A 144,179-nucleotide genomic window follows, 5' to 3' on the forward strand; every position below is an offset into this window, starting at 1 on the left:
ATAGCCTGCCTCTGCTCCAAATATTTATTACATTTTCTCTTTAAAACTGCAAAGATCGTTACCTCATTTTCACATAGAATTTTACCGTCCTGAATTTTTTACAATATTTATACTCCACTCCTCCAACCTTACTCCATTTCATCCTGTCAACAGATTCCTGTGTTCCTCTCTCCCACATTGTATTATCTAGCTTACCTTAAATCCATCTATTCCAGTTACCGCAGCCAATCTAGGTGGTAGGGAGAACCACATTCTCACCTTTCTCTCAGTAAAGTCGTTTCTCCTGAATTCCATATTGGATTCATTAGCCACTTTCTTATATTTTTGAACCTTATATGAAATCACCCCATAATTGGTAACACTGGGGCGATCTTATCGTTGCTCTCCGCCAGCCGATGGGTGGGGTGAGCTGGTAAGATTGTGAGGGAGCCGAGAAATCAAGTTCGCACTCGATTTCTCGCCTCACGATCTTATTGGCACCAGATATCAACCTTGCTCCCATTTCTAGCGCAGTGGGCAGAACTTTCCATTTGTAAAACTAAATGCTGTGTTGGGTGGGTTCCATAACACATTTCCTGCTCGTCAGAAGCTAATTAATTATTCTGAATCATATGGAGGATCGGGAAATGATTTGTCCACCCACTGTTACCTAATAAGGTCAAAGGTCCGAACGCCATATTTAAATGCCACCCAAGTTCACACATTTTACTCTGTCCAGCCCAGCTGACCTTCAGGAGACCCCGTAAGTGTTTTAACAACACCAGGTTAAAGTCCAACAAGCTTATTTGGTAGCAAATACCATTAGCTTTCGAAGCACTGCTCCTTCGTCAGATGGAGTGGAAATCTGCTATGAGAGCAGATATCCACTCCATCTGACGAAGGAGCAGCGCTCCGAAAGCTAATGGTATTTGCTACCAAATAAGCCTGTTGGACTTTAACCTGGTGTTGTTAAAACTCTTACTGCATCTCCACTTCAGTAAACCTGCAGGAATGTCTGCACAGCAACAACAGAAGAAGGCTGCCCTGAGGTTTAGCCCTAACTCCCTCGAGGCTTCGATAAGAGGAGTACTCAAACACCGGAATGTTTTGAGTCCAAAGAATGGCACCACCAGCCTCACCTCTCTGGCATGAAATCTCCAAATTTGAGAAGGATGCTAGTGAGCTGGCTGGAGGTCACCTCGCTAACAGGCTCCACAGCAGTCAGAGGCACTGAACTCAGAGGATTACTGGAGATCATTTGATTTGATTTGATTGGATTTATTATTGTCACATGTATTAGTATACAGTGAAAAGTATTGTTTCTTACGTGCTATACAGACAAAGCATACTGTTCATAGAAAAGGAAATGAGAGAGTGCAGAATATATTGTTACAGTCATAGCTAGGGTGGAGAGAAAGATCAACTTAATGCAAGGTAGGTCCATTCAAAAGGTCCAGCAGCCGGGAAGAAGCTGTTCTTGAGTCAGTTGGTATGTGACCTCAGACTTTTGTGTCTTCTTCCTGATGGAAGAAGGTGGAAGAGGCAATCTCCGGGTGCATGGGGTCCTTAATTATGCTGGCTGCTTTGCTGAGGCAGCAGGAAGTGTAGACAAAGTCAATGGGTGGGAGGCTGGTTTGCGTGATGGATTGGGCAACATTCACGACCGTTTGTAGTTTCTTGCAGTTTTGGGCAGAGCTGGAGCCATACCAAGCTGTGATACAACCAAAGAGAAAAGCACCCACTGAGTCTGAGTCAGATGATGAGCCTCTGCAGGCGGCTGCCAACACAATGCTGTAGTCACTCAGCAGACTGGACTGAAGGATGGAGGAGTCCATTTTCGTTCCGTCTGATGTCATGGCTCCAACATGTCAGCGCCTCGATGTCACCAGGGGAAGGTAGGCACTGCCATGCAGACCTTGGTCCAGCAGATCCTGCCAGATTTATGCTCAGACCTGCGCGCCATGGCCGTAGGCATTGGTGGGATCCATCACTGACCAGGCATGAAGTTTATCTGTCCCAATATCTAACTCAGGCCCCCTTCTCCCTCAGACCTTCTCACTCATGCCTCCTTCTCCTCAGACCCCCCTCACTTAGCTTTCCTTCTCCCTCAGACCCCCCTCACTCAGCTCCCCTTGTCCCTCAGACCCCTGAACTGCCCCTTTTAGCCCTGGCAGACCTGAAGATCACCCCTGGCATGGTGATTTCACTCCCACCCACCTGACGAAGGAGCAGCGCTCCGAAAGCTAGTGGCTTTTGCGACCAAATAAACCTGTTGGACTTTAACCTGGTGTTGTTAGACTTCTTACTGTGTTTACCCCAGTCCAACGCCTGCATCTCCACATGGTGATTTCAGGCAGCTCTCTGATCAATTTCTGCATTCCTGCCTGTTAGCTATGAAAATTCTGAAGTGGCCAGGTCACAAAGAACAACAAAGAACAAAGAACAGTACAGCACAGGAAACAGGCCCTTCGGCCCTCCAAGCCTGTGCCGCTCCTTGGTCCAACTAGACCAATCGTTTGTATCCCTCCATTCCCAGGCTGCTCATGTGACTATCCAGGTAAGTCTTAAACGATGTCAGCGTGCCTGCCTCCACCACCCTACTTGGCAGCGCATTCCAGGCCCCCACCACCCTCTGTGTAAAAAACGTCCCTCTGATGTCTGAGTTATACTTCGCCCCTCTCAGCTTGAGCCCGTGACCCCTCGTGATCGTCACCTCCGACCTGGGAAAAAGCTTCCCACTGTTCACCCTATCTATACCCTTCATAATCTTGTATACCTCTATTAGATCTCCCCTCATTCTCCGTCTTTCCAAGGAGAACAACCCCAGTCTACCCAATCTCTCCTCATAGCTAAGACCCTCCATACCAGGCAACATCCTGGTAAACCTTCTCTGCACTCTCTCCAATGCCTCCACGTCCTTCTGGTAGTGCGGCGACCAGAACTGGACGCAGTACTCCAAATGTGGCCTAACCAGCGTTCTATACAGCTGCATCATCAGACTCCAGCTTTTATACTCCATACCCCGTCCTATTAAGGCAAGCATACCATATGCCTTCTTCACCACCTTCTCCACCTGTGTTGCCACCTTCAAGGATTTGTGGACTTGCACACCGAGGTCCCTCTGTGTTTCTATACTCCTGATGACTCTGCCATTTATTGTATAACTCCTCCCTACATTATTTCTTCCAAAATGCATCACTTCGCATTTATCCGGATTAAATTCCATCTGCCACCTCTCCGCCCAATTTTCCAGCCTATCTATATCCTGCTGTATTGCCCGACAATGCTCTTGAATCTCCATGCCCGCCTCGGTCACCTGGCAGCACTTTAAATCATTGCAGCACCCTTTCTGGAGCAGAGATTTTCCTTTCTCCCTGCCAGAAGCCGTAGGTGTGAGCAGACCCTTCTGAACTCCTCTGACAGAGAAGAGATGTCAATTTCACTAGGATGGGTGGGGTTTCAGTCTGCCCAGCTGGGCACTCAGCCCCAATGTATGCACACAGCTTTGATTTGAAGTTTCTGAGGCTTCCCAGCAAGTTGAATTCTTTGAAACCCTCTGTACAATGTTATCGGTTTGACATTTTAATTACAGGATCTAGTGAACAAGAGCACTTTAATAATTTATAAGCTACATTGAACTGTCTTCAAACACATGGTCTGCATACCAAGAAAGAAAGGTGTGACTTTTTCCAGATGTCATGTCCAGTATTTGGATCACGTTATTGACAGTAAATGCTTATATAAAGCACCTAAAAGTTGGCCACATTTTAGAAGCAGCTCGTTTGACAAATGTGATGCACTTGAGGTCCCTTACAGAAATCTGAAGTATTAATTCATTTTAATCCAAAACTACCATTACTGCTTACTTGTGATGCATCACCTTCTGGAGTAGGGACAAGTAGTTTCACATATTATGCTTTCAGGAGAGAAGAATGACTAATAGCTTTTGCTTCACGTACTCTGACTAGTGCCAAATCTAACTATACTCAGCTAGAAAAAGAAGCATTGAGTATAATTTTTGGCGTAAGAAGGTTTCATCATTATTTATATGGTCATCATTTCACATTATTGACTGGTCATCACCCTTAACTACTATTTTTGTGCTATATAAAGGAACACCACCGTTAACTGCTAGCCAATTGCAAATATGGTCACTGTCCTTATCTGCACACTTATGATATAACGTATTGACTATCAGAGTGCCATGTTAATGCATTATCATGCTTACCTTTACTTATTGAGTAGTTATCACCAACAAGTTTTGCTAATATTCTTTATTTTTTGCTAGTAGACAATGACAGCTTCACAAATTCAGAGATATGCCAGAAATGACCCCGTAATGGGGAAAGTGATGGATATGGTACTGAAAGGAATGATAGCTGGAATATTATCTGTCAATAAAGCTTTAGTTGACTGTCCAAGATGGATGTCTATTTTGGGGAATCCAAGTGATCATTCCTCCTAATCTACATGGAAGAGTTCTTGAATAACTACATGAAGGACATCCTGGTATAGTCTTGATGAAGGAATTAGCGCGCACTTATTTTTGGTGCCCGGGTCTGGATACCCAGATTGAAGAGAAAGTGGAACAGTGTCTATCCTGTGCATGAATAATAAAATCAAGACCACTGTCTCCTTTACATCCGTAGAGGTGGCCTAAAATGCCATTGCAATGATTGCTTATAGATTTTACTGGTCCGTTTGAGGGTTACAAATCATAATTGATGCACACTCAAAGTGGCCAGAAGTAGTTATGATGAGGTCTACTACCTCCGAGCAAAGCATTGAAAAACTTGATGAATTTTTTGCAAGATTTGGTAAACCAGAATAAATTGTAAGCGATAATGGTTCACAGTTTACCTCAGAAGAGTTTCATTTTTATCTCAAAGTAAATAAAATCCACACTTTATCATTCATCAACCAATGGATTAGCTGGAAGGGCAATCCTTGAAACATTCTTTAAAAGCTTCAAGAGGACATGGCTTGTTATCCCATTGTGTGAATACCTTTTTGGCATCTTGGCATCTTGGCACACTACTCATGTGAGTACCCAAACTTCAATGCATTACTACTCTTAAAGAGGAAGTTGAGAACTACATTTGATTTGTTATTACCCCCAGAAACTTCATAGGTAGTAAAACATCAACAGCAATCTCAAATTGCTAGTTGAGAAGTGAGGGTAAAACAACACTGATTTCAACAAGACTGAGTGTTAATGGGTAATTATGCCATGAGTGAGAAATAGGTACCAGCCATAGTTTTAGGAAAAAACAGGTCCAATTTCTTACACAATTTAAACGTCATGTTGGCCAATTATTCTCATCTCAAATTATTTTTCAGAATCATCTCCAGAAGTACCAACCTCTTTAGCTCCTAGTATTGTGAATACTACTATGGAAGACTTAACTGAATCCGAGTTGCCTGATGATTGTGTCTACCCTACTCTACCACATGAGAAAGATGCAGCATTAGTTCCAAGAGAAGTCTCCACTGAAGTTCCAAATCATACTTCTGGCATTAAGGAAAGAATGTTGTATAAAACCAAATCCTCCTGATTGACTTTCTTATTGACTGTGTATAATGATTGAAAGTGTGCATAGTACTGTGACTAGTAATTTGTCGTCATGACCAGAGAAAAAAAGGGAGGGATGTTATATGTTTAAGTGCTTGCATGATTGCTTTAAGAGCCAGTCATATGATTTGATGATTTGGTGATGTCATTGGGGTGCTTCACAGGCTCCTGCTTAGTTTCATTTTCTACCCCTGTACAGGCAACAACTCCGACAATAAATCTTGTTGTTGTTAGTTTGAATTTATGTGTGCAAACTGCATTGTTATAACCTCCATGAGATTAATAGGAAATGACTGATTGATCTCCCTGTGGGGCTTGTTGAGTATGAGTTCCCCTGGTAATAGATAATGGCTTGCCCAGCTGGAACTCATTACTAAAGCCTTTTATAAAGCAGACCCAGGACATTTGAAGAGTTTTGAGGAGGTCTTATAGTGTTTTTCTGGGAAAAATGTGTTCCAGGTAAACGAGGTGATGTACTTCAGGTATAGAGTTGACCAGGATGGATTACACCCTGTTGAAGAGAAGGTGAAGGCCATATATGGGACTGTGACTCCAAGGAACACAACAGAGTTGAAGTCTTTCCTAGGTCTCATAAATTACTATGGAAAATTCATACCAAGCTTGATGACCTTGCTGGCTCTCCTCCACCTACGGTTAAAAAAAAATCAAAAATGTTCATGGCAAATGCCAGAAGAGGAAGCTTTTGCTACAACAATTGCTTTCAAAAAGTATATTAGCCCATTATGTCCCACTGAGATGATGCATTGTGACCTGTAAACACCTCCCCTTATGGGGTAGAAATTGTATTGTTGCATCGTTGGGACGATGGGACAAAATATCCAATCACATTGGCATCACAGACTTTGGCGGATGCAGCGAGGTAATATGCCCAGACTGAAAAAGATTTGGTCATGGCCTTCATGGTGAAAAAGTTCCACCGGTATATCTATAGTCTGCATTTCACCATAGTAACTGATCACAAACCTCTGTTGGCCCTCTTCAAGGAAGACAAGGTAATTCCTCCCATGGCATCAGCCCAGATCTAACACTGAGCACTGATATTAGGTGCCTATAAATGTTCCTTAGAACATCGTCCAGGAAGTCATATAGCCATATATGCCTAGAGCTGCCTGCCACTACCCATCTGTCTACCTTCCCCTCCAAATATGGATGAAGTTGTCATGACTTTGAACTTCACGCACTCTCTGCCAGTATCCACCAAGCAAATCCAGGTATTTACCCAAAAGAGCCGTATGTTGGCTAAACTACATCACTTCGTCCTAAGTGATGGACCACAAGACGTCTGACAGAGGATTTGAAACCTTATCTCTCAAAATATCAGGAGTTGAGTATGGAAAATGGCTTCAACTTGTGGGAATCCCGGGTGATTGTCCCATGTCCAGATCAGCGACCAATACTTCAGGAATTGCACAATGGCCATCCAGGAATTTCTAAGATGAAAATACTCGCAAGGAGCTATGTCTGGTGGCCTGGCATAGACAGTGTATTGAAAACCTGGTCAAGCAGTGTAAAACTTGCCAGGAAAACCAGAAAGCCCCACCTGCAGCCTTGTTGCATCCTTGTGACTTGCTGGGGAGTCCATGCAGACTTCGCAGGGCTATTTATAACCTCTATGTTTCATAGATGCTCATTCAAAATGGATTGACATGCACCAAATGTCCTCAACTATCTCTTTCAATGCCATAGAGAAACTTCGTCAATCCTTCAGTATGCACGATATACCCGAAACTCTTGTAACAGACAGAGGGACCCCTTTTACCAGCAGGGAATTTCCGACCTACATGAGTGTGAATGGAGTAAGGCACATCCATATGGCATCCAACTACCCGTCCTCAAATGGCCTGGCTGAGCGGGTAGTCCAGACATGAAGAAACAAACCACAGGTTCGCTGCGAACAAAGTTCGCACATTTAATCTCATTATACACATTTAATCTGAATAATCTCATTAGCGATAGACAGCATGGTTTTGTACGAGGGAGGTCATGCCTCACAAATTTGGTTGAGTTTTTTGAGGAGGTGACAAAAATGATTGACGAGGGAAGGGCCGTGGATGTCGTCTATATGGATTTTAGTAAAGCATTTGACAAAGTCCCTCATGGCAGGCTGGTGCAAAAGGTTAAATCTCACAGGATGAAAGGTGAGCTAGCTAGATGGGTGGAGAACTGGCTTAGCCATAGAAGTGGAGATGCCGGCGTTGGACTGGGGTAAACACAGTAAGAGTTTTAACAACACCAGGTTAAAGTCCAACAGGTTTATTTGGTAGCAAATACCATTAGCTTTCGGAGCGCTGCTCCTTCGTCAGATGGAGTGGAAATCCTTGCTCCATCCACTCACATTGTCTGTATCTTTAAGACCTGGTTGGCTGGAGAGATTCGCATTCTAATCAGTATTCTGTAACTTGATTTTGTGTCTCTGTGCCCTGTTTGAGAGCAGATTTCCACTCCATCTGATGAAGGAGCAGCGCTCTGAAAGCTAATGGTATTTGCTAACAAATAAACCTGTTGGACTTTAACCTGGTATTGTTAAAACTCTTACTGTGTTTGGCCATAGAAGACAGAGGGTAACAGTGGAGGGGTCTTTTTCCGGTTGGAGGTCTGTGACTAGTGGTGTTCCGCAGGGCTCTGTACTGGGACCTCTGCTGTTTGTGATATATATAAATGATTTGGAGGAAGATGTAGCTGGTATGATCAGTAAGTTTGCGGACGACACAAAGATTGCTGGAGTTGCGGATAGTGATGAACATTGTCAGAGAATGCAGCAAGATATAGATAGGCTGGAACATTGGGCGGAGAAATGGCAGATGGAATTTAATCCAGATAAATGCGAAGTGATGCATTTCGGTAGATATAATGTAAGGGGGGAGCTATACAATAAATGGCAGATCCATCAGGAGTATAGTCACACAGAGGGACCTGGGTGTACAAGTCCACAGATCCTTAAAGGTGGCAGCACAGGTGGAGAGGGTGGTGAAGAAGGCATATGGCATGCTTGCCTTTATTGGACAGGGCACAGAATATAAAAGTTGGCATATGATGTTGCGGCTGTATAGAACGTTGGTTAGGCCACATTTGGAATACTGCATCCAGTTCTGGTCGCCACACTACCAGAAGGACATGGAGGCTTTGGAGAGAGTACAGAAAAGGTTTACCAGGATGTTGTCTGGTATGGAGGGTCTTAGCTATGAGGAGAGATTGAGTAAACTGGGGTTGTTCTCCCTGGAAAGACGGAGGATGAGGGGCGACCTAATAGAGGTGTATAAAATTATGAAGGGCATAGATAGGGTGAGCAGTGGGAAGCTTTTTCCCAGGTCGGAGGTGACGAACACAAGGGGTCACAGGTCCAAGGTGAGGGGGGCAAGGTTCAACACAGATGTCTGTATTTTATGCAGAGGGTGGTGGAGGCCTGGAATGCACTCCCAAGCAAGGTGATTGAGGCGGACACGCTGGGATAGAACATAGAACATAGAAAAAATACAGCACAAACAGGCCCTTCGGCCCACAAGTTGCGCCGGTCATGTCCCTACCTACTAGGCTTGTATATAGGCTTACCTATAACCCTCAATCTTATTAAGTCCCATGTACTCATCCAGAAGTCTCTTAAAAGACCCTATCGAATTTGCCTCCACCACCACTGACGGCAGCCGATTCCACTCACCCATCACCCTTTGAGTGAAAAACTTACCCCTGACATCTCCTCTGTACCTACTCCCCAGCACCTTAAACCTGCGTCCTCTCGTAGCAGCCATTTCAGCCCTGGGAAAAAGCCTCTGAGAGTCCACCCGATCTATACCTCTCAACATCTTATACACCTCTATCAGGTCACCTCTCACCCTTCGTCTCTCCAAGGAGAAAAGACTGAGCTCCCTCAGCCTATCCTCATAAGGCATGCCAACCAATCCAGGCAACATCCTTGTAAATCTTCTCTGCACCCTTTCAATCATTTCCACATCCCTCCTGTAATGAGGCGACCAGAACTGAGCACAGAATCCATGGATTCTGGGAGTTCTTCTCAGGAAAACAGGACCAGTGTCCTTATTTATAAGGTGTAAAACAGGCACAGGACCTTCAAAAAACACATCAATCACCTCTATCACAGGGAACCCTCCACGGAGGCAACGGGTTCTATGAACATGCCATCAATGGCATCCTTCACACTGGCCTGCAGACAGGTCATTCCACCCACTAAAACTGCAAGAGCCAGTCCTCAGGACGCTGATGATTCTGGCTCAGATATGGAGACAAATAAGGTGGCGGAAACCCAATCAGAAGTTTCCACCAAGGACAAGCCTCCCTGTAGTGACTGAAGAGGCATTCACCGACCCGTTGTACGCCCCCTGACCAGACCCTACAAGCAATAGAGGTGAGACCATGAGCAAAGAGACGGAGAAGGCCCCATCGTCATGGGAGCAAGGGGGAACCCTTGCATTCGGGGAGAGGGGATGTGATAACTTCCATGAGGTCCATGGGGAATCATTGGTTGGTCTCCCTGTGGGGCTCATTGAGTATGAGTTCAGGCAGGGACCTCCCCAGCTACCTGAGCCTTTTATAAGGCAGGCTCAGGACTGGGCCTGCTGAACTGCAATCCCAGGCAGGGACAATGTGTGTACACCACAGTGGTGGTTTTAATTTACATTCTGTAAATAAACTATGTTCCTTTCCAGTCAGGCTTCCCAAGTTATTACACATATTTTTCTTTTTGTGTAACACCCACAACACCTAACATAGTTAGGACATGACAGCTGGCCAACGGCTGCCTCCTGTCATTGTGAAACATGTGGCAGATTGTGGAGACTGGAAAGATATACTGTGGTTAATATGTGGAAATCATTGTTGAGGAGGGTCCATATAAATTCTTTTAAATGGCCTTGCTGATTTGTAAATGTTCTAAGAATTTTATTAGATCATTTTCTAATATTTATTTGTTGTCGTCGCTGGCTGGCCAGCATTTATTGCCCATCCCTAGTTGCCCTTGTGAAGGTGCTGGTGAGCTGCCTTCTCGAATCGCTGCAGTCCATGTTCTGTGGGTTGACCCACAATGCTGTTAGGGAGGGAATTCCAGGATTTTGACCCAGCAACTTCGAAGGAATGGCGATATATTTCCAAGTCAGGATGGTGAGTGGCTTGGAGGGGAACTTGCAGGTGGTGTGTTCCCATGTATCTGCTGCCCTTGTCCTTCTAGATGGAAGTGGTCGTGGGTTTGGAAGGTGCTGTCTAAGGATCTTTGGTGAATTGCTGCAGTGCATCTTGTAGATAGTACACACTGCTGCTACTGAGCGTCGGTGGTGGAGGGATTGAATGTTTGTAGATGTGGTGCCAATCAAGCGGGCTGCTTTGTCCTGGATGGTGTCAAGCTTCTTGGGTGTTGTTGGAGCTGTACCCATGCAGGCAAGTGGGGAGTATTCCATCACACTCCTGACTTGTGCCTTGTAATGGTGGATAGGCTTTGGGGAGTCAGGAGGTAAGTTACTCACCACAGTATTCCTAGCTTCTGACCTGCTCTTGTAGCCACTGTGTTTATGAGGTGAATCCAGTTGAGTTTCTGGTTAATGGTAATCCCAAGGATGTTGACAGTGGGGGATTTAGTGATGGTGACACCATTGAATGTCAAGGGGTGGTGGTAAAGTGTCTCTTATTGATGATGGTCATTGCCTGGCATTTGTGTGGCGCAAATGTTACTTGCCACTTGTCAGCCCAAGCCTGGATATTGTTCAGATTTTGTTGCATTTGAACATGGACTGATAATGCCTTGCAATGGAAGAACATAATGGTCAATAAGCAGGAGAGTGGAATTAAACTAGGTGATTAAACTAGGTGATTAAACTAGGTGATTAAACGGGCGGCACGGTAGCACAGTGGTTAGCACTGCTGCTTCACAGCTCCAGGGGCCTGGGTTTGATTCCCGGCTCGGGTCACTGTCTGTGTGGAGTTTTCACATTCTCCTCGTGTCTGCGTGGGTTTCCTCCGGGTGCTCTGGTTTCCTCCCACAGTCCAAAGATGTGCAGGTTAGGTTGATTGGCCATGCTAAAATTGCCCCTTAGTGTTCTGAGATGCGTAGGTTAGAGGGATTAGTGGGTAAAATATGTAGGGATGGGGGTAGGGCCTGGGTGGGATTGTGGTTGGTGCAGACTCGATGGGCCGAATGGCCTCTTTCTGTACTGTAGGGTTTCTATGATTTCTATGATTTATAGTGCAGAAAAACACCCGCACTGATTTAATGGGCAAAAGGTCCCGTGCCTGTGCTGTAACATGAATAAGAGAGTATTGCTGTGGGATTCTCCCAATCTTCCGCATTAATTTCAGCAGATATTCCATGGAAACACTGAACAAATTATGTGAATGCTCCTTTATTTTTAGCTATTTACGCCATTTCTTCAGGACCACTCTGGTTACTCCAGGGGTTTGAAGGACCCCTGTGGAAATTCCAGGTGTCTCTGATACATTCTATGAAATACTCCTCAGTTTATATGATCAGTTTATAAATGCGAGATCCCAAAGAAAACATGTACAATACTAGATATAAACAAGCATTATAAAAGATGCACTTCAAATTAGGATTCCGTTAGAGTTAACTCTGGAAAGTTAGATTTGACCTGACATGTAATTTAAGCTGAATCTGAATAAACAGACTATGAGTGTAAAGGGTTTTGATGTTGAAATAATGATGATGAAATAACAACATGCAGTGGCTATCAACCATAAAGTATTGGAACTCTTGTGAAGCAAAGCATTTTTACAGCCAAGGAAGTGAACTCCCTGGATTGAAATGGGCTGATGTAAAACATGACATAGATTTCTACCAGGACCTGGTATCTATACTTCAAATAAATGAGGGTATACTCTCCCCAGTAATAATCGCTCAATCTATTTCAGTTAGCTTTTCCCCACTTCATCTGCAGCTCCCAGAATAGATAGGTAGCCACAAAGCTGAAGTTCAATTTCAAATACCCAGCCAAAAGTACAAACATTAGCAGAGCACTACTTCAGACACTGCACACTAACACTGGGAAATAAAGTAAAAATAATTGCTAACCCATCAATTAATTTCACTAAGTTTCACTACAGTACAAAATAGCTTAAGCACAATAAAAGGCAAAACAGAACAAACAGTTCTGGTGAATGTTTAAAGTTAATGTTACCATACAGACAGAAAAGTTCATCTTTGATCCATGGCTTTTGCTGAGTTGACTGAAAAGATAGCATTAGTCAGTCTCCCTCTCTCTCTTCAAATACCAAGCTCTGGAAAAGCATTGAAAATCCTGGATGGTCTGCATTGGCAGCTGTTTGCTGTGTCTTCTGCAGATGACTGATCAGGAAGCTCTTCTGCTCTTCCCACCTGCAAACTGAAAGGACCTGCTGCTGTCTGGCCACTCTATGAAGACACCTTACCAGCCATCAAGTCTTAGAGTGGGACTCAAAGCCAGAGCTTCTGGCTCAGAGGCAGGGACTGTGCCACAGGAACCCCTGACGAAATTATTACTGGACTCAGCATTTCCGCGCTGGAATTGAAAAACCAACCAGGATTCCCAGTTACAATCATTTATGGAAACCTCATACATATTTATGCTTGAAGGATAGAAACAAGATCGAGCTTAGCTTTAATGGCTGTGACTTACCAACAATGAGTTAAAATTGTGAGGAGGGTCTGGAGTTACTGGAGAAAAGGGAAGGCTAAAAAAATAATTCACAAGAGTTTATTTTAAATTATGAAGATTTTGATGGGGATGAATGGGGAAAGCCATTTCCTCTGCTGGTATATTCAGCGACAAGGAGTCATTAATTCAAAACTGTTACTAAAAGTGAAAGTAAAGCAGGGAGGCGAACCTCATTTAGCTGCTATGTCACAAGTTAATTAAATCCATTTTGGGTTTTTGCAATTATATTTTCCTCAGGTAAGTAGAAGCAGATCAAATCTACTAGCAAGTTTGGGGTGTTTCTGCTAATATACAGAAGATGATATTATACAAAAAAGGTCTGATAAATCATTCTGCTAATTATTTTGTTATAATTAATGGTTATTTTTGAAATGCCCATTATTGTGATTGTGCTAGAGCAAGATAAAAGTGAATTAAGTTTTTATTTTTCAATTCGAGTTTCTGTTGAATGTAAGTAATCATCATATGAAGCAGAAAGAAAAACAAATAAATCCTGTGATTTGGAATTCAATAAGTGAGATTCAATTGTAGAAATGAAAGGGGTTTACCAAGGTCTTCTTGTCAGTCTAAGGGGAATTAAATTAAAGCCATTTTTGTATATCATCAGTGTTATCTTAATATCATACACTACAGGAGGACAACTTCTCCAGATTCTTCCAATGCCCCACCTTAAGCTTGGCAGAGGATCTGTGGAAATTGGGGAAAATGGATGTTATTGGTTGTTTTCAGTCTTTTAAATCATTTTTCCAGGAGTTCTGCTGATCTTTGCTCACTTCCATGGAAATTGTAGATTCACTTTTATAAAATTGCACTTGGTTCAGACAAAGTTTAGATGCTGTAATTGCCAAAGTCCTGGTTCTTTTTGTAAGTAGAAGTAAATTAATTCAACCAGAACTGCACTGCCTTGTTTTGCAGTGTTTAAACAACCCTTAAGGTGCCCTCAGTGGATGTTTCAGCTGTGGAACCAAGTGAAATATCTGAGAGTATTCAAATGATTCAACCGCTGACTACAGAATTAAAATACATGACCTTGTACATAGCTTCAGCCTGTTAACTTAAAGCATACACATGACATCCAATTCCTTGGCACAAACTATATTTAGGTTGGCAGAAAATGTTTTTTGGATGGAACAAACTTTTACTTTTGGTTTGAATTCCTTTTTCTTACGTTTTGTGGGATTCAAAATATTTGGCACGTGTGCCATTTTTAATTAACTACACATGAAGATGCAATTTGATATGTTAATTTGATAGCTAAAAAAATTCAAAGACACAGTAATATAACTTAGAGTTAGTGAATTCAGTGAGGGGTGCTGCGACCATCTTTGTCTGCTGGTTGCATAGCCTGGGGTATTTAAATGCCTGCTTCCCATACTTTTCTACCTCATTGATACGAATTTATAACTTTTTCTGCCAAAGACTCCAGGCTGTAAGACTCTAAGGAAACAGTTGTCCTCTCTCATCAACAGAAAGTAAGGTTTACACTAAAATAAGAACAAAATACTGCAGATGCTGGAAATCTGAAATGAGCACAGAAAATGTTGGGAAAACTCAGCATGTTTGGCAGCATCTGTGAAGAGTGAAACAAAATTAATGTTCTGAGTCCATATGATTCTTCTTCAGAGTTAAAGAAAGGTAAAAAAGTGATGGATTGTACGCTGTATATTTCTCCCTCTCTTTAGCTCTGAAACCAATTGTCAGGGGTGCTTGCGTGTAATAGTAGATCTCAATGGGTTATGCAAGGCTGCTCAGCTCTGCACCTCTTGAGACCCGGGAGAAACAGGATGCCCTCTAGGAATGCGCAGGACTTGCTCATTCCTGGCCTCATGATTCAGGTGTGCCTCGTCTGCCACAAGAGGCAGACACTTGGCTGAACAGCCACTCCAGCTTTCCCTCACTAGTGATTATGCCACTAATGTGCAGCCAAACAGCCCAGCTGTTTAGTGGAGACCACCTTTTATCCCTTTGCAAACAGATGTCCCAAGCATTGACATTCCCAGAAAGGTTGCAACATCACACAGATAACACTAATGTGCTCCCCCTATGCAAGGTGTGATGGTGATGTCCATCATCACGCACTCCATTCGAGGTCATGAGGGGGTGAATCAGTGAGGCCCCCCCATCAAGATGCAAACACTGGTCGGTCACATGCAGCCATTCAACTGTCACATGATGCCAGGTTTCTTTGGGGGGAGGGTCTAGGGGAATGTGGGCATTTTGTGGCACTGAGACCCCGGTGGGTCCACATGCTGCATCCTGCTGGGGTTGACAGGGACCCAATGTGGAGATTTGGCTATAGTGTCCGAGAGGAGGATGTGAGGGATGGCATTGAGGCACCCTACTGAGTGTGCTGTCATTGGATGGTAGTCCCAGAGGAATCAGGGGAGGAGGATCGGGACTGTCTCACCGATCCTTATAGCTCATTTTTACAATGCATGGTTTGGAGGATCACGGAGCCTATCGAGGTTGGTTATCCTAATTATTACTATAATGCAGCGACAGAGACGCCGACCTGCCGCCGCACCTGGCCAGGATCAGTGCCCTGCAGAGGAGGGAGAGGCTGGGACTGTCGTTATTTTGGGAGCAGCGGATGAGTAGCTACCAGCCAAGGGTATTTGCCATTGATCATCATTCCTGCAGTGGTCAGAGATTCAGTGCCGTAAAAGGCTGTGTCTGTCCTAGGGGTCAGTGGACCAACTCTGCCAGACATGCAAGAGCTGGCACCACATGGAATGGAAGAACACCCACTGCCTGGGGCTCTTAAACTCACAGTGGCTCTCAATTTCTATGAGAGTGGCTTAATCCAGGGCAGCACAGGTGAAATGTTGGCCACCAAGTTGGCCACAGAAATGCATCCGGGAGGCCACAGTTGCCCTTTATGTGAGGGCTCACATCTATATTAACTTGGATCAGGACCAGGCAAGTCAAGATGCCAGGGCAATGGGGTTCGCCAGGCTTGTCCCATGTGCAACGTTTGATTAACTGAACTCACATGGCCTGCATACTCCAGAGTGCTGAAAGGGATACTCCTCCCTCACTGTGCAGCTCGTCTGTAACCACACAATGTGTTTCATGCAGGTGTGTGCCCATTTCCGGGGAGCATCCATGCCAGCTATATCTTGGGGCATTCTCATATCCCAGCGTCTTCATGATGGGGATTAACATCTAACCAGTAACGTGGTGCCAGCAGAATGCTCCCATGCAGTTGCCAGACTTCATGGCCAGGGCGCTGAAGCTATTGGCCGGACTCTGTGGGAGAGTGATGATGACTTGCATTGAGCACAGAGCAACGCTCCTCTCATTCTCAACTTAACATGTCCTGCCATTGAATGGGCTTATCACAGGGCTCAGAAACACGGGATGCACAGCATCAGCTACTACAGGCCCCACTCACATCACGGGTCACATCCATCTTACAGTCAAAGTTTGTAGCCTGGCAGCACCTTGGCAGCCCTTGGCCTCGTGATCACTAGAGAACACTGTTAGATATGAGAGGAGTGAGTTTTGATGGAGTGGGGTGAGGGGGTTCACCCTTCCATGGTTGGGGGATGGATTCTGGTGGGATGGGATGGTGGGGGTTTGGGCTTCCAGCAGCAGCACCTCTTTACTGTGTCACTGGTGTGGAAGGGACAGAGCGTTGCCATTCTCAAACTCCACTGGGATGGGGCGCTGGATGAGCACGATGGTTCCCCTAACTTGGTGGCATGAACAGACAGGGTGGAGACTCTGTGGATCAACAAAGTGAAATTTATTGCCAAACATTTAATACAAAATGGTGACCTATCTACACGAGTGCCTACATTCACCCGTGCCCACTAAGTGCCTACAGTTTCCTTGTAAAAAATCTTGTAAAATTCTGCCCATGATAAACAGGAGGTCACTGATCGGGAGGCCGACAATGGGGGGGCCAGTGCGCATGCACGGATCTCCACACTGACAGATCAGTGCATGTGCAGTGGCCTCCTCAGCACTATGCTGCCAGTTTCTCGGGCAGGATGAGCCCCCCCCCCGCCCCCCCACCCCACCCCCACTTTCCGGCGTGAATCACTCTAAGGCACTCTGCATTGCAGAGAGCATTGGAGATTCATTCTGGTAAGCATACCCAAAACATGGGCGGGAAATTCTCCCGCCAACTAGGCACTTAGTTTTGTTTTGGTAGAATTCCGGTCAACATTTTTTCACTCAGAGGATAGTAGGTATCTGGAATGCATTGTCTGGGAAAGTTGTGGAGGCCAGAAACCTCATAACCTTCAAAAATTATTTGAATGAGCACTTGAAACATTATAGCATTCAAAGATATGGTACAAGCGCTGAAAAATGGGGTTAGTGTGACTAGTGGTAGTTATTGTCAGTGTAGACTCGATGGGCCAAAGAGGCTATTCTGCGCTGTATGACTCTATGGGCAGAATTTTACAAGATTTTTTATGAGTGTCCAGCTAGTCTGAAAATGGGAGAGTTCCAGATCTGTTTTTTGAGCAGGTTTTCACACCCAATCTTATGCATTCTGTCTTTGAAAAGATGGGCTAGTCAGTTCCTAGCCAGAGAGGCTGTGGGCAGGGCTTAATTCACCAGCCAGCCTGTAGAGGAAGGTATTGCACATGTACAGAGCTCTGATGCTGCACATGCGCATTACCAGGGGTTTGACAGAGAGAGAGCTGTCAGGCCTCTGCTACTGCAGGCAGCCTCAACCAGCAACACCACCCCCCCAACAATTGTGGGGCCCACGGACCGAGATGCAGTCCTGCCGCCCAGGCCAATCGCGGCCCCCGTTCCCTCCCTCACCAATTGCAGGCAGAGTGGCAGCGGGCCTCCCCATCCTCCCATTGGCCCCACCCCCATTGGCCCACCACCCATTGGCCCGCCCCTCACAGTCCCCATTGACCCTGGTGGACGGTGCCAAGGTGACCAGTGGACATTGCCCAGCTACCAGAATGGTACTGTCAAGGACACCCCCGCCTTGCACTCGGCCTCCCAGGAGTGCCTCAATGGCCTCCGGTTCCACCAGTGAGGCCAACACAACTATTTCCCGTTCATGGGGAGCAGATGGTTTCCTTGGCTGGACTCGCTAAGCAGATGCTAAACAGTATTTGCATACATTTCAATAAATTAATCAGCCTCTCACCCATTTCTGACGAGAGGCTGACCATACCAGAAATCTGGCTGTCGTATAATTGCGACAGGCATGAAAATGAGCGCCATTCCTGCTAGCCGCTTTACGCCTGAATTTACGACGTTTTCCTGCCGCCAAACAGGTGCAAAGAGGTCATAAAATTCCACCTTATGACTCTAGTGAGGTGGCTGGTTAAATAGGAGTATCCTGGTTTTTCTTTTCTATTAATGAGATTAAGTCTTAATGGAATGATCAAACTCAGGCCAGCTGTGTAAGTGTATCAGACTCAGGGCTGGCAGAACCTGGATAAAAGAAGGAGCATCAGAGATATCGGCAGCATCAACCTTCAAGAACAACCATGCACGAAGGAAGGTACTCTGAGTCCAGGACTTGGAGAAGAAGACAACCCGGCTGTAAGGGAGCCTGATCAACTCGCCTCACCTTGCAATGGGTAGGATTGGAGTTCAAGCGGTGAACGTTGTGTTTTGTTGTAGCAAATAATCAGTATTTTAGCAGGTGTTGAGTAAAAAGGCAGTTCAAGTGTGTATTGAGTGTGTTAAAGGTAATCGGCATTCCAGCAAGTTATGGAAAGAATAGTTCATGTTCATTGAGTGATTTTTTTTTTTAGCCTTAATAAAGATTGAGTTATATGAAATATTCTGCGCAAGTGTTTCTTTGTCTGCCATGTCAGTTGATTCCCTATTCTGAGGGTCAACACCACCCACCACCCTTAGTCCTCTAACAGCCCAACCTAACTCCCACACTTCCTACACACACCCTAACCTACCCGCACCCTATCCAACACCTCTTAAACTACCCGCACACCTCCAACATTCCTGACCTACTCCCTACACTCCTCAAAACACCCCACAACATATCCAACACTTCCCAAACTACCCCCACACCTCCAACACCCACACTACTTTATGGATCGAGGTGCCTCCCTAAGATTGAAATCCTCCTTTCTTCACATAGCTTTAAACTTAACACACCCCCTACACCCTCCCCCACCCCATCAAAAACCCTCCTTGCCCAAGACCCTGGGCTTACCAATTCCATAGATCCCTGGGCTTTCTTTCTCCACCTCTTGCAATACTTGTAGTGGCCATTAACTTCTCCCCTGTTGAGGGATGCAAGTCCCTAACTTGTCTATTATGGCTGCACTACAGTGAGTTGGCTCCACACCAGGAGGGGAGGCAATGGCGTGGTGGTATTGTCACTGGTCTAGTAATCCAGAGACCAAAGGTAATGCTCTGGAGACCTGGGTTCCAATCCCACCACGGCAGACAGTGAAATTTTAATTCAATAAAAATCTGGGATTAAAAGTCTAATGATATTCACAAAGCCATTGTTGATTGTCATAAAAACCCATCTGGTTCACTAATGTCCTTAAGGGAAGGAAATCTGCCATCCTTAACTGGTCTGGCCTACATGTAACTCCAGACTCATAGCAATGTGGTTGACTCTTAAATGCTCTCTGAAATGGCCTAGCAATGCCATTCAAGGGCAATTAGGGATGGGCAATAAATACTGGCCTAACCAGCCAATGAATGAATAAAAACACCAACTTTACTTCTGGAACGCAAGCTGTATACTCCTATAAAATTGTGCATTCTGTGAGAATTGCGGAAAGTGTCTGTTCATTTGATTTTTATAAAAGCGAAATGTTGCAGATGCTGGAAATCTGAAATAAAACCAAAGTGCTAAAAAGGTGCAGTAGGTCTGGCAGCATCTGTGGAGAGTGAAATAGAGTTAATGTTTCGAGTCAAATATTACTCTTCTTTGGAACTATTGATGTTTATCTGAAGAGACTTCAAAGATTAGATCTTAACCATGGTGGACACCAGAGTGTGACCTGTATCACAGTCAGCACTGTGGTAGATGCTGTAAGCGGACACAAATTTATGTGATTCCTTAGATTAAATATTTCTTAGAATAAAATCAAATAAATGAAACAGGACAAAACAGCACCCAGGCACAAAAGTGTGAACTGACAAGTAGGTCTTTTAAAACGCAGAAACAAGGCAGACAAAGGGACTCAGGAACTCACATTAGCATAACCTTCCATTTAATTAAATTGGCTCCAAGGATATCAGGAAGCCCTTATCAAACAGAAGGTCTTCTAGACATGAAAGACTTCTTGATAAAACACCTATTGTATAAGAAACTCCGGAGATCTCAGACAATCACTTACCTAGACTGGGCAATCACCAGACTTAACACATCAACTCCGCACCTAAAAACCCATTAAACAGGATGACCATATCAGAATACCATAAACAAACCATTTACACATCAACCACAGAATGGTCAGAGTCAAATACTGTAAACAAAACATTAACATTTGAATCATACAACGTGTCAAAGTTCGAGTATAACTGTAGCCCATTGCGGCGGGCTTTCAGAGTGCTTTTGGGACAGTGCTGTTTGTATGTTCTGATTGCACCTCCATTGACGTTAATAAAGCTGTACCGCTGTTGAACCTGACTCTGAGTCCGAAGTGGTCGTGTTCGCCCACTCGCGCTAACAATTGGGGGCTTGTCCGGGATCGTGACCGTCGCTGGAACATCGTCTCTGGGCACTGGGTGAGTATCTTTACTCATTTAAATCCGCAGGCATTCCCAGTGTCAGAGCGGTGTTTCACGGCTGCTGCGATCTGAACCTCTGAACAGAGTCCGTTCGATAGCTGTACAGTGGTAAAGTAAGGTTTAAGTTTCTTTTTGGGCGGGCGAGTGGGGTCGCGAACTGTGATTGATTGTGTTGCCATTACATTCCGTGTACCCCTGACGGTGAACCCGACCATAAACTAACTGACCTATAGGTACCTGACAGGACAGAGTTTGAGAATAGTAGAAGCCGGGAGGACGTCCAGGTTTGGGCCACTGTGATCGGGCTCTCGGAGTTCGGTACAAGTCCGGGCGCTGCAAGTCGGGTAGGACCTCTGCAGGCGTGAAAGGTTCAGGCCACTGGGGGCAGAATCCGCGAGGAGTCTGCTACATGTCCAGGCACTACTAAGTCTCCAGCCTCTGTGAGTGCCTCGACCACTACAAGCAGGAAACCTCTGGTAGCGCAAAAGAACGGCTATAAGCCGGGGGAAACCCTATCTGCGGTCAATTCCACGCCTGTCCGCACTCAGGTCAGGGTGATCCCGAGGAGATAGGGAAAACGGCGAGCCTCTGAGGATTGACTTAGCGATAGGAGTTGGCAAGGAAAGGGTGGCCCTGGCCCCTGTAGTCATGGTCAGAGCTCATCTGCCTCTGTGCGCGGTAATCTCCCCGCTACACGCAGGACGGGCTCTGCGTGTTGCTGCTGAAAGTTTAAACACACTGACAGTGAGAACACCAAACCAGTAACCTCAGAGATACCCACACAAGTATCGCTGAGAAGCACCAGAGCCAGGATTAGTATACCACTGGTCCTAGTTAAGAGACCCGACATGGAGAGCAATGATACCACTTCGAATGGGGACCAGAAGGGTCCCTCATCCGCTATCTAGCAGACAAAAATAAGACACTAATTAAAAGCATGATCAAAGCAGGGTGGAAACCCCAAGACCCACTTGAAAACCAACGGGAATGGTGGGCGAAAGAAAAGAGGAATAACGATGATAAGGCTTGGATCCTGATATTAAAAGCCCACATCACTCTAGCAGGGCGAGTTCATAAATATGTTCAGAACAAGCAAGACCAGTCCGCACAGCGAGAGCGCGCCGTTGTGATGGCTGCTAACCCCGCACTGCCAGCGCGGTCCGACTTCTCACATGAATCTCCAAGTGAGTGTCCCGATTGGGAATGCTTAATGGATGAAACGGGCTCACTGTGCCCGACAGGGGGGAACCTCCCGTTGACCACCGACCCCCCACCCCAGGACGCTATGGCAGCTCCCTTAAAGATCGAATGCGTTCCTGGGGGACAAGGGAGAGATGGGCGAGGGCGGCAGACCCAGATTAAAATGATCTATGTGTCACTCTCACCGGGAGATACAATGAAATTATTAGAGAAACTCCCGACCCTCCAGCCCAGACACAGTAATGCGATCTTCTGGCAGAAGATTAAGGAAATGGAACTGTGTCATAACCTACATAACCGGGACATAGCAGGGCTGGTAAGAGCCAAGATGCCCGAGAGTTATTGGACCCGGCTTCAGGCAGAGCACCAGAATGGGTCCTGGTGTGCAAACCTGGATGAGAGTTGCCGAGAGCAGGATCAGGCTCTGGCAGACTTTAAAAATGATATCGTCCAGACCATGGGGCAGGTCCCCGTGAGCTGGGGCGCAATAATAGGGGTAGCGCAGGGGAAGGAGGAAGGGGCCCAGGAATATGGGCGACGGAAATTTGATGCCTTCATGGCCCATGGGGGAATGCCCGATGCAGATAGGCAGAACCCTGCATTCCTCCAGCTATATAGGGATGGACTGAGCCCGGCGCACCAAGCAGTTCTGAAAACCAGGTTGGTAAATTTCAACACCTTTGATGAACTAGAGAACTGGGCCATTACTGTGGATAACCAACAAAGGAAGATTCAAAGCGCCAGGGTAGGGGTATCCGCCCTGGGAACTGACAGAGGGAGCTGCTACAGGTGTGGGGATCCTGGCCATTATAAAAAAGATTGCTGAGCTCAGGCGCCCCATCCCTCCCAAACATGCCGCAATTGCGGCAAATTTGGATATAATGAATCAGCCTGCAGAAGCAGAAGGTTCCCAAGGAGAGAGGGAGCGCCCCCGGAATATGATCAAACCCCGGCAAGCGCCCCGGATATAAGGGAAAACGAAGTCGTCTCCAATACCGCACACCTCAGCCACCAGCAGTTGCTGGACATTATACAGACCCTAGTGGCACAGAAGTCCGCATGAGTGGCATCGGCCCCCACCCTGGGAACGGACCCTCGTATTTGGGTTAATGCATCGTTAGGGGGCCGGCGATGCAAAGTATTAATAGATACGGGGGCTTCGATATCCCTCACTAACATGGCACTACCCACCACCCACCGTTCCATCGTAGTGGTAGGAGTAGGGGGAGATGGGACTACCGTATACCAAAGCAAAGCAGTCCTACTTGAGATAGAAGGAATCCTACTCCCTGTACACTTCTGGGTGGGCCCAAACCAAGAGGGAACAATATTGGGGATAGATCTCCTCGGAGAGTTAGGAGCAGTGGTGGACACTTTTAATAAGCGCCTGCTGAGGACTGCAAGAAAGGAACATAAAAGCGGGATTCAGGGATACTGGGTCCCCAATAAAAACGTAGCAGCCATAAGTATGGGAGCCCCTACTCACACGACCCGAGACGGGGGAAAGGAAGGACTAGTGGGGCTCCTGTGCCAATCATTACCCCGAGTCTGGGCGGTGGCCAAGCAGGACTGCGGTCTCGTAAGGACCCCTCCCCTACAGATACAAGGACCAGTTCACACTCCCCACACCCAATACCCCATAAAACCCGAAGCGTTGCAGGCGACCAAGACAATCGTCCAGGCTTTGGTTGCCCAGGGCATCCTGAGACCCACGACATCACACACCAATTCTCCGATGTGGCCCGTCTGTAAGCCAGATGGAAGCTACCGGCTGACCATAGATTATACCGCCCTGAATAGGGTAACCCCAAAGGAACACCCTATTGTTGCGAGCCTGGCCACCATCTTTAACGGATTGCGACCTGAACATTGTATATTCTCCGTGCTAGATATGGCAAACGGATTCTGGTCAATCCCACTCCACCCAGACTCCCAGGAGAGGTTCGCCTTTACCTGTGGAGGTAAGCAATACACCTGGACTCGTCTCCCCCGGGGATTCCACAACAGCCCCAACATATTCCACCGGGTTATGAACAGAGCCCTCGAAAATTGTGACCTGTCCCCCTATAAGAGCACCTTCTTTCAATATGTGGACGACATTCTGATCGCTTCCACCAACCCCACGGGACATCTAGGAGCCCTGTCGGTAATCCTGCGTGGTTTACAGACAGCAGGATTTAAAATCAACCCAACCAAGGCACAACTCGCCAAATCTGAAGTCCGGTACTTGGGACACAACATAAGCCAGGGAAAGAAGACTCTCCCCACTGACCGAAAAACAGCAATTGTCAATATGCCCCGTCCTAATACAGTTAGAGGGGTCCGTAGGGTTATGGAACTCTTTAACTATTGTCGAAATTTTATTGACCAATTTGCATCCCTGGCGGAACCAATCCAGCGACTGGTAAGAGGGGGGAGACCAGGGGCAGAAACAGTTGAATGGGGACCTGAACAGGAGGCAGCATACACCCACCTAAAATCAGAACTACCAGCAGCCCCAGCCTTGTGCCTGCCCAACATAACGAAGCCCTTCCACCTCTTTTACAATTTGGAGGACGGATTTTACAGCTCCGTGATGACCCAAGAATGTGGGGGCACCATGCGACCCGTAGCACACTACTCCGCCCGACAGTCCCCGGTAGCCAAAGGACTGCACAAATGTGTGGCAGCCCTGGACTGTGCCGCATGGGCAGTCAGGGTGTGTGAACCCATCACTATGTTAGGGCAGATCACTTTGCACACAAAACACACGAGAGTTGAGCTACTGAATACCGGTCGACTCCGAACTGTCTCGGACACTTGGAGGGCCAACTGGGAGACAGTGCTCCTTCCCCGGGATCAGTCCATTAAAATTGTACGAGATACCGGAAGAAACCCTGCAGAGGGGTTCCTTCCAGAAGGCAGCTCACACCACTGTCCAATTAACCCAGACACAGACGCAGAGGATGGGATTAATGATCAGTCCCTGGACAACCCCGATTTAACATTATATGTGGATGGGTCCCGAAGACAAGTGGAGGGACAGTACCACACAGGCTGGGCAGTGGTAGATCAGGAAGGGACACTGATAGCAAGGGACACCCTGAGTGGGGATACCTCCGCTCAAGTGGCTGAACTTATAACTCTCACAGAGGCCCTTAGAGTGGGAAGGGACAAACGGATAAATGTATATACAGACAGCCAATATGCGTTCGGGGTGCTCCATGACTATATGATGGCATGGAAAAGGTGCGGATTCATCACGGGGGGGGCACGTAAAACACGAAAACATAATCCGAGACTTGGCAACAGCATCCAGGTTACCCTCGGAAGCAGCCATAATTAAAATAAAAGCCCACCAGAAGGCGAGGACTGCGGAGCAAAAGGGAAACCAACTGGCAGATGCTGCTGCCAAAGCTGCAGCTGGGGAGGCCCTCCCGCAGGTAGCCGCCATCACCACTCCACCCACGGAAGAGGTGGACATTTGTAAACTCCAGAGTAGCGCTGACCCAGACGAGGTGGCACGGTGGGAGCAGGCAGGGGCGTCCCTAGATAAGAATGGGGTATGGCGCAGAGGGCACCAGGTAGTTGCCCCTTCATTCATACAGGCTGAACTACTCCGATTCCACCACGAACCAGACCACTCCGGCCGGGATGGGACCCTGGCCCGCTTATCAGCTGATTGGTGGTGGCCAGGGATGGGGCGAGATGTAGCTAAGCACTGCCAAAGATGTATTATATGCGCTCAGCATAACCCCGGTCGGCCCCTGAAAGTTAAATTAGCACCAACCCAGACCAAAGGGACCTTGGGAAAACCTCCAAATTGATTTAATCAGCCCCCTACCCACCAGCCGCGGGAAGAAGTACTGCCTAGTCCTCATAGACCAGTTCACCCGATGGGTGAAGCCTTTCCAACTCGGGATTGCGGGGCGACCACTGTCGCCCGCATCCTGGCATACAAAATAATACCAAGGTGGGGAGTCCCGCTGCAACTGGACTCTGACCAGGGGACACACGTTACAGGCAAGGTGATGAAGCACGCTTGCAAAGCCCTAGGAATCCGACAGCGATTCCACATCCCATACCACCCTCAAAGTGCTGGAATGGTAGAGCGGATGAACCGCACTCTCAAAAATGCGATAGCCAAATCCATCGCAGAGACAGGTCAGGGGTGGGTAGATGTCCTTCCTTGTATTTTGATGCGCCTACGGGCCACCCCAGGACGTACCGTAGGGCTCACCGCGTTTGAGCTAATGACCGGGAGGGCAATGCGACTCCCAGAAAACATTGCAGTGTGGTGGGGGGAAGAAATGGCATCCCTTCGGGACAAAATCAAGAGATATGTACAGCAACTAGACTTACAGCTCCGAGATCTGCACCACGCAGCCAGAGACCAGCAAGCCATTAGAGACCAGGCTAGAGATCAAAATGTCAGTCACACCACCACCCTCCCCCAAGTAGGGGATAAAGTTTTAATTCGGGTTGCCCCAGACCGACCCGGGTTTGCACCAAAATGGATAGGACCCCACGAGATTATCCTTACCAGCGACACATGTGCCTGTGTCGATGTTAAGGGAAAGGGCCGCTGGAAACATTGGTCACAATTAAAATCCTACCACCACGGGAAAGAGACAGGACAGACTGACTGTAAAGACAGGGATGCTCCAACCACTCCACGTATTGACCCCTAACCATCTTTGTCTATACAGCGGAGGTCAGAATAACAACTTTTAATTTTGGCACAAAGGAGTCATGCGCCAACCGTGGCACGGATGTATATATGTATATAGGAATATAAACATGAATAGATAAATAGATTAAGTTAGTCATTTGATATCAATCTAACGTCTGGTGACCACCAGGTTTTATATACCCTCCCCCAACCTCCCTCTCCAGGACCATGTGGACCACTTGGAGGATGATCCTCACGGCGACCTTCCTGACGGGTATTGCACCCAAAGAACACCCCATCTACCCGGGATTCCACGGGTTAACCTTCAACACATCCGAGGCACTATGTGTGTCAGCTGAACCGGACCCTATGGATAGTAGAACTTATTTTAATGCATGGCTACAAATCTACTCGGGTATCAACGAGATCTGCTTCACTTGCACCTTAGAAGGACTCCAAACCTGCATTCAACGACGGGATCTTTGGAACAGAGACGGCTGCACTTTCGGGACCATCTGCGCCCTCCCCGACAACCCATTGATTACAACACCATAGGACATTTTAAAACCGGACATGGACATTTGCGGCTATTACGGACTTGTTGAGGCTCCCGCAGTCTCACTGTATGTATGCTTCGTGCCGCTTCCAACGCGGGCCCCCAACAACTACAACACCCGAAATCTTACCCTGCCCCTTGCAAAGCGAGGGACCGGAGGGAGGACTGGTGTTGTGGAACGAGGGGAGATTGTATATGATAATGTGAAACATGAGGTCGTACCTGTCCTGATTGATATTTCAGGAATTCAGGTGCCAGAGTATTGCTTGGAGCAGACACAAGACATGTACCGAATGTTGGGAAGGGAGACCATAAAACGGGCCATTGACTCAATGGGGGCTACACATTACAGGGGAGACACAAACACATACAGGAATAAAAGGGATATTGTCAATGACATATTCACGGGGTTAAACACAGGATCCACAGTGGTTAACTCCATTGCATCCAGGGCCTTAACAACAAAATTGAACAACTAAAAGGGGTGATGAAGAACATCTTACGGTGGTCACTAGACCAACAGGCTGAGCAAACCTTTCGAGGGGAAGCGGGTGCCCACATCCAATTAGATGGGATTGCAGTACTAGAAGTGCACGCCCGGACCATTAACCGCCTCATAGACAGGGAGAGGGAGGACACTGCCCGGGTACAACAGGGACAGCTATGCCATGCGTATGGTCAGTGGATGGTAGCACAAGTACGACACAATCTGGACCAGGTACACAGGGGGGAGGTGCCCAACTGGATCGACAGCGCCCAGCTAGCGCAACTCGCAGATCAGAAGGGGGTGCTGGATGACCGGACCCTGAAAGGGATGACACGGGTGTATCCAGTGATCCTCGACTGCGAGGTTAGTGAGGGCACCGGGATAGGAATGGTTCTGTTGGTTCCAACAGTCACACAGGACGCGGGGCCGTTCCCTATCTTCCGGATTGAAAACATTGGTGTTGTTAGGGGCAATACCTCCCTCCGCTATCACATAACCAAAACCACGGCCATCTCCAGGCATGGTATAATGTCCAGTGTCTCTCTCGCAGGGTGCAAACAGCGGGGAGAGATCACCATCTGTCCCCACCCACTGAGACAAGGAGAGGCAACAGAGTGTGGGTTTAACTGGACACAGGACTGCACCCTAGAAATTACACCCATAGATCCACACTTCGCCCAGGCAGGATACGAGGGACGGGGTAGATACTGTGTGGCCACTACACGTACATCATTTATATACAATGGACTAACATGCCCAATCCCCAACCCAAACTTCTGTTTCACCCCGCGCAGACCAGTCACTATAGGTCAGACTCACATCACCAATATTCGAAATAGACCGACAGTAACTTTTAATGCCACAGACCCTCTAAAGGATAACTTAAAAGACTATCAGGAACCTGAACAAGCCCCCATCCCACACCTGACTGAAGTCCTAAGGGAGCTCCGACTCAAAGTAGGACACTCTGTCCGGTTATACCATCAGCTACAATCACGTATCAAAACCTTGGAGCAGGACACCGAAACGGCATTGCAAAGTCAAACATGGGCACAGAACGTGTGGGACTGGGGTCTAAACGTAAACATTCACCCCTGGATCCGAATCATTTCACATAGACTGGTTGTCATCCAACTCATCTTAGCACTTTCCTGGGGAGTAGCGACATGCTACACATACTGCCAGCGGAAGAAAATGAAATCACGTAAAAACTTAGTTAGGACAATTGGCGTGGTCCGACAGTTAACAAATCGGGAGGATTACTCCCGCATACACTTAATTTGACAAGCTCCCGGGGCTCCCCCAAACTGTACGACTGCAGCGTGCAGAGGCAGAGAGCACTGGACACAAATTTGTAAAAAGGGGAAGAAAAATTCGGTCTGCGGGAGGTGGAACAAGTCCACTCCCGAACCGACAGGGGGGAACTGTAAGCGGACACAAATTTCTGTGATTCCTTAGATTAAATATTTCTTAGAATAAAATCAAATAAATGAAACAGGACAAAACAGCACCCAGGCACAAAAGTGTGAACAGACAAGTAGGTCTTTTAAAACGCAGAAACAAGGCAGACAAAGGGACTCAGGAACTCACATTGGCATAACCTTCCATTTAATTAAATTGGCTCCAAGGATATCAGGAAGCCCTTATCAAACAGAAGGTCTTCTAGACATGAAAGACTTCCTGATAAAACACCTATTGTATCAGAAACTCTGGAGATCTCAGACAATTATCACCTCTCTAGACTGGGCAATCACCAGACTTAACACATCAACTCCGCACCTAAAAACCCATTAAACAGGATGACCATATCAGAACACCATAAACAAACCATTTACACATCAACCACAGAATGTTCAGAGTCAAATACTGTAAACAAAGCATTAACATTTGAATCATACAACGTGTCAAAGTTCGAGTATAACTGTAGCCCATTGCGGCGGGCTTTTAGAGTGCTTTTGGGACAGTGCTGTTTGTATGTCCTGATTGCACCTCCGTCGACGTTAATAAAGCTGTACCGCTGTTGAACCTGACTCTGAGTCCGAAGTGGTCGTGTTCGCCCACTCGCGCTAACAATGCCTATGTTGAGAATGTTACACAGAGATCTGTGATGATCGGGTCCAGCTGGTTCCATTGTCCTGATCTCAGATTTCTCCAGGAAACCTTGCGCATTGTTTGTTCAGAAGGAAGGTGTTAGCTAATCTTCAGCCCTGAGTCCCTGCTGAAATGGAGGGACCAGCAGTGAGTGGTGAAGGAGCAGGCTTTGTTGTAGCTCTTTAACTCAGAATTTGAGTATGAATGGCTGAGAAAGTCAGCAGCAGAGGTGTCGTCCCTCCAATCTGGACACACTGTATCAAGCAGATTCAGGACCTTGAGGATGAGAAAGGTAATTGGCCGAACACATTTAGGTGTTGTAGCCCACCTTCTGACTTCCGCAGCATTCTCCTGCATAGCTCTCCACAGAAAAGCACACCTTGCAGTTGCACTCATCCCTCTCTCTCCAGTCACCTCACATTCTCATTTGAACAGCCATGAGAGGCAGAGACCCAGTCAAGGTGGGTAGTGAATGGTGGAGCAATGGTGTGGTAACTTGATAACAACCAATAATGAGGCTCTAACTGGTCCATTGGAAATCGGGTTATGTTCCTAGAGGCAATAGCTGTCACCTCCATTGAAATCTTGAGCTTCCCAGGTCACTGACGCTCTCACATGTTCAGAGAGCTAATCTTCTGGCTGTAGACTCTGTACTCTTTGTTGAGGATCTTCTCTCCTTTAGGCTGATCTGTATCTATCACCTCAGCCCTATGGAGAGCATAAGCCTGAAGAGAAAGCTGTGGGTTGGTTGCTGCCATCTTCAGAGGTAGAAAGTAAGCACAAGTTGCTGGCTGGCAGCAGAGAGTTGCAGCTGAACATGAGTAAAATGTAAGAAGGATGAAGTGATTTTCAGGAAGGTAGCAATCACCTGTCAAGCACTGAAAGCACTCTCGGTGAATAGCAGTGAATACCTGGTCATGTTTCAAACTCTTCACTTTCATTGCTCAAAGTCTTCCCAGCCTACAAATTTCATTGAAAGATCATTCACTATCAATATTAATGGGAACAACAATTTATATTGCATGGGAAGTGACTGCTGATTTGTTAGCAAGAGGACTCTGATTGGTAGAGGTGTTGCTATGGAGAATGTACCAGGGAAGGGTTAACTGCCAAGCTTTTGTTCAAATTCAAACTAGGCAGGTTGACTCTGACTGGTCAAGGCATTGTCATCAGGAATGAACCAGGGAATGGCTGTCCCCCAAGCTTTGGTTTAGTTAAAAAAAGGCAAGATGTGGATATGCTCCTTTGGAGGCAACACTTCTACTAATCAGAGTTCACATTCTAACCGATCAGCATTCATGAAATTCATTCATTCTGTGTGCTACGTAAATTAGCAGTCTATGGAGACTGTAACATTTCAAATACAGGATGTTCCAATGCTTGTTGTATTTGTACCTGCCTATTAACAAGGGAAAAACCCTCTTGAAGTGTTTTGATAGGTCACCCGATCAGTTCAATGGTCGGGGAATTCTTGAACAGTCAGTTGAAGTCAGTTTTTTAAATAAACTTTTATTTATTCTTTCATGAGATGTGGGGCCAATATTTGTTGCCCATCCCTAACTACCTGAAAACAGAATGGCTTTGATCATTTCAGAGGGCACTTAAGAGTCCATCACATTGTTAGCCAGCGAATATCTGAAAAGTAAGGGACAGGGACAGGAAGAGGTCCCAGTTCAATTGGGAAGCAGGAAAAGGGCTGAAATTAATAGATGTTAAGAGAAGTAGGCTCAAGAGAAGCCCAGAGAATCCATGGAGGTAGCTGTAGGTTGGTGACTCTATCCTCTGGGCTGTTGCAGCAGTGGTGTTCTTCTTGATGTGGCCGAAGAGCTGAACTTGTGCTTGTGAACTAGTGTTTGAGTATACTCAAGAATCTGGGGGAACATAGTCTCAGAAGGCATGACTGAAATCCTGCAAGGTGGGCTGTAGTCAAAGCCAGCCAAGTTGGAGCAACGTTTTGAGAGAATTCCAAGGCAAGATCTTCCAAGCTGAAGATTGCAAACTGTTTTGAGAGAAATTGATTTTCAGTGGGAGCAGTTGACTCAGTGTGACTAATGTCTGGGTACGTTATTGTGAAATCCATGGATTAAATTTTGGTTGAATCTATCATTTATTGTATAATGTCATGTGTTTGACCACAGTTTGTTAATTCACATGTATCTCATTCTTACCCTAAATGTTAGAGTATAAAATAGATAGTGTAAATTGTTTTATCTTTCTGAACTTATAAAGTAAAGCTATTTTTTATTATTCAAAACCAGTAGAATCTTGTGGCTTAGTAAGCATCTTGAATCTCAAGCTTTATCTAATTTAAACAAAAACTGATCGGTCCCCAACCTGATCTCTCCCCATCACCTGTGGGCTGGTAAAGGATTATAACAACAATCTCTTCTCATGCAGCGTAGGTTGTTGTTCCTTTTACTATTGTTATTCTGGAAAACTGACCTGATGAGTGCAATTCTAAAGGGAGTGTAAAAGTAGAGGGACCTGGGTATATATGTGCATAAATCATTGAAGGTGGCAGGACAGATTGAGAGAGCAGTTAATAAAGAATGCAGTATCTTGGGCTTTATTAATGGTGCATAGAATACAAGAGCAAGGAGGTGATGTTCAACTTGTACAAGTCACTAGTTCAGGCTCAGCTGGAATATTGCATTCAGTTTTGAATGCCATTCTTTAGGAAGGATGTGAAGGAGAGAGACAGCAGAAAAAATTCAGGAGAATGTTTCCAGGGCTGAAGAACTTCAGTTATGAAGATAGATTGGAGAAGTTAGGATTGTTTTCCTTGGAGAAAATAAGATTGAGAGGAGATCAAAATCATGAGAGACTAGACAGAGTAGACAGGAAGAAACTGTTGCCTATCATAAAAGAATCAAGAAAATTTTAAGTAATTAGTAAAAGAAACAAAAGTGATATGAGGAGAAACATTTTTCACAGTGAGTTAGGGTTTGGAATGCACTGCCTGAGTGTTGTGAAGGCAGATCCAGTTGAAGCATTCAAAAGGCAATTAGTCTGTTAGCTGAAAAGGAAGAATGTGCAGGGATATGAGGGGAAGGCGGGGAATGGTATTAGGTGAGTTGGTTATTTGGAAAGTTGGGCTAAATGGCCTCCATGTGTACTGTAAGAATTCTGTGATTCCGTGATTTCCTAATCCAAGCATTTCACCTTGAAAATATTTGTAAACTATCTCCTGCTCTGTTTATTCTTTGGAAATCTGACAGCTTTGGTTGGAACTTTTCCTTGAGTTTAAAATTTGTAATTTTAATGCAAGGAGCAAACTCGAGTAAATTTTCACATTTCCCATTAATTGCTGTTTAGCAAAAAAAAATACGCCTGGTCTCTGACCTCCTCCACATGTACGTTCCAACGAGATCAAGCTCAATATTGAAAGCACAATTCATGTCATATATCAGAATTCTTATATCCTCCCACTGTCTGTTAAACAAGGCATCTGGTCATTACTTCCCCAGTACTGATTCTATTAAGTGTCAATTGACTCCTTGTGCATATCATAACAGTTTGAGGAAAGCAAGTCAATTTAAGCTGCCTGTCGGGTCAAATTGTCAGTTGAAGAAAACAAAGAACAAAGAACAATATAGCACAGGAACAGGCCCTTCGGCCCTCCAAGCCCGCGCCGCTCCCTGGTCCAAACTAGACCATTCTTTTGTATCCCTCCATTCCCACTCCGTTCATGTGGCTATCTAGATAAGTCTTAAACATTCCCAGTGTGTCCGCCTCCACCTCCTTGCCCGGCAGCGCATTCCAGGCCCCCAGCACCCTCTGTGTAAAATACGTCCTTCTGATATCCGGCATGGTAGCACAGTGGTTAGCACTGCTGCTTCACAGCTCCAGGGACCTGGGTTCGATTCCCGGCTTGGGTCACTGTCTGTGTGGAGTTTGCACATTCTCCTCGTGTCTGCGTGGGTTTCCTCTGGGTGCTCCGGTTTCCTCCCACAGTCCAAAGATGTGTGGGTTAGGTTGATTGGCCATGCTAAAAATTGCCCCTTAGTGTCCTGGGATACGTAGATTAGAGGGATTAGTGGGTAAAAGATGTAGGGATATGGGGGTAAGGCCTGGGTGGGATTGTGGTCGGTGCAGACTCGATGGGTCGAATGGCCTCTTTCTGTGCTGTAGGGTTTCTAAGATTTCTAAGATCCGTGTTAAACCTCCCCCCCTCACCTTGAACCTATGACCCCTCGTGAACGTCACCACCGACCTGGGAAAAAGCTTTCCACCGTTCACCCTATCTATGCCTTTCATAATTTTATACACCTCTATTAGGTCACCCCTCATCCTCCGTCTTTCCAGTGAGAACAACCCCAGTTTACCCAATCTCTCCTCATAACTGAGCCCTTCCATACCAGGCAACATCCTGGTAAACCTCCTCTGTACTCTCTGTAAAGCCTCCACGTCCTTCTGGTAGTGTGGCGACCAGAACTGGGCACAGTAATCCAAATGCGGCCGAACCAACGTTCTATACAACCGCAACATCAGACCCCAACTTTTATACTCTATGCCCCGTCCGATAAAGGCAAGCATGCCATATGCCTTCTTCACTACCTTCTCCACCTGTGACGTCACCTTCAAGGATCTGTGGACTTGCACACCCAGGTCCCTCTGCGTATCTACACCCTTTATGGTTCTGCCATTTATCGTATAGCTCTCCCCTACGTTAGTTCTACCAAAATGCATCACTTCGCATTTATCAGGATTGAACTCCATCTGCCATTTCTTTGCCCAAATTTCCAGCCTATCTATATCCTTCTGTAGCCTCTGACAATGTTCCTCACTGTCTGCAAGTCCAGCCATTTTCGTGTCGTCTGCAAACGTACTGATCACCTCAGTTACACCTTCTTCCAGATCGTTTATACAAATCACAAACAGCAGAGGTCCCAATACAGAGCCCTGCGGAACACCACTAGTCACAGGCATCCAGCGGGAAAAAGACCCTTCCACTACCACCCTCTGTCTTCTGTGACCAAGCCAGTTCTCCACCCATCTAGCCACCTCCCCCTTTATCCCACGAGATCCAACCTTTTGCACCAACCTACCATGAGGGACTTTGTCAAACGCTTTACTAAAGTCCATACAGACGACATCCACGGCCCTTCCCTTGTCAACCATTCTAGTCACTTCTTCAAAAAACTCCACCAGGTTAGTGAGGCATGGCCTCTCTCTCACAAAACCATGCTGACTATCGTTAATGAGTTTATTCCTTTCTAAATGCGCATACATCCTATCTCTAAGAATCCTCTCCAACAACTTCCCTACCACAGACGTCAAGCTCACCGGCCTATAATTTCCCAGGTTATCCTTCCTACCCTTCTTAAATAACGGGACCACATTAGCTATCCTCCAATCCTCTGGGACCTCATCTGTGTCCAGTGACGAGACAAAGATTTCTGTCAGAGGCCCAGCGATTTCATCTCTCGTCTCCCTGAGCAGCCTTGGATAGATTCCATCAGGCCCTGGGGATTTGTCAGTCTTTATATTCCCTAAAAAACCTAACACTTCCTCCCTTGTAATGGAGATTTTCTCTAACGGGTCAACACTCCCCTCCGAGACACTCCCAGTCAACACATCCCTCTCTTTTGTGAATACCGACGCAAAAGTTAGCTAATGATTTCTAATTTCAAACACTCAGGTCTGCAATGGTTGAGTTAATTAACTTACTGACATTCCCCCTAAATTATTCCTGATGGTACTGGCAAGAAGATATTCATAGAATCATAGAAACCCTACAGTACAGAAAGAGGCCATTCGGCCCATCGAGTCTGCACCGACCACAATTCCACCCAGACCCTACCCCCATATCCTTACATATTTTACCCACTAATCCCTCTAACCGACGCATCTCAGGACACTAAGGGGCATTTTTTTAGCATGGCCAATCAACCTAACCCACACATCTTTGGACTATTCTATATTGGAATAGAATATTGTTGAAATTGTTTACCAATCAGCACTTTGACTAATTTGGAAAGCCGTCATAAAAAGTGTTAATATTTTGGCAGTCAGTTCAGCACCATGCACCTAGCCAGTAGTGTAGGTCAAGTATCAAAGAAAAGAAATACAAGTCATATCAGCCAGTCATATCTCCTACTGTCCAAACCAGCTGATGGATAATTGAAGAAGTGACCAACAACAGCTGAGGATCATTACGTATGGCCAACTTAACGAACTATTTGCACATGATTGCAATAAACTAATCATATAATGACCAATTTCAACATAATGAATAGGAAAACTGTAAAACTGTGAGGAAATAGAGATAATAACGTTTGTTCATTCTACATTTTAATCACAATTTAATTGGCATTGGGATGTCTCGGGGTCCTGAAAGGTGCTATGTATATTCAAGTATTGGAACTTGGAACAGAGTGGAGAGATAGACAACTTATCGATACATGGGATGAGCAGCAACAGCAAGAGTTTAAGGAGAATTACAAGGATATTATTTATCACCAATTCTATTCAATGTCTATGCAGAAGCAATGATTCCAGAAGTGTTTGAAGTCAGAGAAGATTGTTGGGGTGGGAGAAATTATAAAATCAGTTAGATTTGCAGATGACAAAGTACTTGCATCAAGCACATTAGAAGGGAATATGATGTTGTGATAATGGAGATGTGACTCAATAAAGCTAGAACTAAGCACTAAATATTCCTGAATGCAAGGTGTTCAGGAAAGATGGGGAAGGAAAGAAAGAAGGAAGGGTAACAGTATTCAGTAAGGAGCATATTACACTCCTATAGAGAGGGTGTCCTAGAGAGGTTGAGGATAGAATTAAGAAACAACAGAGTTACCTTTACATTGTTGAGTGTATTCTACAGGCTAGTAGTGGGAAAGACAGGAATAGGAAGAACTACAGAGTAATGATAATTGTTACAATCTCCCTGGGAAAAACGTCAACCAAAATGACCAAATTTACTGAATGATCCCCAATTGAAGATGTTATCAACATGATTTCACTCTGTAACTTTTACATTAACAGAATTAGAACCCATGAAATTAAAAATGAATTAACAGGTAAATGATGCACCACATTATTTTTACTTTAAGTAGCCAATACAACAAAAATGCATCTTACATAACCACAATCATTGCCCTTCAGCATGTATGGCATTATGTAGTTACACAGTTCCACAATATATTATTCTTTATTCACACAGATAGGTTAGGAATCCTATCTGACAACAGCTTTTACCTTTGAGTTTCATGGGTGTGATTATCATCAAAAAGACATGCTTCTATGAACCCTCTCTTCTTTGGATCATAAAAGTTCTGCGGGTGTAGTTCTCCAGAATTCCTTTTCAACTGAATCAATGATATCTCGATTCTAGGTTTGGCAATTTCTGGTAAAACACCCAGTGCTTTACAGTCTCTGAGCTATTCACACAGCCTTCCAGGTTTTAAACCACGTTAGCCCACTTGCACAATGCCTCCAAGAGCTCCTGAATCTTTGTGCTGATTGCCTCTGCCTCCAGCTCTCCTTTGTGTCTATCAACCACATATCTACCATATTTCAACTTCCTTGCTTTTGGTACTGCTTCCAAGTCAAGGATTTCCAGGTGACATGTACCAATATTTCTTATTACCAAAGAAAATTATAATTAATCCTTTTGCAATTGAAGCAACCTCTTAAAGGTCATTTGCCAACATTCTTAAAAACAATTACAGATTACACAAAAAAATTAAAGAAATTAAAACTTCCCTGACTGTACTGCTTCCAGGTCAAAGGCTAACACATAATGGGAAATTTTAATTATCCTAATAGAGATTGGGGTAGTATTAGTGCAAATTGCAGAGATGAGTTGCTGAAGTGTGCCCAGGGCAATTTTCTTGTTTAATACATTTCCAACTGAACAAAGAGAAAGGCATTGCTCAATCTTGTTCTGGGGAATGAGATGAGTCAGGTTGTCAGTAGAAGAATGTTTAGGAACCAGTGAACATAGTCTGATAAGGTTTAGATTAGTTATCAAAAAGGAGGTGCGACAATCTAAAGGTAAAATTCTTCAGTGGAAAAGGGTCAATTTCAGTGAGTAGGGACAGACCTGTCCTAGGTAAAGTAGAATAAAAGATTATCAGGCAAAACTGTAACAGGACAGTGGATGCCTTTACATAGATTCAGATAAAGGTGTGGTATTTTCTCATGACAGGGCAAACAAATCCTGAGTTCCTGGGTAGTGAAAGGGACATTAAAGTAAAAGAGTGTATATGACTGATGTCAATAATGGAAGTGAAAAGGAAATAAGAGAGGCAAAGAGAGAATATAACAAGAGCCCGGCAGTCAAGGGAATCTAAAAGTCTTCCATCGGTTAATAAATAGTAAAAGGATAGTGAGAGGAGAGGTAGGGCCAATTAGGCATCAAAAGGAGGATCTATTTACAGAGGCAGTGGTTAGGACTGAGATGCTAAATGAGTACTTTGAAACTGTCTTTATGAAAGGGGAAGATACTATCATAGCGTAAGAGGAAATAACTGAGATAATAGATGAGCTCAAAATTGATATAATGGAGGTATTCGAAAGCCTGTTTATACTTAAAGTTGATAAGTTACTAGTACTGGATGAGATGCATCCAAGTATGCTGAATGAAGTATGGGTGGGAAATAGTGGGTCCTGCCAATGATCTTCGAATCCTCTTGGATACCAGGGCTGATTTCAGAGGACAGGAGAAATGAAAATGTTAAAACCTTGTTCAAAAAAGGGGTTTAGGGAAAAACACAGTAATTACAGAACAGCCAATTTAACATACATAAGGGGTTTAGCAATGATAATTCAGGCCAAAATTAACAGAAACTTGGATAAGTGTAAATTAATAATAGAAAGCCAGCATAGATTTGTTAAAGGCAAATCGTGTTTAAGCAAGTTTGAGTGTTTTTGTGGGGTAAGAGAGCATTGATGAGGATGCTGCAGTTGATGTGTTGTATCAGAATTGCAAAATATATTTTATGAAATGTCACATCATAGGCTTGTCAGCAAGTGAATTAAAAGGGACAGCTTGGAAAAGAAGTTCAGCAAGTGACAGGAAAGAGAGAGAAGTCGTGAATGGTAGTTTTCTGGATCGGAGTCATGTATATGGGATTTCCCCAAGGTTCAGTAGGAGGACCATGGCTTTTCTAGTTGTAGAGGGCACAATGTCAACATTTATAGATGACAGAAAACTTGGAAGTGAAGTTGTGACGAAGACAGTGACAGAATTCAAAAAGTGGTAGCCATGATGTGGAGATGCCAGCATTGGACTGGGGTGGGCACAGTAAGAAGTCTCACAACACCAGGTTAAAGTCCAACAGGTTTATTTGGTAGCATGAGCTTTTGGAATGCTGCTCCTTCATCAGGTGAGTGGCTGATGAAGGTCATCTGATGAAGTATCAGTGCTCCAAAATAAAGCTGTTGGACTTTAATCTGGTGTTGTGAGACTTCTTACAGGATTCAAAAAGACAGTTGGGGGATTTTCAGGTCCCTTGTGGCTTGTTTCTTGGTGGCAGGAGACAGCCCACTGCCACAGTTGGCCAGCAGCAGGATCGTCTGGTCAGGTGGACAGGGTATCCGTGACCTGGAGGACTCACCTGTGCATTGGTGGCTGTGAGATGCCGCAGATATCCCTGCTGGACGCCTGCAGGACCCAGTGGCGTAGAAGTTGAGGACCACCGTGACCTTCATTTCCACTGGGAGTTGGTGTCCTCCTGTTCCTCGCGAAGCCAGGTCTGTGAGGACCTAACACAGGTGCCGCACTGTCTCCTTACTTAGACAAACTCGATAATCAGATGTAAACCTATTCAAATGCATGGAAATTGATGCCACCCCCATTTTGGGCGTGATGCTGTTCGCGCCGGGAATAAAACTGTCTGGGAGGATCCTGAACCAGGGAAGTGGGAAGTATTCTATCACACTCCTGATTTGTGTCTTGTCGATGGTGGACAGGCTTTGGGGAATTAGAGATGAGTTACTCTCTGCAGAATTCCCAGCCTCTGAGCTGTCTCTGCAAATTAAGATTCAGAGATAAGAAAACAAGACACAAGTCAGGAGTGTGATGGAATACTCCCCACTTGCTTGGTCGAGTGGAGCATCAACAGCACTCAAGAAGCTTGACATCATCCAGGATGAAGCAATCCACTTGATTGATACCCCATCCACCAAGTTTAACATCGATTCCTCCACCACTAATGCACATTTACTACAGTGTATATGGGATTTACTATAGCAACTCACCAAAGGTCTTTTGACAGCACCTTCCAAACCCACAACCTCAATCACTTATAAAAGAAAGGGCAGCAGATACATGGGAACACCACCACCTGCAAGTTTGCCTCCAAGTCACACGCCATCCTGACTTGGAGCTATATCGTGGTTCCTTCACCGTTGCTGGGTCAAAATCCTGGAACTCCCATCCTAACAGCACTGTGGGTGTACCTACTGCAGCGGTTCAAGAAGGCAGCTGACCACCACCTTCTCAAGGGCAATTAAGGATGGGCAATAAATGCTGTTCTAGCCAACGACACCCACAAATTAATTTTTAAAAATCAAAATCCCCTTGCACTGGATGGGTTAATTCATTTCTTATTCTTATAATTCCAGCGCCAAAGGAGTTATTACTCTTTCTGGAGAAATCATTGCCATATAAAGCTTTACACAGCATAGTAAATAATAAAATAAAATCTCATCATATTGTCATGGGAAACAAGAGACAGATTTTTATTTATGCTTACTTTAACTTTTTGTTTGCTCAAAAAGCATAAATTTTAACACTGCCAGAATTCTTTCAGTGAAAGTGCAGTCATTAACACGATATCTGGCAATATTCAAAATAAATAAGTTGAATTTACATGATCCAATCAAAGTGAATGCATTTAATCAAAAGTAATGACCAAGGTGAAGCTCTACATTAATTCTAACCTGTGTTTTCATTCATTCTATTCAAGTGACATATTCCAATTCTGTATTGGCTTTTTAATTGTTGTGCCATGTTGTTTAGACTTTGAAAGCAAACATTAGTTTATTATTACAGCCAGGAAGCCCCCAAAGTCCCGCAATAATTTCATGCATTGTAAACTCAGTATGTAAGCTTTTTCCATGTACATTAGTATATGGCATTGATCAGCTATTGCAATGCTGATGTAGTCATTCTGCATTGCATTTGTCATATCTTCATGATCTATCGCTCTTACTATTTCAATATTATCAGCAATTTTGAGCTTACATTTAGCTTTGATATTCAGATTCTTAATGTAAGTTAGAAAGAACAAGAACAGCTGCCTGTGAAACTTGGTGCAGCAGTTCCTTTCGATTTGTTATTGTACTCCTGCTTCCTATTTTCAACTGACTTTATATTCACTTTCTTTTTTTTACCCTAGGCTCCTGCAGCTTTTAGTTAATTGGATATCCTTCATGATGAACTTTCTGAAAGTCCAATAAACTAAATCAGAACGGGCATCACTAATTACATTATTTGTAAAATCCTCAAAGAAGCCAAGGAGATTTGTCAAACAAGCTTGTCCCCTTCTAAATCCAGCTCATCTGTTTCATGTTAAATTATTACTTTATATGTACTCCATCAGTATACGCTCAGACTACTTAGCATTATTTTGTCTAATGTGCTTTTTCTTATGCTAACAGGTCTATAGTTCATTGGGTCAGCCTGGCCATTCTTTTTAATTATTGTGATGTTTGCTTGCTTCTAGTCCTCTCGATCCTCACCAGTCTCCAATGACTCCTTCATTCCTCCCTAATTTTTTTCAGACGTTTTAACACATTTTTTGTATTTGTCTCAGGGCTTATGTTGGCCTTACTTCCCTTGAATGTATTCAGAACCTCTGACACAATGATTTAAACTCTATATGATATAAGTAATACTGCAGAAACTGAGTGGCAAATTTATGTCATCCTGTATGCTGAGTGCGTCCTCAAAATATTATTTTCATATCATAACTATTTGTCATCAATTTTCCATCATTTTTTATTTTTTAGATTTCTAAATTTGTCACTAGCTACTCATTTAATGTTATGATACTGGATGAATGATTCAATTTTGTGTTTAATGTTTCTGGCCAGAATTCTTTGGTCTCGTACACCCCATCACCGCTATCAGCGAGAACGAAGAATTTGGCGCTCAGCCAAAACTCCATTCACTGCAGCGGGACTGGAGAATCCCGGCCACAAACGAGTCAGAAAATTTCGGCCTCTTTCTCATTTTGGTTTTCCATAACAAATATCCTAATGAAACTGTGTTATCAGAATTTTAGGGATGAATTTCTGCTGTTTGTAGTTTTGGTTTTACAGCTCTTCTGCCCAAATTACAGAGGCAAATGAGCGAACTTCACTAAAATTAACCCTAAGCATTCTATGTCAGTGTTTTGTCTGCTCTTCATTTTAGCTTTTTTTCTTTTGTATTCGCTTTTAATTGACCTTTTTATCCATTAGAGATAGCAGGGCAGAAATTCTATGGTGCTATTGTCTGCATGTCATTCTGTATTGCTCCTCTGTGGCTTCAGTGTTGCTATTATGTGAGAATTCACTGTAACAATTTGAACATAGAGTGAATATTAACCAGGAATGATAACTCACAGTTTTGGGGTTCTAATAACTCGTTTGAGCTAATCTCAAGCATGGGCAGGTGTTGCGCGGTTCTCTGGAGGCTAGATATCACCAAAACTTCAGCCAATACAAAGACTCACAAAAGCCAGTGTCCTGGATAAAGACACATCTTTATTAACCAACGATCAAAGGGAGAGTCCAATGCCTCTCTAAAAGAGAAGGCTCTGAGCTTTCCAATATAACTCTGAGGTTACAATGCACAGGTTGATCAATTATACATTTTTCATATCAAATTCTCCCACCTTTCATTAGTTGTGAATCAATCATAGAATCCTACAGTGCAGAAGGAGCCCATTTGGCCCATCGAGTCTGCACCAACCACAATCCTACCCAGGCCCTATACCCATAACCGCATGCATTTAGCTAGCTAGTCCCCCTGACTCTAAAAGGCAATTTAGCATGGCCAATCCACCTAACCTGCACATCTTTGGACTGTGGGAGGAAACCGGAGCACCCAAAGAAAACCCACACAAACACAGGAAAAATGTGCAAACTCCACACAGACCGAAGCCGGGAATCGAACCCAGGTGCCTGGCACTGTGAGGCAGCAGTGCTAACCACTGTGCCACCGTGCCACCCATTGGTAATCATTGGTAATACCTGTCATATACTTTAGTGTGGAAGTTAAATTGTTAAAATTAAAGTTCTAAAAATCTCTGTCAAGCAATGGAAAATGCTTATCAGCATACAGGCCATCAATGGGGGTCAGTGCTTGTGTATTTAGCATGAGCGGCTAATCTTCATCTGCATAACTCCCGTAAACATTCTGTTTTAGGCCTTCACCAGAGGATGAGATAAATCAGAGTCTTCCATAACAGAACACCAAAGGCAAGATATGGGGACATGCTATGCAAATGAAGAATTAGCAGGAGACAGTTTTTCATCGAATAAAAAAAGGCAAAAAGCTAGGGTGTGACTGGTGAATATGTATACAAATGAAGGATTAGAAAAATTGCTTGTTTCTCATTTGCTGTAATTAACTATAATTGCCAAGTTGTTTGTATGTAACTTCAGAAACACTCTGCAAAGGGCTGCAAGTCTGTTTCTCCTTGTGCACAAGTAAATAAAGCTTGCAAGATTGAGTACTTCTAATGTACCCACGTTGACTGTAATACCTAATAGTGTCTACTGTTGCTTGTACCCTAGATCTCTCTCATTAGCCAACTGCATTTTACCCTCTGACATAATGGGATTTCATTGGTCCATTAAATCTGGATGCTTCCTCCCCCTATTGCTGATGCTTCTTTCTCCACTGCCTACCAACTCCTGACGCTTCGCTACAAAGGTCAAAGTTAATATTCCCATCAACTCTGGCTACATCACTGGCCAAACCAGACAAATTTTCATTCTCACATCTGAGAAGAGACCTGTCTTATCTGCATAGTGTGAAAAACCCGATTCATAAGTAGCCCTGAGAACATTACTGCTAGCAACTTTCGTTGATAAGAACTTGCACATTATGTGGTTTCATTGTTTTCAAAGAATGTGGTTCTGTCTGCTAAGGCTTCATCCCATCACCCCTCGCAGCAACCTGCTCTTGGCTAAAGTGCAAAATTACTTTTATAAAATACAGTTAATACATTTTAAAATACATGTTTGAATCAGAACTACTTGTTCAAATCTAAGACTTTTTTTTACTATATTCATATAGACAGTTCCCCTGTGGACCCTATTTTACCATTTTGATTCTAAGTGCTGGGCTGGCTTGAAACTGAGTGTTTCAGATCCGACTTTTAGACCTGTTCTGAGGCGCCTCCCCATATGCACTCTGCCTACAAAAATATCAGCAAGTCCGAATCACGCTGCACAAGCCTGTGGGTGAGGCTTAACGCGCCCGAAATCCTGCAGCTCTAATCGGCGTTTCCAACTGCGCAGCGCAGAAAAAAACCGATAAGAATGCTGCTCCACTGCCACATACCTCCTGGGCTGGATAATGCCTCCCCCTGGCCCCCACAGACATTGCCCCACCCCCACAACATTACTGACCCCCTTAGTCTCCCACCCTCCCCACCACCCAGACCGATCACAGGCCCCTCCCCCCTTACCCCCCACCAATTTCAGGCAGAGTGGCAGCAGACCCCCTTCCTCCCACTGATCTCAGGCAGAGTGGCAGCAGAACCCCCTTTCCCTCTACTGATCTCAGGCAGAGTGGCAGCGGAACCCCCTTTCCCTCCACTGATCTCAGGCAGAGTGGCAGCGGAACCCCCTTTAAGAACATAAGAACATAAGAAATAGGAGCAGGAGTAGGCCATCTAGCCCCTCGAGCCTGCCCCGCCATTCAATAAGATCATAGCTGATCTGACGTGGATCAGTACCACTTACCCGCCTGATCCCCATAACCCTTAATTCCCTTACCAATCAGGAATCCATCCATCCGCGCTTTAAACATATTCAGCGAGGTAGCCTCCACCACCTCAGTGGGCAGAGAATTCCAGAGATTCACCACCCTCTGGGAGAAGAAGTTCCTCCTCAACTCTGTCTTAAACCGACCCCCTTTTATTTTGAGGCTGTGTCCTCTAGTTTTAACTTCCTTACTAAGTGGAAAGAATCTCTCCGCCTCCACCCTATCCAGCCCCCGCATTATCTTATAAGTCTCCATAAGATCCCCCCTCATCCTTCTAAACTCCAACGAGTACAAACCCAATCTCCTCAGCCTCTCCTCATAATCCAAACCCCTCATCTCCGGTATCAACCTGGTGAACCTTCTCTGCACTCCCTCCAAGGCCAATATATCCTTCCTCATATAAGGGGACCAATACTGCACACAGTATTCCAGCTGCGGCCTCACCAATGCCCTGTACAGGTGCATCAAGACATCCCTGCTTTTATATTCTATCCCCCTCGCAATATAGGCCAACATCCCATTTGCCTTCTTGATCACCTGTTGTACCTGCAGACTGGGCTTTTGCGTCTCATGCACAAGGACCCCCAGGTCCCTTTGCACGGTAGCATGTTTTAATTTGTTTCCATTGAGATAGTAATCCCATTTGTTATTATTTCCTCCACTGATCTCAGGCAGAGTGGCAGCAGAACCCCCTTCCCCCCGTAATAATTCCACAGAGGTGAAAGTCCCTTCACCAAGTTACTTTATTTACACCATACATCTGTTCACAGCCAGCTCCCCAGTTGCTCCCTGCTGAATGCAGGCTGGAAGTCTGACACACCTGCTTTAAATAGGGAGCATGAGGCTCCCTGATTTAACCATCATTAAGAATCTGAAACAAAAACAGAAAATGCTGGAAAATCTCAGCAGGTCTGACAGCATCTGTGGAAGGAGAATCAAGCCATCGTGTTGAGAGACCTGCTGAGATTTTCCAGCATTTTCTGTTTTTGTTGGTGGCAACATAGACCTTAGTTACACCTTGTGTCAGCAAGCACAACCGATCCCACAGGACCTAATGAGGGCAGAATTCTCTGAGATGTTTCCAGAAACATTCCCAAACTGCTAAATCAACATAATTTGAGTGGACAGAAGAAGATCCTATCCTTTCTAACTCAGGATTTCTTGTGCGTTAGCTCAGTGGAGTTAAATTATTTCCCAAATTGTGCTCCCACAAAAATCACTTTACCAAAATTGAATCTCCCCAATGCAGAATATCTAATCTTGTTTATTTGGCTGCTTCTTTGTTCTCGAGATGTAAACAAAGCCACATTTATTGCACAGGTCCAGCCGCCCTGAAAAAATGCAGAAAGTACAGAGATTTTCTGGGAATAGAATATGGGAATACAAAAATGGAAGAATAAAAGAAAAAGAAGCTGGAAGCAGGAGTAGACCACAGGACCACAAAGATTTGAGCTTTTCTTTCATTAAATCCGATCCTGGTTGATCTTGGATTTCAACCCCACTTTCCTTGATTGGTATCACTTGATTCATTGTAAGGCCAAAACTCAGCCTATTACAGCCATAGGTGTATTCAACGATGGAGCATTCAAAACACTCTTGGGTTAAGAATTCCAAACCTTCACAACATGTGTGAGAGGTAAGTTCTCCTCACCTTTGTCCCAAATGATTGCCCCACATCCTGAGACATTGCCCAGTGTCCATCCCAGCACCTTCAAAATCTTGGTTGTTTCAATGAGATCACCTCTTATTCTTCTGAATTCCAAAGAATATAGGCTCCCTTTATGCAGCCTCTCATCATAGAACCACTCGCTCATCCCAGGGACCAATTTAATGAACATTCACTCTGATCCAAGTTTATCATTTCTTAACAGTGGAAACCATAACCAAATAGACCAAGATCCAAGTAGATTAATGGCTAACATAAAAGAGAACTTGGAAGTCTTTTATAAGCATATAAAAATTAACTGGGAGTCCAAAATAGTCTAGTGATGAAGGACAAAAGGAAAGATTTTCTTGTGGAGATGGAGCACATAGCCGATGTGTGACTTGAGTACTGAGCATCAGCCTTGACTAGCAGAGAGGATGTTGCCAATATCACAGTAAAGGAGGAAATAGAAACAACATTGGAAAGAATAAAATAATGTGCAAGCATCTCAAAGCTTGGTAGTAATCACTTGTTTGTAAATACTTGAGACTCTAGTACTGGTCTCTGTGGACATTCCACTCGATACAGTTTGCTAACCTGAAAAGGTTCCAGATTCTGTTTCTTGTTAGTTAGTCTATCTTCTATCTTCTATTCGCACTAATATGCAAGTCCCAACACCATGAATTGTTATCTTTGGCAATAGATGTCGCATCTTATTGAATACCTTTTGAAAATCCAAATACACTACATCTACTGGTTTCCCTTTATCCACCTTGTTTGTTTCATCCTCAAAGAACTGTTATAAATTTATCAAACATGATTTTATTTTCATGTTGAATCTGTCTAATTGTATTATGACTTTCTAAATGTCCTCCTGCTACTTCTTTAATAATGGATTCTAATATTTTCCCATGGTTTTTTCAATCTGTTGGGACCTTACCAGAATTTGGGGGTGGAATTTTCCCCATATTTGACAAAGGTCAATGGTGGGCAGGAGAGGCAGCATTTTGCCCACTGGATTGATGGTGGGTTTCCGCATTGTATTGTTAAAACTTCTGTAAATGGGATCCACGCTGGCTTCAGGGTGGGCGACCTCTGATTCACTCAGCCTGCAATCATCACAATGCGTGAATCATCAGAGAGCTCCCAGCCACCACTTCTAGGTCCATGGATAATCATGGCTGCAAGGAGGACTGCCCCTGGGATTCCTAAAGCCTCTCTCAAAAGACTGCTGGATGCAGTGGAGGCACGATGTGACAATACCCATGTACAGGGGGGAGACCATTGAACTGGGCACTAACCCAGCATGAGGAGTGGTGGTTGTGTTATATGTATAGAATGCATGTTGGGGTGCATACTGCCTCTTTAAGAACCCCCCCCCCCCCCCGGATTAGCTCCTCCCTGGTTGTGCAGTCTTAGATCTGACTGTGTAACAGTGCACACCGACAATAAAGAGCTCCGCAGTGTTCCAAGTTACCAAGCCTACTTTGTGGTTCTTTAGGCACCACAAGTCATTAAATGAATACACAATAACTGGCGATGAGGCTGCCTAATGGCCTACGCATTCTGTTGGCGTTCTATTATGGCAAAGGGGGAGGCATTCAAGCATCGTCTTGGACTTCATAGGACGGTGCTGGAAAGGAACCAAAGTGTGGCAATCTCGCAAAGAATGGGTAGCGGTGTTTCAACCGCTTTGCTTCATTTGAACAGTCCGTTCCGGGGGAAAGTAGCACTTGCCTGGGAGCTGGCTGAAAATATTGCGAGAAGCAGCGACTGCTTCGGGGGGGCTCGGCGGCAGTCAATGACGGGGAAAGAGTGCTAGCCATGGTCGTCGTGGGAACAGCTGCCGAGGGTACTCGGGCTGTGGGTGGCTGCTGGCGATGGCAAGAGGAGACTTTTGACCTGGACTCGTTTGGCAAAACCCCAACTAGTGCTGATCCAGCTGGAGGGGCAGCTGCATGGCAGGAGACTGTTCAATCAGCCTCCAAGCCCGCTAATGAAATGGTAAAACGACAACGTGAATATTTATTGGATTCCCGCCCACTCTGGCTGGGAGCCTAATCGTGGACAGTGGGCAGAGCTGGGAGAATCACACTGGCTTTGTTATCCTGCACCGATACCCATATCTTCAGGCCACCGCAATTCGCGATCGGAGCTAGCAGACCCATAAACCCATCCCCCCACCCCCGCTCTATTTCTGTAGCTTCCTTATGTTCACTTCACAATTTACTTTGTGTCATCAGCAAATTCGGCAACCATACCATCCAGCCCCCTTCATGCAAGTCATTTATATACATTATAAATAGTTGAGATTCCAGCACTGATCTCTATGGCACACCATAGAGATCATTCCATCTTGCTAACCTGAAAAAAGCCATTTATTTTGGGATCTCCACTGAAAATGGTTGGACCTAGGTTGATGCTCTGAAAATCTCTAGCTGTGATGTCCTGGGTCTGTGATAGTTGGTTTATAACCATCTTTCTTTGCAGGCTATTCTTAGATTGGTGGGAGTAGATTGGTGAAAATTTTGTTTGACTAGGCTGTGGGGCAGCTCCTAAAGGTTGAAGAAGGTTAACTAGGTTTGTATAATCTAATTTCATTTGATGCCATGGGTCCTCAGATGTTTTAACATCTCAATTATTAAGAATAGGGCCGAAGTGCCTGTACCGCGCTGTAATGTTCTATGTACCATGGAACTGGATCCATAGATCAGGCGGGTTTCTCTCCCTGAGGCGAAATAGTGAACCAATCAAGTTTTTACAACAATCCCCTTAGCTCAGAGATCAAATTATTCAACTTTCACAATAAGACCACAATGAAATTTTAACGCATGGCTTCAGGATTCCTATTCCACTGCCATGACCACTGGGCTACAATATCCATGTTATATTAATTTCCCTCAGATTACTTGTACACAATATTGTTTTAATAAATGTTGAAGTTTTATTTGACTGAAATATCCTTCAGCAATATTTCCCAATTAAATTGTAGTTTATCTCTCAGTCTTTTGAAGTTTGCCTTTCTAAAGTAATATTTTGTTCTGATCTTTAATGGTGTTGATTACCTGATAAACAATACAATATAAATGTCATTGTTATGAATTCTATTCAAAATTTGATTGTCATTTTCTCTTTTTATTCTTCCTTAACGTAACTGATGCCAGAACTGAAAAATGATATATTTTAGCCCATTTCTTTAATGCCCAAATTAATTCAAAAGATAAATCAAAGAATGTGCAATTTATCTTGAGTACAGTCTAATGATTATTCACCATAAGTTTGCAAATTAATAGTTAAAAACTTGGAGGAGATTCTTATACATCAGACGTATCAGAGGCAACAACATTTGATAACATTCAAGGGCTTCTGAAAGGGATAAATTACTTCTAATACCTCCAAGCTAAAAAGCACGGCTGAAATATATATTAAAATGGGCTATTAAAAGATAAGGAACTCTGTTTTATCCAAGAATTATTCCACTTCTACAAAAGAGGCAGAAGGATTTTGAGCTCATTTTTGCAAAAACTAAATTAATTTCATTGTAAAATATTTAAAATCAGTCCTGGAGTTATTGTTTAAAATTAATTAATTCAGTTAAAATGTTCAAATAAATTTGACATCAAGCCTTCTGTCGACCTCCTCCAAGATATAAATATCGAAGAGAGTTTACTGTTGAACTGGACCACACAGTCCATGGACTGAATTTTTGCCATGGAGACAAGAGTCTGTTTTGAATCAGATACACATCTCTGGAGGAAACTGATTCACATTTTCACATGGATTTGTAGACCGATTTCTTAACCGATTAGAACTATTGAAGACACTGTTGAAGGTGAGCCAGCTGAAGAATGGGACTCATTTAAACATCCATACTGAGGCTGCTGGTTGTCCTGAGGAAGATATCGTGAAGACTTCCATGCGAAAGTGGGATGTCACAGGAGATCCAGAGGCCCCTTGCTTCATTGATGCTAACCTGGATCTAATGCTGGAGGACATGAGTGACAGGAAGAAGGTCCTTTACCTGGAGGGTGGCAGGAGGAGGCCACTCATCATGCAGATGTCTGTGCCTCCCCTCTTACAGGTCTCTGCCTGGGCCACTGTTTGCTCATCTTGCCTCCACTCCCTCCTTCCCCACTCTTTCTCTTCATAGGAGGTCTCACCAGCAGAGCACATTATCCTCACTGGATCACAGACAGAGGACCAGTGCCTTGCAAATGACGGAGCACTGTCCTCCAAACCCCTGAGGAAGTCCTGAATTGCTGAAAGTTGCGCTTCAAATGCTAAACAATAACTAAGGAAACTCGAGCAAAACTCACACAATTATGAACTCGATCAATGAGAAACTGCTATTGCTCCGGGGGGGGGGGGGGGGGGGGGGTTTATCCCTCCCTTGGTTGAGGAAATGCAAAAATGTAACATGTGTCCAGCTGTTCTCCATGTGTGATGAAATAAAAATCACATGGGCAGTGTCAAATTGCTGGCGATTGGACTTTTACTGACCTTAATTGGCCCTTTGATTGTCGATGGACATGTATTTGATTCACACATGCAGTGCTGATCTGGAACTTGTGCGCGTGCGCAATGGTGGGAAACACTCCAGGTGTTGTCTCGTGAGATTTGATGTAATTCTGGGTCAGGCGCATGCTCCATCAGGCAAGTTGAATTCCGGCGACTAATTTGAAAAGGCTGCTGAAATATAAGTTGTTGTTGAATATATAAATGAGCACTTCAGACAAGCGATAGAAATTCACAGAAGGTAGCCATTCACACATTTAAGTATGTTCTGTATGGAGTTTGCACGTTCTCCCCGTGTATGCATGGGTTTCCTCCGGGTGCTGCTGTTTCATCCCACAGTCCAAAAATATGCAGGTTCAGTTGATTGGCCATGCTAAATTGTCCCTTAGTGTCAGGGGGACTAGTAGGGTAAATATGTGGGGATAGGGCCTGGGTGGGATTGTTGGCAGTGCAGGCTCAATGGGCCGAATGGCCTCCTTCTGCAATGTAGGAATTCTAAGATTCTATAATAAAATAGCAATTAGAATGTGTGTTATGGTTGTGTTTGATGTATTGTGCAATTGACACAAGATAGGATATTTGGTGAAATAATCAGTGACCATTTAGAAGGCATTCCATGGATTTGGAAAAGGTCAGAAGCAATCTTGGTTCAAGGAAGTTCTTGACTGTGACTTCAAAGTAATTGTTCATACCTGGCCTATATATTGTCTCTACCATGAGCCTTCTCATATGTATCAAAAAGGCTGCAGAAAAAACCCTAGGAACTACAGGCCGGTGAGCCTGGTGGATAAGTTGTTGGAAGCTATTTTGAGAGACAGGATCTATAGGCATTTAGAAATGCAAGGACTGATTAGGAACAGTTAGCATAGCTTTGTGAGTGGAAAATCATGTCTTACAAATTTGATTGAGTTTTTTTGAAGGGGTAACCAAGAAGGTAGATGAGGGCAGTACAGTTGATGTTGTCTACATGGACTTTAGCAAGGTCTTTGACAAGGTACCACATGGTAGGTTGTTGCATAAGGTTAAATCTCACGGGATCCAGGATAAGGTAGCTAAATGGATACAAAATTGACTGGATGACAGAATATGGAGATGTCGGCGTTGGACTGGGGTAAGCACAGTAAGAAGTCTCACAACACCAGGTTAAAGTCCAACAGGTTTATTTGGCAGCACTAGCTTTCGGAGTCTCAAGCTCCTTCATCATAGAAATCATAGAAACCCTACAGTACAGAAAGCGGCCATTTGGCCCATCGAGTCTGCACCGACCACAATCCCACCCAGGCCCTACCCCCATATCCCTACATATTTTACCCGCTAATCCCTCTAATCTACACATCCCAGGACACTAAGGCGCAATTTTAGCATGGCCAATCAACCTAACCCGCACATCTTTGGACTGTGGGAGGAAACCGGAGCACCTGGAGGAAACCCACGCAGACACGAGGAGAATGTGCAAACTCCACACAGACAGTGACCCAAGCCGGGAATCGAACCCAGGTCCCTGGAGCTGTGAAGCAGCAGTGCTAGCTGCTGTGCCGCCCCAGGTGAGTGAGGTCTTAAGTGAGTGAATCAAGTCTTAAAGGTACAGACAATGTGAGTGTAGATGGCGTAGTTCCGTTGTCTCGTTGTCACATTGTACCTTTAAGACTTGATTACCTGTAAAGACTCGCATTCCAACCATTAGCTTGTAAATTGAGTTTGTGTCTTTATATGCCCTGTTTGTGAACACAAGTCCTCACTCACCTGATGAAGGAGCTTGAGACTCTGAAAACTAGTGCTGCCAAATAAACCTGTTGGACTGTAACCAAGGGCGGCACGGTAGCACAGTGGTTAGCACTGCTGCTTCACAGCTCCAGGGACCCGGGTTCGATTCCCGGCTTGGGTCACTGTCTGTGTGGAGTTTGCACATTCTCCTCGTGTCTGCGTGGGTTTCCTCCGGGTGCTCCGGTTTCCTCCCACAGTCCAAAGATGTGCGGGTTAGGTTGATTGGCCATGCTCAAATTGCCCCTTAGTGTCCTGGGATGTGTAGATTAGAGGGATTAGCGGGTAAAATGTGGAGGGATATGGGTGTAGGGCCTGGGTGGGATTGTGGTCGGTGCAGACTCGATGGGCCGAAAGGCCTCTTTCTGTACAGTAGGGTTTCTATGATTTCTATGAACCTGGTGTTGTGAGACTTCTTACTGGATGACAGAAGCCAGAGGGTGGTTGTAGAGGGTTTTTTTTCAAACTGGAGGTCTGTGTGCCTCAGGATTCAGTGCTGGGTCCACTGTTATTTGTCATTTATATTAATGATTTGGATGAGAATATAGGAGGCATGGTTAGTAAGTTTGCAGATGACACCAAGATTGGTGGCATAGTGGACAGTGAAGATGGTTATCTCAGATTGCAACGGGATCTTGATCAATTTGATAGAATTTTTTGAGGAGGTAACTAAGTGTGTTGATGAAGGTAGGGCAGTTGATGTCATATACATGGATTTTAGTAAGGCGTTTGATAAGGTCCCCCATGGTCGGCTTATGATGAAAGTGAGGAGGTGTGGGATAGAGGGAAAGTTGGCCGATTGGATAGGTAACTGGCTATCTGATCGAAGACAGAGGGTGGTGGTGGATGGAAAATTTTCGGACTGGAGGCAGGTTGCTAGCGGAGTGCCACAGGGATCAGTGCTTGGTCCTCTGCTCTTTGTGATTTTTATTAATGACTTAGAGGAGGGGGCTGAAGGGTGGATCAGTAAATTTGCTGATGACACCAAGATTGGTGGAGTAGTGGATGAGGTGGAGGGCTGTTGTAGGCTGCAAAGAGACATAGATAGGATGCAAAGCTGGGCTGAAAAATGGCAAATGGAGTTTAACCCTGATAAATGTGAGGTGATTCATTTTGGTAGGACTAATTTAAATGTGGATTACAGGGTCAAAGGTAGGGTTCTGAAGACTGTGGAGGAACAGAGAGATCTTGGGGTCCATATCCACAGATCTCTGAAGGTTCCCCTCAAGTGGATAGAGCTGTGAAGAAGGCCTATAGTGTGCTAGCTTTTATTAATAGGGGTTTGGAGTTTAAGAGCTGTGGGGTTATGCTGCAACTGTACAGGACCTTGGTGAGACCACATTTGGAATATTTTGTGCAGTTCTGGTCACCTCACTATAAGAAGGATGTGGACGCGCTGGAAAGAGTGCAGAGGAGATTTACCAGGATGCTGCCTGGTTTGGAGGGTAGGTATTATGAGGAAAGGTTGAGGGAGCTAGGGCTGTTCTCTCTCGAGTGGAGGAGGTTGAGGGGAGACTTAATAGAGGTTTATAAAATGATGAAGGGGATAGATAGAGTGAACGTTCAAAGACTATTTCCTCGGGTGGATGGAGCTATTACAAGGGGGCATAACTATAGGGTTCGTGGTGGGAGATATAGGAAGGATATCAGAGGTAGGTTCTTTACGCAGAGAGTGGTTGGGGTGTGGAATGGACTGCCTGCAGTGATAGTGGAGTCAGACACTTTAGGAACATTTAAGCGGTTATTGGATAGGCACATGGAGCACACCAGGATGATAGGGAATGGGATAGCTTGATCTTGGTTTCAGATAAAGCTCGGCACAACATCGTGGGCCAAAGAGCGTGTTCTGTGCTGTACTGTTCTATGTTCTAATTGGACTAGTGGGCTGACAAATGGCAGATGGAGTTTAATTTAGATGAATGCAAGGTGATGCACTTAGATAGATTGAACCAGGGCAGGACTTACTCAGTTAATGGTAGGGCGTTGGGGAGAGTTATAGAACAGAGATCTAGGGGTACAGGTTCATAGCTCCTTGAAAGTGGAGTCACAGGTGGACAGAGTGGTGAAGAAAGCATTCAGCATGCTTGGTTTCATTGGTCAGAACGTTGAATATAGGAGTTGGGACATCATGTTGAGGTTGTATGAGACATTGGAAAGGCCACACTTGGAATACTGTGTACAGTTCTGGTCACCCTATTATAGAACTATTATATAAACTAGAAAGAGTGCAGAAAAGATTTACTTGATTGCAACCGGGACTTGATGGTTTGAGTTATAAGGAGAGGCTGGATAGACTGGGACTTTTTTCTCTGGAGCGTAGAAGGCTGAGGGGTGATCCTATAGAGGTCTATAAAATAAGGGGCATAGATCAGTTAGATAGTCAATATCTTTTCCCAAAGGTAGGGGAGTCTAAAACTAGAGGGCATAGGTTTAAGGTGAGAGGAGAGAGATACAAAAGGATCCAGAGGGGCAATTTTTTCACACTGAGGGTGGTAAGTGTCTGGAACAAGCTGACAGAGGTAGTAGTAGAGGCGGGTATAATTTTGTCTTTTAAGAAGCTTTCAGACAGTTACATGGGTAAGATGGGTATAGAGGGATATGGGCCAAATGCGGGCAGTTAGGACTAGCTTAGGGGTTTAAAAAAAAGAGTGGCATGGACAAGTTGGGCCGAAGGGCCTGTTTCCATGCTGTAAACCTCTATGATTCTATGGTCACCCTGCTATAATCATTTTCAAGAGTTTCCTGAATCTTTCACTGTCTCCTCCTGTAGTTGCTGACACTTCCCTTGTGCAAAATTCATGAAGTCAATGTGTAGAATATCATCAAGTTCAAAGTTAGAAACATAAAAACATAGAAAAACTACAGCACAAAACAGGCCCTTCGGCCCCACAAGTTGTGCCGAACATATCCCTACCTTCTAAGCCTATCTATAACCCTCCATCCTCTTAAGTCCCATGTACTCATCCAGGAGTCTCTTAAAAGACCCTATTGAGTTTGCCTCCACCACCACTGACGGCAGCTGATTCCATTCGCCCACCACCCTCTGTGTGAAAAACTTCCCCCTAACATTTCCCCTGCACCTACCCCCCAGCACCTTAAACCTGTGTCCTCTCGTAGCAGCCATTTCCACCCTGGGAAAAAGCCTCTGAGAGTCCACCCGATCCATGCCTCTCAACATCTTATATACCTCTATTAGGTCTCCTGTCATCCTACGTCTCTCCAAGGAGAAAAGACCGAGCTCCCTCAGCCTATCCTCATAAGGCATGCCTCTGCACCCTTTCAATCTTTTCCACATCCTTCCTGTAATGAGGTGACCAGAACTGAGCACAGTACTCCAAATGGGGTCTGACGAGGGTGTTATATAGCTGCATCATTATCTCCGGACTCCTAAACTCAATCCCTCGATTGATAAAGGCCAGCACACTATACGCCTTCTTAACCACCTCCTCCGCCTGCGGGGCCGATTTTAGAGTCCTATGGACCCGGACCCCAAGGTCCTTCTGATCCTCTACAGTACTAAGAGTCTTTCCCTTTATATTGTACTCCTTCATCCCATTTGACCTGCCAAAATGGACCACTACGCATTTATCTGGGTTGAAGTCCATCTGCCACTTCTCCGCCCAGTCTTGCATCCTATCTTTGTCCCTCTGTAACTTCTGACATCCCTCCAGACTATCCACAACCCCACCAACCTTTGTGTCGTCAGCAAACTTACCAACCCATCCCTCCATATCCTCATCCAGGTCATTTATGAAAATGACAAACAGCAAGGGTCCCAGAACAGATCCCTGGGGCACACCACTGGTGACCGACCTCCATTTAGAAAAAGTCCCATCTATACCCACTCTCTGCCTCCTTTGGGCAAGCCAGTTCTGGATCCACAGGGCAGCAGCCCCTTGGATCCCATGCCCTTTCACTTTTTCGAGAAGTCTTGCATGGGGGACCTTATCGAACGCCTTGCTAAAATCCATATAAACCACATCTACCGCTTTCCCTTCGTCAATGTGTTTAGTCACATTTTGGAAGAACTCCACCAGGCTCGTAAGGCATGATCTGCCTTTGACAAAGCCATGCTGAGTATTCTTGAGCATACTAAACCTCTCGAAATGCTCATAAATCTTGTCCCTCAGGATCTTCTCCGTCAGCTTACCAACCACTGAGGTTAGACTCACCGGTCGGTAATTTCCTGGGCTATCCCTATTCCCCTTCTTGAAAATAGGAACCACATCTGCAATCCTCCGGCACCTCGCCCGTCTCCATCGACGACGCAAAGATCATCGCCAGAGGCTCTGCAATCTCTTCCCTCGTCTCCCACAGTAACCTGGGATACATCCCATCCGGACCCGGCAACTTATCTATCTTGATGCCATTCAAAGATTCCAGCACAACCTCTTTGTTAAAGTCCACATACTCAATCTTTTCAATCCACCGCAAGCCCGCAGTACATCCACCCATGTCCTTCTCCTCTGTGAAAACCGAGGCAAAATACTCATTAAGCACCTCTGCCATTTCGACTGGTTCCGTTCAGACTTTCCCGCCTTCACCTTTTATAGGCCCTATTCCTTCACGTCTCATCCTTTTACTCTTCACATATTTATTTAGTTGATCAGGTTAAGCTTTAAATCTATGGAAACATCTACAGTTTTCACCAGATTGGGCAACCGACTGAGCCTATCAAGTTACCAGGTTCATACCAAACCTCACTGACAAAGCCTGTATTTTTCCCCAGCAATTATTGCAGCCATGGTGTTGTGCTAGTTAATGGTTTACTGCAAATCGCCTCTAGCAGTTTGTGGCCAGTTTCTACCTCAAATTGTGGTAAATACTGATGGTGCAATGGCATCCATGTGTTCTGCAACATGATGTGGAGATGCTGGCGTTGGACTGGGGTAAACACAGTGAGGGTTTTAACAACACCAGGTTAAAGTCCAACAGATTTGTTTGGTAGCAAATGCCATTAGCTTTCGGAGCCCTGCTCCTTCGTCAGATGGAGTGGATATCTGCTCTCAAACAGGGCACCCAGAGACACAAAATCAAGTTACAGAATGCAGATTAGAATGCGGATCTTTACAGCTAATCAAGTCTTAAAGATACAGACAATGTGAGTGGAGGGAGCATTAGGCACAGGTTAAAGAAATGTATATTGTCTCCAGACAGGACAGCCAGTGAGATTCTGCAAGTCCAGGAGGCAAGCTGTGGGGGTTACTGATAGTGTGACATGAACCCAAGATCCCGGTTTAGGCCGTCCTCGTGTGCGGAACTTGGCTATCAGTTTCTGCTCAGTGACTCTGCGCTGTCGTGTGTCGTGAAGGCCGCCTAGGAGAACGCTTACCCGAAGATCAGAGGCCGAATGCCCATGACCGCTGAAGTGCTCCCCCACAGGAAGAAAACAGTCTTGCCTGGTGATTGTCGAGCGGTGTTCATTCATCCGTTGTCGTAGCATTGTCGCAATCCGTTGTCGCAACCTCAAACAGACCATTGTCCGCAGCAAACTACCCAGCCTTCAGGAGAACAGTGACCACGACACCACACAACCCTGCCACAGCAACCTCTGCAAGATGTGCCGGATCATCGACACGGATGCCATCATCTCACGTGAGAACACCATCTACCAGGTACACGGTACCTACTCTTGCAACTCGGCCAACGTTGTCTACCTGATACGCTGCAGGAAAGGATGTCCCGAGGCATGGTACATTGGGGAAACCATGCAGACGCTACGACAACGGATGAATGAACACCGCTCGACAATCACCAGGCAAGACTGTTCTCTTCCTGTGGGGGAGCACTTCAGCGGTCACGGGCATTCGGCCTCTGATCTTCGGGTAAGTGTTCTCCAAGGCGGCCTTCATGACACACAACAGCGCAGAGTCGCTGAGCAGAAACTGATAGCCAAGTTCCGCACACATGAGGACGGCCTAAACCGGGATCTTGGGTTCATGTCACACTATTTGTAACCCCCACAGCTTGCCTCCTGGACTTGCAGAATCTCACTGGCTGTCCTGTCTGGAGACAATACACATTTCTTTAACCTGTGCCTAATGCTCCTCCACTCACATTGTCTGTATCTTTAAGACCTGGTTGGCTGTAAAGATTCGCATTCTAATCATCATTCTGTGACTTGATTGTGTGTCTCTGTGTGCCTTGTTTGTGAGCAGATTTCCACTCCATCTGACGAAGGAGCAGGGCTCCAAAAGCTAATGGCATTTGCTACCAAATAAACCTGTTGGACTTTAACCTGGTGTTGTTAAAACTCTCATTCTGCAACATGGACAGTGTGGAATGTATGATCACCATGCCTCGCAGCATCTTGATCATTATTGTTGTCTGTTTTGTCCATCACCTCGTGTATACTGTGACGCTAGTGTACCTTTAAGAAATGTATTTTTTTAAAACCATGTTCTCTGCAGTGAAACAGCTTTGCTTTTTTTTGTTGTTGCTGGGCTGTCTGCTAGAAGTCCTTTTATTGCTGCTTCAGTGGCTTAAATGGGATTTTGTTTATTTTATTCTGGGCTTCAGGTACTTTCTGGGATTTATTTTATGTCCCCACATTGTTAGGCGGAATTCTATTTGGCAGGTCATGTGTGTTGGACAGTTTTCTTCATAGTGAATTCAATGTTTCACTTTCAGTTTGGCTGCTAGCTGCTGTTTTAGTTTAGAAGGGGTGGACATCAGACTGAAAAGCAGTGTTTCTCTCTCTCCCTGGATTTGTAAATTCTGTGGACGAGCTGGAAGCAGGTATCCGAGCCTTCCTGAAGTGAAAATATCTGCTGTTGGTGGTTCGGCAACGAGTAACTAGATTCTTTCTCCCTGGTGTTTTGGGAAGTTGTCCTGACTTCAGACTTTCTGTATGTTTATCAAGAGGGCTGCTGGAAGTTACAAGGCTGGGAAGTCAGAGTTTCAATTCTCCAAACAAAGGACTAAGTTCCAGCATCACGTGAGCATTCGTATTTTCTGTGCTAAACCTGTGGCAAGGGTTTTGTTTAAGGTGGTTTGTTTTGTTGGAACATTTCATTTTTTGTCAAGGGTTATACAATATCATGGTTTTTTTTCTTGTTTGTAATTGGTAAAAGTTATTGCTACATGTTAACTGTATTAGAACATAGAACATAGAAAAGCTACAGCACAAACAGGCCCTTCGGCCCACAAGTTGCAGCGAACATGTCCCTACCTACTAGCCTTACCCATAACCCTCTATCTTACTAACTTCCATGAACTTATCCAAAAGTCTCTTAAAAGACCCTATCGAATCCGCCTCCACCACCACTACCGGCAGCCGATTCCACGCACCCATCACCCTCTAAGTGAAAAACTTACCCCTAACATCTCCTCTGTACCTACTCCCCAGCACCCTAAATCTGTGACCTCTTGTGGCAACCATTTCAGCCCTGGGTAAAAGCCTCTGAGAATCCACTCTATCAATACCCCTCAACATTTTATACACCTCTATCAGGGCACCTCTCATCCTTCGGCACTCCATGGAGAAAAGACCGAGCTCTCTCAGCCTATCCTCATAAGCCATGCCATCTAATCCAGGCAACACCCTTGAAAATCTCCTCTGCACCCTTTCTATGGCTTCCACATCCTTTCTGTAATGAGGCGACCAGAACTGGGCACAGTACTCCAGGTGGGGTCTGACCAGGGTCCTATACAGCTGCAGCATTATCTACCGATTTCTAAACTCAATTCCTCTATTGATGAAGGCCAGTATTCCATACGCCTTCTTAACCACAGCCTCCACCTGCGACGCTGCTTTTAGCGTCCTATGAACCCAGACCTCAAGATCCTTCTCATCTTCCACACTGCCAAGCGTCTTGCCCTTAATATTATATTCTTTCATCCTATTCAACCTGCCAAAATGAACCACCACACACTTATCTGGGTTGAAGTCCATCTGCCACTTCTCCGCCCAGTCTTGCATCTTATCTATGTCTCGTTGCAACTGCTGACATCCCTCTACACTATCCACAACCCCACCAACCTTTGTGTCATCAGCAAACTTGCCAACCCATCCTTCCACTTCCTCATCCAGGTCATTTATAAAAATCACAAAGAGCAAGGGTCCCAGAACAGATCCCTGGGGCACTCCACTGGTGACCGACCTCCAAGCTGAAAAAGACCCATCTACAACCGCTCTCTGCCTTCTGTGGACAAGCCAGTTCTGAATCCACAAAGCAATGTCCCCTTGTATCCCATGCCCCTTCACTTTCTCAATACGCCTTGCATGGGGCACCTTATGAAACGCCTTGTTGAAATCCATATAAACTACAACTACCACTCTTCCCTTGTCTATGTGTCTAGTTATATCTTTAAAAAATTCAATTAGGCTCGAAAGCATGATCCGCCTTGGACAAAGCCACGCTGGCTATTTCTGATCATACTATTCCTCTCCAGATGTTCATAAATCCTGCCTCTCAGGATCTTCTCCATCAACTTACCAACCACTGAGGTTAGACTCACTGGTCTATAATTTCCTGGGCTATCTCTTCTCCCTTTCTTGAATAACGGAACCACATCTGCAATCCTCCGGAACCTTTCCGTCTCCATTGATGACGCAAAGATCATCGCCAGAGGCTCAGCAATCTCTTCCCTCGCCTCCCACAGTAACCTGGGGTACATCCCATCCGGTCCCGGCGATTTATCTAACTTGATGCTTTTCAAAAGCTCCAACACATCCTCTTTCCTAATGTCCACATGCTCAATCTTCTCAGCCCACTGCAAGTCTGTACTGCAACTACCAAGATCCTTTTCCACTGTGAATACTGAAGCAAAGTATTCATTGAGTACCTCTGCCATTTCTACTGGTTCTATACAGACTTTGCCACCGTCACATTTGATAGGTCCTACTTCTTCACGTCTTATCCTCTTGCTCTTAACATACTTGTAGAATGCCTTGGGGTTTTCCTTTATCCTGTCTGCCAAGGCCTTCTCATGACCCCTTCTTGCTCTTCTAATTTCCCTCTTAAGTTCCTTCCTACTAGTCGTATACTCTTCTAGATTTCTAACATTACCTAGCTCCCTGAACCTTTTGTAGGCTTTTCTTTTCTTCTTGACTAAATTCATTACAGCTTTCGTGCACCATGGTTCCTGTGACCTACCATAACTCCCCTGTCTCATTGGAACGTTGCTGTGCAGAGCTCCAGACAAATTTTCCTTGAAAATTTGCCACATTTCTTCTGTACATTTCCCTGAGAAAACCTCCTTCCAATTTATGCCTCTAATTTCCTGCCTAATAGCCTCATAATTGCCCTTACTCCAAATATACACTTTCCTAGCTTGACTGATCCTATCTCTCTCCAATGCTAATGTAAAGGAGAAGAGTTATGATCACTATCCCCAAAATGCTCTCCTACTGAGAGATCTGACACCTGCCCAGGTTCATTCCCTAATACCAAATCAAGTACAGCCTCTCCTCTTGTAGGCTTATCCACATACTGTGTCAGGAAGCCCTCCTGAACACACCTAACAAACTCCTCTCCATCTAAAGCCCTTACCCTAGGGATATTCCAATCGATATTTGGGAAATTAAAATCTCCCATCATGACCACTCTGTTATTATCACATCTCTCCAGGATCTGCTTCCCAATCTGCTCCTCCACATCCCTGCTACTATTGGGTAGCCTATAGAAAACACCCAGTAAAGTTATTGACCCCTTCCTGTTGCGAACCTCCACCCATAGAGATTCTGTTGACAATCCCTCTTTGGCATCCATCTTTTCTACAGCCGTGACACTATCCCTGATCAACAGTGCCACTCCTCCACCCCTTTTGCCTCCTTCCCTGTCCCTCCTGAAACATCTGAAACCCGGCACTTGAAGTATCCAGTCCTGTCCCTGAGATAACCAAGTCTCTGTAATGGCCACCACATCATACTTCCAAGTAGTGATCCACGCTCTAAGCTCATCCATTTTGTTCACTACACTCCTTGCATTAAAGTACAGACATCTCAACCCTTCGGTCTGAGCGCTCCCCTTCTCCGTCACCTGCCTATCCTCCCTCTCACACCGTCTACAAACCCCTTTTATTTTTAAGCTAACCTCCTCTCTCCCAGTCACCTCATTTCGATTCCCACCCCCCAACCATTCTAGTTTAAACACTCCCCAGTTGCCTTAGCAAACCTTCCCGCCAGGATATTGGTCCCCCTGGGATTTAAGTGACCAATCCCAAAAATTCTTAAATAAACTTTGTTTCATAAAAGCTCCTTCGTGGATCAGTTGAATCATATCTTAAATGAAAAATGTGTTGTTCCCACTGTAGGAGGTGGGAGGTCCTGGAGGCACCTGGCCTCCCGGACATCCACATCTGTGAGGGGTGTGTCGAGCTGCGGTTCCTGAGGGGCCGTATTAAGGAGCTGGAAGTGCAGCTCGAGGATCTTAGGCTGTTAAGGGAGAATGAGGAGGTGATAGACAAGAGCTATCATCAGGTGGTCACACCAGGGCCACGGGTGGAGGCCACGTGGGTGACAGCCAGGAAGGGTAAAGCTCGGGTGATTGAGAGCACCCTGGTGGATGTGCTCCTACACAACAAGTACTCCTGCCTGAGTACTGCTGGGGGGGACAGCCCGCCTGGGGGAAGCAGCAGTGGCCGTGTCTCCGGAGTGGAGTCCGGCCCTGGAACTCAGAGGGCTAAGGGAAAGAGGAGGAAGGCAGTGTTAATCAGGGACTCGACAGTAAGGGGGTCGGACAGGCATTTTTGCGGAGGCAGGTGGGAGTCTCGGATGGTGGTCTGCCTCCCTGGGCCGGGATCCAGGATGTCGCTGGTCGACTCCCGGAAATCCTGACGGGGGAGGGAGAGGAGCGGGAGGTAGCGGTACATATTGGTACCGCTGATGTGGGAAGGAAGGGGGAAGGGGTCATGAAAAGAGAGTATAGGGAATTAGGGAGACAGCTGAGAGGGAGGAAAGCAAAGGTAGTAATCTCAGGATTGCTGCCTGTGCCACGGGAGGGTGAGGGCAGGAATGGAGTGAGGTGGAGGATGAATGTGTGGCTGAGGGACTGGTGCAGGGGGCAGGGATTTAGGTTCCTGGACCATTGGGACCTCTTTAGGGGCAGGTGTGACCTGTACACAAAAAACGGGTGGCACTTGAATCCCAGGGGGACCAATATCCTGGCGGGAAGGTTGGCTAAGGCTACTGGGGAGAGTTTAAACTAGATAGGTTGGGGGGAGGGGATCGAGACGAGGTGACTGGGAGCAAGGAAGTTAGCTCGCAAACAGATGAGGGTTATAGACGGTGCAAGAGGGAGGATGGACGGGGGATAGAGAAGGGGAGAGCTCAGACCAAAGGATTGAGATGTGTTTACTTTAATGCCAGGAGTATAGTGAATAAAGGGGATGAGCTCAGAGTGTGGATCGATGCCTGGAAGTATGATGTGGTGGCCATTACGGAGACTTGGATGTCTCAGGGACAGGACTGGATACTCCAGGTGCCGGGATTCAAATGTTTCAGGAAGGACAGGGAGGGAGGCAAGAGAGGGGGTGGAGTGGCACTGCTGATCAGGGATAGTGTCACAGCTGTAGAGAAGGTGTATGCTGTGGAGGGATTGTCTACAGAGTCTCTGTGGGTGGAAGTTCGGAGTGGGAAGGGGTCGATCACTTTGCTGGGAGTTTTCTATAGGCCGCCCAATAATGACAGGGAGGTGGAGGAGCAGATAGGGAAACAGATCCTGGAGAGTTGCAATAATAGCAGAGTTGTTGTGATGGGAGACTTTAATTTCCCAAACATAGATTGGAATATCCCTAGGGTAAGGGGATTGGATGGGGAAGAGTTCGTTAGGTGTGTTCAGGAGGGTTTCCTGACACAGCATGTGGACAAGCCTACAAGAGGAGAGGCTATACTTGATCTGATACTGACCAATGAACCTAGACAGGTGTCAGATCTCTCAGGTGGGAGAGCATCTTGGGGATAGCGATCATAACTCTATCTCCTTTATGCTTGCATTGGAAAAAGAGAGGATCAGGCAAGCTAGGAAAGCGTTTATATGGAGTAAGGGGAAATATGAAGACATAAGGCAGCAAATTAGAGGAGTAAATTGGGAGGAGGTATTCTCGGGGAAATGTACTGAAGAGAGGTGGCAGTTTTTCAAGGAATGTCTATCCAGGGTTCTACAGGACAATGTTCCGAGCAGACAGGGAGGAGTTGGTAGGTTAAAGGAACCGTGGTGCACGAAAGCTGTGCGGGACCCAGTCGAGAAGAAAAGGAAAGCGTACAAAAAGTTCAGAGAGCTTGGCAAAGATAGGGATCTCGATGAGTATACGGCTTGTAGGAAGGGACTAAAGAAGGAAATTAGGAGAGCCCGAAGGTTTCACGAGAAGGCCTTGGCAGGTAGGATTAAGGAAAACCCTAAGGCGTTCTATAAATATGTGAAGAGTAAAAGGATGAGACGTGAAGGAATAGGGCCTATAAAAGGTGAAGGCGGGAAAATCTGTACGGAACCAGTAGAAATGGCAGAGGTGCTTAATGAGTATTTTGCCTCGGTTTTCACAGAGGAGAAGGACATGGGTGGATGTACTGCGGGCTTGCGGTGGATTGAAAAGATTGAGTATGTGGACTTTAACAAAGAGGTTGTGCTGGAATCTTTGAATAGCATCAAGATAGATAAGTCGCCGGGTCCGGATGGGATGTATCCCAGGTTACTGTGGGAGGCGAGGGAAGAGATTGCAGAGCCTCTGGCGATGATCTTTGCGTCGTCGATGGAGACGGGAGAGGTGCCGGAGGATTGGAGGATCGCAGATGTGGTTCCTATTTTCAAGAAGGGGAATAGGGATAGCCCAGGAAATTACCGACCGGTGAGTCTAACCTCAGTGGTTGGTAAGCTGATGGAGATGATCCTGAGGGACAAGATGTATGAGCATTTAGAGAGGTTTAGTATGCTCAAGAATACTCAGCATGGCTTTGTCAAAGGCAGATCGTGCCTTACAAGCCTGGTGGAGTTCTTCCAAAATGTGACTAAACACATTGACGAAGGGAAAGCGGTAGATGTGGTTTATATGGATTTTAGCAAGGCGTTCGATAAGGTCCCCCATGCAAGACTTCTCGAAAAAGTGAGAGGGCATGTGATCCAAGGGGCTGCTGCCCTGTGGATCCAGAACTGGCTTGCCCAAAGGAGGCAGAGAGTGGGTATAGATGGGTCTTTTTCTAATTGGAGGTTGGTCACCAGTGGTGTGCCCCAGGGATCTGTTCTGGGACCCTTGCTGTTTGTCATTTTCATAAATGACCTGGATGAGGAAGTGGAGGGATGGGTTGGTAAGTTTGCCGACGACATGAAGGTTGGTGGGGTTGTGGATAGTCTGGAGGGATGTCAGAAGTTACAGAGGGACATAGATAGGATGCAAGACTGGGCGGAGAAGTGGCAGATGGACTTCAACCCAGATAAATGTGTAATGGTCCATTTTGGCAGGTCAAATGGGATGAAGGAGTACAATATAAAGGGAAAGACTCTTAGTACGGTAGGAGATCAGAAGGACCTTGGGGTCCGGGTCCATAGGACTCTAAAATCGGCCCCACAGGTGGAGGAGGTGGTTAAGAAGGCGTATGGTGTGCTGGCCTTTATCAATTGAGGGATTGAGTTTAGGAGTCCGGGGATAATGATGCAGCTATATAAGACCCTCGTCAGACCCCACTTGGGGTACTATGCTCAGTTCTGGTCGTCTCATTACAGGAAGGATGTGGAAATGATTGAAAGGGTGCAGAGGAGATTTACAAGAATGTTGCCTGGATTGAGTGGCATGCCTTATGAGAATAGGCTGAGGGAGCTCGGTCTTTTCTCCTTGGAGAGACGTAGGATGAGAGGAGACCTAATAGAGGTATATAAGATGTTGAGAGGCATAGATCGGGTGGACTCTCAGAGGCTTTTCCCCAGGGTGGAAATGTCTGCTACGAGAGGACACAGGTTTAAGGTGCTGGGGGGTAGGTGCAGGGGAAATGTTAGGGGGAAGTTTTTCACACAGAGGGTGGTGGGCGAGTGGAATCGGCTGCGTCAGTGGTGGTGGAGGCAAACTCAATAGGGTATTTTAAGAGACTCCTGGATGAGTACATGAGACTTAATAGGATGGAGGGTTATAGGTAGGCCTAGAAGGTAGGGATATGTTCGGCACAACTTGTGGGGCCGAAGGGCCTGTTTTGTGCTGTAGTTTTCTACGTTTCTATGAAACATCTCATGCTTACCCTCGCCAAATTCAAATTGCAAAACACTTGAAATTTCTGAACTGAATTATAACAATACCTATGGGGTCTGGTATTGATGTTGTTGTCGCTCAGCATTTGTCACCTGCTTGAGCCTTTGCACAACATCTCGCTGCCCCATTGACCTTTGCTCTTTTGCTGTGTCATTGCCGTGAACTTATTTTTTTCACATTCCTTGTAGAAATGAAATACTGGGCATCTCTTTGGTGCATTGGGAAGTCCACATCTTTCATGTGCCTTCCTGTGTTGGCTATTCTAATTACTATTACTACTAATTACTGGGTTGCACTTATAAGTTTTATTGGCCTGTAATAATAACCTCATATGCCATCTTCAAGTAACACAGTGATGCTGTCGTTTTTGGGCCTATCCGGCAGATCCTTTTGAAATAAGCCTATTGGAGTTGATGTCATCACTAATTCGACAATTCTCTTTGCCAGCTCTGTAAGGCACCCTTTTCTATGCATTGACCAATAAAATGATCGATGGATTCTTAGGCTGTTGACTCTGTGACACAAACTCCAGGTGATATCTGGAAATTCAATTTTTGATTTTGATTTGATTTATTATTGTCACATGTATTAGTATGCAGTGAAAAACATTGTTTCTTGTGCACAATTCAGTTCATAGAGAAGGAAAGGAGAGGCTGCATAACATAGTGTTACAGTCACAGCTCGGGTGTAGAGAAAGATCAACCTAATATAGGATAGGTCCATTCAAAAGTCTGACGGCAGCAGGGAAGAAGCTGTTCTTGAGTCGGTTGGTACATGACCTCAGACTTTTTCCCGATGGAAGAAAGTGGAAGAGAGTATGTCAGGGGTGCATGGAGTCCTTGGTTATGCTGGCTGCTTTTCTGAGGCAGCGGGAAGTGTAGATAGTGTCAAAGAATGGGAGGCTGGTTTGTGTGATGGACTGGGCTTTATTCATGACGCTTTGTAGCTTCTTGCGGTCATGGTCAGAGCAGGGACCGTACCAAGCTGTGATACATCCAGAAAGGATGCATTCTATGGTGCACCTGTAAAGGTTAGTGAGAGTCGTAGTGGACATGTTGAATTTCCTTAGCCTCCTTAGAAAGTAGAGACATTGGTGGGATTTCTTACCTATAGTGTCGGCGTGGAGGGACGAGGACATGTTGCTGGTGATCTGGACACTTGAAGTCGATGACTATCTCCTTCGTTTTACTGACATTGAGGGACAGATTTTTGTCTTCGTACCAATTCACCAGATTCTCTATCTCTTTTCTGCACTCCCTCTCATCATTGTTTGAGATCCAACCCACTATGGGGGTGTCATCAGCAAACTTTAAAATCAAGACTCTCACCAAAGAAGCCAGATAAGATCTAAGGAGATCCAAAGATGCCAAAAGACAGTACTGGACCAAGCTAGAGTCCCAGGCTAGCCACACTGACTCCCGCCGACTAGGGCAAGGTCTACAAGACATAACAGGCTACAAGATGAAGGCATGTAAAAATTCCGGCTCCAACGCACCCCTCCCTGATGAGCTCAATGCATTCTACGCCCGTTTTGAGCAAAAGGTCAGCGAGAGCATGCCCACCACTCTGGAAGCCCTGGATGAACCTGTATCTGGGGTCACCATTGCAGATGGCAGAGCAGCTTTCTCGAAGGTCAACCCACGGAAAGTGACTGGCCCGGATGGCGTACCCGGATGAGCACTCAGATCCTGTGTGGATCAGCTGGCGGGAGTATTCAGACATCTTCAACCTCTCTTTACAACAATCTGAGGTCCCTATCTGCTTCAAGAAGACGATCATCATCCCGGTACCTAAGAAAAACCAAGCAGCGTGCCTTAATGACTATTGGCTGGTGGCTCTGACATCCATCATTATGAAGTGCTTCGAAAGGCCAGTCATGGCACAAATCAATTCCAGCCTCCTGGACTACCTGGATCTACCACAGTTTGCCTATCGCTGCAACAGATCCACAACAGATGCCATCTCTCTGGCCCTGCACTCAGCTCTGAAACACCTAGATAACAAAGACACCTATGTCAGACTCCTATTTATTGACTACAGCTCAGCGTTCAACACCATTATTCCCACAAAACCCATCTCCAAACTCCGTGGCCTGGGCCTTGGCACCTCCATCTGCGACTAGCTTCTGAACTTCCTAACTCGCAGACTACAATCAGTAAGGATAGGCAACAACACCTCCTCCACGATAATCCTCAACACCAATGTCCCACAAGGCTGTGTTCCCAGCCCCTACTATACTCCTTATATACCTATGACTGTGTGGCCAAATTCCCCTCCAATTTGATTTCCATGTTTGCTGACGACACCGCCGTAGTGGGTCGGATCTCAAATAATGACGAAACAGCACAGGAATGAGATAAAGAAACTGGTGCGGCAACAATAATCTCTCCCTCAATGAGGTTGCTTTGGCAGACAGAGTGAAGGAAAATCCAAAGAGCTTCTATAGGTATGTTAGGAGCAAAAGGATAGGGAGGGATACAATTGGTCCTCTTGAAGACCAGAGTGGTAGACTGTGTATTGGAACCTCTGCTGTTTGTGATTTATATAAACGATCTGGAAGAAGGTGTAACTGGGGTGATCAGTAAGTTTGCGGATGACACGAAAATGGCTGGACTTGCAGATAGTGAGGAACATTGTCAGAGGCTACAGAAGGATATAGATAGGCTGGAAATTTGGGCAAAAAAATGGCAGATGGAGTTCAATCCAGATAAATGCAAAGTGTTGCATTTTGGTAGAACTAACGTAGGGGGGAGCTATACGTTAAATGGCAGAACCATAAAGTGTGTAGATACGCAGAGGGACCTGGGTGTGCAAGTCCACAGATCCTTGAAGGTGACGTCACAGGTGGAGAAGGTAGTGAATAAGGCATATGGCATGCTTGCCTTTATAGGACGGGGCATAGAGTATAAAAGTTGGAGTCTGATGTTGCAGTTGTATAGAACCTTGGTTCGGCCGCATTTGGAATACTGCGCCCAGTTCTGTTCGCCACACTACCAGAAGGACGTGGAGGCTTTAGAGAGAGTGCAGAGGAGGTTTACCAGGATGTTGCCTGGTATGGAAGGGCTTAGTTATGAGGAGAGATTGGGTAAACTGGGGTTGTTCTCACTGGAAAGACGGAGGATGAGGGGTGACCTAATAGAGGTGTATAAAATTATGAAAGGCATAGATAGGGTGAATGGTGGGAAGCTTTTTCCCAGGTCGGTGGTGATGTTCACGAAGGGTCATAGGTTCAAGGTGAAGGGGGGGGAGGTTTAACACGGATATCAGAAAGACGTATTTTACACAGAGGGTGCTGGGGGCCTGGAATGCGCTGCCGGGCAAGGTGGTGGAGGCGGACACACTGGGAACGTTTAAGACTTATCTAGATAGCCACATGAACGGAGTGGGAATAGAGGGATACAAAAGAATGGTCTAGTTTGGACCAGGGAGCGGCGCGGGCTTGGAGGGCCGAAGGGCCTGTTCCTGTGCTGTATTGTTCTTTGTTCTAGCACTGGTACCACATTATGCATGGTGCACTTAAAATGAGAGATTCTCCATCATTGGCATCATGTTGCGTTTTTCTTCTCCTTGTGCTTACTCAGTTGATAAACATCCAGGCCACAACCATGCATAAGGGATTGGTTAACACAATAAGTAAGTTTATTAAGGAATTGAGAAGTTGGTCGCAGCTTTACATAGTTGGAGAACTTTTACACATGTCTAAGTGGGCAGCTTCATTGCAAAAATGGGCGGCACAGTGGTTAGCACTGCTGTCTCACAGTGCCAAGGACCCAGGTTCAATTCCTGGCTTGGGTCACTGTCTGTGTGGAGTTTGCACATTCTCCCCATGTCTGCGTGGGTTTCTTCAGGTGCTCTGGTTTCCTCCCAAAATTCGAAAGATGTGCTGGTTAGATGTGTTGGCTGTGCTATATTCTCCCAAATAGACACTGGAGTGTGGCAACTAGGGGATTTTCACAGTAACTTCATTGCAGTGTTAATGTAAGCCTACTTGTGACACTAGTAAATAAACTTTTAAAAACTTTATGTTGCTTAATTCTTGTCATAAGGATATACCACAACAATCACCACATTCTGCTCTCCCTCAACTGATGAACCTTCCGTGCTGAACGCCACTTAGAAGAAGAAGCATTGAATGAAGCAAGGGCACATGATATATTCTGCTGCAGGATTTCATTGTCCGTCACCAAGAGTAGCTCGGTTGCATTACTACAGACCAAACTGATTCCTGAATGACAAGGTTTGTGGCAGATGGTAAAGAACAAAAACAAGGGAAAACGCTGTCTTAACTTGGATTTGACTCCACCAATCTTCCTGTGGCAGATGAAAATGTTCACAACAGTATTGATAGGAGTGACCACTATACAGTCTGCATGGCAATGACGGCCATCTTTATACTGAAGGTACCCTCCATTATGTTGTGTGGCTAAAGGAATAGAATCAGTACAGATATGGTTTGTTGAAAACTAGGCTTTATGCGATGCTGTGTACCATCTGAAGTAGCAGATCTGTATTCCACCACAATCTATAACCTTACGACCCAGTATTACCATGATGTTTTACCATGACCAGCAAACCAGGATATCAACCTTGGTTCTGTAATAAGTATCGGAGAGGATATGAGGTGCATCATCTATCAAAGAGGGTGCCAATCTAGTGAAGCTACATCACAGGACCTGCATATTAAACCTCAGAAGCAGTATGCTTAAATTGAGCAAAATGATTTTGCAATCTCTGTAGTCCTGCCGCATCCTGTCGTGAATAAGTGGCAAAAAATAATTAAATGGTCTAGAGAATGCTACCAACAAGCTAGTGTAAGAAAATGATCCTTGAAAATGGCTATTTCTGCCACTTCATCACAATTACACTGACCTTCCACTGAACTTGAGGTCAGGCTAAACTCCATAGGAAAAAAAGCCCATCCAGAAAATGTCCTTAAATAGCATTTAATACATTAATTAGCATTTTTCATTGCACAAGGTTTACAAGCTGGAATGGGAAATTTGTATGCTAGACAATAAATTCAGGAAATTATGTTGTTACTTGAACAATATCATGTGACCTCTAATCACTGTTTCAAACATTGATTGAGTTAACGGGGTTTCACTTAACCAGAAATTTAGCTCTCCCCTGGAACTGAGGTAACCTGGGCAGGGATGAGTCTTATACTATTTTCCTAACAGCCTCCACCTTGTTTGCAGATATAAACGGATAATAAGAAGCAATTTGCCCTTAGCATCCTTTCAGATTTAAAACTTAATTACTGTGATTATTCTTCCTTCCGGAATCAGTATCTATCTCTCTTAGTATATATCATAGTCACCCATAATATTTTGAAAATGTGGGTGCAATTGAATTAGAGCACATCTGCTCCTCTCAGTCTACAAGAAGGACCAATTCTGAAGTCTGCTTGTAAAATGCTATCAGGTTTCAAAGCATGAGTAAAACGTGATTTTATTTATTTTCAGATATTTAATATCAGTAATCAAACAAGATGCCATGCATTGAAACTGAAGCTCTCAGTGCTGCAGAGGGTTTTTGGGCGCATGTTGACATAGGCAAATGTTCCCTTCTCCAACAGGGACTTAATCTTTATTGTTATAAGTGCCATATCCTCCCACAATGCAATAACCCCTTACATAGTTGGATATTAGTGCTGGACATAAATTTAAAAACCGTAAGTTTCTATCAGCATACCACAAGTCAATTATAAAAGGGATAATGTCACCATATTTTTAAATAAATGTTTTAATTTGGGAAATCCAAAAGAGCCAGGTATAATTGCTTGATTGAGTCATGTCATCACCTGATTTCAATGTGTCACAAGCCTTATGCTTGTAAACTTATCAATTTTTGTCAAAGACTTTTTTAATGACTTTTATCACACTTGCATGGAGAATACCAAGCAAAACGTTGAAGGTACATTAATCCAGTGTTTGAGCCGCTAGCAACCAAGCAGATTTCTGCAATCAAAAACTACAAAACATCTATGAACAAAAATGATAGAAAGACTGACATGTTAAAGGAGAGATAAAAGCATATCAGAACAAGAATATAAAAGCAATATATCATCCAAGAGTTGATTGCCATACTGCAATACAGGCCTAACCTGGTTAGCTGCACAGAAAGAACATCCAAGAACATTAACAATGTCCTCGCAGAGAATGGGAAATGTTGTATCGCGATTATTCGGTTAATTTCTGTTATACTTTTGAAAAAGAATCATTCTTATTGAGATTCGAATTGATGGGATTCTTGAGGCTATCAATTAGAACAAGTTAAGGTGCAGCTCAGGAATCAAGGTTACAAGAGACTTTGAGAAGTTTACTTGGTTGTGACAATGAACGTGACAGTTCAGAAACCAATTAAAAGCAATCAATCTTCTTGTTTTGGACTAAACAATCATTCTGAAAATAGGAATACTGCCGTACAGCAGAATAAAAAATGTTGGATGAAACTTAGTAGGTCCAAGCACCTTGGGTACAAATCCTGTTCTGGCTGCTAAATCAAGGGACTATAACGTGATTTGAGTGGCAAGATATCGGTTTGAGACTCTTTCCCCAACGAGATCAGTTTCACGCACAGGGAGGGGTGTGAAACTGATTTCCATGTATTTAATAAATTTAAATAACATTAAACAGCTTTTGCCATATTTTCCTGCCCTCTTAACTGCTCCCCTGAGTCAACGTGACGTCATGCCGATGGGAATCACTACTGGTTTTCGAAAACAAAAACCAGTCACAATAACCATACCATGGGTTGGATGTGAGTACAGCTTCCAGTGGTGAAGTTCATGGTTCTGGGATCTTGGCACTACCAATCTGGCGCTGTCAGGGAGGGACCTCTGGGCAGCCCCATTAGGAGGCATTGCCCTTATGTGTGTAGGTGGAGGTAGGAGGGAGGTGAGTTGCATGCATTGGGGTGGGGGAATGGGGGACCCAGAGACTGTGAATGGAAGAGGGTGGGGGGGGGAGTTAGAGACTGTGAATAGGGGGGGCAGTTGGAGACTGTGAATAGGGGGGGAAGAGTTGGAGACTGTGAATGGGGAGGAAGAGTTGGAGACTGTGAATGGGGGGGGGGGAAGCTGGAGACTGGTGGGTGGGGGTGCCCTCGTGCTAGCAGAGGTGGGGTATCAAATCACCTTTGTTTCTTGCCTGAGGGGGTGGGGTGGGGAAGGACATTTGCACCGATCTTCGAGTGGTTTTCGGGGTGTTGATGTTTGGGTATGTGACTTGGGGGTGTTCAACTTGTGGACTGGGGGATCTGATATCTGTGAGGGTGTGGGGGAGGTGGGGGTATCTGAATCAGGCGAGTTTCACACAGCTTTCCTCGCATGATCCAAGATTCTTTGATCCAAGATGCTGCCGGAGCATGGCGACTTCTTGCAAACTGTGCCCTGCATACCTTCTAATTCTATCTTTTACTCTCATTCTATGATGATATGCTTTGAATGTATAGTGTGCAAGAAACAATACTTTTTATTGTATGCTAATACATGTGACAATTTATAGGCATTTAGAAATGCAAGGACTGATTAGGGACAGTCAGCATGGCTTTGTGAGTGGAAAATCATGGCTCACAAATTTGATTGAGTTTTTTGCAGGGGGTAACCAAGAAGGTAGATGAGGGCAGTGCAGTTGATGTTGTCTACATGGACTTTAGCAAGGCCTTTGACAAGGTACTGCATGTTAGGTTGTTGCATAAAGTTAAATCTCTCAGGATCCAGGGTGAGGTATCTAAATGGATACAAAATTGACTTCTTGACAGAGAATTTAACAACACCAGTGGGGCGGCACGGTAGCACAGTGGTTAGCACTGCTGCTTCACAGCTCCAGGGACCTGGGTTCGGTTCCGGCTTGGGTCACTGTCTGTGTGGAGTTTGCACATTCTCCTCGTGTCTGCGTGGGTTTCCTCCGGGTGCTCCGGTTTCCTCCCACAGTCCAAAGATGTGCGGGTTAGGTTGATTGGCCATGCTACAATTGCCCTTAGTGTCCTGGGATGTGTAGGTTAGAGGGATTAGTGGGTAAATATGTAAGGATATGGGGGTAGAGCCTGGGTGGGATTGTGGTCGGTGCAGACTCGATGGGCCGAATGGCCTCTTTCTGTGCTGTAGGGTTTCTAAGATTCTAAGAAAGTCCAACAGGTTTATTTGGTAGCAAATGTCACTAGCTTTCGGAGCGAAAGCTAGTGGCATTTGCTACCAAATAAACCTGTTGGACTTTAACCTTGTGTTGTTAAACTTCTTACTGTGTTTACCCCAGTCCAATGCCGGCATCTCCACATCATTCTTGACAGAAGCCAGAGGGTGGTTGTAGAGGGTTGTTTTTCAAACTGGTGGCCTGTGACCAGCGGTGTGCCTCAGGGATCAGTGTTGGGTCCACTGTTATTTGTCATATTAATGATTTAGATGAGAATATAGGAGGCATGGTTAGTAAGTTTGCAGATGACACTAAGATTGGCGGCATAGTGGACAGTGAAGAAAGTTATCTCCAATTGCAACGGAATCTTGATCAATTGGGCCAGTGGGCTGACGAATGGCAGATGAAGTTTAATTTAGACAAATGTGAGGTGATGCATTTTGGTAGATTGATTCAGCGCAGGACTTACTCAGTTAATGGTAGGGCATTGGGGAGAGTTACAGAACAAAGAGATCTAGGGGTACATGTTCATAGCTCCTTGAAGGTGGAGTCACAGGTGGACAGAGTGGTGAAGAAGGCATTCGGCGTGCTTGGTTTCATCAGTCAGAACATTGAATACAGGTTTGGAATGTCTTGTTGAAGTTGTACAAGACATTGGTAAGGCCACACTTGGAATACTGTGTGCAGTTCTGGTCACCCTCTTATAGAAAGGATATTATTAAACGAGAAGGAGTGCAGAAAAGATTTACTAGGATGCTGCCGGGTCTTGATGGATTTGAGTTATAAGGAGAGGCTGGATAGACTGGGACTTTTTTCTCTGGAGCGTAGGAGGCTGAGGGGGTGATCTTATAGAGGTCTATAAAATAATGAGGGGCACAGCTCAGCTAGATAGTCAATATCTTTTCCCAAAGGTAGGGGAGTCTAAAACTAGAGGGCATAGGTTTAAGGTGAGAGGGGAGAGATACGAAAATGTCCAGAGGGGCACTTTCTTCACACAGAGGGTGGTGAGTGTCTGGAACAAGCTGCTGGAGGTAGTAGTAGAGGCGGGTACAATTTTGTCTTCTAAAAAGCATTTAGATAGTTACATGGGTACGATGGGTATAGAGGGATATGGGCCAAATGCGGGCAATTGGGATTAGTTTAGGGGTTTTTAAAAAAAAAGGGTGGCATGGACAAGTTGGGCCGAAGGGCCTGTTTCCATACTTGTAAACCTCTATGACTCTATAACAATAATAAATCAAATCAAATGATCCAGCATTTTGTGCTATTTTGGGAAAATTCCATCCATTATAGAATGGACCTCTATTCTTCCCATTGTATTTTTTTTCCATCTCCCTGCTCCAAAAATCCATTTAACACATGGTTGGCAGCTAAGGGACATATCAGATATTAAACTGATCAGAACAGATTTATTCTAAATTTTTTTTACCGCACCCTTAAAGTTACAAAGCCCATGCTCAGGATGGACCGGGCAAACTCAAATCCATAATAAAAGTAAATTACTGCGGATGCTAGAATCTGAAACCAAAAGAGAAAATGCTGGAACATGTCAACAGGTCTGGCAGCATTCGAGTCCAGATGACCCTTTGTCAAAGCTCATTGATGTTTCAAGTCCAGATGACCCCCTTTGTCAGCTTTGACAAAGGGTCATCTGAACTAGAAATGTCAGCACTTTTCTCTCCGTACAGATGCTGCCAGACCTGCTGAGATTTTGCAACATTTTCTCTTTTGAAACCCAAATCCATTCCTTGCTTGCTTCAGAAACCAAATTCCAAATCCAATTGAATCCAATTCCGAGCTCTCATAAGAGAGACAAACAAGATCTAAGCTGACAAGATGAAGCATTGCACCCCATCTTGGGCTTGATCTTAGCCAAATGGGTACTTAATGTGATGGTGTGGCCACTTTAAGGGGGCATTCCCTCGGGGCCACATGGTCGGGCCAAACCCTATGGAGTGTTGAGACGGGAAGCTGAGCCAATCGAGTGCAAGGGTGCGTATCGCGGGTCGGGGAGGATCTGCAGTTGGAAGCAGGGAGGAGTAGTGTACAGCCACATTGATATTCTGCCTGACCCTGTTAGAAATATAATTATTTGTTCGAAGGCAATAAAGCCTTTTGTTCTTTAGCCTCATCGAGTCACCCTTGATTTATTACACTTCAAAACAAAGTTATTGTACCCCAAAAACCACTTTCGAGAACAAATTCCACCACTTATTGTGTGACAGTGTTTTAGTAGGAAGTAGCAAATAAAAAGTTGGCATCAGTGGAGGACTTTCTTTAGATGTGGATCTCTGAGGGAAATATGCAACATTACATTTGGGAAGAAGGTAGACTTTGTTGGACAATCTAAGCTGTTTCATCTGAATGGATAAATTATTTCAGAAATGAAAGCCGATAGTATCTAAGCCAAATTCTGTCAGTTGGCCTTAAATAGTTGAATATTACTCTTTACTGATATCATTCTGCCACCTGGTGGAAACATAAGTAGTTTCATCAACTCCCCTCAAGCAGCGATCAGACTAAAGAGGAACATATTCCTTTAGTTTGTAATGTCAGCTGTGCCTCAGTGGGGTAACACTCTTGCCCCTGAGTAAGAAGGTTCTAGGTTCAGGTCCCTCTCCTGGGCTGGTGTACAAAAGTCAATGCTGCTTTTCCAGTGCAATACTGCAAGTCCCACATGGCAAACTGGTCAGAAAGGGGAAAGTGGTACGTTGGATCATTGCAAGAATGATGGATTTTTTTATGCTCAAAGGCTGCTTCATTGGAGTTCCACTGGGCTTATTACTGGGTCCCTTGTTTTAAATGCGATATATCAATGATTTTGGGCTTAAATGTAGAGGGTTGATGAAGAAGTTTGCAGATAATACAAAACTTGGCCATGCAGTTGACGGTGGAGAGAAAGCTGTGCATTGCAGGAAGAGCCAATCGACTGCTCAGGTGAGTAGAAAAGTGTTAAATGGACTTCAGTTTGAGGAAGTGTGAGGAAATGCATTTGGAGAAGGTTAACGTGGCAGAGGGATATGCAATACACGGTAGGAGAGTGAAAAGTGGTGATAAACAGAGTGCATGTCTACAGATCTCAAAGGTAACAGGACAGGTAAATAAGGTGGTTAAGAAGGTTTTTCTCTATTGGCTGAGACATAGAGCATAAGCGCAGGGAGGTCAAATGTGTAAAACACCAATTGGCCACACCCAGAGGACTGCATTCAGTTGATTTGATTTATTATTGTCACATTTATTAGCATACAGTGAAAAGTATTGTTTCTTGCGCACTATACAGACAGAGCATACCGTTCATAGAGAAGGAAACGAGAGAGTGCAGAATGTAGTGTTACAGTCAAAATTAAGGTGTAGAGAAAGATCAACTTAATGCGAGGTAGGTCCATTCAGAAGTCTGACGGCAACAGGGATGAAGCTGTTTTTGAGTCGGTTGGTACGTGGCCTCAGGCTTTTGTATTTTTTTCCCGACGGAAGAAGGTGGAAGAGAGAATGTCCAGGGTGCGTGGGGTCCTTAATTCTGCTGGCTGCTTTACCGAGGCAGTGGGAAGTGTAGACGGAGTCAATGGGTGGGAGGATGGTCTGCATGATGGGTGGGTTCCATTCACGACCTTTTGTAGTTTGTTGTGGTCTTCGGCAAAGCAGGAGCCATACAAAGCTGTGATACAGAAAGAATACTTTCTCTGGTGCATCTGTAAAAGTTGGTGAGAGTCGTAGCTGACATGTCAAATTTACTTAATCTTCTGAGAAAGTAGAGGTGTTGGTGAGTTTTCTTAGCGATAGGGTCAGCATATTGGGACCAGGACAGATTGTTGGTGATCTGGACACCTAAAAGCTTGAAGCTCTCCACCTTTTCCACTTCATCCCCGTTGATGTAGACAGGGGCATGTTCTCCTTTACACTTCCTGAAGTCGATGACAATCTCCTTCCTTTTGTTGACATTGAGGGAGAGATTATTGTTGCCGCACCAGTTTACCAGATTCTCTATATCATTCCTGTTCTCTGTCTTGTCATTGTTGAGATCCGACCCACTACGGGGGTGTCGTCAGCAAACTTGAAAATTGAGTTGATGGGGAATTTGGCCACACAGTCATAGGTGTGTAAGGAATATAGTAGGGAGCTGAGAACACAGCCTTGTGGGGCACCAGTGTTGAGGATGATCGTGGAGGAGGTGTTGTTGCCTATCCTTACTGATTGTGGTCTGTGGGTTAGGAAGTTCAGGATCCAGTCGCAGAGGGAGGAGCCGAGGCCCAGGCCACGGAGTTTGAAGATGAGTTTTGTAGGAATAATGGTGTTGAAGGCTGAGCTGTAGTCAATAAATAGGAGTCTGTCAGTTATGTTCCAAAGAAAAGTCATATTGACACGAAACAAAACATTAACTCTGTTTCTCTACCACAGATACTGCCTGACCTGCTGAGTATTTCCAGCACTTTCAGTTTTTATTATAGTTATGCTCACCGCATTACAGGAAGGAGGTGATTGGACAAGAGAGTGTGCAGCGGAGATTTATGAGGATGATACCAGGAATGGAGAAGTTATGTTATGAGGAGGGATTGCATAGGCAGTGGTTGGAGGCTGACAAGAGAGTTCATTTGAGTTCTATAAAATTATGAAGGGCCCAGATTGAGTGGTTAGAAAGACTATTACAGTTAGCAGAAAAGTTATAACCAGGGAGCATAAATGTAAAATATTTGTGATATGATTAGAGGGAATTTGAGGATTAAGTGTTTTACCAAAGCAATGGTGGCAGTCTAGAACTCACTGTTTATAAGTTGTCAACACAGTAAGAAGTTTAACAACACCAGGTTAAAGTCCAACAGGTTTATTTGGTAGCAAAAGCCACAAGCTTTCGGAGCGCTGCTCCTTCGTCAGGTGAGTGGGAATTCTGTTCACAAACAGGGCATATAAAGACACAAACTCAATTTACAGAATAATGGTTGGAATGCGAATACTTACAGCTAATCAAGTCTTAAAGGTACAAACAATGTGAGTGGAGAGAGCACCAAGACAGGTCAAAAAGATGTGTATTGTCTCCAGACAGGACAGCCAGTGAAATTCTGCAAGTCCAGGCAAGCTGTGAGGATTACAGATAGTGTGACATGAACCCAATATCCTGGTTGAGGCCGTCCTCATGTGTGCGGAACTTGGCTATCAGTTTCTGCTCAGCAACTCTGCGCCATCGTGTGTCATGAAGGCCGCCTTGGAGAACGCTTACCCGAATATCAGAGGCCGAATGCCCGTGACCGCTGAAGTGCTCCCCAACAGGAAGAGAACAGTCTTGCCTGGCATAAGTTGTCAATAAGTTGTCATAAGAGTCGCTGAGCAGAAACTGATAGCCAAGTTCCGCACACATGAGGACGGCCTAAACCGGGATGTTGGATTTATGTCACACTATCAGTAACCCCCACAGCTTGCCCCTGGTCTTGCATAATCTCACCAGCTGTTCTGTCTGGAGACAATGCACATCTCTTTAACCTGTGTTTAATGTTCCCTCCAACCACATGATCTGTACCTTTTAAGACCTGGCTGGCTGTAGAGATTTGCATTCTAATTAGTATTCTGTAACTTGATTTCTGTGTCTGTTCACTGTTGGAGAACAGATAACTAACTACTCCATCTGACGAAGGAGCATCGCTCCGAAAGCTTATGGTATTTGCTACCAAATAAACCTGTTGGACTTTAACCTGGTGTTGTGAGACTTCTTACTGTGCTTACCCCAGTCCAACGCCGGCATCTCCACATCATACGTTGTCAAGGCAGAAGGCCTCGTCACATTTTTTTAAAACTTGGATATGTACTTGAAATGCTGCATCTGGTAGGCCATTGGGCCAAGACTGAAAAATGGGATTTGGCTGGATAGCTCTTTTTTACAGAAACTACAAAAGGTCGTGAATGGAACCCACCCATCACGCAGACCAGCCTCCCATCCATTGGACTGAATGCTCTTCTTCTGTGCTCTATACTGTCTGAATGGTATTTTCCTGTCCCGCCAACCACGAGAATCGTAGCGGGCGGGACACGGGCCATGGAAAGGTCTGTTGACCTCAGGCAGGAATTTCCGGCCTTGGGGCAAGAGCAGCTGGAAAATCCCGCCCTCTGTTTCGGCAGAACTCCAGTATGTCTAATTAGCATTTCCTGAAATGATTGCAGATTCAACTGTTCGCAAGTGCAGATTGTTGACAGTGCATAAAAATAGCATCCTGTCCTCTCCCAATAACAATAGCCAAGTTTAAACAGAATTAACTTGTTGCTTTTCTTTTCCTTCCTCCAACTCAAACTTAATATAGGTTTTTTCATTGTTGAGGACAAAACAGTTTTTGCCATGCTACAATACTAGACCGAGTATCAGTGATCATTTCCATGGAGGATCTCTTGGTCTCTCAGTCTCTCTTGGTTTCTTCATTGCCAAAAAGAACAATGGGAGAAGGAGAATTGAAAAATAGCCAGTTGTTATGATCCGGCTATGGCCTGAAAGTTTTCTGAATTTTCAATAGAGGAATCTGGATATATATATTTGAAAATAAAAGTAATGGGGTAGGGTGCTAGAACAGAGGCTGATCTTATTGCAAAATTATAGAAGATTGTAAGAACATGTCCAGAAATTCTAGAAAAATATTTAAAATTTTCATAACTTAAAGCGGGATGAATTCTTGGGGGTGATTTTTCCAACCTTGCTGCGCCTAGCATAGATCAGAAAATAGCAGGTGGACCTAAAAATCAGTTTCACACTGGACAAGAAACAATTTGCAATCGTCCCAGCTCTTTTCTAATGGTGCGAACCAGATGACAGCCAGAAACGGCGCAAGGTTGATTTACATGAGATTGACTGGATTTCAGTCTCATTAGTGAGTTTGGCATGCGATGGTTCCCCTCCTCTCTGAATGTACCCACCTCTCTGGTGGGACATCACACGGGCACAAATCACTACTGGTCCCTTGCAGTGTGGTTCATGTGCAACAGTTGCAAGAGTGAGTGAGGAGGTGAATACCATGTAGCACCAACCTCCAGGGTGCAAGAGCACGGGCAGCCACTGCCATGGTGCAAGGGGACTTTCATAGGTACAGGGGCTTGGGGGGAGGGGTGGGCAGACCTGGGATCCTCAGGTCAAGGGAGCTCTGCAGGTGCTAACACAGCTCCTAATGCTGCATGGGCTCTGCAGTGCTGCCTTCGATGGGAACCCTTCACATAGAGGTCAGGAGGGCACTTCCCTACCATCTGTCTGAACAGCATGCCATGTCTGGAAGCCAGTTTGCACCATACATCCAGGTGGGTACATGCAGGTTTGTACTGCAAGAGTTCCTCAGTGAGGACCTTCGTGCAGCCACCTTTATGCACAAGGTGAGCACCAGAGCAATGAGCTCAGTCAGCCACATGCTGCTGCCAATCAGGGTATCAGGTGTCTCTATCTGGGGGGGAATGGCCATCCGGAGGGACAGCCTTGTGCCGCACACCATATTAGTTTAAACTAATATGGCAGGGGGATGGGAACCTTTGTAAGGATTCAGAGCAGGGGGAATTAAGAACAAGAGGAAAAGACAGCAAGGAGAATAAGAAAAATTGTAGGCAGAGAAATCAAGGGCCAGAGTCAGATAAGGACCGAGAAAAAATTGTAGGAAGGAGAAAAGAAACAAAGAGCAAAGAACAAAGAAAATTACAGCACAGGAACAGGCCCTTCGGCCCTCCAAGCCTGCACCGACCATGCTAACCGACTTAACTAAAAACCCCTACGCTTCCGGGGACCATATCCCTCTATTCCCATCCTATTCATGTATTTGTCAAGACGCCCCTTAAAAGTCACTACCGTATCCGCTTCCACTACCTCCCCCAGCAACAAGTTCCAGGCACTCACCACCCTCTGTATAAAAAATCTGCCTCGTACATTAAAAGTGCCCACCTTAATGGATGAAATAGTTGCACAGATAGATGTAAAGGGGTATGATATAGTTGGCATGACAGAGATGTGGCTCCAAGGTGAGCAAGGATGGGAAATAAATATTAAGGGCTATTCAGTGTTTAGGAAGGGCAGATGGAAAGGAAAAGGTGGTGGAGTTGCATTGCTGATTAACGATGATATTGATATGCTATTGAGGGAACATATTAGCATAGATGATGTAGAATCTGCATGAGTCAAGTAAAGAAACAACAAGGGGCAAAATAAATTGTGGGGGTGGCATACAGAACACCAAACTGTAGTGATAATGTTGGGAAAAACATTAGACAGGAAATCAGAGATGCATGTCCCGACTAGAGAGGGGGCTATACTGGACCTAGTTCTGGGAAATGAGCCCGGTCAGGTCGTCAAAGTTTCGGTAGGGGAACATGTGGCAAATAGTGACCACAACTCTGTTAACTTTAGGATAGTAATGGACAAGGATGAGTGCTGTCCTAGGGGCAGGGTGCTAAATTGGGGGAAGGCTGACTATAGCCGGATTAGGCAGGAATTGGTGGATGTTGATTGGGAGAGGATGTTCGAGGGTAAGTCCGCGTCTGGCATGTGGAAGTCTTTTAAGGAACTATTGATAAGGCTGCAGGATAGGCATGTGCCTGTAAAAAGGAAAGATAGGAAAGGTAGGATTCGAGAGCCGTGGATAACCAGGGAAATTGAGGATCTGATTAAAATGAAAAGGGAGGCGTACGTTAAGTCCAGGCAACTGAAAACAGATGGAGCTCTGGAGGAATACAGAGAGAGTAGGAAAGATCTCAAACAGGGAGTTAGAAGGGCAAAAAGAGGTCACGAGATGTTCTTGGCAGGCAGGATTAAGGAGAATCCTAAGGCATTCTATTCATACGTTAGGAACAAAAGAGTTGTCAGGGAGAAAATCGGACCTCTCAGGGACAAAGGAGGGGAATTATGCTTAGAACCCAAGGGAATAGGGGAGATCCTAAATGAATACTTTGCATCGGTATTCACGAAGGAGAGGGGCGTGTTAACCGGGAGTGTCTCGGAGGGAGGTGTTGACCCGTTAGAGAAAATCTCCATTACAAGAGAGGAAGTGTTAGGTTTTTTAGGGAACATTAAAACTGACAAAGCCCCAGGGCCTGATGGCATCTATCCTCGACTGCTCAGGGAGACGAGAGGTGAAATTGCTGGGCCTCTGTCGGAAATCTTTGTCGCTTCTTTGGACACGGGTGAGGTCCCTGAGGATTGGAGGATAGCGAATGTGGTCCCGTTGTTTAAGAAGGGTAGCAGGGATAACCCAGGAAATTATAGGCCGGTGAGCTTGACGTCCGTGGTAGGGAAGTTGTTGGAGAGGATTCTTAGAGACAGGATGTATGTGCATTTAGAACGGAACAATCTCATTAGTGACAGACAGCATGGTTTTGTAAGAGGGAGGTCGTGCCTTACAAATTTGGTGGAGTTTTTTGAGGAAGTGACAAAAACGTTCAATGAAGGAAGGGCCGTGGATGTCGTCTATATGGATTTCAGTAAGGCATTTGACAAAGTCCCACATGGCAGGTTGGTTAAGAAGGTTAAGGCTCATGGGATACAAGGAGAAGTGGCTCGATGGGTGGAGAACTGGCTTGGTCATAGGAGACAGAGGGTAGTGGTCGAAGGGTCTTTTTCCGGCTGGAGGTCTGTGACCAGTGGTGTTCCACAGGGCTCTGTACTAGGACCTCTGCTATTTGTGATATATATAAATGATTTGGAAGAAGGTGTAACTGGTGTGATCAGCAAGTTTGCGGATGACACGAAGATGGCTGGAATTGCGGATAGCGAAGAGCATTGTCGGGCAATACATCAGGATATAGATAGGCTGGAAAATTGGGCGGAGAGGTGGCAGATGGAATTTAATCCGGATAAATGCGAAGTGATGCATTTTGGAAGAAATAATGTAGGGAGGAGTTATACAATAAATGGCAGAGTCATCAGGAGTATAGAAACACAGAGGGACCTAGGTGTGCAAGTCCACAAATCCTTGAAGGTGGCAACACAGGTGGAGAAGGTGGTGAAGAAGGCATATGGTATGCTTGCCTTTATAGGACGGGGTATAGAGTATAAAAGCTGGAGTCTGATGATGCAGCTGTATAGAACGCTGGTTAGGCCACATTTGGAGTACTGCGTCCAGTTCTGGTCGCCGCACTACCAGAAGGACGTGGAGGCATTGGAGAGAGTGCAGAGAAGGTTTACCAGGATGTTGCCTGGTATGGAGGGTCTTAGCTATGAGGAGAGATTGGGTAGACTGGGGTTGTTCTCCTTGGAAAGACGGAGAATGAGGGGAGATCTAATAGAGGTATACAAGATTATGAAGGGTATAGATAGGGTGAACAGTGGGAAGCTTTTTCCCAGGTCGGAGGTGACGATCACGAGGGGTCACGGGCTCAAGCTGAGAGGGGCGAAGTATAACTCAGACATCAGAGGGACGTTTTTTACACAGAGGGTGGTGGGGGCCTGGAATGCGCTGCCAAGTAGGGTGGTGGAGGCAGGCACGCTGACATCGTTTAAGACTTACCTGGATAGTCACATGAGCAGCCTGGGAATGGAGGGATACAAACGATTGGTCTAGTTGGACCAAGGAGCGGCACAGGCTTGGAGGGCCGAAGGGCCTGTTTCCTGTGCTGTACTGTTCTTTGTTCTTTGTTCATGTGTTAAAAGAACATCTATGATTATGGGCGACTTTAATCTGCGTATAGATTGGGGGAGTCAAATTAGTCACAGTACAATAGAGGAGGAATTTCTGGAGCAATACGTTGAGGAACCAACAAGGGAGCAGGCCATATTGGATTGTGTTGTGTGCAATGTGAAAGCATTAGTTGGCAATCCAATTGTGAGAGAACCGTTGGGGATGAGTGACCATAATATGGTAGAGTTATTTGTCAAGGTGGATAATGATGTAGTTGATTCTGAGACCAGGGTCCTGAATCTCAATAAAGGTAACTATGATGGTATGAGACATGAATTGGCCATGACGGACTGGGAAACATTACTGAAAGGAAAGACAGTGGACAGGCATAGCAGGCATTTAAAGAATGAATAGGTGAACTCCAGACGTTGTTATTCCTGTTGACGCAGAAGGGAATTGTGGCCAAACCAAGGCTTATAAGGGAAATTAGAGATAGTATCAGATTCAAGGAAGAAGCATACAAATTGGCAAGAAAAAGCAATAAACCTGAGGATTGGGAGCAGTTTCAAATTCAGCAAAGGAAAACAAAGGGATTGATTAAGAAGGGAAAAATGGAGTATGAAAGTAAGCTAGTGGGGAACATAAAAACTGACTGTAAAAGTTTCTATAGATATGTAAAGAGAAAAAGATTGACAAAAACAAATGTAGGCCTCTTACAGTCAGAAACGGGAGAACTCATAACGGGGAATGAAGAAGTGGCTGAAGTTATGAATAGCTGGCATGGTGTATGTGACATCTCACATTCTGTGCTAATGACTGAGATGACTTTCTACTCCATGGAACACTCCAACAGAAAGAGGTTGTGGGAGAGATTGGAAGCACTACATTGTGATGAGCTGAGTGCTGAGAGGTGAAATTTGCTTTCTGGTGGGTGTGTTTTTTCTCGAATGCTGTCTTATTCTGCTCACAGTAGTCAGAAATTAATTCAGGTAGTTAATTACTCAATTATAATGATGACATGAAGGCCACATACATTGTAAAATAGACCAATGATGGCAAAGAAGTTGATAAATATCTTCTTTGATGAGGACAATCCTAAATTATTAATGAGCAGCAAGTTTATTCATGAGCTACCTGGTCAGCTTCATTTAATCATATTTCACTAGGTCTGGTAGACCCTTTACACACCACTTATTTTGTTGCAGATATTTGATCGTACCAAACAACGGTTATAAAGCACCTTTCATCACCACAGGACATCCCAAACTGATTTACAGTTAATTCACCATTTTTAAAAAATGTACAGCTGCGGTTTCCTGACCGTGTCATACTTGGCTCAGAAAGCGTTAGAGCGGAGCGGGACTGGAGAATCGCGGCCGATGGGTTTGGCACATTCTGCGCCGGTGCCAAATCTCGTTGGTATCTTCCCATCCACTGCTCCCAGACATAATCTGGTTCCTGCCCAGTGAGGGATCCAGATCAGTACATATAAATATTTAAATATGCAGAGTCCATTTGAGGCTGGACTTTGCTTGCTCCCAGGATTTTCTAACCCTTGGGTGCAGCAAGAGCCCAGCGAGAATCACTCCTGGTCTCCACAAATGGAAACCAGACACCAGGGGAAGGGCCTCAGAGGCCAAAGGAGCCCTCGGTGGTCAGGGATATGGCTGGGCATTGCCCATCTGACAGTGCCAGCCTGGCAGTGCTAACTGACATTTTGGCACTGCCTGGCGGGCACTACCAAGGTGCCAGTGAAGTACCAAGTGTGCTGGGACTTGAGGGGGGTGGGGCACGAGGGGGTAGGGCATGGGGGGGGTGGGGCACAAGGGGGCCTAATGAAGGCAGAGTTCATGAATGGGGGATCATGAAGAGGGTCATGAAGGGGGACCCATTGGGAGAGCCCCAATGCCAGTGATCTTTGTCGCGGAGGAGAGTCGGGAAACATTCCTCCAATGAGGGCAGGGCAAGCGGCGGTCTCCAATGCTTGTGGGGGGGAAAGGAGGGGAGTCCTCGATTTCAATTTAAAATCGGGGCGCCCTGTAATAATGGCAGCCAATCTCTGTGAAGCCGGACTTACCGGCATGTTTAGGCCCTGTCCCTCTCAGAATCAGAGTGAAACTCACCACTCTGCCAAAAAATGACTAAGTGTGGGGAAATTACAATCTGATTCGCACTGGCATATCCGGCATAAATCACACCGGCTTTGTCGCTCAAAATGACACTGAGGACGAGGAAGGGCCTCAGAGGCCATAGGAGCCCACTGAGCGTTTATCTCGGCAGCTGCTGGTGGTGCGCTGTCCACTGGTGGTGGGATCATCTGGTCTCACTGCTGTCAATGGGAATTGCCATTGAAGCCACCCCATGCCGCTAGGAAATCTGCAGCATGGGGTACACTGCCGGTGAGACCAGAGAATCCCGCAAACGTGAACAGCTAGAGAATTCCAGCTTTCGTCATTTGTTGGAAAAATTCTGCTTGCAGTCACTGTTATAATGTAGGAAGCATCACAGCCAATTTACAGACCACAAGCTCCCACATAACTTAGCAGCTCATGTTTTTGGAATGTTGACTGAAGGACAAGTTATTAGACAGGACAACAGGGATAACTCCCCAACTCTTTCTTTGAAATAACGCCATAGGAAATTTATACGTGGGGCCAGTTAGCTCAGTTGGTGGGGCGGGTCCCACAACGTCAACTTTGGCTTTTGAAGGATTTTTTTAAAGGGTGCCCCAATGTAAAATAAAGGAAACCCAGCCCCTCCACAGAATTCCTCCACCCTCCCACCATGAAACTGCTCATCACCCCCCCCCCCCTCCCCGCCCCGACACCTTTTATTCTTTATACAAAGAGAACAAAGAACAGTACAGCACAGGAAACAGGCCCTTCGGCCCTCCAAGCCTGTGCCGCTCCTTGGTCTAACTAGACCAATCGTTTGTATCCCTCCATTCCCAGGCTGCTCATGTGACTATCCAGGTAAGTCTTAAACGATGTCAGCGTGCCTGCCTCCACCACCCTACTTGGCAGCGCATTCCAGGCCCCCACCACCCTCTGTGTAAAAAACGTCCCTCTGATGTCTGAGTTATACTTCGCCCCTCTCAGCTTGAGCCCGTGACCCCTCGTGATCGTCACCTCCGACCTGGGAAAAAGCTTCCCACTGTTCACCCTATCTATACCCTTCATAATCTTGTATACCTCTATTAGATCTCCCCTCATTCTCCGTCTTTCCAAGGAGAACAACCCCAGTCTACCCAATCTCTCCTCATAGCTAAGACCCTCCATACCAGGCAACATCCTGGTAAACCTTCTCTGCACTCTCTCCAATGCCTCCACGTCCTTCTGGTAGTGCGGCGACCAGAACTGGACGCAGTACTCCAAATGTGGCCTAACCAGCGTTCTATACAGCTGCATCATCAGACTCCAGCTTTTATACTCTATACCCCGTCCTATAAAGGCAAGCATACCATATGCCTTCTTCACCACCTTCTCCACCTGTGTTGCCACCTTCAAGGATTTGTGGACTTGCACACCTAGGTCCCTCTGTGTTTCTATACTCCTGATGACTCTGCCATTTATTGCATAACTCCTCCCTACATTATTTCTTCCAAAATGCATCACTTCGCATTTATCCGGATTAAATTCCATCTGCCACCTCTCCGCCCAATTTTCCAGCCTATCTATATCCTGCTGTATTGCCCGACAATGCTCTTCGCTATCCGCAATTCCAGCCATCTTCGTGTCATCCGCAAACTTGCTGATTACACCAGTTACACCTTCTTCCAAATCATTTATATATATCACAAATAGCAGAGGTCCCAGTACAGAGCCCTGCGGAACACCACTGGTCACAGACCTCCAGCCGGAAAAAGACCCTTCGACCACTACCCTCTGTCTCCTATGGCCAAGCCAGTTCTCCACCCATCGAGCCACTTCTCCTTGTATCCCATGAGCCTTAACCTTCTTAACCAACCTGCCATGTGGGACTTTGTCAAATGCCTTACTGAAATCCATATAGACGACATCCACGGCCCTTCCTTCATCAACCGTTTTTGTCACTTCCTCAAAAAACTCCACCAAATTTGTAAGGCACGACCTCCCTCTTACAAAACCATGCTGTCTGTCACTAATGAGATTGTTCCGTTCTAAATGCACATACATCCTGTCTCTAAGAATCCTCTCCAACAACTTCCCTACCACGGACGTCAAGCTCACCGGCCTATAATTTCCTGGGTTATCCCTGCTACCCTTCTTAAACAACGGGACCACATTCGCTATCCTCCAATCCTCAGGGACCTCACCCGTGTCCAAAGAAGCCACAAAGATTTCCGTCAGAGGCCCAGCAATTTCACCTCTCGTCTCCCTGAGCAGTTGAGGATAGATGCCATCAGGCCCTGGGGCTTTGTCAGTTTTAATGTTCCCTAAAAAACCTAACACTTCCTCTCTCGTAATGGAGATTTTCTCTAACGGGTCAACACCTCCCTCCGAGACACTCCCGGTTAACACGCCCCTCTCCTTCGTGAATACCGATGCAAAGTATTCATTTAGGATCTCCCCTATTCCCTTGGGTTCTAAGCATAATTCCCCTCCTTTGTCCCTGAGAGGTCCGATTTTCTCCCTGACAACTCTTTTGTTCCTAACGTATGAATAGAATGCCTTAGGATTCTCCTTAATCCTGCCTGCCATGAACATCTCGTGCCCTCTTTTTGCCCTTCTAACTCCCCGTTTGAGATCTTTCCTACTCTCTCTGTATTCCTCCAGAGCTCCATCTGTTTTCAGTTGCCTGGACTTAACGTACGCCTCCCTTTTCATTTTAATCAGATCCTCAATTTCCCTGGTTATCCACGGCTCTCGAATCCTACCTTTCCTATCTTTCCTTTTTACAGGCACATGCCTATCCTGCAGCCTTATCAATAGTTCCTTAAAAGACTCCCACATGCCAGACGCGGACTTACCCTCGAACATCCTCTCCCAATCAACATCCACCAATTCCTGCCTAATCCGGCTATAGTCAGCCTTCCCCCAATTTAGCACCCTGCCCCTAGGACAGCACTCATCCTTGTCCATTACTATCCTAAAGTTAACAGAGTTGTGGTCACTATTTGCCACATGTTCCCCTACCGAAACTTTGACGACCTGACCGGGCTCATTTCCCAGAACTAGGTCCAGTATAGCCCCCTCTCTAGTCGGGCTATCTACATACTGTTCCAAAGAACCTTCCAGTACGCATTTTACAAATTCCTCCCCGTCCGGTCCCCCAGCTCTAAGCACTTTCCAGTCTGTGCCAGGGAAATTAAAGTCCCCCACTACAACAACCCTATTTTTTCTGCACCTATCCAGAATCTCCTGACATATCCTTTCCTCCACTTCCCGTGGGCTGTTGGGTGGTCTGTAGTACACCCCCAGCATAGTGACTGCACCCTTCCTGTTTCTGAGTTCCACCCACAGCGACTCAGTACATGACCCCTCTAAGTTGTCTACCCTCTGCACCGCGGTAATATGCTCCTTAACTAATATCGCTACTCCCCCACCTTTTTTAGCCCCTCCTCTGTCTCGCCTAAAACACTGATACCCCGGAATATTCAGCTGCCAGTCCTGTCCTTCTTTTAACCAAGTTTCCGTCACCGCAACCACATCCAAATTTATCTGCAACATTCATGTCCAATAACTTAACAGATATATATCCCTTTACTGCCTCTCTATGTACTCCTCACACCTTAATTTCTCACCTGGTTTTGTATCATTAGCACAGAATCAGAGAATGCTACAATGCAGAAGAAGCCCTTCGGCTCGTCGAGTCTATACCGATGCATGAAAGGCCCTGACCTGCTCACCTAAACCCACTTGCCAGCACTTGGCCCATAGCCTTGAATGTGATGGCCAAGTATTCATCCAGGTACTTTTTAAAGGATATGAGGCATTCCGCCTCTACCACCCTCCCAGGCAGTGCATTCCAGACTGTCAACTAAGGGGAACAGTTGCTCCCTATCCAGCCTGTCCATGCCCCTCATACTCTTGAACACCTCAGTTAGGTCGCCCCTCAGTCTTTTCTGCTCCAGAGAAAACAACCCAAGCCTATCCAACTCTCTTTATAACTTAAATGTTCCATCCCAGGCAACACCCTGATGAATCTCCTGTGCACCTCTTCCAGTGCATTTACATCCTTCCTATAATGTGGTGACCAGAACTGCGCACAGTATTCCAGCTGTGGCCTCACCGAAGTTCTATATTACACTTAGTCCCCCAATCTAAGTCAGTGATATAGAATGTAGCTGAGGTCCAAGTACTGATCCTTGTAGCACTCCATGAGTTATTTCCTGAATTCCTGAAAATGCCATTTTATTCCGACTCTCTGATTTTGTCTCTCGCCAGGCACTAATCCTCACTAATCCCATGGACCCTAATTTTGTGCAACAAACTGTTGTGCGGCACCTTATCTGAAAATCCAAATATACTGGTTCCTCCTTATCTACCCTGTTGGTTACACCCTCAAAACTCAAACACAATTTCCCTTTCATAAAACAATGCTTCCTCTGGCTGAATCGTGTTGTGGTTTTTCCAAGCATCCTGTTACCACTCCCTTAATAACAGACGCTAACATTTTCATTTCTGTTGATGTCAGGCCAACTGGCCTATGGTTCCATGTTTTCTCTTTCCCTCTGTGGAAGGCAGAATATTCAAATACTTCAGTCTGTTTGAGATATCCAAACTTTCCCACGTAGACAGACAGCTTATTGATTTTTTAGCTCCCCAGGCTACACATCAAAAGCGGCTTCCAGTAATGGAAGAGTTCAGTGGAACATAATTAATGCATCTGCATTTCCTGTGACATTTTGGAGATATTCAGAATGGTTTTATAAAGCCTCATGAATTTCTGATTTTCATTCTTATTGAAAATGAAGAGAATAGTTATAAGTAATATCTTGACATATTCCGTTTCCCTATTATGATCATTGCTGAAAAAATACATTTCTTGTGGAAGCTTTTTTTACGTTGTTCAGGACATTCACAAGAAGGCAATACGAGGAAAATTACAAATCTATACGGAGAAGAGAATGCTGGTTGGTTGCCAAGTGGATTTTGATTGGTAAAGATGTTGCCATGGAGAATGCAGCAGTTGATGGTGATTGACAGTTAACTGTCAAGACTTATTTAAAACTTAATCCAGGCAGTTTATCTCTAATTGGTCAAGGCATTGCTGGCTTGCTTTCGCTTACATTCTCACTGCTGAATTCACTGGTCTACTTGTTTATGGTTTGTTTGTTCTACTGACTAGTCTGAAGAACATTGTAAGGAAAGAAAGATGGTGGAATTCTGAAGAGGAATGATGGACATCGCCAACGAGGGCAGAAATTAAATCAGAGTTGGTGAGTGGAAGGATTGGAGAGGCGAGCAGTGAGTGGAAGAGAGTCAAAAAACAGGAGGGACAGGGAGGGAAGTAATAAGTGGGAAGGTCTGGGAGAGAGTCAGTGAGTGGGAGAGCTCTTGGAAAACCCACAGTATGGAAGGACTTTCTGTGTGGTGACTTAGCGGGAACCAAATGGCCAACCTGATGGCTAATGCTCTGCTCCCAGGATATTTACCAGCCGGACATGCAGGCCCCAAACATCGACAATCACGCCTGGCAGTGAACAGATGATAGAGGAAAAAGATGACTTCTGCTTTGGGCTGACATGCATTACCATAATATCCAGATTCTACAGCGGCATTGGCAACAAGTGCCAATGGTGAAGGCAGCAACCTAAAACCACTCTAGGAAGATTCATGTGCGGCACTTGTGGCAGAACCTCAGGCGGCACGGTAGCACAGTGGTTAGCATGGCTGCTTCACAGCTCCAGGGTACTGGGTTCGAATCCTGGCTCGGGTCGCTGTCTGTGTGGAGTTTGCACATTCTCCCTGTGTCTGCATGGGTTTCCTTCGGGTGCTCAGGTTTCCTCCCACAGTCCAAAGATGAGCGGGCTAGGTTGATTGGTCATTCTAAATTGCCCCTTAGTGTCCTGGGATGCATAGGTTAGAGGGGTTAGTGGGTAAATATGTAGGGATATGTGGATAGGGTCTGGGTGGGATTGTGGTTGGTGCAGACTCGATGGGCCGAATGGCCTCTTTCTGCACTGTAGGATCCTATGATTCTATGAACCTGCCTCTCAAGGATTGATAGAACATAGAAAAGCTACAACACAAACAGGCCCTTCGGCCCACAAGTTGTGCCAAACATGTCCCTACCTACTAGGCTTACCTATAACCCTCTATCTTACTAACTTCCATGAACTTATCCAAAAGTCTCTTAAAAGACCCTATCGAATCCGCCTCCACCACCACTACCGGCAGCCGATTCCACACACCCACCACCCTCTGCAGTGAAAAACTTACCCCTAACATCTCCTCTGTACCTACTCTCCAGCACCCTAAACCTGTGACCTCTTGTGGCAACCATTCCAGCCCTGGGTAAAAGCCTCTGAGAATCCACTCTATCAATACCTCTCAACATCTTATACACCTCTATCAGGTCACCTCTCATCCTTCGCCTCTCCAAGGAGAAAAGACCTAGCTCTCTCAACCTATCCTCATAAGGCATGCCACCTAATCCAGGCAACACCCTTGAAAATCTCCTCTGCACCCTTTCTATGGCTTCCACATCCTTTCTGTAATGAGGTGACCAGAACTGGGCACCGTACTCCAGGTGGGGTCTGACCAGGGTCCTATACAGCTGCAGCATTATCTACCGATTTCTAAACTCAATTCCTCTGTTGATGAAGGCCAGTATTCCATACGCCCTCTTAATTACAGCCTCTACCTGTGACGCTGCTTTGAGCGTCCTATGAACCCGGACCCCAAGATCCTTCTGATCTTCCACACTGCCAAGTGTCTTACCCTTAACATTATATTCTTTCATCCTATTCGACCTGCCAAAATGAACCACCACACACTTATCTGGGTTGAAGCCCATCTGCCACTTCTCCACCCAGTCTTGCATCTTATTTATGTCTCGTTGCAACTGCTGACATCCCTCTACACTATCCACAACACCACCAACCTTTGTGTCATCAGCAAACTTGCCAACCCATCCTTCCACTTCCTCATCCAGGTCATTTATAAAAATCACAAAGAGCAAGGGTCCCAGAACAGATCCCTGGGGCACTCCACTGGTGACCGACCTCCATGCTGAAAAAGACCCATCTACAACCGTTCTCTGCCTTCTGTGGGCAAGCCAGTTCTGAATCCACAAAGCATTGTCCCCCTGTATCCCATGCCCCTTCACTTTCTCAATAAGCCTTGCATGGGGCACCTTATCAAACGCCTTGCTGAAATCCATATAAACTACATCTACCGCTCTTCCCTTCTCTCTGTGTCTAGTTACATCTTCAAAAAATTCAATTAGACTCGAAAGGCATGATCTGCCTTGGACAAAGCCATGCTGGCTATTTCTGATCATACTATACCTCTCCAGATGTTCATAAATCCTGCCTCTCAGGATCTTCTCCATCAACTTAGCAACCACTGAGGTTAGACTCACTGGTCTATAATTTCCTGGGCTATCTCTTCTCTCTTTCTTGGATAACGGAACCACATCCGCAATCCACCAATCCTCCGGAACCTCTCCCATCTCCATTGATGACGCAAAGATCATCACCAGAGGCTCAGCAATCTCTTCCCTCGCCTCCCACAGTAACCTGGGCTACATCCCATCCGGTCCCGGCGATTTATCTAACTTGATGCTTTTCAAAAGCTCCAACACATCCTCTCCCCTAATGTCCACATGCTCAATCTTCTCAGTCCACTGCAAGTCTGTACTGCAACTACCAAGATCCTTTTCCACTGTGAATACTGAAGCAAAGTATTCATTGAGTACCTCTGCTATTTCTACTGGTTCTATACAGGCTTTCCCACCGTCACATTTGATAGGTCCTACTCCTTCACATCTTATCTTCTTGCTCTTAACATACTTGTAGAATGCCTTGGGGTTTTCCTTTATCCTGTCTGCCAAGGCCTTCTCATGACCCCTTCTTGCTCTTCTAATTTCCCTCTTAAGTTCCTTCCTACTAGTCGTAGATTTCCAACATTCTTCTTGACTAAATTTGTTACAGCTTTCGTGCACCATGGTTCCTGTAACCTACCATAACTCCCCTGTCTCATTGGAACGTTGCTGTGCAGAGCTCCAGACAAATTTTCCTTGAAAATTTGCCACATTTCTTCTGTACGTTTCCCTGAGAAAACCTCCTTCCAATTTATGCCTCTAATTTCCTGCCTAATAGCCTCATAATTGCCCTTACTCCAAATAAACACTTTCCCAGGTTGACTGATCCTATCTCCCTCCAATGCTAATGTAAAGGAGATAGAGTTATGATCACTATCCCCAAAATGATTTCCCACTGAGAGATCTGACACCTGCCCAGGTTCATTCCCTAATACCAAATCAAGTGCAGCCTCTCCTCTTCTAGGCATAGAATCATAGGAACCCTACAGTACAGAAAGAGGCCATTCGGCCCATCGTGTCTGCACCGACCACAATCCCACCCAGGCCCTATCCCCATATCCCTACATATTTACCCACTAATCCCTCTAACCTACACATCTCAGGACACTAAGGGGCAATTTTTTTTTAGCATGGCCAATCAACCTAACCCGCACATCTTTGGACTGTGGGAGGAAACCGGAGCACCTGGAGGAAACCCACGCAGACACAAGGAGAATGTGCAAACTCCACACAGACAGTGACCCAAGCCGGGAATCGAACCCAAATCTCTGGAACTGTGAAGCAGCAGTGCTAACCACTGTGCTACTGTGCCGTCCTTATCCACATACTGTGTCAGGAAGCCCTCCTGAACACACCTAACAAACTCCTCCCCATCTAAACCCCTCACCCTTGGGATATTCCAATCGATATTTGGGAAATTAAAATCTCCCATCATGACCACTCTGTTATTATCACATCTCTCCAGGATCTGCTTCCCAATCTGCTCCTCCACATCCCTGCTACTATTGGGCATCCTATAGAAAACACCCAGTAAAGTTATTGACCCCTTCCTGTTGCGAACCTCCACCCACAGAGATTCTGTTGACAATCCCTCTGTGGCATCCATCTTTTCTACAGCTGTGACACTATCCCTGATCAACAGTGCCACTCCCCCACCCCTTTTGCCTCCTTCCCTGTCCCTCCTGAAACATCTGAAACCCGGCACTTGAAGTATCCAGTCCTGTCCCTGAGATAACCAAGTCTCTGTAATGGCCACCACATCATACTTCCAAGTAGTGATCCATGCTCTAAGCTCATCCATTTTGTTCACTACACTCCTTGCATTAAAATACACACATCTTAACCCTTCGATCTGAGCGCTTCCCTTCTCCGTCACCTGCCTATCCTCCCTCTCACACCGTCTACAAGCCCCTTTTATTTTTAAGCTAACCTCCTCTCTCCCAGTCACCTCATTTTGATTCCCACCCCCAACCATTCTAGTTTAAACACTCCCCACTTGCCTTAGCAAACCTTCCCACCAGGATATTGGTCCCCCTGGGATTTAAGTGAAACCCGTCCTTTTTGTACAGGTCGCACCTGCCCCTAAAGAGGTCCCAATGATCCAGGAGCCTGAATCCCTGACCCCTGCTCCAATCGCTGAGTCACGCATTTATCCTCCACCTTATTTCGTTCCTTTCCTCACTGTCTCGTGGCACAGGCAGCAATCCCGAGATTACTACCTTTGCATTCATTCTTCTTAACTCCCTACCTAACTTCCTATATTCTCTTTTCATAACCCCTTCCCCTTTCCTGCCTATGTCAGTGGTACCAGTATGCACCACGACCTCTGGCTCCTCTCCCTCCCACTTCAGGATTTCTTGGATACGGTCAGAAACATCCTTGATCCCGGCACCAGGGAGGCAAACCACCATCCGCGTTTCTCGACTTCCTCCACAGAAACGCCTGTCTGACCCCCTCACTGTAGAGTCCCCTATCACCACTGCCTTCCTCCTCCTTTCCTTACCCTTCTGTGCTACAAGGCCGAACTCCGCGCTGGAGGCACGACCACTGCTGCTTCCACCAGGTGGGCCGTCCACCCCAACAGTACTCAAACAAGAGTACTTATTTTTAAGGGGCACAACGACTGGGGTACTCTCTACCACCTGACTTTTCCCTTTCCTGACTGTGACCCACTTGCCTGCTTCTTGTGGCCCCGGTGTGACCACCTGCCTATAACTCCTATCCATCACCTCCTCGTTTTCCCTGAGCAGACGAACGTCCTCGAGCTGCAGCTCCAGTTCCCTAACTCGGTCCCTTAGGAGCCGCAGTTCGACACACCCAGCGCAGATATGCACTTCTGGGAGGCTAGGAGACTCCACGACCTCCCACATCCGGCACTGAGAACAGCAAACTGGCTTCACATTCCTAATGCCCCTTTTCCTCAGATTCCACAGGGAAAGAACTAAGATTTAAAAGTTGAGAAACCTACCCTCCCTCACCCATTTGCTCCTAAGCCAAAGCCCTTCAGCTCTCACTCTGCTACCTGCTCACTCCGCTGCCCGCTACAACACTGCCCGAGGAAATATAATATTTCATTATATAATGAAATATAATGATTGATCTCATCAACTGTCAGTTAAAATGCACCACGTAAAGACACCCCATCTGAAATGGACTTGTATCAATACATTTACAGGATGTGGACGATGCTGGCTAGGCCAGCATTTATTGCCCATCCCTAGTTGCCCTTCAGAAGGTAGTAGAATGAACGGTGATATATTTCCAAGTCAGGATGGTGAGTGACTTGGCAGGGACTTCCAGATGGTGGTATTTCCATGCATCTGCTGCTCTTGTCTTTCTGATGGTAATAGTCATGGGTTTGGAACTTTCCGTTTCTGCCCTGCATCTTGTAGCTAGTACACACTGTTGCTATTGACCGTTGGTGGTGGAGGGATTGCATGTTTGTGGAAGGGGTAGCAATCAAATGGCTGCTTTGTCCTGGATGGTATCAAGCTTCTTGAGTGTTGTTGGAGTTGTACCCATCTAGGAGAGTATTCCATCATACTCCTGACTTATGACTTGTAAATTGTGGAGAGGCTTTGGGGTCAGAAGGTGGGTTTCTCGCCACGGATTCCTTGCCTTTGACCTGCTCTGGTAGCCACAGTATTTATATGGCTAGTCCAGTTCAGTCTCAGTAACCCCCAGAATATTGATAGTGGGGCATTCAGTGATGATAATGTCATTGACGCCAAGGAGCGATGGTTAGATTCTTTTTTGTTGGAAATGTCATTGCCTGGAACTTGTATGGCGTGAATGTTACTTGCCACTTGCCAGTTCAAGCCTGGATATCTTCCAGGTCTTACTGCATTTGGACATGGACTGCTTCAGTATCTGAGGAGTCATGAATGATGCTGTACATTGTGCAATCATCAACCTCGTGGCCTTATGATGGAAGGATTAATAAAGCAGCTAAAGATAGTTGGGACTAGGACATTACCCTGAGGAACTCTGGCAGTGATGTCATGGAGTTGAGATGACTGACTTCCAATCACCACAACAATCCTTTGTGTCAGGAATGACTCCAACCAGTGGAGAGTTTACCCACTGATTCCAATTGACATCAGTTTTGCTAGAGATCTTTGATGCCATACCTCATTAAATGCTGTCTTGATGCCAAGAGCAGTTATTCTCACCCCATCTCTGGCATTCAGCTCTTTTATCCATGTTTGAACCAAGGTTGTAATGAGGTCAGGAGCTGAGTGACCCTGGCAAAACCCAATCTGGGCATCACTGAGCAGGTTATTGTTGATTAAATGCCACTTGAAAGCACTGTTGATGACCCCTACCATGATTTTGCTGATGATTGAGAATAGACTGATGGGGCGGTAATTGGTTAGGTTGGATTTGTCATAACTGGGCAATTTTCCACACTGGCGGGTAGATGCCAGTGTTGTAGCCGAACTGAAACATCTTGGCTATGGGCGCAGCAAGTTCTGGGGCCCAAGTCTTCAGTACTTTTGGTGGAATATTGTCAGGGCCCATAGCTTTTACAGTATCCAGTGTCTTCAGCCATTACTTGATATCACATGGAATTAATTGAATTGGCTGAAGACTGTCATCTGTGATGCTGGGGTCCATTGAAGGAGGCCGAGATGGATCATCCACTTGGCACTTCTGGCTGAAGATTGCTGAAAATGCTGCAGCATTACCTTTGCACTGATGTGCTGGGCTCCTCCATCATTGAGATGGGGACATTTGTGGAGCCTCCTCCTCCAGTGAGCTGTTTAATTATCCATCACCATTCACGACTGGATATGGAGAAACTGCAGAGCTTAGATCTGATCTGTTGGATGTGGAATTGCTTAGCTCTGTCTATCACTTGCTGTTTATGCTGTTTGGCATGCAAGTAGTTTTTACCAGGTTTATGCCTCATTTTTAGGTATACCTGGTGCTGCTCCTGGTATGCCCTCCTGCGCTCTTCTTTGATCCCCTGGCTTGGTGGTAATGGTAGAGTGGAGGATATGCTAGGCATGAGGATGCAGATTATGGTTGAGTACAGTTTTGCTGGTGATGATGTTCCATAGCACCTCATGAATGCTCAGTCTCGAGGTGCTAGACCTGTTCAAAATCTATCCCATTTAGCACCACACAACATGATGGAGGGTTCCTCAGTCTGAAGACAGGGCTTCATCTCCACAGGATCTATGCAGTTGTCACTCCGACTAATTCTGTCATCACAGATGCATCTGCGGCAGACGGGTTGGTGAGGATAAGGCAAAGTATGTTTTTCCCTCTTGGCGGCACGGTGGTTAGCACTGCTGCCTCAGAGCACCAGGGACCTGGGTTCGATTCCGGCCTTTGGTGACTGTCTGTGTGGAGTTTGCACATTCTCCTTGTATCTGCATGGATTTCTTCAGGTGCTCTGGTTTCCTCCCACAGTCTAAATATGTGCAGGTTAGGTGGATTGGTCCCTTAGTTAATCCATTTAACCTACACAACTTTCGGACACTATGTGGGGTTACAGGGATGGGCAAGGGAGAGGGCCTGGGTAAGGTACTCTGTCAGAGAATCAGTGCAGAATCGATAGATTGAATGGCCTCTTCTGCACTGTGGGAATTCTGATTCTCTTGTTTGTTCCCTCACCATCTGCTGCAATCCCAGTGTGGCAGCTATGTCCTTTAGGACTCAGCCCGCTCAGTCTGTGGTCATGCTACCAAGCCACTTTTGGTGATGATCATTGAAGACCCCATCCATTCTGTGCCCTTATCACCCTCAGTGCTTCCTTCAAGGGTGTTCATTCATCAGCTGATAGGGGGTAAGTGATAATCATGGGAGGTTTCCTTGCCCATGTTTGACCTGGAGCCATGAGACATCATGGGGTCCAGAGTCTGTGTTCAGGACTCCCAAGACAGCTCCCTCCCAACTGTACACCACTGTGCCACCACCTCTGCTGGGCCTGTCTTGCCAGTGGGATAGGATACCCGAGAATGGTGATGGTGGTGTCTGGGACATTATCTGTGAGTATGACTATGTTAGGTTGTTGCTTGATTAGTCTGTGAGACAGCTCTCCCAATTTTGGCACAAGCCCCAGATGTCAGTAAGGAGGACTTTGCAGGATCAACAGGGCTGGGTTTGCCATTGTCGCTTCCATGTTTAGATCAATGCCGGGTGATCCATCCGGTTTCATTCCTTTGTTTTCTTCATAGTGGTTGAATACAACTGAGTGAGGGCATTTGAGAGGCAATCATACTGCTGTGGGCCTAGAGTCACATGTAGGCCAGAAGGATGGCAATTTTCCTTCCCTAAAGGACATTTGTGAACCAGATGGAGTTTCTATGGCAATAGTTTCATGGTTATACTTCCATATATTTTATTCAGTTTTTAAATTCCACCATCTGCTGTGGTGGGATTTGAACCCTGGCAACAATACCATCGTGCCACCACCTCCCCTTTACAGGAATGCCTGATTTCTACTGAGTTGTAAGAAAAAACCATATGTTTTCAATAAGGGTAGTTGATTCGTATGTCAGTTTTACAAGAGCAGCAAACTGAAAACCTATCTCCCTACAAGAACAAATTTACTAAAAGAACATAGTTTCTCCCTCAGTGATGACAGATGTTGCCAAATTTATATCTAGGAAGTTCTGTTGACATAGCAAATCTCCCTTTACATACATGTCTCGTTTAGTGTGAAATATAATGCTACTCAGCTCAAGTTGTTTAAAATTTGTCTTAAGAAAAGTAGCTGACTTAACAGTTCTCAACTCAGAGAAAATTGCAAATGTTTTGTAACAATGGAAATAAAATAATGGCAAAGTGTATAACTTCCTGAAAACCACCACAAAATACGTCGAATTTACTCCAACACATAAATAGTTTCCACAATAAAATTGCAGATTTTCACCTTTGGTTGTCAAGTTCTTGTTTCTCTGGCATCCAGTATTCAATGTTTGAATCTAGCAAACATTTTGGTTGATACGAGCCACTAAGTCTACTTCATAACAAATTTTAAAATATTCTTTAAACTAGACTGACCCTACACAGATATGCTGTGAACAAGGTAATGGGACTTATATAGATGGGATGGTCTCTGTTTGAACCGTGCTGGGACCAGAGTCCTAGCAAATCGTATCACTAGGGCTGTAGATAGGGCTTTAAACTAACTTATGGGGGGGGGAGGTGCAGAGGTAAGAGGAATTACGAAATCAATGGTAGAGGAGAGGGAGCGAGTGCAAGTGAATGAGGGCATTCAAGTAGTTAAAGGAGTAGAGGGCGAGGGAGAGGTTGATAGCGTTTCATCAAATCGGGTTCTGATAAAAGCTGGAATAAAGACACTTTGCCTGAATGCACGAAGCATTCGGAACAAAGTTAATGAGTTGATGGTGCAAATCAGCACAAATGGGTATGATCTAGTGGCCATTACAGAAACGTGGCTGCAGGGAGACCAGGACTGGGAGATGAATATCCAGGGGTATCAGGCATTTAGGAAGAATAGACAGGAAGGAAAAGGTGGTGGGGTAGCTCTGTTAATAAAAGATAATATCAGGGTCAAAGTGAGGGATGACATAGGCTCCAAGGAACAAAACGTGGAATCGTTATGAGTAGAGATAAGGAATAGTAGGGGGAGAAAGGCACTAGTAGGCGTGGTCTATAGGCCCCCAAATAATAATGTTGAGGTGGGGAGGGCTATAAACAAACAAATAATGGATGCGTGCAAAAACGGAACGGCAATAACCATGGGGGACTTCAACCTGCATATTGATTGGCTGACTCAAGTTGGAAGGGCTGGGATGGAAGAAGAGTTCTTAGAATGCTGTCGGGATAGTTTCCTTGAACAGTGTTACAGAACCGACGAGGGAACGAGTTATCTTAGATCTGGTAATGTGTAACGAGGTAGGTAGAATTAAGGATCTTCTTGTGAAGGACCCTCTTGGGTCAAGTGATCACAATATGGTCGAATTTCTGATACAAATGGAAGAGGAGAAAGTAGGGTCCCAAACCAGTGTCCTCTGTTTCAACAGAGGGGAGTACGATAGGATGAGGGCTGAATTGGCTAAGGTGGACTGGGAGACCAGACTGGTAGGTAGGACAGCTGAGGAACAGTGGAGGATTTTTAAGGAGATCCTTTTCAGTACTCAGCAACAATATATTCCAGTGATAAAGAAGGACTGTAAGAAAAGGGATAACCAGCCGTGGATAACGAAGGAAATTAAGGAGAGTATTAAATTAAAGACCGATGCGTACAGAGTGGTCAAAAATAGTGGAGAATCGGAAGATTGGGAAAACTTTAAGAAACAACAAAGAACGACTAAGAAAGCGATAAAGAAAGGAAAGATAGGTTATGAAGCTAGGCTAGCTCTAAATATAAAAAATGATAGTAAAAGATTTTACAAATATATAAAAAGGAATAGAGTGGCAAGAGTGAATGTTGGACCCTTGGAGGACGAGAGGGGGGATTTAATAGTGGGAAATGAGGAAATGGCTGAAACTTTAAATAAGTTTTTTGTGTCGGTCTTCACGGTGGAAGACACAAATAGTTTACCGAATATTAACGATAGAGGGTTGGTAGGAGGAGAGGTACTCAATATAATTAATGTTACCAGGGAGGCAGTGCTTGGTAGACTAATGGGACTGAAGGTGGACAAGTCCCTGGGCCCGGATGGAATGCATCCCAGGGTACTGAAAGAAATGTCAGAGGTAATAGCAGATGCGTTAGTGGTTATTTATCAAAATTCGTTGGATTCTGGGGTAGTGCCAGCGGATTGGAAAACAGCTAATGTTACGCCGCTGTTTAAAAAAGGAAATAGACAAAAGGCGGGTAACTACAGGCCAGTTAGCTTAACGTCTGTAGTTGGGAAAATGCTGGAATCCATTATTAAAGAAGAAATAGCAGGCCATCTGGATAAGAATGGTTCGATTAAGCAGACGCAGCATGGATTCATGAGAGGAAAGTCGTACTTGACGAACTTGTTGGATTTTTATGAAGATGTAACGAGTGCGGTTGACGGAGGGGAACCGGTAGATGTGGTGTTTTTGGATTTCCTAAAGGCGTTTGATAAGGTGCCTCACAAAAGGTTGCTGCAGAAGATTGGGTCATGGAGTTGGGGGTAGGGTGTTAGCGTGGATTGGGGATTGGCTATCCGACAGGAAGTAGAGAGTTGGAATAAATGGGTGCTTTTCTGGTTGGCAGATGGTAACTAGTGGCGTGCCGCAGGGATCGGTACTGGGGCCTCAACTATTTACCATTTATATAGACGATCTGGAGGAGGGGACTGAGTGTAGTGTAACAAAGTTTGCAGACAACACAAAGATAAGTGGAAAAGTGAATCGTGTGGAGGGCGTAGAAGGTCTGCAGAGAGATTTGGACAGGCTGAGTGAGTGGGCGAGGATCTGGCAGATGGAGTATAACGTTGACAAATGCGAGGTTATTCACTTTGGAGGAAATAATAGCAAATTGGATTATTATCTAAATGGAAAACAATTACAACATGCTGCTGTGCAAAGGGGCCTGGGAGTCCTTGTGCATGAGACGCAAAAGCCCAGTCTGCAGGTGCAACAGGTGATCAAGAAGGCAAATGGGATGTTGGCCTTTATCGCGAGGGGGATAGAATATAAAAGCAGGGATGTCTTGCTGCATCTGTACAGGGCATTGGTGAGGCCGCAGCTGGAATACTGTGTGCAGTATTGGTCCCCTTATTTGCAGAAGGATATATTGGCCTTGGAGGGAATGCAGAGAAGGTTCACCAGGTTGATACCGGAGATGAGGGGTGTTGATTATGAGGAGAGACTGAGCAGATTGGGTTTGTATTCGTTGGACTTTAGAAGGCTGAGGGGGGATCCTACAGAGACCTACAAGATAATGAAGGGGCTGGATAGGGTAGAGGTGGAGAGATTCTTTCCACTTAGAAAGGAAACTAGAACTAGAGGGCACAGCCTCCAAATAAAGGGGGGTCAGTTTAGGACAGAGTTGAGGAGGAACTTCTTCTCTCAGAGGGTGGTGAATCTCTGGAATTCTCTGCCCACTGAAGTGGTGGAGGCTACCTCGTTGAATATGTTTAAATCACAGATAGATGGATTCCTGATCGGAAAGGGAATTAGGGGTTATAGGGATCAGGCAGGTAAGTGGAACTGATCCACTTCAGATCAGCCATGATCTTATTGAATGGCAGGGCAGGCTCGAGGGGCTAGATGGCCTACTCCTGCTCCTATTTCTTATGTTCTTATGTTCTTAAACAGTTTGTGTGCTGTGCACTGCTGGGGTTAGTGTGGCCACTTTTAATTTGTTTAACCTTTATGCTCAAATATTTCAAAAATTGTGATCACCCTCAATTGATGGCTCAATGGTTAGCATAGCTGCCTCAAAGCACCAGAGACCCCAGTTCAATTCACAGCTTGGGTCACTGTCTGTGCGGAGTCTGAACATTCTCCCCGTGTCGCGTGGGTTTCCTCCGGGTGGTCCGGTTTCCTCCCACATTCGGAAAGATGTGCTGGTTAGGTACATTGGCCATGCTAAATTCTTCCTCAGTGTACCCAAACAAATCTGGCGATAGTCACGAGGATACACCTTCCCTATTTGCCTCAACTACAATTCCTGGAAGACACTGCAGCAGTCCTGCAGGTATCTCTCTCGCTCTCTTGCTCGCTCTCTTGCTCGCTCTCTTGCCCGCTCTCTTGCTCGCTCTCTCGCTTGCTCTCTCGCTCTCTCGCTCTCGCTTTCCATCTCGCTCTCCATCTCGCTCTCCATCTCGCTCTCCATCTCGCTCTCCATCTCGCTCTCTCGCTCGCTCTCTCGCTCGTTCTCGCGCTCGCTCTCTCGCTCGCTCTCTCGCTCGCTCTCTCACTCGCTCTCTCGCACTCTCGCTCTCTCACTTGCGCTCGCTCTCTCGCTCGCTCTCTCGCACTCTCGCTCGCTCTCTTGCTCGCACTCTCGCTCGCTCTCTCGCTCGCTCGCTCTCTCGCACTCTTGCTCGCTCTCTTGCTCGCACTCTCGCTCGCTCGCTCTCTCGCTCGCTCTCTCGCTCGCTCGCTCTCTCGCACTCTTGCTCGCTCTCTTGCTCGCACTCTTGCTCGCTCTCTTGCTCGCACTCTCGCTCGCTCTCTCGCACTCTCGCTCGCTCTCTCGCTCGCTCGCTCTCTCGCACTCTCGCTCGCTCTCTCGCTCTCTCACTCTCTCGCACTCTTGCTCGCTCTCTTGCTCGCACTCTCGCTCACTCTCTCGCTCGCTCGCTCTCTCGCACTCTTGCTCGCTATCTTGCTCGCACACTCGCTCGCTCTCTCGCACTCTTGCTCGCTCTCTTGCTCGCTCTCTTGCTCGCACTCTCGCTCGCTCTCTCGTTCGCTCTCTCGCTCGCTCGCTTTCTCGCACTCTTGCTCGCTATCTTGCTCGCTCTCTTGCTCGCTCTCTTGCTCGCACTCTCGCTCGCTCTCGCTCGCTCACTCTCTCGCACTCTTGCTCGCTCTCTTGCTCACTCTCTTGCTCACTCTCTTGCTCACTCTCTTGCTCGCTCTCTTGCTCGCTCTCTCGCTCGCTCTCTCGCTCATTCTCTCGAACTCTTGCTCACTCTCTTGCTCGCTCTCTTGCTCGCACTCTTGCTCGCACTCTCGCTCGCTCTCTCGCACTCTTGCTCACTCTCTTGCTCGCTCTCTTGCTCGCACTCTTGCTCACTCTCTTGCTCGCTCTCTTGCTCGCTCTCTTGCTCGCTCTCTCGCTCGCTCTCTCGCTCATTCTCTCGCACTCTTGCTCACTCTCTCGCTCGCACTCTCTTGCTCGCTCTCTTGCTCGCTCTCTCGCTCGCTCTCTTGCTCGCTCTCTTGCTCGCACTCTCGCTCGCTCTCTTGCTCGCTCTCTTGCTCGCTCTCTCGCTCGCTCTCTCGCTCGCTCTCTTGCTCGCTCTCTCGCTTGCTCTCTTGCTCGCTCTCTTGCTCGCTCTCTTGCTCGCTCTCTTGCTCGCACTCTCGCTCGCTCTCTTGCTTGCTCTCTTGCTCGCACTCTCGCTCGCTCCCTTGCTCGCTCTCTTGCTCGCACTCTTGCTCGCTCTCTTGCTCGCTCTCTTGCTCGCTCTCTTGCTCGCACTCTCGCTCGCTCTCTTGCTCGCTCTCTTGCTCGCACTCTTGCTCGCTCTCTTGCTCGCTCTCTTGCTCGCACTCTTGCTCGCTCTCTTGCTCGCTCTCTTGCTCGCACTCTTGCTCGCTCTCTTGCTCGCTCTCTTGCTCGCACTCTTGCTCGCTCTCTTGCTCGCTCTCTTGCTCGCTCTCTTGCTCGCACTCTCGCTCGCTCTCTTGCTCGCACTCTTGCTCGCACTCTTGCTCGCTCTCTTGCTCGCACTCTTGCTCGCTCTCTCGCTCGCTCTCTCACTCTCTTGCTCGCTCTCTTGCTCGCTCTCTTGCTCGCACTCTCGCTCGCTCTCTCGTTCGCTCTCTCGCTCGCTCGCTTTCTCGCACTCTTGCTCGCTATCTTGCTCGCTCTCTTGCTCGCTCTCTTGCTCGCACTCTCGCTCGCTCTCGCTCGCTCACTCTCTCGCACTCTTGCTCGCTCTCTTGCTCACTCTCTTGCTCACTCTCTTGCTCACTCTCTTGCTCGCTCTCTTGCTCGCTCTCTCGCTCGCTCTCTCGCTCATTCTCTCGCACTCTTGCTCACTCTCTTGCTCGCTCTCTTGCTCGCACTCTTGCTCGCACTCTCGCTCGCTCTCTCGCACTCTTGCTCACTCTCTTGCTCGCTCTCTTGCTCGCACTCTTGCTCACTCTCTTGCTCGCTCTCTTGCTCGCTCTCTTGCTCGCTCTCTCGCTCGCTCTCTCGCTCATTCTCTCGCACTCTTGCTCACTCTCTTGCTCGCTCTCTTGCTCGCACTCTCGCTCGCTCTCTTGCTCGCACTCTTGCTCGCTCTCTTGCTCACTCTCTTGCTCGCTCTCTTGCTCGCACTCTCGCTCGCTCTCTTGCTCGCACTCTTGCTCGCACTCTTGCTCACTCTCTTGCTCGCTCTCTTGCTCGCACTCTTGCTCACTCTCTTGCTCGCTCTCTTGCTCGCTCTCTTGCTCGCTCTCTCGCTCGCTCTCTTGCTCGCACTCTCGCTCGCACTCTTGCTCGCTCTCTTGCTCGCACTCTTGCTCGCACTCTTGCTCGCTCTCTTGCTCGCACTCTTGCTCGCTCTCTTGCTCGCTCTCTTGCTCGCACTCTTGCTCGCTCTCTTGCTCGCACTCTTGCTCGCTCTCTTGCTCGCACTCTTGCTCGCTCTCTTGCTCGCTCTCTTGCTCGCTCTCTTGCTCGCACTCTTGCTCGCTCTCTTGCTCGCACTCTTGCTCGCACTCTTGCTCGCTCTCTTGCTCGCACTCTTGCTCGCTCTCTTGCTCGCACTCTTGCTCGCTCTCTTGCTCGCTCTCTTGCTCGCACTCTCGCTCGCTCTCTCGCTCTCTTGCTCGCTCTCTCGCTCGCACTCTTGCTCGCTCTCTTGCTCGCTCTCTTGCTCGCTCTCTTGCTCGCACTCTCGCTCGCACTCTTGCTCGCTCTCTTGCTCGCTCTCTTGCTCGCTCTCTTGCTCGCTCTCTTGCTCACACTCTCGCTCGCACTCTTGCTCGCTCTCTTGCTCGCTCTCTTGCTCGCTCTCTTGCTTGCTCTCTTGCTCGCTCTCTTGCTCGCACTCTCGCTCGCACTCTTGCTCGCTCTCTTGCTCGCTCTCTTGCTCGCACTCTCGCCCGCTCTCTTGCTCGCTCTCTCGCTCTCTTGCTCGCTCTCTTGCTCGCTCTCTTGCTCGCTCTCTTGCTCGCACTCTCGCTCGCTCTCTTGCTCGCACTCTTGCTCGCACTCTTGCTCGCTCTCTTGCTCGCTCTCTTGCTCGCTCTCTTGCTCGCTCTCTTGCTCACTCTCTTGCTCACTCTCTTGCTCACTCTCTTGCTCGCTCTCTTGCTCGCTCTCTCGCTCGCTCTCTCGCTCATTCTCTCGCACTCTTGCTCACTCTCTTGCTCGCTCTCTTGCTCGCACTCTTGCTCGCACTCTCGCTCGCTCTCTCGCACTCTTGCTCACTCCCTTGCTCGCTCTCTTGCTCGCACTCTTGCTCACTCTCTTGCTCGCTCTCTTGCTCGCTCTCTTGCTCGCTCTCTCGCTCGCTCTCTCGCTCATTCTCTCGCACTCTTGCTCACTCTCTTGCTCGCTCTCTTGCTCGCACTCTCGCTCGCTCTCTTGCTCGCACTCTTGCTCGCTCTCTTGCTCACTCTCTTGCTCGCTCTCTTGCTCGCACTCTCGCTCGCTCTCTTGCTCGCACTCTTGCTCGCACTCTTGCTCACTCTCTTGCTCGCTCTCTTGCTCGCACTCTTGCTCACTCTCTTGCTCGCTCTCTTGCTCGCTCTCTTGCTCGCTCTCTCGCTCGCTCTCTCGCTCATTCTCTCGCACTCTTGCTCACTCTCTTGCTCGCTCTCTTGCTCGCACTCTTGCTCACTCTCTTGCTCGCTCTCTTGCTCGCTCTCTTGCTCGCTCTCTCGCTCGCTCTCTCGCTCATTCTCTCGCACTCTCGCTCACTCTCTTGCTCGCTCTCTTGCTCGCACTCTCGCTCGCTCTCTTGCTCGCTCGCTTGCTCGCTCTCTTGCTCGCTCTCTTGCCCACACTCTCGCTCGCTCTCTTGCTCGCTCTCTTGCTCGCTCTCTTGCTCGCACTCTTGCTCGCTCTCTTGCTCGCTCTCTTGCTCGCACTCTTGCTCGCTCTCTTGCTCGCTCTCTTGCTCGCTCTCTTGCTCGCACTCTCGCTCGCTCTCTTGCTCGCACTCTTGCTCGCACTCTTGCTCGCTCTCTTGCTCGCACTCTTGCTCGCTCTCTCGCTCGCTCTCTCACTCTCTTGCTCGCTCTCTTGCTCGCTCTCTTGCTCGCACTCTTGCTCGCACTCTCGCTCGCTCTCTCGCTCTCTTGCTCGCACTCTTGCTCGCTCTCTCGCTCGCTCTCTCACTCTCTTGCTCGCTCTCTTGCTCGCTCTCTTGCTCGCACTCTTGCTCGCACTCTCGCTCGCTCTCTTGCTCGCTCTCTTGCTCGCACTCTCGCTCGCTCTCTTGCTCGCTCTCTTGCTCGCTCTCTTTCTCGCACTCTCGCTCGCACTCTTGCTCGCTCTCTTGCTCGCTCTCTTGCTCGCTCTCTTGCTCGCTCTCTTGCTCGCACTCTCGCTCGCACTCTTGCTCGCTCTCTTGCTCGCTCTCTTGCTCGCTCTCTTGCTTGCTCTCTTGCTCGCTCTCTTGCTCGCACTCTCGCTCGCACTCTTGCTCGCTCTCTTGCTCGCTCTCTTGCTCGCACTCTCGCTCGCTCTCTTGCTCGCTCTCTCGCTCTCTTGCTCGCTCTCTTGCTCGCTCTCTTGCTCGCACTCTCGCTCGCTCTCTTGCTCGCACTCTTGCTCGCACTCTTGCTCGCTCTCTTGCTCGCTCTCTTGCTCGCTCTCTTGCTCGCTCTCTTGCTCGCTCTCTTGCTCGCTCTCTTGCTCGCACTCTTGCTCGCTCTCTTGCTCGCTCTCTTGCTCGCTCTCTTGCTCGCTCTCTTGCTCGCACTCTTGCTCGCTCTCTTGCTCGCTCTCTTGCTCGCTCTCTTGCTCACTCTCTTGCTCGCACTCTTGCTCGCACTCTTGCTCGCTCTCTTGCTCGCACTCTCGCTCGCTCTCTCACTCTCTTGCTCGCTCTCTTGCTCGCTCTCTTGCTCGCTCTCTTGCTCGCACTCTTGCTCGCTCTCTTGCTCGCTCTCTTGCTCACTCTCTCGCTCGCTCTCTCGCTCGCTCTCTTGCTTGCACTCTCGCTCGCTCTCTTGCTCGCTCTCCTGCTCGCACTCTTGCTCGCTCTCTTGCTCGCTCTCTTGCTCGCACTCTTGCTCGCTCACTTGCTCGCACTCTTGCTCGCACTCTTGCTCGCTCTCTTGCTCGCTCTCTTGCTCGCACACTTGCTCGCTCTCTTGCTCGCACTCTTGCTCGCACTCTTGCTCACTCTCTTGCTCGCTCTCTTGCTCGCTCTCTTGCTCGCACTCTCGCTCGCTCTCTTGCTCGCTCTCTCGCTCGCTCTCTTGCTCGCACTCTTGCTCGCACTCTTGCTCGCTCTCTTGCTCGCTCTCTCGCTCGCTCTCTTGCTCGCTCTCTCGCTCGCTCTCTTGCTCGCACTCTCGCTCGCACTCTTGCTCGCTCTCTTGCTCGCACTCTTGCTCGCACTCTTGCTCGCTCTCTTGCTCGCACTCTTGCTCGCTCTCTTGCTCGCTCTCTTGCTCGCACTCTTGCTCGCTCTCTTGCTCGCACTCTTGCTCGCTCTCTTGCTCGCACTCTTGCTCGCTCTCTTGCTCGCTCTCTTGCTCGCTCTCTTGCTCGCACTCTTGCTCGCTCTCTTGCTCGCACTCTTGCTCGCACTCTTGCTCGCTCTCTTGCTCGCACTCTTGCTCGCTCTCTTGCTCGCACTCTTGCTCGCTCTCTTGCTCGCTCTCTTGCTCGCACTCTCGCTCGCTCTCTCACTCTCTTGCTCGCTCTCTCGCTCGCACTCTTGCTCGCACTCTCGCTCGCACTCTCGCTCGCTCTCTTGCTCGCTCTCTTGCTCGCTCTCTTGCTCGCTCTCTTGCTCGCACTCTCGCTCGCACTCTTGCTCGCTCTCTTGCTCGCTCTCTTGCTCGCTCTCTTGCTTGCTCTCTTGCTCGCTCTCTTGCTCGCACTCTCGCTCGCACTCTTGCTCGCTCTCTTGCTCGCTCTCTTGCTCGCACTCTCGCCCGCTCTCTTGCTCGCTCTCTCGCTCTCTTGCTCGCTCTCTTGCTCGCTCTCTTGCTCGCTCTCTTGCTCGCACTCTCGCTCGCTCTCTTGCTCGCTCTCTTGCTCGCTCTCTTGCTCGCTCTCTTGCTCGCACTCTTGCTCGCACTCTTGCTCGCTCTCTTGCTCGCACTCTCGCTCGCTCTCTCACTCTCTTGCTCGCTCTCTTGCTCGCTCTCTTGCTCGCTCTCTTGCTCGCACTCTCGCTCGCTCTCTCACTCTCTTGCTCGCACTCTTGCTCGCTCTCTTGCTCGCACTCTCGCTCGCTCTCTCACTCTCTTGCTCGCTCTCTTGCTCGCTCTCTTGCTCGCTCTCTTGCTCGCTCTCTTGCTCGCTCTCTTGCTCGCTCTCTTGCTCGCTCTCTTGCTCGCACTCTCGCTCGCTCTCTTGCTCGCTCTCTTGCTCGCACCCTCGCTCGCTCTCTCACTCTCTTGCTCGCACTCTTGCTCGCTCTCTTGCTCGCACTCTCGCTCGCTCTCTCACTCTCTTGCTCGCTCTCTTGCTCGCTCTCTTGCTCGCTCTCTTGCTCGCTCTCTTGCTCGCACTCTCGCTCTCTCTCTCGCTCTCTTGCTCGCTCTCTTGCTCGCTCTCTTGCTCGCTCTCTTGCTCGCTCTCTTGCTCGCTCTCTTGCTCGCTCTCTTGCTCGCACTCTTGCTCGCTCTCTTGCTCGCTCTCTTGCTCGCTCTCTTGCTCGCTCTCTTGCTCGCACTCTTGCTCGCTCTCTTGCTCGCTCTCTTGCTCGCTCTCTTGCTCGCACTCTTGCTCGCACTCTTGCTCGCTCTCTTGCTCGCACTCTCGCTCGCTCCCTCACTCTCTTGCTCGCTCTCTTGCTCGCTCTCTTGCTCGCTCTCTTGCTCGCACTCTTGCTCGCTCTCTCACTCTCTTGCTCGCTCTCTTGCTCGCACTCTCGCTCGCTCTCTCACTCTCTCGCTCGCTCTCTTGCTCGCACTCTTGCTCGCTCTCTCACTCTCTTGCTCGCTCTCTTGCTCGCACTCTTGCTCGCTCTCTCACTCTCTTGCTCGCTCTCTTGCTCGCACTCTTGCTCGCTCTCTCACTCTCTTGCTTGCTCTCTTGCTCGCTCTCTTGCTCGCACTCTCGCTCGCTCTCTTGCTCGCTCTCTTGCTCGCTCTCTTGCTCGCACTCTTGCTCGCTCTCTTGCTCGCTCTCTTGCTCGCACTCTTGCTCGCACTCTTGCTCGCTCTCTTGCTCGCTCTCTTGCTCGCACTCTCGCTCGCTCTCTTGCTCGCTCTCTCGCTCGCTCTCTTGCTCGCACTCTTGCTCGCTCTCTTGCTCGCTCTCTCGCTCGCTCTCTTGCTCGCTCTCTTGCTCGCACTCTCGCTCGCTCTCTTGCTCGCTCTCCTGCTCGCACTCTTGCTCGCTCTCTTGCTCGCTCTCTTGCTCGCACTCTTGCTCGCTCTCTTGCTCGCACTCTTGCTCGCACTCTTGCTCGCTCTCTTGCTCGCTCTCTTGCTCGCACTCTTGCTCGCTCTCTTGCTCGCACTCTTGCTCGCACTCTTGCTCGCTCTCTTGCTCGCTCTCTTGCTCGCTCTCTTGCTCGCACTCTCGCTCGCTCTCTTGCTCGCTCTCTCGCTCGCTCTCTTGCTCGCACTCTTGCTCGCACTCTTGCTCGCTCTCTTGCTCGCTCTCTCGCTCGCTCTCTTGCTCGCTCTCTCGCTCGCTCTCTTGCTCACACTCTCGCTCGCACTCTTGCTCGCTCTCTTGCTCGCACTCTTGCTCGCACTCTTGCTCGCTCTCTTGCTCGCACTCTTGCTCGCTCTCTTGCTCGCTCTCTTGCTCGCACTCTTGCTCGCTCTCTTGCTCGCACTCTTGCTCGCTCTCTTGCTCGCTCTCTTGCTCGCTCTCTTGCTCGCTCTCTTGCTCGCACTCTCGCTCGCTCTCTCACTCTCTTGCTCGCTCTCTCGCTCGCTCTCTCGCTCTCTTGCTCACTCTCTTGCTCGCTCTCTTGCTCGCTCTCTTGCTCGCTCTCTTGCTCGCACTCTCGCTCACTCTCTCGCACTCTTGCTCGCTCTCTTGCTCGCTCTCTTGCTCGCTCTCTTGCTCGCTCTCTTGCTCGCTCTCTCGCACTCTTGCTAGCACTCTTTCTCGCTCTCTTGCTCGCTCTCTTGCTCGCTCTTTTGCTCGCTCTCCCGCTCGCTCTCTCGCACTCTTGCTCGCTCTCTTGCTCGCTCTCTTGCCCGCACTCTCGCTCGCTCTCTCGCACTCTTGCTCGCACTCTCGCTCGCTCTCTCGCACTCTCGCTCGCTCTCTCGCTCATTCTCTCGCACTCTTGCTCGCTCTCTTGCTCGCTCTCTTGCTCGCACTCTCGCTCGCTCTCTCGCACTCTTGCTCGCTCTCGTGCTCGCTCTCTTGCTCGCACTCTCGCTCGCTCTCTTGCACTCTTGCTCACTCTCTTGCTCGCTCTCTTGCTCGCTCTCTTTCTCGCTCTCTTGCTCGCACTCTTGCTCGCTCTCTCGCACTCTTGCTCGCTCTCTTGCTCGCTCTCTTGCTCGCACTCTCGCTCGCTCTCTCGCACTCTTGCTCGCTCTCTCACTCGCTCTCTCGCTCTCTTGCTCGCTCTCTCGCTCGCTCTCTCGCTCTCTTGCTCGCACTCTCGCTCGCTCTCTCGCTCACTCTCTCGCTCGCTGTCTTGCTCGCTCTCTTGCTCGCTCTCTCGCTCGCTCTCTTGCTCGCACTCTCGCTCGCACTCTTGCTCGCTCTCTTGCTCGCACTCTTGCTCGCACTCTTGCTCGCTCTCTTGCTCGCACTCTTGCTCGCTCTCTTGCTCGCTCTCTTGCTCGCACTCTTGCTCGCTCTCTTGCTCGCACTCTTGCTCGCTCTCTTGCTCGCTCTCTTGCTCGCTCTCTTGCTCGCTTTCTTGCTCGCACTCTCGCTCGCTCTCTCACTCTCTTGCTCGCTCTCTCGCTCGCTCTCTCGCTCTCTTGCTCACTCTCTTGCTCGCTCTCTTGCTCGCTCTCTTGCTCGCTCTCTTGCTCGCACTCTCGCTCACTCTCTCGCACTCTTGCTCGCTCTCTTGCTCGCTCTCTTGCTCGCTCTCTTGCTCGCTCTCTTGCTCGCTCTCTCGCACTCTTGCTAGCACTCTTTCTCGCTCTCTTGCTCGCTCTCTTGCTCGCTCTTTTGCTCGCTCTCTCGCTCGCTCTCTCGCACTCTTGCTCGCTCTCTTGCTCGCTCTCTTGCCCGCACTCTCGCTCGCTCTCTCGCACTCTTGCTCGCACTCTCGCTCGCTCTCTCGCACTCTCGCTCGCTCTCTCGCTCATTCTCTCGCACTCTTGCTCGCTCTCTTGCTCGCTCTCTTGCTCGCACTCTCGCTCGCTCTCTCGCACTCTTGCTCGCTCTCGTGCTCGCTCTCTTGCTCGCACTCTCGCTCGCTCTCTTGCACTCTTGCTCACTCTCTTGCTCGCTCTCTTGCTCGCTCTCTTTCTCGCTCTCTTGCTCGCACTCTTGCTCGCTCTCTCGCACTCTTGCTCGCTCTCTTGCTCGCTCTCTTGCTCGCACTCTCGCTCGCTCTCTCGCACTCTTGCTCGCTCTCTCACTCGCTCTCTCGCTCTCTTGCTCGCTCTCTCGCTCGCTCTCTCGCTCTCTTGCTCGCACTCTCGCTCGCTCTCTCGCTCACTCTCTCGCTCGCTGTCTTGCTCGCTCTCTTGCTCGCTCTCTCGCTCGCTCTCTTGCTCGCACTCTTGCTTGCTCTCTTGCTCGCTCTCTTGCTCGCTCTCTCGCTCGCTCTCTCTCTCGCTCTCTTGCTCGCTCTCTTTCTCGCTCTCTCGCACTCTTGCTCGCTCTCGTGCTCGCTCTCTTGCTCGCACTCTCGCTCGCTCTCTTGCACTCTTGCTCACTCTCTTGCTCGCTCTCTTGCTCGCTCTCTTTCTCGCTCTCTTGCTCGCACTCTTGCTCGCTCTCTCGCACTCTTGCTCGCTCTCTTGCTCGCTCTCTTGCTCGCACTCTCGCTCGCTCTCTCGCACTCTTGCTCGCTCTCTCACTCGCTCTCTCGCTCTCTTGCTCGCTCTCTCGCTCGCTCTCTCGCTCTCTTGCTCGCACTCTCGCTCGCTCTCTCGCTCACTCTCTCGCTCGCTGTCTTGCTCGCTCTCTTGCTCGCTCTCTCGCTCGCTCTCTTGCTCGCACTCTTGCTCGCTCTCTTGCTCGCTCTCTTGCTCGCTCTCTCGCTCGCTCTCTCTCTCGCTCTCTTGCTCGCTCTCTTTCTCGCTCTCTCGCACTCTTGCTCGCTCTCTCGCTCGCTCTCTCTCTCGCTCTTTTGCTCGCTCTCTTGCTCTCTCTCTCGCTCTCTTGCTCACTCTCTTGCTCGCTCTCTTGCTCGCTCTCTTGCTTGCTCTCTTGCTCGCACTCTCGCTCGCTCTCTCGCTCGCTCTCTTGCTCGCTCTCTTGCTCGCACTCTCGCTCGCTCTCTTGCTCGCTCTCTTGCTTGCTCTCTTGCTCGCACTCTCGCTCGCTCTCTCGCACTCTTGCTCGCTCTCTCACTCTCTTGCTCGCTCTCTTGCTCGCTCTCTTGCTTGCTCTCTTGCTCTCTCGCTCTCTTGCTCGCTCTCTCGCTTGCTCTCTCACTCTCTTGCTCGCTCTCTTGCTCGCTCTCTTGCTCGCTCTCTTGCTCGCTCTCTCGCTCGCTCTCTCGCTCGCTCTCTCGCTCGCTCTCTTGCTCGCTCTCTTGCTCGCACTCTCGCTCGCGCTCTTGCTCACTCTCTTGCTTGCTCTCTCGCTTGCTCTCTCACTCTCTTGCTCGCTCTCTTGCTCGCTCTCTTGCTCGCTCTCTTGCTCGCTCTCTTGCTCGCTCTCTCGCTCGCTCTCTCGCTCGCTCTCTTGCTCGCTCTCTTGCTCGCTCTCTTGCTCGCACTCTCGCTCGCTCTCTTGCTCGCTCTCTTGCTTGCTCTCTCGCTTGCTCTCTCACTCTCTTGCTCGCTCTCTTGCTCGCTCTCTTGCTCGCACTCTCGCTCGCTCTCTTGCCCGCTCTCTTGCTTGCTCTCTTGCTCTCTCGCTCTCTTGCTCGCTCTCTTGCTTGCTCTCTCACTCTCTTGCTCGCTCTCTTGCTCGCTCTCTTGCTCGCTCTCTTGCTCGCTCTCTTGCTCGCTCTCTCGCTCGCTCTCTTGCTCGCTCTCTCGCTCGCTCTCTTGCTCGCTCTCTTGCTCGCTCTCTTGCTCGCTCTCTTGCTCGCTCTCTTGCTCGCTCTCTTGCTCGCTCTCTTGCTCGCACTCTTGCTCGCTCTCTTGCTCGCACTCACGCTCGCACTCTTGCTCGCTCTCTTGCTCGCTCTCTTGCTCGCTCTCTTGCTCGCACTCTCGCTCGCTCTCTTGCTCGCTCTCTTGCTCGCACTCTCGCTCGCTCTCTTGCTCGCTCTCTTGCTCGCACTCTCGCTCGCTCTCTTGCTCGCTCTCTTGCTCGCACTCTCGCTCGTTCTCTTGCCCGCACTCTTGCTCGCTCTCTTGCTCGCTCTCTTGCTCGCACTCTCGCTCGCTCTCTTGCTCGCTCTCTTGCTCGCACTCTCGCTCGCTCTCTTGCTCGCTCTCTTGCTCGCACTCTCGCTCGCTCTCTTGCTCGCTCTCTTGCTCGCACTCTCGCTCGTTCTCTTGCCCGCTCTCTTGCTTGCTCTCTTGCTCTCTCGCTCTCTTGCTCGCTCTCTCGCTTGCTCTCTCACTCTCTTGCTCGCTCTCTTGCTCGCTCTCTTGCTCGCTCTCTTGCTCGCACTCTCGCTCGCTCTCTTGCTCGCTCTCTTGCTCGCACTCTCGCTCGCTCTCTTGCTCGCTCGCTTGCTCGCACTCTCGCTCGCTCTCTTGCTCGCACTCTCGCTCTCTTGCTCGCACTCTCGCTCTCTTGCTCGCACTCTTGCTCGCTCTCTTGCCCGCTCTCTTGCTTGCTCTCTTGCTCTCTCGCTCTCTTGCTCGCTCTCTCGCTTGCTCTCTCACTCTCTTGCTCGCTCTCTTGCTCGCTCTCTTGCTCGCTCTCTCGCTTGCTCTCTCACTCTCTTGCTCGCTCTCTTGCTCGCTCTCTTGCTCGCTCTCTTGCTCGCTCTCTTGCTCGCACTCTCGCTCGCTCTCTCGCACTCTTGCTCGCTCTCTTGCTCGCTCTCTCGCACTCTTGCTCACTCTCTTGCTCGTTTTCTTGCTCGTTCTCTTGCTCGCTCTCTCGCTCGCTCTCTCGCACTCTTGCTCGCTCTCTTGCTCGCTCTCTTGCTCGCACTCTCGCTCGCTCTCTTGCTCGCTCTCTTGCTCGCTCTCTTGCTTGCTCTCTTGCTCGCACTCTCGCTCTCTCTCTTGCTCTCTTGCTCGCTCTCTCGCTTGCTCTCTCGCTCTCTTGCTCACTCTCTTGCTCGCTCTCTTGCTCGCTCTCTTGCTCGCTCTCTTGCTCGCTCTCTCGCTCGCTCTCTTGCTCGCACTCTTGCTCACTCTCTTGCTCGCTCTCTTGCTCGCTCTCTCGCTTGCTCTCTCTCTCGCTCTCTTGCTCGCTCTCTTGCTCGCTCTCTCGCACTCTTGCTCGCTCTCTCGCTCGCTCTCTCTCTCGCTCTCTTGCTCGCTCTCTTGCTCTCTCTCTCGCTCTCTTGCTCACTCTCTTGCTCGCTCTCTTGCTCGCTCTCTTGCTTGCTCTCTTGCTCGCACTCTCGCTCGCTCTCTCGCACTCTTGCTCGCTCTCTCACTCTCTTGCTCGCTCTCTTGCTCGCTCTCTCGCTTGCTCTCTCACTCTCTTGCTCGCTCTCTTGCTCGCTCTCTTGCTCGCTCTCTTGCTTGCTCTCTTGCTCTCTCGCTCTCTTGCTCGCTCTCTTGCTCGCTCTCTTGCTCGCTCTCTTGCTCGCTCTCTTGCTCGCACTCTCGCTCGCTCTCTTGCTCGCTCTCTTGCTCGCAATCTCGCTCGCTCTCTTGCTCGCTCTCTTGCTCGCACTCTCGCTCGCTCTCTTGCTCGCTCGCTTGCTCGCACTCTCGCTCGCTCTCTTGCTCGCACTCTCGCTCTCTTGCTCGCACTCTCGCTCGCTCTCTCGCTCGCTCTCTTGCTCGCTCTCTTGCTCGCTCTCTTGCTCGCACTCTCGCTCGCTCTCTTGCTCGCTCTCTTGCTTGCTCTCTCGCTTGCTCTCTCACTCTCTTGCTCGCTCTCTTGCTCGCTCTCTTGCTCGCACTCTCGCTCGCTCTCTTGCCCGCTCTCTTGCTTGCTCTCTTGCTCTCTCGCTCTCTTGCTCGCTCTCTTGCTTGCTCTCTCACTCTCTTGCTCGCTCTCTTGCTCGCTCTCTTGCTCGCTCTCTTGCTCGCTCTCTTGCTCGCTCTCTCGCTCGCTCTCTTGCTCGCTCTCTCGCTCGCTCTCTTGCTCGCTCTCTTGCTCGCTCTCTTGCTCGCTCTCTTGCTCGCTCTCTTGCTCGCTCTCTTGCTCGCACTCTTGCTCGCTCTCTTGCTCGCACTCACGCTCGCTCTCTTGCTCGCTCTCTTGCTCGCTCTCTTGCTCGCTCTCTTGCTCGCACTCTCGCTCGCTCTCTTGCTCGCTCTCTTGCTCGCACTCTCGCTCGCTCTCTTGCTCGCTCTCTTGCTCGCACTCTCGCTCGCTCTCTTGCTCGCTCTCTTGCTCGCACTCTCGCTCGTTCTCTTGCCCGCACTCTTGCTCGCTCTCTTGCTCGCTCTCTTGCTCGCACTCTCGCTCGCTCTCTTGCTCGCTCTCTTGCTCGCACTCTCGCTCGCTCTCTTGCTCGCTCTCTTGCTCGCACTCTCGCTCGCTCTCTTGCTCGCTCTCTTGCTCGCACTCTCGCTCGTTCTCTTGCCCGCTCTCTTGCTTGCTCTCTTGCTCTCTCGCTCTCTTGCTCGCTCTCTCGCTTGCTCTCTCACTCTCTTGCTCGCTCTCTTGCTCGCTCTCTTGCTCGCTCTCTTGCTCGCACTCTCGCTCGCTCTCTTGCTCGCTCTCTTGCTCGCACTCTCGCTCGCTCTCTTGCTCGCTCGCTTGCTCGCACTCTCGCTCGCTCTCTTGCTCGCACTCTCGCTCTCTTGCTCGCACTCTCGCTCTCTTGCTCGCACTCTTGCTCGCTCTCTTGCCCGCTCTCTTGCTTGCTCTCTTGCTCTCTCGCTCTCTTGCTCGCTCTCTCGCTTGCTCTCTCACTCTCTTGCTCGCTCTCTTGCTCGCTCTCTTGCTCGCTCTCTCGCTTGCTCTCTCACTCTCTTGCTCGCTCTCTTGCTCGCTCTCTTGCTCGCTCTCTTGCTCGCTCTCTTGCTCGCACTCTCGCTCGCTCTCTCGCACTCTTGCTCGCTCTCTTGCTCGCTCTCTCGCACTCTTGCTCACTCTCTTGCTCGTTTTCTTGCTCGTTCTCTTGCTCGCTCTCTCGCTCGCTCTCTCGCACTCTTGCTCGCTCTCTTGCTCGCTCTCTTGCTCGCACTCTCGCTCGCTCTCTTGCTCGCTCTCTTGCTCGCTCTCTTGCTTGCTCTCTTGCTCGCACTCTCGCTCTCTCTCTTGCTCTCTTGCTCGCTCTCTCGCTTGCTCTCTCGCTCTCTTGCTCACTCTCTTGCTCGCTCTCTTGCTCGCTCTCTTGCTCGCTCTCTTGCTCGCTCTCTCGCTCGCTCTCTTGCTCGCACTCTTGCTCACTCTCTTGCTCGCTCTCTTGCTCGCTCTCTCGCTCGCTCTCTCTCTCGCTCTCTTGCTCGCTCTCTTGCTCGCTCTCTCGCACTCTTGCTCGCTCTCTCGCTCGCTCTCTCTCTCGCTCTCTTGCTCGCTCTCTTGCTCTCTCTCTCGCTCTCTTGCTCACTCTCTTGCTCGCTCTCTTGCTCGCTCTCTTGCTTGCTCTCTTGCTCGCACTCTCGCTCGCTCTCTCGCACTCTTGCTCGCTCTCTCACTCTCTTGCTCGCTCTCTTGCTCGCTCTCTCGCTTGCTCTCTCACTCTCTTGCTCGCTCTCTTGCTCGCTCTCTTGCTCGCTCTCTTGCTTGCTCTCTTGCTCTCTCGCTCTCTTGCTCGCTCTCTTGCTCGCTCTCTTGCTCGCTCTCTTGCTCGCTCTCTTGCTCGCACTCTCGCTCGCTCTCTTGCTCGCTCTCTTGCTCGCAATCTCGCTCGCTCTCTTGCTCGCTCTCTTGCTCGCACTCTCGCTCGCTCTCTTGCTCACTCACTTGCTCGCACTCTTGCTCGCTCTCTTGCCCGCTCTCTTGCTTGCTCTCTTGCTCTCTCGCTCTCTTGCTCGCTCTCTCGCTTGCTCTCTCACTCTCTTGCTCGCTCTCTTGCTCGCTCTCTTGCTCGCTCTCTCGCTTGCTCTCTCACTCTCTTGCTCGCTCTCTTGCTCGCTCTCTTGCTCGCTCTCTTGCTCGCTCTCTTGCTTGCTCTCTTGCTCTCTCGCTCTCTTGCTCGCTCTCTCGCTTGCTCTCTCACTCTCTTGCTCGCACTCTTGCTCGCTCTCTTGCTCGCTCTCTTGCTCGCTCTCTCGCTCGCTCTCTTGCTCGCTCTCTTGCTCGCTCTCTTGCTCGCTCTCTTGCTCGCACTCTCGCTCGCTCTCTTGCTCGCTCTCTTGCTCGCACTCTCGCTCGCTCTCTTGCTCGCTCTCTTGCTCGCACTCTCGCTCGCTCTCTTGCTCGCTCTCTTGCTTGCTCTCTTGCTCGCTCTCTTGCTCGCTCTCTTGCTCGCTCTCTTGCTCGCTCTCTTGCTCGCTCTCTTGCTCGCACTCTCGCTCGCTCTCTTGCTCGCTCTCTTGCTCGCACTCTCGCTCGCTCTCTCGCTCGCTCTCTTGCTCGCTCTCTTGCTCGCTCTCTTGCTCGCTCTCTTGCTCGCTCTCTTGCTCGCTCTCTTGCTCGCTCTCTTGCTCGCACTCTCGCTCGCTCTCTTGCTCTCTCGCTCTCTTGCTCGCACTCTCGCTCGTTCTCTTGCCCGCTCTCTTGCTTGCTCTCTTGCTCTCTCGCTCTCTTGCTCGCTCTCTCGCTCGTTCTCTCACTCTCTTGCTCGCTCTCTTGCTCGCTCTCTTGCTCGCTCTCTTGCTCGCTCTCTTGCTCGCTCTCTCGCTCGCTCTCTTGCTCGCTCTCTCGCTCGCTCTCTTGCTCGCTCTCTTGCTCGCTCTCTTGCTCGCTCTCTTGCTCGCTCTCTTGCTCGCACTCTCGCACTCTTGCTCGCTCTCTTGCTCGCTCTCTTGCTCGCACTCTCGCTCGCTCTCTTGCTCGCTTTCTTGCTCGCTCTCTCGCTCGCTCTCTTGCTCGCACTCTCGCTCGCTCTCTCGCACTCTTGCTCGCTCTCTTGCTCGCTCTCTCGCACTCTTGCTCACTCTCTTGCTCGTTTTCTTGCTCGTTCTCTTGCTCGCACTCTTGCTCGCTCTCTTGCTCGCTCTCTTGCTCGCTCTCTTGCTCGCACTCTCGCTCGCTCTCTTGCTCGCTCTCTTGCTCGCACTCTCGCTCTCTCTCTTGCTCTCTTGCTCGCTCTCTTGCTCGCATTCTCGCTCTCTCTCTTGCTCTCTCGCTCTCTCTCTTGCTCTCTTGCTCGCACTCTCGCTCTCTCTCTTGCTCTCTTGCTCGCTCTCTTGCTCGCTCTCTCTCTTGCTCTCTTGCTCGCTCTCTTGCTTGCTCTCTTGCTCGCACTCTCGCTCTCTCTCTTGCTCTCTTGCTCGCTCTCTCGCTTGCTCTCTCGCTCTCTTGCTCACTCTCTTGCTCGCTCTCTTGCTCGCTCTCTTGCTCGCTCTCTTGCTTGCTCTCTTGCTCGCACTCTCGCTCTCTCTCTTGCTCTCTTGCTCGCTCTCTCGTTTGCTCTCTCGCTCTCTTGCTCACTCTCTTGCTCGCTCTCTTGCTCGCTCTCTTGCTCGCTCTCTTGCTCGCTCTCTTGCTCGCACTCTCGCTCGCTCTCTCGCACTCTTGCTCGCTCTCTTGCTCGCTCTCTTGCCCGCTCTCTTGCTCGCTCTCTTGCTCGCTCTCTCGCACTCTTGCTCGCACTCTTTCTCGCTCTCTTGCTCGCTCTTTTGCTCGCTCTCTCGCTCGCTCTCTCACACTCTTGCTCGCTCTCTTGCTCGCTCTCTTGCTCGCCCTCTCGCTCGCTCTCTCGCACTCTTGCTCGCTCTCTTGCTCGCTCTCTTGCTCGCACTCTCGCTCGCTCTCTCGCACTCTTGCTCGCTCTCTTGCTCGCTCTCTTGCTCGCACTCTCGCTCGCTCTCTCGCACTCTTGCTCGCACTCTCGCTCGCTCTCTCGCACTCTCGCTCGCTCTCTCGCTCATTCTCTCGCACTCTTGCTCGCTCTCTTGCTCGCTCTCTTGCTCGCACTCTCGCTCGCTCTCTCGCACTCTTGCTCGCTCTCGTGCTCGCTCTCTTGCTCGCACTCTCGCTCGCTCTCTCGCACTCTTGCTCGCTCTCATGCTCGCTCTCTTGCTCGCACTCTCGCTCGCTCTCTTGCACTCTTGCTCGCTCTCTTGCTCGCACTCTCGCTCGCTCTCTCGCACTCTCGCTCGCTCTCTCGCTCATTCTCTCGCACTCTTGCTCGCTCTCTTGCTCGCTCTCTTGCTCGCACTCTCGCTCGCTCTCTCGCACTCTTGCTCGCTCTCGTGCTCGCTCTCTTGCTCGCACTCTCGCTCGCTCTCTCGCACTCTTGCTCGCTCCCTTGCTCGCTCTCTTGCTCGCACTCTCGCTCGCTCTCTCGCACTCTCGCTCACTCTCTCGCTCATTCTCTCGCACTCTTGCTTGCTCTCTCGCACTCTTGCTCACTCTCTTGCTCACTCTCTTGCTCGCTCTCTTGCTCGCTCTCTTGCTCGCTCTCTTTCTCGCTCTCTTGCTCGCACTCTTGCTCGCTCTCTCGCACTCTTGCTCGCTCTCTTGCTCGCTCTCTTGCTCGCACTCTCGCTCGGTCTCTCGCACTCTTGCTCGCTCTGTCACTCGCTCTCTCGCTCGCTCTCTCGCTCTCTTGCTCGCACTCTCGCTCGCACTCTCGCTCGCTCTCTCGCTCACTCTCTCGCTCGCTCTCTTGCTTGCTCTCTTGCTAGCTCTCTCGCTCACTCTCTCGCTCGCTCTCTTGCTCGCTCTCTTGCTCGCACTCTTGCTCGCACTCTTGCTCGCTCTCTCGCACTCTTGCTCGCTCTCTTGCTCGCTCTCTCGCTCGCTCTCTTGCTCGCTCTCTTGCTCGCTCTCTCGCACTCTTGCTCGCACTCATTCTCGCTCTCTCTCTCGCTCTCTTGCTCGCTCTCTCGCTCGCTCTCTCTCTCGCTCTCTTGCTCGCTCTCTTGCTCGCTCTCTCGCACTCTTGCTCGCTCTCTCGCTCGCTCTCTCTCTCGCTCTCTTGCTCGCTCTCTTGCTCGCTCTCTCGCTCGCTCTCTCGCTCGCTCTCTCGCTCGCTCTCTTGCTCTCTCTCTTGCTCGCTCTCTCGCACTCTTGCTCGCACTCATTCTCGCTCTCTCTCTCGCTCTCTTGCTCGCTCTCTCGCTCGCTCTCTCTCTCGCTCTCTTGCTCGCTCTCTTGCTCGCTCTCTCGCACTCTTGCTCGCTCTCTCGCTCGCTCTCTCTCTCGCTCTCTTGCTCGCTCTCTTGCTCGCTCTCTCGCACTCTTGCTTGCTCTCTTGCTCGCTCTCTCGCACTCTTGCTCTCTTGCTCGCTCTCTCGCACTCTTGCTCGCTCTCTCGCACTCTTGCTCGCACTCTTGCTCGCTCTCTCGCACTCTTGCTCTCTTGCTCGCTCTCTCGCACTCTTGCTCGCTCTCTTGCTCGCTCTCTCGCACTCCCGCTCGCTCTCTCGCACTCTCACTCGCTCTCTCGCACTCTTGCCCGCTCTCTTGCTCGCTCTCTCGCACTCTCGCTCGCTCTCTCGCACTCTTGCTCGCTCTCTCGCACTCTTGCTCGCTCTCTTGCTCTCTCGCTCGCTCTCTCGCTCGCTCTCTCGCTCGCTCTCTTGCTCGCTCTCTTGCTCGCTCTCTCGCACTCTTGCTCGCTCTCTTGCTCTCTCGCTCGCTCTCTCGCTCGCTCTCTCGCTCGCTCTCTTGCTCGCTCTCTTGCTCGCTCTCTCGCACTCTTGCTTGCTCTCTTGCTCGCACTCTCGCACTCTTGCTCGCACTGTTGCTCGCTCTCTCGCACTCTTGCTCGCACTCTTGCTCGCTCTCTCGCACTCTCGCTTGCTCTCTCACACTCTCGCTCACTCTCTCGCACTCTTGCTCGCTCTCTCGCTCGCTCTCTCGCTCACTCTCTTGCTCGCTCTCTTGCTCGCTCTCTTGCTCGCTCTCTCGCACTCTTGCTCGCTCTCTTGCTCGCTGTCTTGCTCGCTCTCTTGCTCGCTGTCTTGCTCACTCTCTTGCTCGCTCTCTCGCACTCTTGCTCGCTCTCTTGCTCGCTCTCTTGCTCGCTGTCTTGCTCACTCTCTTGCTCGCTCTCTCGCACTCTTGCTCGCTCTCTTGCTCGCTCTCTTGCTCGCTGTCTTGCTCGCTCTCTTGCTCGCTGTCTTGCTCGCTCTCTTGCTCGCTCTCTCGCACTCTTGCTCGCTCTCTTGCTCGCTCTCTTGCTCGCTGTCTTGCTCACTCTCTTGCTCGCTCTCTCGCTCACTCTCTTGCTCGCTCTCTTGCTCGCTCTCTTGCTCGCTCTCTCGCACTCTTGCTCGCTCTCTTGCTCGCTCTCTTGCTCGCTGTCTTGCTCACTCTCTTGCTCGCTCTCTCGCACTCTTGCTCGCTCTCTTGCTCGCTCTCTTGCTCGATCTTTTGCTCCCTCTCTCGCTCGCTCTCTCACTCTGGCTCTCTTGCTCTTGCTCTGGCTCTCTCTCTCGCTCGCTCTCGCTTTCTCACTCTCGCTTTCTCGCTCTTGCTCTCACTCTCTCGCTCGCTCTCTCGCTCTGGCTCTCGCTTGCTTTCGCTCACTCGCTCGCTCTCGCTTTCTCGCTCTTGCTCTCGCTCTCTCGCGCGATTTCTCGCTCTCACTCTCTGGCTCGCTCTCTCGCTCGCTCTCGCTCGCTCGCTCTTGCTCTCTCGTTTGCTTTCGCTCTCACTCTCTCGCTCTCCAGCTCGCTCGCTCTTTCGCTCTCGCCCGCTCTCTCGCTCTCGCCCGCTCTCGCCCGCTCTTGCCCGCTCGCTCGCTCTCTCGCTCGCTCTCTCGCTCGCTCTCCTCGCTCTTGTTCTCGCTCGCTCGTTCTCTCACTCGCTCTCTCGCTCGCTCTCTCGCTCGCTCTCCTCGCTCTTGTTCTCGCTCGCTCGTTCTCTTGCTCGGTCTCTCGCTCGCTCTCTCGCTCTCTTGCTCTCTCGCACGCTCTCTTGCCTCTCGCTCACTCTCTCGCCTCTCGCTCGCTCTCTCACCTCTCGCTCGCTCTCTCACCTCTCGCTCACTCTCTCGCCTCTCGCTCGCTCTCTCACCTCTCGCTCACTCTCTCACCTCTCGCTCACTCTCTCGCCTCTCGCTCGCTCTCTCACCTCTTGCTCGCTCTCTCACCTCTCGCTCACTCTCTCGCCTCTCGCTCGCTCTCTTGCTCGCTCGCTCTCTCGCTCGCTCTCTCGCTTGCTCTCGCTTGCTCGCTCTCTCGCTCGCTCGGTCTCTGGCTCGCTCGGTCTCTCGCTCGCTCTCTCGCTCTCGCTCTCTCACTCTCTCGCTCGCTCGCTCGCTCTCTCGCTCTCGTTCTCGCTCTCGCTCTCTCGCTCTCGCACTCTTGCTCGCTCTCTTGCTCGCTCTCTTGCTCGCACTCTCGCTCGCTCTCTCGCACTCTTGCTCGCTCTCTTGCTCGCTCTCTTGCTCGCACTCTCGCTCGCTCTCTCGCACTCTTGCTCGCACTCTCGCTCGCTCTCTCGCACTCTCGCTCGCTCTCTCGCTCATTCTCTCGCACTCTTGCTCGCTCTCTTGCTCGCTCTCTTGCTCGCACTCTCGCTCGCTCTCTCGCACTCTTGCTCGCTCTCGTGCTCGCTCTCTTGCTCGCACTCTCGCTCGCTCTCTCGCACTCTTGCTCGCTCTCATGCTCGCTCTCTTGCTCGCACTCTCGCTCGCTCTCTTGCACTCTTGCTCGCTCTCTTGCTCGCACTCTCGCTCGCTCTCTCGCACTCTCGCTCGCTCTCTCGCTCATTCTCTCGCACTCTTGCTCGCTCTCTTGCTCGCTCTCTTGCTCGCACTCTCGCTCGCTCTCTCGCACTCTTGCTCGCTCTCGTGCTCGCTCTCTTGCTCGCACTCTCGCTCGCTCTCTCGCACTCTTGCTCGCTCCCTTGCTCGCTCTCTTGCTCGCACTCTCGCTCGCTCTCTCGCACTCTCGCTCGCTCTCTCGCTCATTCTCTCGCACTCTTGCTTGCTCTCTCGCACTCTTGCTCACTCTCTTGCTCACTCTCTTGCTCGCTCTCTTGCTCGCTCTCTTGCTCGCTCTCTTTCTCGCTCTCTTGCTCGCACTCTTGCTCGCTCTCTCGCACTCTTGCTCGCTCTCTTGCTCGCTCTCTTGCTCGCACTCTCGCTCGGTCTCTCGCACTCTTGCTCGCTCTGTCACTCGCTCTCTCGCTCGCTCTCTCGCTCTCTTGCTCGCACTCTCGCTCGCACTCTCGCTCGCTCTCTCGCTCACTCTCTCGCTCGCTCTCTTGCTTGCTCTCTTGCTAGCTCTCTCGCTCACTCTCTCGCTCGCTCTCTTGCTCGCTCTCTTGCTCGCACTCTTGCTCGCACTCTTGCTCGCTCTCTCGCACTCTTGCTCGCTCTCTTGCTCGCTCTCTCGCTCGCTCTCTTGCTCGCTCTCTTGCTCGCTCTCTCGCACTCTTGCTCGCACTCATTCTCGCTCTCTCTCTCGCTCTCTTGCTCGCTCTCTCGCTCGCTCTCTCTCTCGCTCTCTTGCTCGCTCTCTTGCTCGCTCTCTCGCACTCTTGCTCGCTCTCTCGCTCGCTCTCTCTCTCGCTCTCTTGCTCGCTCTCTTGCTCGCTCTCTCGCTCGCTCTCTCGCTCGCTCTCTCGCTCGCTCTCTTGCTCTCTCTCTTGCTCGCTCTCTCGCACTCTTGCTCGCACTCATTCTCGCTCTCTCTCTCGCTCTCTTGCTCGCTCTCTCGCTCGCTCTCTCTCTCGCTCTCTTGCTCGCTCTCTTGCTCGCTCTCTCGCACTCTTGCTCGCTCTCTCGCTCGCTCTCTCTCTCGCTCTCTTGCTCGCTCTCTTGCTCGCTCTCTCGCACTCTTGCTTGCTCTCTTGCTCGCTCTCTCGCACTCTTGCTCTCTTGCTCGCTCTCTCGCACTCTTGCTCGCTCTCTCGCACTCTTGCTCGCACTCTTGCTCGCTCTCTCGCACTCTTGCTCTCTTGCTCGCTCTCTCGCACTCTTGCTCGCTCTCTTGCTCGCTCTCTCGCACTCCCGCTCGCTCTCTCGCACTCTCACTCGCTCTCTCGCACTCTTGCCCGCTCTCTTGCTCGCTCTCTCGCACTCTCGCTCGCTCTCTCGCACTCTTGCTCGCTCTCTCGCACTCTTGCTCACTCTCTTGCTCTCTCGCTCGCTCTCTCGCTCGCTCTCTCGCTCGCTCTCTTGCTCGCTCTCTTGCTCGCTCTCTCGCACTCTTGCTCGCTCTCTTGCTCTCTCGCTCGCTCTCTCGCTCGCTCTCTCGCTCGCTCTCTTGCTCGCTCTCTTGCTCGCTCTCTCGCACTCTTGCTTGCTCTCTTGCTCGCACTCTCGCACTCTTGCTCGCACTGTTGCTCGCTCTCTCGCACTCTTGCTCGCACTCTTGCTCGCTCTCTCGCACTCTCGCTTGCTCTCTCACACTCTCGCTCACTCTCTCGCACTCTTGCTCGCTCTCTCGCTCGCTCTCTCGCTCACTCTCTTGCTCGCTCTCTTGCTCGCTCTCTTGCTCGCTCTCTCGCACTCTTGCTCGCTCTCTTGCTCGCTGTCTTGCTCGCTCTCTTGCTCGCTGTCTTGCTCACTCTCTTGCTCGCTCTCTCGCACTCTTGCTCGCTCTCTTGCTCGCTCTCTTGCTCGCTGTCTTGCTCACTCTCTTGCTCGCTCTCTCGCACTCTTGCTCGCTCTCTTGCTCGCTCTCTTGCTCGCTGTCTTGCTCGCTCTCTTGCTCGCTGTCTTGCTCGCTCTCTTGCTCGCTCTCTCGCACTCTTGCTCGCTCTCTTGCTCGCTCTCTTGCTCGCTGTCTTGCTCACTCTCTTGCTCGCTCTCTCGCTCACTCTCTTGCTCGCTCTCTTGCTCGCTCTCTTGCTCGCTCTCTCGCACTCTTGCTCGCTCTCTTGCTCGCTCTCTTGCTCGCTGTCTTGCTCACTCTCTTGCTCGCTCTCTCGCACTCTTGCTCGCTCTCTTGCTCGCTCTCTTGCTCGATCTTTTGCTCCCTCTCTCGCTCGCTCTCTCACTCTGGCTCTCTTGCTCTTGCTCTGGCTCTCTCTCTCGCTCGCTCTCGCTTTCTCACTCTCGCTTTCTCGCTCTTGCTCTCACTCTCTCGCTCGCTCTCTCGCTCTGGCTCTCGCTTGCTTTCGCTCACTCGCTCGCTCTCGCTTTCTCGCTCTTGCTCTCGCTCTCTCGCGCGATTTCTCGCTCTCACTCTCTGGCTCGCTCTCTCGCTCGCTCTCGCTCGCTCGCTCTTGCTCTCTCGTTTGCTTTCGCTCTCACTCTCTCGCTCTCCAGCTCGCTCGCTCTTTCGCTCTCGCCCGCTCTCTCGCTCTCGCCCGCTCTCGCCCGCTCTTGCCCGCTCGCTCGCTCTCTCGCTCGCTCTCTCGCTCGCTCTCCTCGCTCTTGTTCTCGCTCGCTCGTTCTCTCACTCGCTCTCTCGCTCGCTCTCTCGCTCGCTCTCCTCGCTCTTGTTCTCGCTCGCTCGTTCTCTTGCTCGGTCTCTCGCTCGCTCTCTCGCTCTCTTGCTCTCTCGCACGCTCTCTTGCCTCTCGCTCACTCTCTCGCCTCTCGCTCGCTCTCTCACCTCTCGCTCGCTCTCTCACCTCTCGCTCACTCTCTCGCCTCTCGCTCGCTCTCTCACCTCTCGCTCGCTCTCTCACCTCTCGCTCACTCTCTCGCCTCTCGCTCGCTCTCTCACCTCTTGCTCGCTCTCTCACCTCTCGCTCACTCTCTCGCCTCTCGCTCGCTCTCTTGCTCGCTCGCTCTCTCGCTCGCTCTCTCGCTTGCTCTCGCTTGCTCGCTCTCTCGCTCGCTCGGTCTCTGGCTCGCTCGGTCTCTCGCTCGCTCTCTCGCTCTCGCTCTCTCACTCTCTCGCTCGCTCGCTCGCTCTCTCGCTCTCGTTCTCGCTCTCGCTCTCTCGCTCTCTCGCTCTCTCGCTCGCTCGCTCTCACTCTCTCGCTCTCGCTCTCTCGCTCGCTCGCGCTTGCTCTCACTCGCGCTTGCTCTCTCACTCGCTCTCTCGCTCGTTCTCTCGCTCGCGCTTGCTCTCTCACTCTCACTCGCTCTCTCGCTCTCGCTTTGTCGCTCGCTCTTTCGTTCGCTCTGTCGCTCACCCTCGCTCGCTCGCTCGCTCGCTCGCTCCCTCGCTCTCGCTCGCTCCCTCGCTCTCGCTCGCTCCCTCAATGTTGCTCACTCTGTCGCTCGCTCGATGTCGCTCGCTCTGTCGCTCGCTCTGTCGCTCGCTCTGCCGCTCGCTCTGTCGCTCGCTCTGTCGCTCGCTCTGTCGCTCGCTCTGCCGCTCGCTCTGTCGCTCGCTCGCTCGCTCTGTCGCTCGCACTGACGCTCGCACTGACGCTCGCTCTGTCGCTCGCTCTGCCGCTCGCTCTGTCGCTCGCTCTGTCGCTCGCACTGACGCTCGCACTGACGCTCGCTCTGTCGCTCGCTCGCTCTGTCGCTCGCACTGACGCTCGCACTGACGCTCGCACTGACGCTCGCTCTGTCGCTCGCTCTGTCGCTCGCTCTGCCGCTCGCTCTGTCGCTCGCTCGCTCTGTCGCTCGCACTGACGCTCGCACTGATGCTCGCTCTGTCGCTCGCTCGCTCTGTCGCTCGCACTGACGCTCGCACTGACGCTCGCTCTGTCGCTCGCTCTGTCGCTCGCTCTGTCGCTCGCTCTGTCGCTCGCTCTCACGCTCGCTCTCTCACTCGCTCTCTTGCTCGCTCTCTCGCTCGCTCTCTTGCTCGCTCTCTTGCTCGCTCTCTCGCTCACTCTCTTGCTCGCTCTCGCTCGCTCTCTCGCTCTCGCGCTCGCTCGCTATCTCGCTCTCGCTCGCTCTCGCTCGTGCTCTCGCTCGTGCTCTCGCTCGCTCGCGCTCGCTCGCTCTCTCGCTCTCGCGCTCGCTCGCTATCTCGCTCTCGCGCTCGCTGTCTCGCTCGCTCTCCCTCGCTCGCTCTCTCCCTCGCTCGCTCGCTCTCTCGCTCGCTCGCTCTCGCGCACTCTCGCTCGCTCTGTTGCTCGCTCGCTGTTGCTCGCTTTGTCGCTCGCCCTGTCGCTCGCACTGTCGCTCGCCCTGTCGCTCGCCCTGTCGCTTGCCCTGTCGCTCGCCCTGTCGCTCGCTCTGTCGCTCGTTCTGTCGCTCGCTCTGTCGCTCGCTCTGTCGCTCGCTCTGTCGCTCGCTCTCGCTCTCGCTCGCTCGCTCTCGCGCACTCTCGCTCGCTCTGTCACTCGCTCGCTGTCGCTCGCTCTGTCGCTCACCCTGTCGCTCGCTCTGTCGCTCGCTCTCGCTCGCTCTCGCGCACTCTCGCTCGCTCTGTCACTCGCTCGCTATCGCTCGCTCTGTCGCTCACCCTGTCGCTCGCCCTGTCGCTCGCCCTGTCGCTCGCCCTGTCGCTCGCCCTGTCGCTCGCTCTGTCGCTCGCCCTGTCGCTCGCTCTGTCGCTAGCTCTGTCGCTCGCTCTGTCACTCGCCCTGTCGCTCGCCCTGTCGCTCGCCCTGTCGCTCGCTCTGTCGCTCGCCCTGTCGCTCGCTCTGTCGCTAGCTCTGTCGCTCGCCCTGTCGCTCGCCCTGTCGCTCGCTCTGTCGCTCGCCCTGTCGCTCGCTCTGTCGCTAGCTCTGTCGCTCGCTCTGTCACTCGCCCTGTCGCTCGCCCTGTCGCTCGCCCTGTCGCTCGCTCTGTCGCTCGCCCTGTCGCTCGCTCTGTCACTCGCCCTGTCGCTCGCCCTGTCGCTCGCCCTGTCGCTCGCTCTGTCGCTCGCCCTGTCGCTCGCTCTGTCGCTAGCTCTGTCGCTCGCTCTGTCACTCGCTCTGTCGCTCGCTCTGTCGCTCGCTCTCGCTCGCTCTCGCGCACTCTCGCTCGCTCTGTCACTCGCTCGCTGTCGCTCGCTCTGTCGCTCACCCTGTCGCTCGCCCTGTCGCTCGCCCTGTCGCTCGCCCTGTCGCTCGCTCTGTCGCTCGCCCTGTCGCTCGCTCTGTCGCTCGCTCTGTCGCTCGCTCTGTCGCTCGCTCTGTCGCTCGCTCGCTCTCTCGTTCGCTCTCTCGCTCGCTCTCTCGCTCGCTCTCGCTCTCTCGCGCTCGCTCGCTCTCTCGCTCTCGCTCGCTCTCCCTCTTGCTCGCTCTTGCTCTCGCTCGCTCGCTCTCTCGCTCGCTCTCCAACTCGCTCTCTAGCTCGCTCTCGCTCGCTCGCTCTCTTGCTCTCTTGCTCGCTCTCTCGCTCTCTTGCACGCTCGCTCTCTCGCTCGCTCTCTCGCTCGCTCTCTCGCTCGCTCTCTTGTTCGCTCTCTCGCTCGCTCTCTCGCTCGCTCTCTCGCTCGCTCTCTCACTCTCCTGCTCTCCCGCTCGCTCTCCCGCTCGTTCTCTCGCTCGCTCTCCAGCTCGCTCTCTAGCTCGCTCTCTAGCTCGCTCTCGCTCGCTCGCTCTCTTGCTCTCTTGCTCGCTCTCTCGCTCTCTTGCACGCTCGCTCTCTCGCTCGCTCTCTCCCTCGCTCTCTTGCTCGCTCTCTCGCTCGCTCTCTCGCTCGCTCTCTCGCTCGCTCTCTCACTCTCCCGCTCTCCCGCTCGCTCTCCCGCTCGCTCTCCCGCTCGCTCTCCCGCTCGCTCTCCCGCTCGCTCTCCCGCTCGTTCTCCCGCTCGCTCTCCCGCTTGCTCTCCCGCTCGCTTGCCCGCTCGCTCTCTCGCTCTCCTGGTCTCGCTCTCTCGCTCTTGCTCACTCGCGCTCTCGCTCGCTCGCTCTGTCGCTCGCTCTGTCGCTCGCTCTCCCGCTCACTCGCTCTCCCGCTCGCTCGCTCTCCCGCTCGCTCGCTCTCCCGCTCGTTCTCTCTCTCGCTCACACTCCCGCCCGCGATCTCTCGCTCACTCGCTCTCTCGCTCACTCTCTTGCTCGCTCTCTTGCTCTCTCTCGCTTGCTTTCTCTCTCTCTTCTCCACCAATCTCCGGCCAGCGGCTGCAGCGGGAGGATGGGAGACCACCAGTCAGGAGCAGAATGTGGGCACCCATCAGCCTCAGAGGGGTAAGGGGGGTTAGAGGGCACAAAGGAGACCCTGGCAGTTAAGGTTACCCATGTTCTTCAATGAGCTGACGAATGCCATGTGCCGCTGCAGGCTCCGGCTTCACTGATCAGCAATGAACAACATGGGAAGTCCATGCATCCCTCGTCCAAATTCCACCATCAGCCTCTAACAAGCTCTTACGTTAAAATGAATGGCAGTTCAGGTTCTCCACTGCAGAATAGAGAGTGTTCATGAACAACAGCCATCAATAGGAAGGAGGGAGTTTGTGTTTTGTGTCATATTTAATGTGCTCATTCTTTCCTGATGTAAATGGTATTTCCTCAATGTTGCAAGTACATTTAGACTTTAGACAATAGTACAAAATGCATGATATTGATTCAGAAGTCTGTTACACATCTTGCCTAATTTTCAATCAAATGCCATGACAGCTGATCGGATTTCACTCATTTGTATTGTTACCCAAATTCAAATTGTGAAGTTGCTTCAGACACCAGACTATTATGTTTAAATTGTTATTCATTTTTTCTCCTTCCTCTCATGAAACTGTTGATGCTTTGCTGAGGTATAGTTCTGTATAGTAAACATTTTGTGATGCCCAGCCTGGGGCTTTTCCCACTGGCTGTTCACACGGTGTCCATGGACACCTGTCCCAGTAATTATCCATCCATTGGGCTGGATATGTTGCGGTAACAAGTTCCTTTTATCTGACCAGCCTTCCTGCCTGACACAGCCAATGAGGCTAACCTCAACAAGGTACTTATTGTCCTACATACACAGTTCACTTCTGCCCTCTGAGACTCGCAGTGGATTAGTAATGGTCAACATTGCCCATCTTTCCACATGAAGATTGCACTGAACAAGTCTTCAACCAGAAATCATCAGGATGCTAATTTTCTATTTCATGCATGCTATCGTGCAGTTTCCTTTGGAGATGTAGGATGGAAATATAGAGAGAAATAGAAATAAATACCCCTATATTTATTAGTTATGGAAAGGAATGTGAACATCCTGAGCACTGCTCTGCTTTCACAGATTTGAATGAACATTGGTGAGGTGTGATTTTTCCCCCACAATTTCTAAGTGTCATAACGGTGAAAAAGGTGGGGTGAACCGTGCCGATCTCTCGGACGCGCTCCACATTGCAATCTTTCGACACTCAGTCACTGTTTTGGAGAGTGGTGAGTTGTGCGCTGGCACTGAGGGGGATGGGGTCTAAACACGGCTGCAGAGAGCTTCAGCAATGATTCACAAGGGTGCCCCGATCTCACATTGCATTGGGAGCCCCCCCTCCCTTGCTCCCCCCAACGGACATCAGGAACCCCTCCTCCCCATCAGCGGCATGTTCAACCCCCCCCCGCCAGCATAAGCCCCCTTGTCATAGCTGCCATGCAGGTTCTACCCCCATGCCGGCCCCACCCCCTTGACACTGCCCCAGGCAAACTTACTATGTCCAACTGGCAATACTGTGTGCCAGATGGGTATTGCCAACATGTTAGGTGGGGTTGCCAGGTGGGCACTGTCTGGGCACTGCCAGCCATGCTCCCAGCCACCCGTGGACCTTAATAGCCTCTGATCCCCTCAGCGTGGCCATTCTGGTCTCTACTAGTAGACATCAGTTATGATTTGTGCCGGCGTGACGTCGCACTGGAGCGGTGGAAAACATCCGGGAGTGGGGAAGCATGTGTGCTGAACTCGCTAATGATATTCAACTCCAATCATGATAAGCTTCACACCCTCTCTGGGTGAAACGGTTCATGCAATTGGAAGGGGGGGGCTGGGAACGTAGCAAACTGTTTGGCGCTGAGCGTCAATTGGATGTTTAGTGTTGCACACTAGTTCCCGGCTCACCAAACTATTCGGCGGCAGCAGCAAGGTGGTAAAATCATGCCCAATAACTTTTAACATTGGGGACTTTATTGAAATCATAAAATTATTCATCTTTAACATTTTTGTATTATTTTTTTTATAAGTGCCATGGAAACTTATCCAGTGAAATGGGCAGCTACCTTTTGCAAAAATGCCAATTCTTATAACAAATCTGGAGCTCGATAAATATTCCAGTGCTTGTGCTAAGAAACCACGGGAAACCTTGTTCATTCAGCAGAATAAGGGTCTGTAGCATCTCAGGAAGGAAGGACATATAAAAACTATTGACTGAATTTGTTACTATAAAAATATTATTAAAAGACCAAAAGCTGCAATGGCCTGTCATAGAGGTTTACAGCATGGAAACAGGCCCTTCGGCCCAACTTGTCCATGCCGCCTTTTTTTTTAAAACCCCTAAGCTAATCCCAATTGCCCGCATTTGGCCCATATCCCTCTATACCCATCGTACCCATGTAACTGTCTAAATGCTTTTTAAAAGATAAAATTGTACCCGCCTCTACTACTACCTCTGGCAGCTTGTTCCAGACACTCGCCACCCTCTGTGTGAAAAAATGGCCCCTCTGGATACTTTTGTATCTCTCCCCTCTCACCTTAAACCTATGCCCTCTAGTTTTAGACTCCCCTACCTTTGGGAAAAGATATTGACTATCTACGTTGTCTATGCCCCTCATTATTTTATAGACCTCTATAAAGGTCACCCCTCAGCCTCCTACGTGCCAGAGAAAAAAGTCCCAGCCTATTCAGCCTCTCCAATCCATCAAGTCCCGGTAGCATCCTAGTAAATCTTTCCTGCACTCTTTCTAGTTTAATAATATCCTTTCTATAATAGGGTGACCAGAATTGCACACAGTATTCCAAGTGTGGCCTTACCAATGTCTTGTACAACTTCAACAAGACGTCCCAACTCCTGTATTCAATGTTCTGACCGATGAAACCAAGCATGCCGAATGCCTTCTTCACCACTCTGTCCACCTGTGATTCCACTTTCAAGGAGCTATGAACATGTACCCCTAGATCTCTTTGTTCTGTAATTCTCCCCAACGCCCTACCATTAACTGAGTAAGTTCTGCCCTGGTTCAATCTCCCAAAATGCATCACCTCGCATTTGTCTAAATTAAACTCCATCTGCCATTTGTCAGTCCACTGGCCCAATTGATCAAGATCCCATTGCAATCAGAGATAACTTTCTTCACTGTCCACTATGCCACCAATCTTGGTGTTATCTGCAAACTTACTAACCATGCCGCCTATATTCTCATCCAAATCATTGATATAAATGTCAAATAACAGTAGGCCCAGCACACCGCTGGTCACAGGCCTCCAGTTTGAAAAACAACTCTCTACAACCAGTAAAGAAGCCAATTTTGTATCCATTTAGTTACCTCACCCTGGATCCCATGAGATTTAACTTTATGCAACAACCTACCATGCGGTACCTGTCAGCTAAATTGACTTCGGATGCCATGTTTTTCCTGTATCGATTCAAATGTGGAAGAAAGTTATTGATGCTGTTGGATCAATAATCGTTGTATATTTATCAGTCCAGCTGCAGAATATTCTTTCTGACAAAGCAGCCTCACAGAATTTTGCTTGTAGGATAGTGAAAGGCTTAATTATTATTTTATTTTTCAATATAAACTACAAATAATTCCTGCTGAGTAGTTTCCTGATGAACACACATTTTATTCAAACATGAAATTGATTTGCCCTGAAATGGGCATGAGAATCATGACGTGTAATTATTAACACCCATTATTTCAATCAGCAAGCGCATTTCACACTGCACACCTAGTTAAATAATTGTAGCCTGCAGCCCAGCACTACTACAGAGAGGCTGCTTCCTTTAGCAAGTGGCCCACATTTGTGCAAGGATAGTCAGTGTGCACCTTTGAAAGGGAGTCGGTGTTACATGGCAGACAGCTGAATAGCTATTAATCACTTTACAACTTCTACCTCAGTTTCCAGTTAATGTGGCTCTGAGTAATGGGCTCTCTATAGAAGTAGACAGTATTTGTTCTACCTCCAGCAACTGGTGAGTGTTTTTCCTTGTCTCCAAGCCATGAAATAGTAACACGCTACTTACCACTTTATTCAATTAAAAGCTAGTTCCTAAATAAATAAGATTAGATAGACGTGACAGGATAGGTGATATGCTGAATTACATGTGGGGCTTTGTGTGTCAGTGGTTTGTCACAGGTTGATGTTATACATCAATTGTAACTGCATGTTCCACTGCTATATTGGATCTGGTGCTGGGAAATGAGCCAGACCAGGTGCTAGACTTGGAAGTTGGTGTGCATTTTGGTGATAGTGACCACAATTCGGTTACGTTCACCTTAGTGATGGAAAGGGATAGGCATGAACCTCGGGCCAGTGGTTTTAGCTGGGGGAAGGGTAATTATGAGGCTATTAGGAGAGAATTAGGAAACATAGGTTGGACTAGGAGATTACAGGGACTGGGAACGTCTGACATGTGGAGTTTTTTCAAGGAGCAGCTACTGCGAGTCTGTGATAGGTATGTCCCTGTCAGGCAAGGAGGAATTGGTAGGGCTAGGGAACCGTGGTGCACCAAAAAAGTTTCTTTGTTGGTTAAAAAGAAAAAGGAGGCTTATGTTCGGATGAGACGTGAGCACTCGGGTAGTGCACTAGAAAGCTTTAGATTGGCTAAGAGGGAGTTGAAGAGCGAGCTTAGAAGGGCTAAAAGGGGACATGAGAAGACTTTGGCGGATAGGGTTAAAGAGAATCCTAAGGCGTTCTATAGGTATGTCAAGAACAGAAGGTTGGTTAGGGCAAGTTTAGGGCCAGTTATAGATGGCAGAGGGAAGTTATGTGTGGAACCGGAGGAGATTGGTGAAGCATTGAACCAATATTTCTCTTCGGTGTTCACGCAAGGGGACATGAATATAGCTGAGGAGGACACTGGGTTGCAAGGGAGTAGAATAGACAGTATTACAGTTGATAAGGAGGATGTGCAGGATATTCTGGAGGGTCTGAAAATAGATAAATCCCCTGGTCCGGATGGGATTTATCCAAGGATTCTCTGGGAGGCAAGAGAAGTGATTGCAGAGCCTCTGGCTCTGATCTTCAGGTCGTCGTTGGCCTCTGGTATAGTACCAGAAGATTGGAGGTTAGCGAATGTTGTCCCATTGTTTAAGAAGGGGAACAGAGACTTCCCCGGGAATTATAGACCGGTGAGTCTCACTTCTGTTGTCGGCAAGATGTTGAAAAAAATTATAAGGGATAGGATTTATAGTTATTTGGAGAGTAATGAATTGATAGGTGATAGTCAGCATGGTTTTGTGGCAGGTAGGTCGTGCCTTACTAACCTTATTGAGTTTTTTGAGAAAGTGACCAAGGAGGTGGATGGGGGCAAGGCAGTGGACGTGGTATATATGGATTTTAGTAAGGAATTTGATAAGGTTCACCATGGTAGGCTTCTGCAGAAAATGCAGATGTATGGGATTGGGGGTGATCTAGGAAATTGGATCAGGAATTGGCTAGCGGATAGGAAACAGAGGGTGGTGGTTGATAGTAAATATTCATCATGGAGTGCGGTTACAAGTGGTGTACCTCAGGGATCTGTTTTGGGGCCACTGCTGTTTGTAATATTTATTAATGATCTGGATGAGGGTATAGTTGGGTGGATTAGCAAATTTGCTGATGACACCAAAGTCGGTGGTGTGGTAGACAGTGAGGAAGGGTGTCGTAGTTTGCAGGAAGACTTAGACAGGTTGCAAAGTTGGGCCGAGAGGTGGCGGATGGAGTTTAATGCGGAGAAGTGTGAGGTAATTCACTTTGGTAGGAATAACAGATGTGTTGAGTATAGGGCTAACGGGAGGACTTTGAATAGTGTGGAGGAGCAGAGGGATCTAGGTGTATGTGTGCATAGATCCCTGAAAGTTGGGAATCAAGTAGATAAGGTTGTTAAGAAGGCATATGGTGTCTTGGCGTTTATTGGTAGGGGGATTGAATTTAGGAGTCGTAGCGTTATGTTGCAACTGTACACAACTCTGGTGCGGCCGCACTTGGAGTACTGTGTGCAGTTCTGGTCCCCACATTACAGGAAGGATGTGGAGGCTTTGGAGAGGGTGCAGAGGAGGTTTACCAGGATGTTGCCTGGTATGGAGGGGAGATCCTATGAGGAGAGGCTGAGGGATTTGGGATTGTTTTCGCTGGAAAGGCGGCGGCTAAGAGGGGATCTTATTGAAACATATAAGATGATTAGAGGTTTAGATAGGGTGGATAGTGATAGCCTTTTTCCTCTGATGGAGAAATCCAGCACGAGGGGGCATGGCTTTAAATTGAGGGGGGGTAGTTATAGAACCGATGTCAAGGGTAGGTTCTTTACCCAGAGGGTGGTGAGGGATTGGAATGCCCTGCCAGCATCAGTAGTAAATGCGCCTAGTTTGGGGGCGTTTAAGAGATCCGTAGATAGGTTCATGGACGAAAAGAAATTGGTTTAGGTTGGAGGGTCACAGTTTTTTTTTTTTTTAACTGGTCGGTGCAACATCGTGGGCCGAAGGGCCTGTTCTGCGCTGTAATGTTCTATGTTCTATGTTCTATGCTGCCAGCAAGCCTAAGAGGGAGTCGAGTACACAAGTCGCCCAGTTGACAGCTACTGCATCACTAAGACCACCTGTAGTGCCTCCTCATGGCAGCACACAGCAACTACACATCCTACGCCCTTTACAGAACTGCAGAGGATTTGGGAGAAACATTAGTCCCCAGAGGTTGTTATATGTGCTTCTTGCATCAACATCCATCAACCAGGTTCCAGCAATGGATCAAAGAGTACCCAATGCCATCTGCGTCCAGCTCAGGAGGGTCAAAGGCACTTCCTATAGGTGACTGATGATCCCTTGAAGCATGCAACTTCAGGCACCTTCCTGCAAATCCAAGAACCCAGTGCACTGCAGATATAGGGGCTCTGGCCCTTCCTCAGGATTCAGTTCATGAAGCTGCGAGGAAGTTACAGATGCTGGGCAAATCTGTGGGCGAAACTTTACGAACAAAATTCTAATTACTGAACGAGCGAGAAAACAGGAGTGTTTCACACATTTTTTGGGCGAGTTTCAAAAAGCAATTTTATGGCACTTAGTGCAAAAAAAGTGCCAGGATGTGATCCTTGCCAATGGGGGAGGGGGGAGGAGGCAACGTGGGCCTCCTCATTGTATCGGGCCTTCGCCTTGGTCTCTGGTCTCTGCATTGGCTTCATCTACCAAGTCCTTAGTGGGTAGCCCTTGTCCCCCAGGAGTCATATCGGCAGCCTGGGCTGGTCTTCGACGACCCCGGGGATATCAGACATCTGCAAAATGAATAAATCATGCACGCTGCCTGGGTGAAATTCATTCTGTGGTTGCAGACTTTCTGAACATTCAGGGAGTGGAACCCTTTCTTGTTCATGAACCGTGATGCCTGACATTTTGAGGACGGCAGGGTGATGTGCATACAATCGATTGCCCCACGGGGAAGCCCATCCCCCTTGTCTCAGCAGCCAGGGATGCACTCAACACCAGACCTCAGCCAGCACCTACCACCGAGCTCTACAACCCCATCACTGGCACAAGCCCCCACACACCATGGCCGCAGCCGAGACAATGTCCCTGCATCCGAGAGACTGGTGGTCAGGCAAACATAGAAGATAGGAGCAGGAGGAGGCCATTTGTCCCTTCGAGCCTGCTCTGCCATTCATTACGATCATGGCTGATTGTCCAACTCAGTAGCCTAATCCTGCTTTTTCCCAATAACGTTTGATCCCATTCGGCCCAAGTGCTATATCTGGCCACCTCTTGAATACAATTCAATGTTTTCGCATCAACTACCTCCTGTGGTAATGAATTCCACAGGCTCACCACTCTTTGGGTGAAGAAATGTCCTCTCACTTCCGTCCTAAATGGTCTACCCTGAATCTCAGACTGTGAGCCCTGGTTCTGGAGTCTACCATCGGGAACATCCTCCCTGCATCTACCCTGTCTAGTCCTGTTAGAATTTTATAAGTCTCTATGAGATCCCCCCTCATTTGTCTGAACTCCAGCAAAAACCTACTCAATCTCTCCTCAGACATCAATCTCGCCATCCCCGGAATCAGTCTGGTAAACCTTCGCTGCACTCCCTCAAGAGCAAGAATATCCTTCCTCAAAAAAGGAGACCGGGGCGGCACGGTAGCACAGTGGTTAGCACTGCTGCTTCGCAGCTCCAGGGACCTGGGTTCGATTCCCGGCTTGGGTCACTGTCTGTGTGGAGTTTGCACATTCTCCTCGTGTCTGCATGGGTTTCCTCTGGGTGCTCCGGTTTCCTCCCACAGTCCAAAGATGTGCGGGTTAGGTTGATTGGCCATGCTTAAAAATTGCCCTTAGTGTCCTGAGATGCGTAGGTTAGAGGGATTACAAAGAACAAAGAACAAAGAACAAAGAACAAAGGATTAACGGGTAAATATGTAGGCACATGGGGGTAGGGCCTGGATGGGATTGTGGTCGGTGCAGACTCGATGGGCCGAATAGCCTCTTTCTGTACTGTAGGGTTTCTATGATGATTTCTATGATTTCAGAACTGCACACAATACTCTAGATGTGGCCTGACCAAGGTCCAGTATAATTACAACAACACATCCCTGCTCCTGTACTCGAAACCTCTCGCAATGAAGGACAACATGCCATTTGCCTTCTTTACCGCCTGCTGCACTGTGTGCTTAGCTTCAGCGACTGCTGCACAAGGACACCAGGTCCTGCTGCACATCCCCCTCTCCCAATTTACAGAGAAACATACCTCCTTGCTCCCCTTTGCTACTGCAGTGCTGACGAAGACTTTTATATTGCAAGTTTCCTCACAGGCATGACATCTTGCTGACAAGGTTGTTAAGCTGGGGGTGGGGGGGGGGGGGGGGGCGATTGCGTGGGGACCATGTTAATTATATTGAGTTGAATGCATATGCGTGCAAATTAATGTTTCGCACATTTTGGGCACCCTCATCACACCCGGAAAAAAAGGTTGGTACAATGGAAATCAGCCGAAGAATGGACATGAGTCCCGTTTTTGGCTTCTTAAGCAATCTTACAACCTCATGTGACGATATGGACAGAACGTGGTTGTAAGATTGTGCCCTCTGTTTTTCGCACCACAATCAACACTCTGCCATTTTTTCGTAAGATTTTGCTCACTAAGAGAACTCTTCAACCTGAAAGAAAGCAAATAGAGAGGATCCTTCACCCTTTGCCCATTGGAGGCAAAAGGTGCAATCTATGTGTGAAGCTGCAGGACATTGGAAGGGTGTTAAATGATTTGATTTGATTTATTGTTGTCACATGAATTAGTATACAATGAAAAGTATTGCTTCTTGCGCGCTATACAGACAAAACACACCGTTCATAGAGAAGGAAAGGAGAGAGTGCAGAATGTAGTGTCACAGACATAGCTAGGGTGTAGAAAAAGGTCAACTTAATGCGAGGTCTGATGGCAGCAGGGAAGTCTGTTTTTGAGTCAGTTGGTACGTGTCCTCAGACTTTTGTATTTTTTCCCGATGGAAGAAGGTGGAAAAGTGTACGTCCGGGGTGTGTGGGGTCCTTGATTATGCTGGCTGCTTTTTCAAGGCAGTGGGAAGTGTAGACAGTGTCAATGGATGGGAGGCTGGTTTGAATGTTGGACTGGGCTTCGTTCACAGCCCTTTGTAGTTTATCGTGGTCTTGGACAGAGCAGGAGCCATACCAAGCAGTAATACAACTGGAAAGAATGTTTTCTATGGTACAAATGTAAAAGTTGGTGAGAATCGTAGCGGATATGCCAAATTTTCTTAGTCTCTTGAGAAAGTAGAGGCATTGGTCGGCTTTCTTAACTATAGCGTCCACATGGAAGGACCAGGACAGGTTATTGGTGATCTGGACACCTAAAAACCTGAAGCTCTTGACCATTTCTGCTTCATCCCATTGATGTAGACCTCCACTACCCTTCCTGAAGTCAAGGAATATCTCATTTATTTTGTTGACATTGAGGGAGAGATTATTGTTGCCGTACCAGTTCACCAGATTCTCTATCTCATTCCTGTTCTCTGGCTCGTCATTGTTTGCGATCTGACCCACAATGGTGGTGTCATCAGCAAACTTGAAAATCGAGTTGGAGGGGAATTTGGCCACACAGTCAGAGGTGTATAAGGAATATAGTAAGGGGCTGAGGACACAGCCTTGCAGAGCACCAGTGTTGAGGATGAATGTGGAGGAGGTGTTGTTGCCTATCCTTACTGACTGCGGTCTGTGGGTTAGGAAGTCTGGGATCCAGTTGCAGAGGGAGGAGCTGAGTCCCAGATCACAAAGTTTAGAGATGAGTCTCTTAGGTGCAATGGTGTTAAAGGCTGTGCTGAAGTCTCTGAACAGGAGTCTGACATAGGTGTCTTTGTTGTCTAGGTACTTCAGGTTGGGTGTAAGGCCAGGGAGATGGCGTTGCTGTCGACCTGTTCCCGCAATAGGTGAACTGTAGTGGACCTGGCAGTCCAGGAGGCTGGAATTGATTTGTGCCATGACTAACCTTTCAAAGCATTTCAGAATGATGGAAGTCAAAGCCCACTGGATGATAGTCATTAAGGCACGCTGCTTGGCTTTTCATCAGTACTGGGATGATGGTCGTTTTCTTGAAGCAGGTAGGGACCTCAGATTGGTGTAAAGAGATGTTGAAGATGTCTGTGAATATCCCTGCCAGCTGCTCCGAGCAGGACCTGAGTGCTCATCCGGGTACCCCATTTTGGCCAGTTGCTTTCCGTGCATTGACTTTTGAGAAGGCTGCTCTGATGTCGGCAATGGTGATCTTGGATACAGGTTCGTCCGAGGCATCCGGGAAGGAGGGAGTGCTCTCGCTGATGTCTTGCTCAAAATGGGCATAGCGTGTGTTGAGCTCATCGGGGAGGGGTGCAATTTTACCTGCCTTCATCTTGTAGCCTGTTATGTCTTTCAGACCTTGCCATAGTCGGCGGGAGTCCGTGTGGCTAGCGTGGGATTCCAGCTTGTTCCAGTACTGTCTTTTGGCATCTTTGATGGATCTCCATAGATCATATCTGGCTTTCTTCTATAGGTCAGGGGCATCTGACTTGAATGCCTCAGACCTGGACTTCAGCAGGCAAGATATCCCTGTTCATCCATGGTTTCCGGTTGGGAAACATGTGGATTTGCTTCTTTGGCACACAGTCTTCTACACACTTACTAGTGAAGTCAGTTACTGTTCAGGTTGGTACTTGTACTTGTTCAAGCTAGTCGCAGAGTTTTTAAATACTGACCAGTCTACTGACTCTAAGCAGTCCCTTAGGAGATCATCCGATTCCTCAGA

The sequence above is a fragment of the Mustelus asterias genome, chromosome 2, assembly GCF_964213995.1.
Source record: "Mustelus asterias chromosome 2, sMusAst1.hap1.1, whole genome shotgun sequence".
NCBI lineage: Eukaryota > Metazoa > Chordata > Chondrichthyes > Carcharhiniformes > Triakidae > Mustelus > Mustelus asterias.